The 109,318-nt window shown below is 36.6% G+C and overlaps 1 protein-coding gene across 2 annotated transcripts; it reads left to right on the top strand.

Moving 5' to 3' along the window:
- The first annotated feature begins 9,600 nt into the window (after positions 1-9,600).
- Positions 9,601-87,903, top strand: PGAP1 (post-GPI attachment to proteins inositol deacylase 1). Of its 2 annotated transcripts, XM_060410150.1 has the most exons (28): positions 9,601-9,838; positions 15,477-15,630; positions 18,461-18,636; positions 30,034-30,205; positions 33,899-34,056; positions 37,508-37,560; positions 38,384-38,450; positions 40,329-40,434; positions 41,073-41,128; positions 42,556-42,639; positions 45,946-45,992; positions 46,378-46,429; positions 50,873-50,950; positions 54,483-54,558; positions 61,268-61,341; positions 61,448-61,499; positions 62,239-62,305; positions 62,680-62,788; positions 63,818-63,856; positions 65,988-66,081; positions 71,307-71,397; positions 72,182-72,379; positions 73,301-73,436; positions 77,025-77,075; positions 77,531-77,718; positions 79,195-79,299; positions 80,322-80,456; positions 83,973-87,903. In XM_060410150.1, exons 1-28 carry the CDS (start codon positions 9,692-9,694, stop codon positions 84,040-84,042), a joined length of 2,835 nt encoding a protein of 944 aa, XP_060266133.1. In that variant the 5' UTR covers positions 9,601-9,691; the 3' UTR covers positions 84,043-87,903. The 2 variants fall into 2 exon arrangements, with proteins under 2 accessions (XP_060266133.1, XP_004004836.2); XM_004004787.6 differs by having other exon boundaries at positions 80,322-87,903.
- Positions 87,904-109,318: the final 21,415 nt, after the last annotated feature.

Genomic DNA, 109,318 nt, shown 5'->3' with positions numbered 1-109,318 from the left:
CAACAACGGCTTCTTTACACTTTGGGAACTTGTCACCTCCTCAGTTTCTGACCTCAGTCTTACCCTTACTTTTTTGGATTCTTTTAACAGACTGCTTGGAGGGACCCATCTTGGCACCAGTTAGGAGAAAGGAGGACGCATTATCTTCCAAACACATAGCCATCAGGGTAAGTCAGGAGCACTGGAGTAGGAATTGTTAGGCTAGACTGAGAAGACACGGGCACCAGTACATACCTGTCTGCTTAAAACTCACGGCATGTGACCCACCCACAAGACACAGGAAAAGATATAACAAGTTGAAAATCAAGCTAACCCCTCCCAGACAGACTCTGCCTGCTGGCTCTGTCTCTGCCCAAAGAACCAAATGGGTATTAGTCATGCAGAACCTCTTGGACCAACAGGGAAATCCACCCATGGCAATTCTTCCTAGAAATGTCAGTTTGCTTCCACCATTATCTCATTTTTACTGAGATTATCTTAAACAGGAGTTTGTCCCTCAAGTTCCGTAGAAACCTTCTGCTTACCCTGCTTTTAGCATAAAAAAAAATTTACAAATATTTACATGTGATTTTTTTCTCTGTGGTCTATCACCAGGATCAGGGGAGGCATACATTAAGAATTTTGTAGATGAAACACTCATATGGTAAGAAAGGCAACTGTAGAACTTTGTGTAGGCTTAGCTTTCTGACCTAACATATGAGTGACTACTGCTTTGGCCCCTAGCCCCCTAAAAGGAAACTTAAGATTCATAAAAATTAATGGTGCAAATACAAAAAAAAAAAAAAATTAGTGGTGATTATTTTGCCTTAAAGTTTCTTAGAGAGATTTCTTATATCCATATATATATATGAATACGCTTCATAAAATATATTAGGTAGTTAATTTAAATAGATCTATTAATAAAATTAGTCATAATACTATATCAAGCAATGTCACAATATTTCATGCATATGCACAGTGATATTAAATACAACTCTGGTTAAATTGACCTACATTCAGCTAAAGTTTGAAAAACGCTTAAAAGCTAAGTTTTCTGCTCTTTTATCATTAGTTGCACTTCTTGACCAATGTCTAATGAGTTTGGAAAATCAGAAAAGTGGCATTGGCTAACGTTAATATTCACAGGTGTAGAATATTGAATCTGGAATATCGGGAGAATCTTCTAGCCCAGGGATCAGCAAACTGCGGCCAAGAGGCCAAATTTGATCCCCTGCCTATTTTTGTAAATAAAGTTTTATTAGAACACAATCGTATTTATTTACCTATTATCTGCATGTCCATTCATGTTACAACAGGAGTTGAGTAACTGTAACAGAGACTTTATGGCCCACAAGGCTGAAAATATTATCTGGCTCTTTATAGAAAGTTTGGTGACTTCTGATTTAGTGCAACTTCCTCAGTATGCAAATAAGGGTACATTTCCAGATCTCTTGCTAATATTTCTATAGGTCTTATCACATTCCATACTTTGCTTAAATATATGAACATGTCCTTTAGCCAGAACTCACCATTTTTTCCTATATGCCTTACTGTTCTCAAGATAAGTGCGTGTGTGTTTCACATGTTGGTACTATATATTCTCTCTTAACATTAAGGTTTTTATGTTAGCTAAATTTCTAGATTAATATTTTATTCTCCAAGTCTTTTTCAAAAATTTTTATAAATATTGAGAGTTGTTTCACAAAAAGTAGTTTACTTTGACTATTAGTGTTTATAATTAAAATGTGTTTGAATACCACAAATTTTGCCTTTCATAGTAAAAGGCCAGATGTAGCTAAAACCTTCATGTAAAGTATAGGGTATTATTAAATAAATATATATTCAAAATTGAATATATATATTCAAAAACATGGAAGAATACCTCCAATTACTCGATACTGAGTTTAAGTATTAAAAATGACCAACACCCTCGTGTAGGCCAGGCCTTTAAAAAGCTGGAATCCTTTGGGGGAAGTAGATATATAAGTGGAAAACTGATGTAAGGAAGTCCCCAAATAATGGTGATATGAATCATTCTTTCCTATTAGTGCTATTATCTGAATTTCAGTATTCATTATCTAAAAAATATTAATATGCCACCTAGACCCTCCTGAACTGTACTTCCATTAAAGCAAATTTCTATTGTGCACTTTACCCCAAAAAGAATCTGGTTTTAACTACATTTTTAAAATAGAGGAATACTGCTTTTTACTCCCCCAGCTTTATTGTGATTTAACTAACACATAACATTTTGTAAATTTAAGATGTAAAATGTGTTGATTTGAAAGGAACACTGCCTTTCTAAAACACATAGCACCACTAGGTAATATGACAATGATAAATCAAAGTTTTGTTATCTATAGCTATCTATATTGTTCCAGATCATGATTTTTATCACAATAGATACAAATCTGCAGAAAAAAAGAACAATGTTATAATGGTATTTTGCTCTGTGAAATGAAAATGCAATCATTTCCCCCTTGATTCCTATCATTCTTTCATCCTCTCCTCTTTCTTATTTCTTTAAATAAAACATTTCATCCTAGAACTCTTTATCCTTTTCTTAGAAAGTCTCATTACTTATATTATTCCCAAGAAATGTTAAATCTGAGACTCAATAATTTAAACATTTGACAGTTTTGATGTTAAAACATATTAACTTATTCAGCAAATGTACATGGTATTTTATATTCAAAAGATATTCTTCATCCTTGTGAATGAGTTTAACTCTCTAGGAGAAAACCAACATATAACCCAAGAGATTAAATTTTTCTCCTGGTTTTAATAGTGAGAGACAGCACAAACAGAATTAAAAATCTGGATTGCAGGGCTGAGGTTATGTTGCCTTTCATTTTGCAGCAATGGAGACTGAACTGGTGAGACAAGGGTAATCAGGTTGAAAATCCTTATTTTGTTTTTGATGATTTATTCTCTGTTTCCTTGGAAACAGAGCTAGCAGCCACAGAGTTGCTGGCATTATGTTTTCTTTTCAAGCTTTGAAACATCAGAGAAAAAGGTGAGGCTTTATGACTGTAATTTGTAGAATCTGATTTATTTTCAAGTAAATTAAAAACAAATGTTATTGAATGCCTGTTACAGAAAAGGTGCTCAGCTGCACAGTTATGTCTGACTCTTTGCGACCACATGGACTGCAGCTCACCAGGCTCCTCTGTCTGTGGGATTTTCCAGGCAAGAATATTGCAGTGGGTTGCCATTTCCTCCTCCAGGGGGGCTTCCCTGCCCAGGGATCAAACCCATGTCTCCTGCTTTGCAGGTGGATTCTTTATTGCTGAGCCACTGGGGAAGCTGTGCATATAAGGTACTAGGAGGCAAATACTAACACGTTTGAGAAAAAGCTTTAAACAAATTGAGTAGAATAAATTTTAGTTTCTAAAAGCCAATCTAGTACATATATACATATATATATATTTATGTGTGTGTGTATGTATAAAGAAACAAGGGAAATAAAGCTTACTTAAAAACCTGTCACATGAGTGTAGTACTTTGGTATCAATATAATTTATTGAGTTATATTAGAAACCAAATAGATTCCCACACCAAACAGCACCATTCTTTTTCCTATATTCCAAATCAGGTAATATGAGGGTGGTTACTATGCATTGACAGGATAGTTTTTGCCTCCAGTAAATAAAATAGACAAAAACTAAGGGGAGCTTAAGCAAGCCTAAAAGGTTTCCTAAGAAAGTTTAGTTCAGTTGCTCAGTCTTGTCCGACTCTTTGCGACTCCATGAACTGCAGCTTGCAAGGCTTCCCTGTCCATCACCAACTCCCAGAGCTTGCCCAAGCTCATGTCCATCAAGTCAGTGATGCCATCCAACCATCTCATCCTCTGTTGTCCCCTTCTCTTCCTGCCTTCAGTCTTTCCCAGCATCAGGGTCTTTTCAAATGAGTCAGTTCTTTGTATTACGTGGCCAAAGTATTGGAACTTCAGCTTCAGCATCAGTCCTTCCAGTGAATATTGAGGACGGATTTCCTTTAGGATTGACTGGTTGGATCTCCTTGCAGTCCAAGGGACTTTCAAGAGTCTTCTCCAACACCACAGTTCGAAAGCATCAATTCTTCGGCACTCAGCTTTCTTTATGGTCCAACTATCACATCCATACACGACTGCAGGAAAAACCATAGCTTTGACTAGACATACCTTTGTCGGCAAAGTAATGTCTCTGCTTTTTAATATGCTATCTAGGTTGGTCATAGGTTTTCTTTCAAGAAGCAAGCATCTTTTAATTTCATGTCTGCAATCACCATCTGTAGTGATTTTGTAGCCCAAGAAAATAAAGTCTGTCACTGTTTCTATCATTTCCCCATCTATTTGCCATGAAGTGATGAGACTGGATGCCGTGATCTTCATTTTCTGAATGTTATGCTTTAAGCCAACTTTTTCACTCTCCTCTTTCACTTTCATCAAGAGGCTCTTTAGTTCTTCTTTGCTTGCTGCCATAATGGTGGTGTCATTTGCGTATCTGAGGTTATTGATATTTCTTGCAGCAATTGTGATTCCAGCTTGTGCTTCATCCAGCCCAGCATTTTGCATGAAAGTGAAAGGAAAGTGAAGTCATTCAGTCGTGTCTAACTCTTTGCAAGCCCATGAACTATATAGCCTGCCAGGCTCCTCCATCCATGGAATTTTCCAGGCAAGGATCCTGGAGTGGGTTGCCATTTCCTTCTCTAGGGAAGTTAAATAAGCAGCGTAACAATACACAGCCTTGATGTACTCCTATGCCTATTTGGAACCAGTTCATTTTCCCATGTCCAGGTCTAACTGTTATTTCTTGATCTGCATACAGATTTCTCAAGAGGCAGGTAAGGTGGTGTGGTAGCCCCATCTCTTTAAGAATTTTCCGCAGTTTGTTGTGATCCACACAGTCAAAGGCTTTGGCATAGTTAATAAAGCATAAGTAGATGTTTTTCTGGAACTCTCTTGCTTTTTCTATGATCCAATGGATGTTGGCGATTTGATCTCTGGTTCCTAAAAAAACTGACATATTAATGAATTTAGTAAATATTTCAGTTGATTGTCAAATGATTATAATATGGTCATTTCCTTTATGAAATTTGCATTAAGTGCAACCCATTCCAGTATTCTTGCCTGGAGAATCCCATGGACAGAGAAGCCTGGTGGGCTACAGTCCATAGGGTCACAAAGAGTCAGACAGACTGAAGCAACTTAGCAAGCACACACACATTTAAAAAGTCATACCTTTAAAAAATCCTAACTGAGATGAAAAGATAAGAGTTATAGGCAATAGTTGCAGGGAAGATTTGTCTTTTTATTTTAATAAGAGCTAAGGCAAGTCAAAACCACAATGAGAAGTCACCTCTCACCTCTTAGAAAGGCTATTATGAAAAAAAAAAAAAACAAATGTTAGTGAGGTGGAGGTGTTAGTAGAAATTTAAATTGGTGTAACCACTATGGAAAACAGTGGGTTCCTCAAAAAATTTTAAATTGAACTACCCTATGACCTGGCCCAGGTGGCACTAGTGGTAAAGAACCTGCCTGCCAATGCAGGAGACATAACTCGCAGGTTTGATCCCTGGGTTGGGAAGATCCCCTGGAGAAGGAAATGGCAACCCACCCCAGTATGCTTGCCTGGAGAATCCCCATGGACAGAGGAGCCTGGTGGGCTATGGCTCATAAGGTGGCAAAGAGTTGGACATGACTGAAATGATTTAGCATGCATGCGTGACCTGGCAATTCTACTTCTGGGTACTTATCTGAAGCAAATAAACATACTAATTCAGAAAGATATATGTACCTCTGTGATCATTGCAGCATTATTCTTAATAGCCAAAATATGGACATAACCCAACTTCCCATCAATAGATGAGTGGATAAAGAAGTTGTGATACACACACACACACACACACACGTGCACACACACGTGTATGTGTATATATGATGGAACAGTATTCAACATAAAAAATGAAATCTTGCCATTTGCAACAAGATAGATGGACCCAGAAGGTATTAGCTTATGTGAAATAAATCAGACAGAGAAAGAAAACTACTGTATGATTTCACTTATATGGAATCTAAAAAAACAGAACAAATGAACAAACACAACAAAACACAGAACCACAAATACAGAGAACAAACAAGTGGTTGCCAGAAGGCAGGTGGGGTACAAGGATGAGAGAAATAGGTGACTGAGATTATGAGGTACAAACTTCCAGTCACAAAATGAATGAGTCACAGGTATTAAATGTACAGTGTGGGGAATATAGTCAATAATACCATAATGTCTTTATATGGTGATGGATTGGTAATTAGACTTATTGTAGTGATCAATTTGAAATGCATAGAAATATTGAATTACTATGTTGTACATCAGGAACTAACAGTATTGTAGGTCAATTATACTTCAGAAACAAATAAACTCACAGAAAAAAAGACCACATTTGTGGTTACCAGAGCCAAGGGTAGAGGGAGGGGGAATTGGACAAAGGTGGTCGAAGGTAAAGAACTTCCAGTTATAAATAAGTACTATGGATATAATGTACAACATGATAGATATAATTAACACTGCTGTATGTTATCTATAAAAGCTCTTAAGAGAGTAAATCCTAAGAGTTTTCCTAACAAGGAAAATTTTTTTCTATTTCTTTAATTTTGTCTCTATATGAGGTTATCAGTGTTCACTAAACTTCTTAGGAAATCATTTCATGATGTAAGTTAAATAATTATGCTCTACAGCTTAAAATTGTCAATTATATCTCAATAAAACTGGAAGAATAACATTAGTATGATCTGAGCATATTTATATGCTTCAAGGGAGAGAGAAGAGTTGAAGAGACTGACAGAGACTAATTTGATAGAACTGATTTCCAAAAGAGAAAGGAGGCAATGGGAACTAAAACACAACTAGAGGGATTTGCTTTTGATGTCCTCTAATGACACCATAATAATGATAATAATGCTTACTATTTGCCAGGCATTGTTCCAATTACTTCAGATGTATTAACTGAATTAGGACTGGATGGAGATAATGAACTTGGAAACAAAGAGTTGAAAGAATGTATACGTGAAAATAAAAATCATCTCTGTAAATACGAAGATAAAATTACGTACTGATAATCTGCTGAAACAGAAAGATGGTGTAGGCAGCCTAAAAAGAGGTGGTTTGAGGACTAGGAGAGGGAGTTGACCAGAAACATATAAAAATACTTCTGAACAGTAATTCCACTGATTGTGTCATTTTCTCCAGCAGTGCTCAGATACAGTGGGGTCAGAGCTCAGAGATTATATCAATTTAGGGTTGGATTATAAACAGAATAAGATTGAAAGACAAGAGTTCAGGAAGTTGACAGCACTGGCAGAGGGTGGTTAAGTGATAGTCTGGGTTAGGTTAGACATGAAATGAACTGAAGCCAGGATGGGGATAATTTTGTAATAGGAAAAAAGAAAGTTAAAAGGTATAGTGCTAGAACGATTACTTGAGTCTCTTTGCCTCTCTTTTCTTAGAAGATAATCAAGATAGCAGGTTGCCACCACTCACGTAAGCCATCAGAACAGTAAGCTCTGTCATCTTCAGGTTCAGTGTTTTCTCTGCAGAGCCAAGCTCTCCGGAAGGATAAATCCTGGCTACTCAAAGTGTAGTCTACTGACCAGCATCACTGGCATCACCCAGGAGATTGTTAGAAATGCAGAATCTGTGTTTCACTCTAGAACTGAATCAGAATCTGCTTTTAAATTATTCATTTATTTTTGGCTGTGTTGGTTCTTGGTTGCTGCGGGGGCTTTTCTCTAGTTATGGTGTGTGCAGGCTTCTCGTTGTGGTGGCTTGTCTTATTGCGGAGCATGGGCTCTAGGGCACACAGACATCAGTGTGTGTGGGCTCAGTAGTTGTGGTTCCCAGGCTGTAGAGCACAGGTTCAATGATAATTGTGGCTTAGTTGCTCCACAGCACATCAGATCTTCCTGGGCTAGAATCTGCGTCTCCTACATTGGTAGGCAGATTCTTTACCACTGAGCCATAAAGGAAGCCCAGAATCTGCTCTATAATCTACAAGTAACTCATATGAACATTAAGTTTGAGGCACTGGGATAAACAGATGTGAGTTCAGCTTCACCCCTGGTTTATTTGTGCTGATCATGATATGCTAGGGAAAACAAGGAGCAGATATCCTGCCTGTGATGTTCTCTAGATCCCAGGCTATTGAGCACTCCATTTTTAATGTATAATTTAAATTATTTCCCAAATGACTCCTTATATCCTAATTCCAGCCCAGACACCAGGTGCTCTGAACATATGAATATCACGGTATCATATGAGATAAACTGTAAGCTTCCTTTTAGTTTTAAAATTATTTTATGTATCATAGCCACACTTCATCTGCACAGAAAATCAGCCCAAATGGAATGAAATTCAGTCAGTACCAAAAATAATAAGAATAATTTTGTAGTTAGCCTCCCCCCGCCCCCCCCCCACACACACATACACACACACACACATCTATCTGCTCTTGGGTCAGCTTTAGAGGGTGCTACTCTGTCTTTCTAACTACTAACAATTTCAGCGTTTTGAAGCTGCTATACGTGATTATGAATGGTTTCTGAGCTACTATACGTGATTATGAATGGTTTCTGAGCTACTTTCTTACCCCCTGTTCGTGCAAAACCAAACTGAAATTCATTTAAATGAATTAAGTCACTTGAAGGAATCTGAGTGGAAGCTTGAGGGAATTTGTTTCCATATGTTAATGTGGAACCAATTTCCGAAGAGGTCCAGGTTCTGAGGAGTAAGGCAAGTTAGGGACAAATTGATCACACAGATACCTATCGGTTGCATCAGTGTTAATGGAAAAATTTGTTAACATTATTTAAAGACCAACGATGCTTTTTGATTCAGTCTTTTATCTTATACCAAGACTAGAATCTCGTCGACCTGCTGGTGGCTTTTTATGAGCCCGTGCTTTTTAAGCACTGTTGCCTACTGGGCCGACATCGGCGGTCAAGGATGGGGAGAAAACGCCGTGTGATTCCAGTTTAAGCTAACCGGTCCAGAGAGCTGTGGATGTACTCCACCACCGCTGGGAGAACCGAAATTGCGGAGGCCTGAGGCGTTTCAAAATTGAACGGGTAGGGTTTTTAAGCTGCACAGGGAGACAGATGTTCGCGACGTGACAACTGATGGTCCCTGGGCTCTGATGTCTCCCCTCCCCATGCTTGGTGTGCTCACCATCGGCTGTCTCTGTCTCTCTCTGTCTCTCTCTCTCTCTCTCTCTCCCCCCCCTCGCCCCTACGCCACCAGACGCCCACTCTCAATCCTTCCTTCTCCTCGGCTCCAGGACTCCCGCGCTCTCCCATGCCTCTCTCGTCCCCACTTTACCGCTCTTCTTTCTCTCTAGCCTGCCTCTCATTGCTCTCCCCTCCGCGTTCCTCCTTTTCCTTTTCCTCGCGCCCTCTCCTCCCTCCTCTCACCCTCCAGCCCAGCCCACTCCGCGCCTTCTTTTCTCAGTCCTCAGATTCGCGCTCCCGCGGCCCACGCCGCCTCCGCTCTCCCAGGGAGACGCTGGGCTGGACGCTTTCGGAGAGGCTGCGCGCAGGCGCAACGCGCGGTGGGCGCGCGGGCAGGCCGGGCGTCCGCGCAGGCGCGCGCTGCTCGGGTTTCGCTCCCGCGCGGGCAGCGGGACGTTCTTCTGTTCCCTTAGTCAGGGCTGACGGCCCCACGGCTGTAGTGGGGGAGGCATCATGTTACTCCACTCTGTCAATCTTTGGAACCTGGCGTTTTATGCCTTCATGGTCTTCATGGCCACCCTGGGGCTATGGGACGTCTTCTTCGGCTTTGAGGAAAATAAGTGCAGTATGAGCTACATGTTTGAGTACCCGGAGTATCAGGTGAGGTTCTGCCCTCCCTTCGCTGGCCGCTCCGAGGCTCGGGCCCCTGCAGCCTTACCCTTCGGTGCGTTTCCCCTGCCTCGGCCCCCCGCGCCTCTCCCTTCCCCTTACCCCTGCTGCGTCTTTGCTTTCTTGGCCCCAGAATACTTCGCAGCCCCCGCGGTCCTCTTCTTCTGCCCTTTGTGTCCTCTCTTCTCGGTGGGGTCCTTGATAGATGGTTCCCGGAGCATCCTCCCCGCCCCCCTCGAGGTTGCTCCCAGTTCCTCAGCCCGGTTCGCGGTCCCGAATCCCAAGCAGAGAAGGGCCGGGCCCGACGCCCCTCATCCCCGGAGACTCAGCTCCAGTCCCTTTCCCCAAATGCCTCCTCCCAGCCTTCCTGCCTTAACAGGTGCTCCGAGCCCTCTGCTTCCCACACGCCGAAATGCTTCCCCTTCCGCCCAGTAGTCCAAGCTTCTACAGAGTATATATTGCCTAGATAGTTCCCAGGTCTGCTTTAGAGACTTCAGGGATTTACCTCTATGTGAAAGGCTAACCTGATGAGTAAATAAACCAGGAACTAACTCAGTTCTCTCCGGGGAAGGTTTTGCGAAGCCCCCTAGTCTTGCAGGTCCTGGGTCGGTGCCTGTGCTTGCATCCTGTATAGGGGCGTGTCGTCCCTTACCAGTTGAATGTAAAGTCTGTTTCCTGGTGATGTTTTTGTTTTCTCACTGTGTTTGCAATTTTAAAAAGACCCGGCCCTTCTATCTCTCCGCCCCCATCTTTCTTTCTGTTTTCGATATTTTCAGTCACAGTTGCTTTATCGGTTCAGCATAGTAGACTCTAGAATTTCATTCATGACCAGCTGTAAAAAGAGTGACAAATTACACAGGCATCCAAAGAAATTTCACCGGAACGATTCTTTCCTTTCTCAATGCATCTCCCCTAATTATGGGATATGTATTGTAATGATAACTCCCTACCGTAAAAAGTGTGTGTACTACAACATACTGATAAAATGCATTGAAAACCACAGAAAATTTATTCTTTGAGGTGAGGGATGCAGATCCTGGTTGTTTCCATGTATAGGTCATTATGGAGGAATATTATTTGATTATCTTGCTATTATTTAGATCTTAAAACTACTTAAGGTTTAAATTGCTGAAGACATTCTTTTCTCATTTCTTACCCATTTTCCCGTGGGCAAAATTCAAATTTAGATTGTTTTGATATCTTTACCTTGCTTGGAATTGAGATTTGGCTTGTTTTGAGATCTTTACCTTGGATCAGTGCTTATATGGAAATGGAAGCTTTTGATATCAGATGCTGTTGAGGGAACAGATTTTAGCATATTACAGTGGTCTTTTAATTTCTAAATGAATATGCTGGTTTATGTTTATCAGAAGCTGCATATAGTTAAATATGTGGGCTTTTAGTTTAGATTCTTTAAAAAACTGAAAACAGAGCCTTTATAATCTTTTATTTTTCTTTGGTTTAATTAGAAAACTCCCAGTAGATTGAAGTAGGTCGTTTTAGTTTTGTACTGCATTGAAGAATTTGGTTAAAATGGAAACAGTATAGTACTAATTCCCATTTATTTTTGGATTATCCACAATTATTGAAGCTATCTTAAAATTTCAAGTAGTAGAAATCACTTACTGTTGGGAACAAAGCAGCGTAATATTGGCTGGCAAGACACAGAAAATTAGTATAGCTAATGCAAAAGAGCTGTTTGGGGTTTTTTGTTGTTATTGAATAGTCTTAATTATTTTTGCTGTTTTGAGGTTTTATTTATTTTTGAGGTTTTGTACTTCTGTTCATAATACGTTAGTACTGTAATATTAGAGTGGCAGGAGTTTTGATACACATTTTCAATAAATTTATCTTTATGGTATAAAAAGTGTTTATTCATTACAGTATTTGTGTTTGACTCTTCATTTTACTGTGCACACTAGGTTGCAGAAGCTGCCTAAGAAATGAGTCATTTTGAGTATAATAAGTGAGATTTCTGGATAACTGGGGGCTTTCTATTAAAAACCAATTATTTGTTTAAAGTGTTCTAAACATATTTTTATATTGCTTTTAGTTATATTTTATAGTAAGCACTAATTGTTCACACGTTGGTATCCAGCGTATGGAATATCCTAGTTATTGGGGTTTTTTTTTTTCCTCTTTCTTGATGCTTTTCTTCTTTTTTTACTTCTTGTTTACATATTCTTTAGCAGAATTTTAGAGGCATTTAAAAGGTTGGTTGAAACATGCTCAGTTTTATTTTCCATTTTAAAAATAAAATGTGGGACAGGAATTTGAAACTCTAAAAATTGTTTTGAATTTAAATTTTTTTTAATATCTCTTAATCCGCTACCTTTGGTTTTCCTAGATTCACTTATTCAGAGTTAGTTGAACATCTCACAAACCTACCAGGCAAAATATACATTATCCTTGAAAGCTTTTTGCCTTACATTTTAGCCAGATTGTAGAATTTGAGATGAAAACATCTGTGTGTGTTTCATACAATAATTTATTTGGCTATAGATATGTGACTTGCTCTCTGAAAGGAAATGCTGATATTGGGAAATGCAAATCACTTGTTATTAAGTGTGATGTTTATTTAGTATATCGTTTAATGACTTCTCTAAGTAAATTTTAGATGCGAGATTTGGGTGAGGAGGAATTAGAGATAAATCAGACTTGTGCCTTTAAATTTGTCTTTAAAGTATAATGAGGGAGACAGGAATGAAATGAATAGGCACAATATAATGTATTGAACATTATCATATCACTGTAAGAGTGTGTACAAGGCTCTTCACAGAAAAGAACAGTCATGTTCATCTTGGGCAGTCAACAGTTATAGAGAAGAGGTTGTATACTGGGCAATGTAGGATATGTATGTAGTTCACACAGTGTAGAAACAAGAAAATTGCAGGAATAAAGAACATTTGTGAAGGTAGGAAGGCACCAGGATACATTCCATAAGTAGTATTTATAGTATGTTATTTTTATGAAAAGAAGAAAATAACCTAAGACACATTTACTTATATTTGTGTATATTGTACATGTAAACTACTTTTGGAGGCACAAACTGCTAACATTGGTTGCCTTCTGAGTAGGTAATTGGATAACTAATGAACCCAAGGATAGTAGAGCTTTTTCAGTATATACCCTGTTGAATCTTGAGTTTTGGAACATATTAAAACATTTAAAATATGGCATATATAAATTATAAGGAAGTTAGTAAGAATAATTAGAACCAGGTTTTAAAGGACCTCTCAAGTGTTTATCATCTGTGTGTGTAGTGAAGAAACTCATAAGCTGTATGTTTTAACAAGGTTATTTCTTGACAGCAGTATGGACTATGGATTGTTAGCCTTTGGTGGGGGAGGGTTCTCATTTAAAATAATCAATTTAAAATATATTGGAGTCCTGTTGCTATAAATGTTTTCTTTTTTTAAACTCCTTGACCACCTTCTGTTTTTTAATCATCATCCTTTTTGTATACCTATATCTTTTCTGTCCTCAATCTAGGCAATACCCTTCCTGTCTTTTCCTGCCACTTACTCCCAACTTGAATTTTGTTGAAACACAGTTTTGCCATTGCCTACGATTCCCACTTTATGTTTTTGTTCTGTCTTTTTTTCCATCTTTATGCTTTTTTCTACTCCATATTATATGCAGTCATATTTTAAAATGTACATTGTCTCACTATAAAATTGCTTTTATAATAGTAGATTGTGAAATTTATCAAATAATATTCTTTTGCTTATTTTTCTGTCTCCAGGGAATTAAATACTTTTTTGGACATATTTGATTGTTTTATCCTTTTTAGTTAGTTTTCAACTCGTTCAAAACTTTTGTTTAGTCACCGTCCTAAAAAGAACCTACTGTGTGTGTGCTACTATCTCAAATAGTGTGCTAAATTATAAGGAGTTAAGATAACTGTTCCCTTGTTCTCCTTTTTTTTTTTCCTTGCATAATTTACACCTAAAGAACAAAATATTGCATCCTTTTTATTTTTGATTATTTACTGTGTGTAATTAATATTGGGACTAATTTGAGCTGAGGTACATACACACATCTTAAAGCAAATAGTTGATATCTCTGTATTTTGAATATTTGAGGAGATAAAGTTGCTAGTAACTTAAACAACAGGCTCACAGTCTCTGAAGTTGTTTTCATGGTGTTACTGGCACAGATTGTTTATGGTACCATCCTCAAATATCCAGGAATTTGCATAAATGATCAGAATTATTCTTTTTAGAACAGTGATTTTTTTCACTAGTCATTACCCATTTACAATTTTCAAAATTCACTCAGTAGTTGAAATTTTCACCAAGCATGTGTACGTTACTAGTTTAGTTGAGTCGCTCAGTCGTGTCTGACTCTTTGCAACCCGTGGACTGTAGCCTACCAGGCTCCTCTGTACATGGGATTTTCCAGGCAAGAGTACTGGAGTGTGTTACCATTTCCTTCTCCAGAGGATCTATAACTGCTAGATCATTAAATCTCTTGATGTCTCTTTAAATAAAATCTACTGTTCAGTATAACTGGTTTCATTTTTAATGGTCTCTCAGTTAGTCTCAGTGTTAACTACTCAGTCGTGTCCAACTGTTTGTGACCTCATGGACTGTAGCCTGCCAGGCTCCTCTGTCCATGGAGTTCTCCAGGCAAGAATACTGAAGTGGGTTGCCATTCTCTTCTCCAGGGGATATTCCCAACCCAGGGATCTAAGCCGGGTCTCCTGCATTGCAGGCAGATTCTTTACTGTCTGAGCCACCAGGGAAGCCCTTAATGGTCTCTATCCCTTAGGGGTAAAAAAGAAAAAGGGAAAAAAAAGGAGCAGAAGAAGATTTTATGCTTTACTACTAATTTTATAGATGCCTACGTTTTGGGGATGACATTAAGACTTTGTTCATATTTTGTTGAAAGAAATGTCAATTACTGGCTCATTTGGTAAATAATAATATGAATTGCAGAGTAGTTTTAGGCTTGCAGACAAACCGTGCACCAGGTCCATGAAAACTGAAACAGATGCTAATTCATTGGAATGTTTGTGGTGAGAAAACTGTCCATGTCTTGACCAAGTCATGCCTGTACAATTCAGATTAATTTGTTAAGTACGTATTAAGTTGAGAGGTAGGAAAGCTGCATTATAAAACAAAGTTACTTTCCTTTGAATGATACAGCAGCTTGGAGTAAATATTAGGTCCTGAGTAAAAGGAGAGAGACATTACAAAACAGTTTAAAATAGCAAAAAAGAATTCATTTAATAATGGAAAGCTTTTATCATTTCTAAGTATAATTGATAAGTGATACTAAATTTAATGCATTTTCAATTATGTTAACATGGCGCATGCTGACATAAACCAGTATTTTTCTCTTGTCAATAGCTATTTTGAGTAATTTCTATTTATTAGAATTTTAAGTAGTCTCATTTTATGTTTTCTTGAAGACTACATGGTTTAAAACTCACTTAATTCAAGACGGATGCTTCATATGTGTAAACTAAAAGTAGAACTTTGTTGTTCATTAAATGTAGTTTTTATCATCAGTAACGTTTTTATATTGTTCTGTTTCAGATTTGTATAATTCAGAATTGGGTATAGTGAGACTGAATTGTATTACTAAAACAGATTAAAGTGAAATTGCTTTCTTTTTCCTATAGAAAATTGAACTTCCAAAGAAACTGGCAAAACGCTATCCTGCTTATGAATTATATCTTTATGGAGAAGGGTCCTATGCTGAAGAACACAAAGTTCTCCCTTTAACGGGTATTCCTGTTCTCTTTCTTCCTGGTAATGCTGGAAGTTATAAGCAAGGTAAGTCTCAAAAATAAATTTTGAAAGCTGTGAAATTCAGTTTAAGAATTAATTTAGATACATACTCTGCATTAACTACTTCACCACGCATACTGGGAGTCGCAAATATATAACATTTTATCTGAGAGAAGTATGTGACAAGTATATAAAAAAAAAAGTTGAAAGCCACTTTGCAGAGAATAAGTAGGAGAAGATAAGATGATGATAAATTGGTGATATGGGGATTTGGGAATCAGCAGAGGTAAGAGGTTTATGTTAGAAATTGAGGGTACACAAAAGAGAACCTAAAGCATTGACTAGAGAAGTAAATCGGTGGTTTAAGTTATGCTGAGCAAGAGAGGAGATTGATTTCTTTCTTTTGGAGCTATTTAAATTAGGTCTAGAAATACAGAGGCAAACACAGAAAGGTGGGGTTGGGGAAAATTTGTGTACATATTCCAAATTGAAATAGAGCAGTTATTCCTAGTGTAATAGTCAAGCAATGTAGAAGCATTTTCAGCTAAAATCCATTTTTTATTGTTATTTTAAAAAAAATGATGTGTTCTTTCATATAATGAGAATAGAATTATTTCAACATTTAGTAAAACTCCGGGAGATAGTGAAGGACAGGGAAGCCTGGTGTGCTGTAGTTCATGAGGTCGCAAAGAGCTGGACACAACTTAGCGACTGAACAGCAACAAAGTATAATTACTTACATGTTTATCTATTTAGCTAGCAAATATTTATGGGGTACCTACCATGAGCCAGGCAGTGTTTTAGATATTAGGCAGTATTCTAGATATTAGTATGCCAGTAATGTTAAAAGTTAGAAAAATAAACGAGTAAGGGATAAAGGATAAACAGGGTCAAGAGGTGACTAGATGAAGTGGCCACTGTGAGGAGATGACATTTTGAGCAGAGGCTTGAGTATGGGAAGAGACTAAGGTATGGTACTGTTGCAAGAAAGACGTGGAAGCAGGAACATGTTTGGTGCATTCAAGGCTGCTGAGACTAGAGAAGGTGAAAAGTGATGAGGATGGAAAAGTAGCCGCAGGCTGTATCATAAAAGCTGTGGAAGAGACTTAGAATTTTGATTTAAATGTGATGGATAACTATTGGAGAGTTTGGGTAGGAAATTATAAACTCTGATTTTTAAAATTTAATCATTGTATTTGAAGTATAACACATGAACAGAAAAATATGTAGACTGTCATTATTTGGTTAAAAGTGATTGTAAAGTGAGTACCCAGGGGCCATACTCAAGTCAAGAAGTAGAAGGTCGTCAGCACCCTGGAAGCCCCTATGTGCCTTTTCCTGATTAAAACTCCCTCCCTTCCTTCTAAATGAAGCCACAATCCTAAGTTTAAGGTAGTCATTTTCTTTACTTTCTTAATAGTTTTAGCATCTTAGTGTGCATCTCTAATTCATTCTACTTATTTGGGGCTATTAAGAAAAAATTTTTTTAAAGAGGAACTGATCTTTTTAATTTTATTATTATTATTATTACTTTTGGCCTTGCCACTCAGCATGCAGAATCTTAGTTTCCCAACCAGAGACTGAACCTGTGTCCCCTGCAGTGGATGTACCAAGTTTTAACTACTGGACCGCCAAGGAAGTCCCAATTTTGGGCTGTTTTAAACTTTTCACTGTAATCACTCAGTGTATATTATTCTGTGACTGGCTTCTTCCGCTTAACCTGTTTTTTTTTTTAATCTAGTAAAAGTAACTTTTACTGATTTTTTTATCTTAGATCTTTAAAAAAATTGAAGAATAGTTGATTTACAGTGTTAGTTACAGGTATACAGCAAAGTGATTCAGTTTTATATACACACACACACACACACACACATATATTAGTGCTTTCTAGGAATTAGGAGGAAGAGAATAATGAGTAACTGCTAATGAGTAAAGGGTTTTCTTTTGGGAGTGATTAAAAAATGTCTGAAGTTAGATTGCAGAAAACGATTGTATACCTCTGTGACTATACAAAATATCTTTAAATTGTATGCTTTGCACAATGAGTTACATAGTTTGTGAATATGTTTAAAAAATGGAGTGGCAAACAAATGTTTTGTTTGCTAAACCCAAAACCTAGAGAGTATAATTGTGGGAAATGGGAATTCATTTGAAATTAAGAGACCAGCAACTTAAAAAATTGTTTTTATATATATATACTTTATCACTATATATGTATAGTATATGTCACATATTTATCACAATATATGTATATTACTTATATACATATATATGCTTTATCACAGTGTTCAACAGTAGAAGCAGAGAGCCTGTTTAGGAAACTATTAGAGTAGTTCAGGCAAAAGATGATGATGCTTGGATTAGGAAGGTAGTGGTGGAAGTGGTGAAGAAAGCTTGATTGGGGAAATATTTAGAAGGTAGAGCATGACAAGATTTACTTACAGTGATGTCATGTGTAAGAAAAAAAATACAAATCTTCCATGAGTATTTAAAACCACTGTGATAAGCTATAATGAGCAGACATTTCTTGTAGGATTTTCTGTCTTAAAATCCTCAAGTTTGACAAAGTTCATACTTCTTATTGTGCAAGGATTCCTTTCTTCCCTTTTAGCTGTTGTTGCCCCTGCTGAAGGGGAAACAGGTAGAGAATGAATGAACCATTCACTTTATATTTAATTTTTAAAAATTTATAGAACAAGACACACAATTGCTAGGTGGGTTTGTTCTTCTAAATTGATATTATTAAGGATGTCACCCTGAAATAGGTTTTATTCAGAGTGTGAGATAGTTATTTGTTAAGAGATTTTGAAGCTTTAGAATAGAAGAAACTTTAAAAATTTTTGTTTCATATACACTTAATCCTTTTCCTCTGCAGTTCGTTCTGTTGGTTCTATTGCACTTAGAAAAGCCGAAGACATTGACTTCAAATACCACTTTGACTTCTTTAGCGTGAATTTCAATGAAGAACTGGTGGCACTGTATGGTGGAAGTCTTCAGAAGCAGACCAAGTTTGTGCATGAATGCATTAAAACAATTCTCAAGCTCTATAAGGTAGGAGATAATCATGCAAATCAATAGTGATCAGCCTACTGGTATCTTTTTTTGTTTGTTGAAGAGACTCAGCGTATTTTAAATTATTTGTTTACACGAGCTTCCCAGATGGCTCAGTGGTAAAGAAACTGCCTGCCACTGCAGGAGATACAGGTTTGATCCCTGGGTCGGGAAGATCTGCTGGAGTAGGAAGTGGCTGCTACACCAGTATTCTTGCCTGGAAAATTCCATGGACAGAGGAGCCTGGCAGGCTACGTCCATAAGGTCCAAAGAGTTGTGTGTACACGCACACACACACAGAAGTTGAAGCAAAGGTGGCACAAAGGTTTTCTTGTGTGAAATTCTATTGCTTTGAATTCAGTCGTGGGTTTTAAAGTTCAAATTCAGTTTACAAGAACTCTTTCTTGTGAATTTTGGGAAAACAGATTTTTTTTTTCCTTTATATACAAATTAGGAGTATAGTGCATTTCCTAAATCCATTAGTATGGATTTGTTGAAATTATCAGCTCTAATTGTGAATTTACCTATTTTTTCCTCTAGTTTGTTAATTCTGCTAATTGTCTAAATAACTGGTACTAGAGTAGACCACCTCCATATATAAACAATTATAAAACTAGTGAAAATATCTGAGGCACATGTTTTCAGATGTTGGACAACCAAATAGTAAAGGACTATGATCACTGAAAGAGGGAAAACATGTGATGTGAGCTCTATGAGGGCCCAGCTTTCTGCCTGGAAGCATATTCCAGACCATGGGGTTAAGTTTTAGAGATGAAACAGCAAATTGACATCACTAAGCTGAAGAAGGCAGAGGCTGGCATTTGGGACTACAGAAATGGCTAGATTTATGGTCAGAGTAGGAGAAGAAGAGAACTAAGAACTAGGCATAGATAGGAGCTCTAGAAATTTGATTCTTTCAGTCTTTGAGTGCTACAATACGTATTCACAGGGCAATACAAGGCAATACCATACCAAGGAGGAAGGGTTAGGATTAGAGAGCCAGTGTCTAATTCGTTCAGAATTAAAAGGTTAAAAAATTTATTTCCAGTAATGAATTCATTGAGGTTTATAATTTATTTAGAAGGAAAATATATACTAATGGTAAAAAGATAGGAAGAGGAATAAATAGAATTATTCCACTATAGTGAGAAGTATAATATTAATTCATGATAGACGGATAAGGTTGTACATTGTAATTTCTAGAGTAACAACAACAAAGAAGGAGATGCAGCTAAAGAGCAAATGGAGGAGAAATACAGATCTACTTCAGAAATACTGCAGGTTGGGTTCCAGACTGCTGCAATAAAGCAGATACTGCAATTAAGCAAGTCTCATGAATTTTGGGGGGTCTAGTTCATATAAAGTTATGTTTGCAGTATACCATGGTCTATTAAGTGTGCGATAGTGTCATGTTTTTAAAAATGTGTATACCTTAATTTTAAAATATTGCTAAGAAATGTTGACCATCATTTGAACCTTCATAGTAGTAATATCAAAGGTCAGTGATCACACAGCTCACCATAACAAGTGAAATGGAAAAGTTTGAAACATTTCGATAATTACAAAAAATGTGACACAGTGAATAAATATTATTGGAAAATGGCACCAGTAGACTTGCTCAGTGCAAAGTTGCCATAGACCTTTGATTTGTAAAAGATGCGGTATCAGTGAAGTACGATAAAATGTATTCAGTCTGAAAGGAAAGAACCGAAAGACAGATGGGACAAACAGAAAACAAATGGCAAGATGATAGAGTTCAGTGCAGCTATCAATAATTATATTAATTGTAGATGGATTAAACACTCCAGTTAAAAGAAAGATCTTGTCAGACTGGATTAAAAAACAAGACCCAACAAGCTATATGCTAATCTGAGTACTGGAAAGCAAAAGCCATTTTAGATGTAAAAATCCTTATTAAGAAATGTAAAGAAATGGAAAAAATACACATACAAATACAGATAGTATGAAAGTTACCATGGCAATCTTAGTATCAATTAAATAGATTCTAGGACAAAGGACATTACACTGAAAAAGAGGGACATTTCTTGGTGATAAGAGTCAGCTCATCAAGAAGGCCAAAGAATCTCAAGGGAGTATGCACCTAGTAACAGAGCTTCCAAGTTGATGAAGCAGAATTAACAAACCAGAGGAAAAATAGGTAAATTCACAATTAAGGTTGATAATTTCAGCAATCCTCTGAATAATTGATGAAATAAATAGGAAACCAGTAAAGTGTACAAGATTTTAACACTGTTAATCAGCTTGACCTGTTGACATTTATAGAACGTGCCCAACAACTGTAGAAACAAGCTGGGCTTACTGATATTTATAGGCCACACCCAACAACTGAACAAGCTGTGATCTCTTTCAGTGCACATGGAACATTTACCAAGATATGCCATATGTTAAGCCGTAAAACAAGTCTCAGTGTCAGGATTGAAGTCATACAGGGTTTATTTTCTGAACATAACAGAATTAAATTAGAAATCTCAACAAAAAGATATCTGGAAAATCATCAAATGTTTGGAAATGACTTCTAGATAACCCAGAGGTTAAAAAGAAAATCACAGGTGAAATTTGAAAATGTTTTGAATTGAATTAAAATGAAAACATGTCATCAGAATTTGAAGATTAAAGTAGAAGTATAGTTTTAGGATTCATAAGTGAATTTAGCAGAATCACAGGTAAATGGTCAATATGTAGAAATCAGTGATCAAATGGAAGGTGAAGTTTTGAAATGCATTTACAGTAGTATAAAAAATCTTATGGATAAATTTATTGAATGATGTGCAAGATCTAGTCACTGAAAACTGCAAACCCTGCTGGTAGAAATTAAAGAAATCCAAAATAAATGAACAGACCAACTTTATGGTTTAGAATCTCAAGATTAAGATGTAAATTTTCCCCAAATAGACCAGTAGATTTAATGCTCTACAAATCAAATACCAGTCATTCTTTTTTTTTTAATTGATATGCTTATGTGGAAAGAATCAAAGCAACAAATAAAAAAAGACCCTTTGGAAAAGAACAAAGTTGGAGGTTCTGCATTGCCTGATTCAAGACTTAACTGTAAAGCTACAGTCATCCAGTCATTGGTAATCCTGTGTATCTTGAAAATGAAACTTAGGTGCCTTGATTCGTTGCCTAAGTCAGCATTTTAAAATTACTTCAAATATTTTTTAGCTTAAATCTACACTTATTGTAGGATGAAACAAGCCGTAAGATCAAACAGAACCTTTTACATATCTGATAGTTATTAAATAAGATAAATTAGATGTGATTTCAAAATGAGATTTAATCCCATAAATGTCTTTCCCAAAAAGCAATTGTGTCTCTAATGTTATGTATTCAATTCAGTTCAGTTCAGTTGCTCAGTTGTGTCCGACTCTTTGCGACCCCATGAATTGCAGCACGCCAGGCCTCCCTGTCCATCACCAACTCCCAGAGTTCACTCAGACTCGCGTCCATCGAGTCCGTGATGCCATCCAGCCATCTCATCCTTGGTCGTTCCCTTCTCCTCCTGCCCCCAATCCCTCCCAGCATCAAAGTCTTTTCCAATGAGTCAACTCTTCGCATGAGGTAGCCAAAGTACTGGAGTTTCAGCTTTAGCATCATTCCTTCCAAAAGAAATCCCAGGGCTGATCTCCTTCAGAATGGACTGGTTGGATCTCCTTGCAGTCCAAGGGACTCTCAAGAGTCTTCTCCAACACCACAGTTCAAAAGCATCAATTCTTCGGTGCTCAGCTTTCTTCACAGTCCAACTCTCACATCCATACATGACTACAGGAAAAACCATAGCCTTGACTAGATGGACCTTAGTTGGCAAAGTATTAGGTGCTTTGTTTTCCTTTTTTTTTTTTTTTTTTGTCTTGTTTTCTCTAACAAATACATGTTACACTTTTAATAGAACTAATATACTTTTTTTAAAATTGAGGCTTTTAGAAAGTATTATTTCTGTTACAAGCAAGTACAATAGGGATTAAGAGACAACTCAGTCTTGTTGAATGGATATTCTTGGGTATGGGAAAGTGAGAGGACATTTTAGATGGAAGAAACCACATTCGTTCATCATGTGAGTCTGCGTGCAGATATAGGAATGAATAAACAGAAATCTAAGCCCTCATGGAACTATGTTCAAATAGGGAGAGGCAGGCAGAAAACATCATAAATAAGAAAAATACATACTATCTTGTGATAAATACCAGGAATTAAAAACAGAAAGGGGAGATAGGTAGTTGAAGGTAGACTACAATTATAAATAAGGGCACCCAGCGAAGACCTCTGTTGAGACACAGACAATTTGATACAAACTAAGGACATGAGGGAGTGGCTTCCCTGGTGGCTCAGAGGTTAAAGCATCTGCGTGCAATGCAGGAGACCCAGGTTCAATCCCCTGGAGAAGGAAATGGCAACCCACTCCAGTATTCTTGCCTGGAGATCCCATGGACAGAGAAGCCTGGTGGGCTACAGCCAGTCCATGGGATCTCAAAGAGCTGGACATGACTGAGCGACTTCACTTACTTACTTAACCTATTTAGATACCTAGGGAAAGTACTGTAGGAAGAGGAAACAAATATATGAGGCAAACACATGGGTCCTGTATTTCAGGAAAAACGAGTCTGGTATGGCTGGAACAGTAAGTTAGTAGAAGGAAAGTTTGGGAGGAAGGCAGTTTATAGAGTCTTGCAGGCAGTTTTAAGAATTTTGCCTTTTATTAAATGATACAGAAAGCTACTAAAGAGGTTTTTGAACAAAGGAATAACATGATCTGTTTTAGGTTTTTTCTTTTTAATTTTTATTTATTTTTGGCTCTGCTGGGCCTTTGTTGCTGCTCAGGAGTTTTCTCTAGAAGTTGAGAGCAGGGACTACTCTCCATCGCAGTACACAGACTTCTCATTGCAGTGGCTTCCCTTGTTGCAGAGCATGGGCTCTAGGCATTCCGGCTTCAGTAGTGCAGGCTCAATAGTTGTGACCCACGGGCTTAGTTGCTTTGCAACATGTGGAATCTTGCTGGTCTAGGGATCTAACCTGTGTCTCCTTTGTTGGTAGACAAATTCCTTACTATTGAGTCACCTGGGAAGCCCTCTTTTAGGTTATAACAGTATCATTCTGGTGTCAGTGTGCTTTTGAGGATAAACTGAAGGGATGTAAAGGTAGAAGCAGAGACACCAGTTAGGAAGCTATTGAAGTAATTTTGGCAAGGTAATTTTGGTTTGGATCAAGTTGATAGCAGTGGAAATGATAGGAAATGGTCATACTGGTATAAATCTCAAAGGCAACAGGTGTTGCTGGCAGTTCAGGTATGGAGGTGTAATGTGAGAGAAAAAGAAGAGTTAAGGATGACCCAAACTAGAAAAAGGGCTTCCTTGGTGGCTCAGATGGTAAAGAATCTGCATGCAATGCAGGAGACCCACATTCAACCCAGGGGTTGGGAATATCCCCTGGAGAAGGGCATGGCAAGCCATTCCAGTATTCTTGCCTGGAGAACTCTGTGGACAGAGGAGCTGGGTGGGCTATAGTCCATGGGGTCGCAAAGAGTCAGACATGACTGAGAGACTAACACTTTACTTCATTTCAAACTAGAAAAACTAAAAGAATTTAATTATCATTAACCAGGATGGGGAGAAATGTAGGAGGAACAGATCTAAAGGATATTAAGAGTTCAGTTCTAGTCAGATTGTATTTAAGGTACATTGTAGACATCCCAAGTGTAGCTAGCATGAAGTTGTAGTCGCGGGAGCAGAAGGGCTGAGAGGAGCTACTCCACACGTAAGGACAGGAGGGGCAGCCAGTGAGGAGATACCCCTCATCCAAGGTAAGGAGCTGTGGCTGCACTTTGCTGGAGCAGGTGTGAAGAGATACCCCACGTCCAAGGTAAGAGAAACCCAAGTAAGACGGTAGGTGTTGCAAGAGGGCATCAGAGGGCAGAGGCACTGAAACCATAATCACAGAAAACTAGTAAATCTAATCAAACAGACCACAACCTTGTCTAACTCAGTGACACTAAGCCATGCCATGTGGGGCCACCCAAGATGGGCAGGTCATGGTGGACAGGTCTGACAGAATGTGGTCCACTGGAGAAGGGAATGGCAAACCACTTCAGTAGTCTTGCCTTGAGAACCCCATGAACAGTATGAAAAGGCAAAATGATAGGATACTGAAAGAGGAACTCCCCAGGTCGGTAGGTGCCCAATATGCTCCTGGAGATCAGTGGAGAAATAACTCCAGAAAGAATGAAGGGATGGAGCCAAAGCAAAAACAATACCCATTTGTGGATGTGACTGGTGATATAAGTAAGGTCCGATGCTGTAAAGAGCAATATTGCATAGGAACCTGGAATGTCAGGTCCATGAATCAAGGCAAATTGGAAGTGGTCAAACAGGAGATGGCAAGAGTGAACATCGACATTCTAGGAATCAGCGAACTAAAATGGACTGGAATGGGTGAATTTAACTCAGGTGACCATTGTATCTACTACTGTGGGCAGGAATCCCTTAAAAGAAATGGAGTAGCCATCATGGTCAACAGAAGAGCCTGAGATGCAGTATTTGGATGCAATCTCAAAAATGACAGAATGATCTCTGTTCGTTTCTAAGGCAAACCATTCAATATCACAGTAATCCAAGTCTATGCCCCAACCAGTAACACTGAAGAAGCTGAAGTTGAATGGTTCTTTGAAGACCTACAAGACCTTTTAGAACTAACACCCAAAAAAGATGTCCTTTTCATTATAGGGGACTGGAATGCAAAAGTAGGAAGTCAGGAAACACCTGGAGTAACAGGCAAATTTGGCCTTGGAATACAGAATGAAGCAGGGCAAAGGCTAATAGAGTTTTGCCAAGAGAACGCACTGGTCATAGCAAACACCCTCTTCCAATAACACAAGAGAAAACTCTACACGTGGACATCACCAGATGGTCAACACTGAAATCAGATTGATTCTATTCTTTGCAGCCAAAGATGGAGAAGCTCTATACAGTCAGCAAAAACAAGCTTGGAGCTGACTGTGGCTCAGATCATGAACTCCTTATTGCCGAATTCAGACTTAAATTGAAGAAAGTAGGGAAAACCACTAGACCATTCAGGTATGACCTAAATCAAATCCCTTATGATTATACAGTGAAAGTGAGAAATAGGTTTAAGGGACTAGATCTGAGACAGAGTGCCTGATGAACTATGGACAGAGGTTCCTGACATTGTATAGGAGACAGGGATCAAGACCATCCCCATGGAAAAGAAATTTAAAAAAGCAAAATGGCTGTCTGGGGAGGCCTTACAAATAGCCGTGAAAAGAAAAGAGGTGAAAAGCCAAGGAGAAAAGGAAAGATATAAGCATCTGAATGCAGAGTTCCAGAGAATAGCAAGAAGAGATAAGAAAACCTTCTTCAGTGATCAATGCAAAGAAATAGAGGAAAAGAACAGATTGGGAAAGACTAGAGATCTCTTCAAGAAAATTAGAGATACCAAGGGAACATTTCATGCAAAGATGGGCTCGATAAAGGACAGAAATGGTATGGACCTAACAGAAGCAGAAGATATTATGGAAAGGTGGCAAGAATACACGGAAGAACTGTACAAAAAAGAGCTTCATGACCCAGATAATCACGATGGTGTGATCACTAACCTAGAGCCAGACATCCTGGAATGTGAAGTCAAGTGGGCCTTAGAAAGCATCACTACGAACAAAGCTAGTGGAGGTGATGGAATTCCAGTTGAGCTACTTCAAATCCTGAAAGATGATGCTGTGAAAGTGCTGCACTCAATATGCCAGCACATTTGGAAAACTCAGCAGTGGCCACAGGACTGGAAAGGTCACTTTTCATTCCAATCCCAAAGAAAGACAATGCCAAAGAATGCTCAAACTACCACACAATTGCACTCGTCTCACACGCTAGTAAAGTAATGCTCAAAATTCTCCAAGCCAGGCTTTAGCAATACGTGAACCATGAACTTCCAGATGTTCAAGCTTGTTTTAGAAAAGGCAGAGGAACCAGAGATCAAATTGTCAATACCTGCTGGATCATGGAAAAGCAAGAGAGTTCCAGAAAAACATCTATTTCTGCTTTATTGACTATGCCAAAGCCTTTGACTGTGTGGATCACAACAAACTGTGGAAAATTCTTCAAGAGATAGGAATCAGACCACCTGACCTGCCTCTTGAGAAATCTGTATGCAGGTTAAGAAGCAACTGTTAGAACTGGACATGGAACAACAGACTGGTTCCGAAATGCTGTGCTGGAAGAAGCTCAAGCTGGAACCAAGATTGCTAGGAGAAATATCAATAACCTCAGATATGCCGATGACACCACCCTTATGGCAGAAAGTGAAGAAGAACTAAAGAACCTCTTGATGAAAGTGAAAGAGGAGAGTGAAAAAGTTGGCTTAAAGCTCAACATTCAGAAAACGAAGATCATGGCATCTGGTCCCATTGCTTCATCGGAAATTGATGGGGAAAGAGTGGAAACAGTGTCAGACTTTATTTTTGGTGCTCCAAAATCACTGCAGATGGTGATTGCAGCCATAAAATTAAAAGATACTTAGTCCTTGGAAGAAAAGTTATGACCAAGCTAGATAGCATATTCAAAAGCAGAGACATTACTTTGCCAACAAAGGTCCGTCTAGTCAAGGCTATGGTTTTTCCAGCAGTCATGTATGGATGTGAGATTTGGACTGTGAAGAAGGCTGAGCACCGAAGAATTGATGCTTTTGAACTGTGGTGTTGGAGAAGACTCTTGAGAGTCCCTTGGACTGCAAGGGGATCCCATCAGTCCATTTTAAAGGAAATCAGTCCTGAATATTCATTCGAAGGACTGATGTTGAAGCTGAAACTCCAGTACTTTGGCCACCTGATACGAAGAACTGACTCATTGGAAAAAACCCTGATGCTGAGAAAGATTGAGGGCAGGAGGAGAAGGGGACGGCAGAGGATGAAATGGCTGGATGGCATCACCGACTCAATGGACATGAGTTTGAGTAAACTCTGGGAGTTGGTGATGGACAGGGAGGCCTGGCGTGCTGCAGTCCATGGAGCTGCAAAGAGTTGGACATGACTGAGCTGAACAGAACTGTGATGTAGTTAGAGCCATGAGACTGAATCAGATCACTAATGGGTTCAAGATGTGAAAGAAGGTATCTAAGGAGTGGGTCTGAGTCACACCAGTATTAAGGGGTGAGGGGAGATGGGAAGGAACCAGCAAGAGACTAAAAAGGAGGAGTCAGTGAGTTAAGAGGAGAACTGTAAGAGTATCTCATCAAGGACCAAGCAAAGCATTTTCATAGAGGAAGAAGTGATCAACTGTGTATTGCCATGGATAGGTCAAGTAAGGTGAGGATTGAGAATTGATCTTTAGATTCCTTGGTGACCAGATAAGTGCAGTTTTAAAGGAGTTTTGCAGGGGAAAACCTGATCAGAATGGGTTTAACAGTGTTTGAGAAATTGGAGACAGCAAGTACTGTGCAGACAACTGTTTTTGAAGAGTTTTGCTCTCAAGGGGTGTATAAAGAAAGACATGGTTGCTAAAATAGAAGTAAAAAATAAAGTTTTTACTTTTTAAGAGAGAATAACAGTATATTTATATACTAATGAGAATGATCTAGTAGTTGTTTTTGCTTAGTTCTCAATTGTGTCTGACTTTTTGTGACCCTTTGGACTGTAGCCCACCAGGCTCCTTTGTCCATGGGATTTTTCAGAGGAGAATACTGGAGTAGGTTGCCATTTCCTCCACCAGGGGATCTTCCTGATCAGGGATTGAATCCACATCTCCTGCGTCTCCTGCATTTTAGATTCTTTACCCTCTAGCCAGTGGGGAAGACCATATTTATATACTAGTGAGAATGATCTAGTAGACAGAAACAACAATGCAAGAAGAAAGTGAGAAGAATTGCCAGAGTGATGTCCTTGAGAAGGCCAAAGGGGATAGGTTTCAGAGCGCATGTGTAGGGTTTGGCTTTTGCTAAGATCAAGTATGTTTCGGAAGATCACCAGAACCATCCTCAGGCTGATGATTCTCCAGGAGGCCTTACAAGACTCAGCATATAGTTGTTCTCATGGTTATGATTTATTACAGTGAAAGGATACAAAGCAAAATTGGCAAAGAGAAAAGGTGCATGGGGTGAAGTCCAGAGAAACCTGGTGAAAGCTTCCCAATATCCCCTTACAGGAAAGTCACTCTGGATGCATTTAATTCCTACAGCAACGATTGTGACATGCATGAAGTGTCATCTATGAGAGACATTCATTAGAGACTCAGTAGCCAAGGTTTTTTCTTGAGGGCCAGTCACCTGGACACCTTGTGCCTATGCCTCCCATGTGCTAAAATCCCAACAAAAATAAGGCTGAAGGTATTCAACATAAACCATGTTTACAAAGCAGTTTTGGTATAATGAGCCATTTTTATCATTTTCGAAATGATGGGAACCCTTCCAAAGTCCGTGGTCCCAGACAGCAAATCAGAGCCAACCTTGAATACAGTCAGTTATAAGGATAGCAGTCTCAGGTCAATTCTTTTAATTCTGGTTCTGCATGAGGCCCAGATTATAGTAACAGGAGAGAAGGCATGGATGAAGGATCAGTGCAGAAAGTGATGAACAGAAGTTTGGTAGTGGACAGAGGAGCCTGGTGGGCTGCAGTCCAAAGGGTCACAAAAAGTCAGACACAATTGAGAACTAAGCAAAAACAACTACTAGATCATTCTCACTAGTATATAAATATACTGTTATTCTCTCTTAAAAAGTAAAAACTTTATTTTTACTTCTACTTTAACAACCACATCTTTCTTTATATGCCCCTTGAGAGCAAAACTCTTCAAAAACAGTTGATACTATATGGAGATAGAAGAGATTTTTTAAAAAGAAATACTTTAAAAATTAAAATATGTAATCATCAGTGAATAAATGTTGTGGATTGCTGACTCCTTTTTAAGCCCAGGCCCACAATAGAGAAATAATTTGATGAGATAAGGTATATCAATATGATTCAATAGTACATTGCTATGGTACCTGGAATAGTTGTGGCTTTTTTGTGATACCTCCACTTTCAAATAAGTGATCTGACTTAATATACCCTATAAAATCTAATATTCTGATATACACCGAATGTAATCACACCTCTTACATACAGTATAACAAATGGGAAAACATGATTTGCTAGACCAAGAGTTGTGATTTTGGTTTAAAAAACCAAAGCCTAACTTTTAAAAATGCTTGCAGAACACAAAACAGTATGAATATACTAATTACAAGTGTATGAAAATGTATTTCTGTCTTATTAAGGGAGATTGTAGAAATAGTTTATTCTTCTTTTTTCAATAAAATTGCTTATATGTACAGAGAAGTATTTATTATGTTTACTGTGATTCTAATCTTTAATCATGCCTTGATGATTTTTTTTTTTACTAGGGTCAAGAATTCGCTCCAAAAAGTGTGGCAATAATTGGTCATTCTATGGGTGGCCTTGTTGCAAGAGCATTGCTTACACTGAAAAATTTTAAACAAGATCTCATCAATCTTCTCGTTACACAAGCCACACCTCATGTTGCTCCTGTGATGCCATTAGATCGTTTCATTACAGGTGAGTACTATTACATAAACACTAACTAATCATTGGTTAGGATTAAACAAATCCTTGCAGCTACTCCCTTTAGAGTGTGTTACAGGTTTATCCGTGTGTGAAGCAGCTTAGGTTTAAATCAGTACTTCGAATTCTGAGCATCTCTTTTTGTGACTTTCAGCTTAAGACTCATAACTGAAACTGCTGTTAGTCTTCTCTGCCTGTTGCATCATAACATGCATCCTACAGCCTCTAGGCATTTGAGCTTCAGTTTAGTTGTTCTTAATGTTGACTCCCAATGTATTTATATTTCTCTGTTTTGTTAACTCTTATGGCTACTCTATTCAAAATAAACTTGTATTTAGGTAAAATAGTAGAAGTGCCTTTTTTAAAAACAAATAGGTCTGCTAGCACTTTATGTGATGGGATGAGTTAGGATTGCTAACATTTATAGAGCTCTTATATTTTGGATATTGTGGCAAGAGCTTTACATGACTGTTAGGTCATTTGATCTTTAGGGCAGTCCTTTGAGGTGGATACCATTATTATAGCCATGTTCACAGATAGAAAAAAAGAGGCCAGGATAAATTCTTGCCCAAAATCACATAGCAAGAAAATAGTGGAGCCAGTATTTGACACTGGCAAGCTTGTTTCTGGGTCTGTGATTTTACCCTTTGCATATGCTGCCTCTGAATTGAGTTACATTATGATAACAGAGGAAATAAAACTATGGGTAATACTGTAATTTTGCAGATAATTTTGAGTGAAGAACAGGAGTTTATGATTGCTATCATCTAATTAAATAGTGATAATGTTGGCGAATAAGAATTAAATGCCAACTCTTAATTTTTTATTAAAGTCAAGTATTGTCTTCATGGCTTATTGGAATACTATATGTGTAGAAGAAAATCTTTAGAAAGAAATAATTATTTTTCCTGATCAGTAAATTTGCACAACTTTTTATTCTATAAAAATTTGTATCATCTTAATTGTGCTGAAAATTTTTTTTATAGATTAGTGAGACACATACCCTAAGGACTCCAAACCAAAGTAGCTTTCCAAAACACCCATCTAAGCATAACATTGCCAGGGAGTAATTTATTTGCTGAGATATCTGGTGCAGTAGTACTTAAAGAGAAGATTAATTTTTTTCTTATTGTATTTAAAACTTTGCCTGTAAAACTCTTTGAATAAAAAATTTAATTTTATATTGAAGTTAAATATGCCTTCCTGATTCTAATAATTATAAATTATTCTTTATAATAGGTTTAGAAAAAATTAAAGACATAGTCATAATACTTGGCATCATAATCAAGATTTCTTTCTCTTACTGCATTTTATGTGGTATATGTAGATAAGCCCTGCAAGTTATATTAGAATTATTCAAAATCCTTTTTAAAAATCTCTCTGAGGAAAGAACTGTTAAGAGAGTCAGGTTTTAGTGTTTTTAGAGGATGCTTATGGTCTGTCTCGAAATGGCTTAGACCTTCTGGGATCTGATACCTGATTATCTGAGGTAAATCTGATGTAATAATACTAGAAATAAAGTGCAAAATAAATGTAATGCCCTTGACTCATTCTGAAACCACTGCCCCCCCTTCCCCCATCCTGGTCCATAGAATAATTGTCTTCCACAAAATCTGTCCCTGGTGCCCAAAAGGTTGGGGACCACTGCCTTAGGCTGAAAGTTGCTTCTTAGGATCAAGGTGCCTCTCCAGTAATTAGCAAGCTTCTTGGGCTTCCCTTGTGGCTCACAAAGAATCCACCCACAATGCGTAAGACCTGGACTTGATCCCTGGGTTGGGAAGATCCCCTGGAGAAGGGAAAGGCTACCCACTCCATTATTCTGGCCTGGAGAATTCCATGGTCTATACATTCCATGGGGTCACAAAGAGTTGGACATGACTGAGCAACTTTCACTTTGCCATTTATTTTGTATTTATTTTTTATTGCATCAAGCCATAATTAGTATGAAAAAGCAAAAGTTCAAAGGAAGATAGATTTTTAAGTTTTTAGGAGACCCTTATTATGTGCAGAAGTAGATTCCCTGTTTGTACTTGTTGGAAATACTGTCCTTAAATAGGGAGAAAGGAAGCCTTGCACTGGGCTCTGCACTTTACAAGGCCCTGCTCTGGTGTTGCCATATGCACACAGGGTGTGAAGTGTACAGGGCAAACCCACTTGGAGGTTGTACCTTTACTTTTGGACCATGATCCAGGTAACCAGTCTTTCAGACTTTTCTTGTCCATATGCCTCAAGCTCACTTCCTTAGCCTCTCTCTTGGATCTGTCTTGAGGACAGGTATGTGCAATCCTGAGCTTGAACTGTGGCCAGGGGTGGCTCTGCTTAAAGTACAGACAGAGCTTGAATGTGCACAGGAGGTCCTTGTGATGCAGGATGGAATATGTGTGGGCAGTAAAGGAGGAGAGCTCAGTGATCTGCTCTCCCTATGCTGCAGATGTGTACAGAGATATGTTCTCCCTACGCTGCCATCAGCCAGTGCCCAACTCCGAGGTGTCCTTGTTGCTGTTGCTCAGTTGCTCAGTCCTGTCCAACTCTTTGCAACCCTATGAACTGCAGCACACCAGGCTCTCTTGTCCTTCACTATCTCCCAGAGCTTGCTCAAACTCCTGTCCACTGAGTCTGTGATACCATCCAGCCATCTCATGCTCTGTTGCCCTCTTCTCCTTTTGCCTGGAATTCTTAATTTGAACTTGGCCTTTCATGTTATTTCAATGAGATATATATATATATATATATATATCATGATATATATGTAGGCAGAGAAAATATGTTTGATTTAAGTTTGTTAGCTGAAATTTTGACTTTGGTATTTAGACATATGGCATGTATACCCTGATTGGTAACTCTTATCCCAGGCCCTGGACATGTTAGGAATGCGTCTGCCTGGTTGCAGTCTTAAGTAAATAGGATTGAGAGTTAATGAGATAAGTTTGCTGTTCCAAAATGTTAAAAGTGATCAAATGCCAAGATAAAAAATGCATTAAGTTTTGATAATCAGAACAGGAAATGAGAACTCCCTGCCCTGGCCTCAGATTTTTTGACACTAAATTTTTCTCATCTTCCATTGATAAAGTGGAAAAATTATCCCCAAGTAGTTCCCTTTGAAACTGCTTGTTAAACTAAATGAATAGAATCTTTTAAACATCAGATTTTCTACAGTAGAGAGTCCCAAGAATAATTTGACTGTCATTGCCCTGATAGATGGTATTTTAAGAACTTAAATAGCGCTCTGTGTGGTCACCAGTACTATAGTGGCTGCAGTAAAAAGCTGCTGAGCCCTTATAAACAAGGATACAGCCATGATTAGGAAGATCTGCAGCTCCTTCGCATAGGAAACTTGTATCTTTGAAAGAATTTGGGGTATTTCTATATTATGTGGCTTATGAACAAAAAGCATCCTTGTGGAATGTAGAGACCTGTTTGCTATAGACTTGTCAAAGCTAGTAAAATTGGGTTATCTTTTTTCTTTATTGATATGTTTGCTACCTCAGTATTGGTACTGCTGGGGAAAGTAGAATATGTGTAAAGATAACTGATTTTAGTCAAAGTAGAGAAATGTGGATGGCATTGTTTATAGACAATTCAGGTGGCTTAAACAGAAATTCAGTTTAATGTTAGTATCATAGATAGGTTATTATTTCAGGGAATGGTTACTAACTTTTAATGTATGTCTTTTTTATTTCCCACCAGATTTTTATATGACTGTAAACAACTATTGGATTTTAAATGCTAGACAGATAAATTTAACCACACTTTCCGTAGCTGGAGGATTCCGGGATTACCAAGTTCGTTCAGGACTGACTTTTCTACCAAAATTAAGCCATCATACCAGTGCTTTATCTGTTGTGGTAATCTTTTTTAAAGATTCTACTGAAGTAGTAACATAATGGTCACAACAGGGCATGAAAGAAGTGATATGTGGTTGGTTGGAAATGATTGCTGAGTTGGTGTAGTGTCCTGTGTGTACATGTGTGCATGTGTGTGAGTGAGAGGAGAGAGATATGAAAAAATGTATGTTATTATTTTGGGAAGGCAGAGGCATGGATACTTAAATCCATGGAAAGTGAAAAGAATATTAGAAACTTTGTGCAAATCAGATTGTTTCTTGTTCAAAGTAAGTGCCTATCCATTGATTAGAGTTTTAAGTATAGGAAAGTGTGGGCTGATGTCCAAGGGCCCTTTGTGTATCTCAGTGGTATGCTATATACAACAGTAGTAGAAGATCAAACATTTCACATACTCTTGAATTTTATACTTGAATGAAGGTTTACTAGTTTTAAATTTTAAAAATTAGCTTTGATACTTGGTAGTAGCTTCCCTGGTGGCACAGACAGTAAAGAATCTGCCTGCCATGTGGGAGGCAAGGGTTCAATTCCTGGGTCGGGAAGATTCCCCTGGAGAAGGAAATGGCAACCTACTCCAGTATTCTTGCCTGGAGAACCCCATAGACAGAGGAGCCTGGGGGGCTACAGTCCACGGTGTTGCAAAGAGTTGGACAGGACTGAGGGACTGATACTTGATAGAGCATCAGAGTATAGATAGAGACTTGATTAACTTGCTATTTATTCTTCCCTGCTAGCATATCAGGTATTTGATCTTTAACTGGGATACATAGTTTCTGTAAAATAAGTTCAGGTTCCTTTTTAGGACTTACATTATTCATGTATTTTTAACTTTGAAGTCTTTAGTTAAGAGCTTAACTTTTAAACTTAGTATACACATTGTCTCTAAATATAACTCAGTTTAATTTCTACAAAGAAAATTCATTGCATTCCTTTTGCTTCTTAGATGATAGTTCTTTGTTTCCTAGTTCTCTTCATAAATATGCCTTTGCTCGGCTTAGCTACTATTGCTCTTCCTTAGATTGCTATTCATTAAGTAAATACTGAATGAAATACTAGATAGAACAAAAATTATTAGGCTGTTCTGCCCTTATCCACCATTTTCTTACTACTGGAGGAGCTATGATATAGCCATAATAGCTTTGGAACTAATTAGTACTAATTTACTAATTGGTAAACCTCTCTAACCTCATTGTTGGTATGAATCTCGTTTTTTGCTGCTGAAATATTTTGGGCAGATATATTCTAGTTCTCAAAACTCTAAATATGAAATTCTTAGTAAAAATAGATATTTTAGTCAGGTAAAATTGGATATAACTTATTTCCTAGACTTGATCTGGAGCATTATGCTGTATTGATACCCTCTTCTGCAGCTTTTAAAAAATTTTGTTTTTTTTAGTGGTGTGTGTACGCGTGCTTTTCTAATCAATATGTTAATGTATTGTGTTTAAGGCAACTTGTGTATCTGTGTCTCTAACGAAAATATATTTTACTTATTATGGAACTTAAAGCTGGTTATTGTATAATCTGAGTTTTATTTAGCTTTTAAATATTTTGTTATTTAGTTTTTAGCTCCCAAATAATCTTTAGTCTTTTATATATCTACATGTACATTCTCCTAAGAAAAAAAAACAGTTATTAAGAAGTAATTTTTTAATGATTATCTCAAGAACAGTTAAAAGACATTGAACCCATTGGGACTAAAAAACCATTCAAGTTAGAGACCTTAGTTATTTTAGTATGGTAGACCAAACGTCTATAATATTCACTTATGCAGATAATGGCACTTAAACAGTAGAATTTTGCATTTTACTCATTTAACTCCCCTAGGTGTGCATTTAAGTGGTGGGTGGTTTATGAAGGAGGCTCAGTAAAGGACTCAGGCTCCCCCTTCTTGAATGCCTTACCCAAAAGTTTGCTTTAATCATCACTGTTTCAGCCCACAGGAAGGGAGGAGAAAGAGCGTGGAGGGAGAGCAGTCAGGCCTGGCAGTGGCACATATCACTCTCTTTTACATACTGTTAGGACACGACTGAAGCGACTTAGTAGCAGCAGCAGTAGCAGCAGCAGCAGCAGCAGCAGCAGCAGCAGCAGCAGCAGCAGAGTACTTAGTCACATCTTAATGTAGAGACTTAAATATGCATTCTAGCTAACTGTGTAAAAATGGAAGATTTTGGTGGACATTCAGCAGTTTTTACCACAAAGATTATGAGCAGCTACCTTTATTATTTGTGTTGACGTTCCTTTTTTTAGCTCTAACACAGATATTAGACTGAAAGTAAATTAGCTTTGTGTCCTAGTTAATAGTAAATGATGTCTACACTGAGCTCTTACTTTACTGAGAATCTAATGAAACCTTAGAACCACAGTGAACTCTGGTTGTCTCAGTTTTTAAAGTAAGTTGCCAGCAGTAATTCCTAAATAAAATATCTAACATTTATAAGTTCATTTAGTAAGCTGTAGATTTTCTTTCAACTGTAGAGCCTGGAACCCAAATATACATTGTTATTTGCAGAGTATCAGGATTACAATGACTCAATGACTCCTTAGAAGTTACAAATACCTTTCTTTTTTTTTTAACTAGAGAGGCATGTTAGGCCTTTAAATTTTCTCACACATAGCAGTGTTAGTTTCCTGTTTTCATTTTATTTTGACAATTCTAGGGAGAGCATCTCATTGTGTCTTTGACAGTACAGAGAGAGATGATATGAAAAATAATATTAGGTTTACTTAATATTCTCCCATTGTATGTAAGATGGTGTTCATTCACGAGGAGGTCATTACCTTGTATAAAAAAATTCTCTAGTTCTTGGAGGTTGCAGATCATTGTTAGGAAACCTTCTGAAAATAGTTATATTTTTTACTGGGCTTTTGCCCTTCTGTCTCTAACCAGTAGTATATATTGCTAATCATCTAGAGATTTTTTTTTTTTTAATGAAAGCCTGTACCCCACTTATAAAAGTCTGATTTGGTAGTTTTGTGATTAGGCATATTTATTTTGAATAAAGTCTCACCAGGCCTAGGTGTCTCTCAGATATATGCTGATTAGAATTAACATCTTAGAATTTATTAAGTGTTAGTCTAGTCAGAACTAAAGTGACTGAAATATCTATTATAATTTATACATACTCTATGACTTATTAAAAATTCATAAATTCAACCTCTTATTAGAGTAATGAGGAGTTAGACATTAAACTTCAGTAAGTATCCTGAAGAATAATTATTAAAGAATAATTTAAGCTTGACTAAGTAGTAATGACAAAGATAGTTGTTTTATGCAGAAAATATTTAATATTTGGGGGTCACCTTTTTATAAGACATTTTTAAATGTCTGTGCATCATAAAATAGTGAAACTGGTGTTACATGTTTCTAAATATTAGCGTATAAGAATTTCAAGCCTGTTGAAGAATAACAAATGTGCTTTTCTTAATTATGATTTTGTTTCTTTCCTTTTAGAGTTCAGCAGTGCCTAAGACATGGGTCTCAACAGACCACCTCTCCATTGTATGGTAAGTTAATTTAGCTTATTTTGGCAGTTTGTGGCGGTCATCTTTTCTCATGAGTGAATTGATTGGTTTGTTATCTTTCTTAGAACTTTATCTATAAGTAAATAAGGGTTTGGGAGAAAGATTAATTTAGGGGGCTAGAACTTCAACCTTTGTTCTTGTCTTGGTTTGACCAAGATGTCCTTGACAACCTATAAAACCATCCCTTGAAAAACCAGTAGCATTAGTCTCAAATGAAGTTAATGTCAAATGTCAAAATCTTGGGATTTGTCATGGTTGGGCAGAATCAAAGACCCTTGTCCAATCACCAAACTCAGGGACTCGATTACTGCAGCACTGATTATTCTGGAGCAGCACATGGGAATTAGATTTATGCTTAATATAAATAAATAGATTAAATAAGGGTCAGGAAATACATAAACCCTAGTATCTTATCTCTGTGTCCATTGGCTTAAAGATTCTCTTTTCACCTTCCTCTGGCTGTGCAATCAGTAGTGTCGGGAACACAACCACTCAGACATGTGAAGATGGGACAGACAATATGCCTGTGTCTGGGGTAGACATGGATATTTAGGGAAGACAGAACAGCCAAATACTTTTCTACTCTGAAATATCTGGGAAGATTAAATTTACTTTATTTAGATAGGTTTCAGATTTAAGATGTATGCTTAATAATAATGATTTGTTAAATAATTTTAGAGTTCACAGCATTAAAGGAAATTTCTATATTCCATTAATTTTTTATGTTTTTTATCAAAGTATATTTATGTTTGTATCAAAAGTATATTTTTAAAGAAAGTTTCATTTGTAACATTTTATTCTTCAGGTGTAAACAGTTGCAGTTGACTACAATTCGAGCATTCTTTGATCTTATTGATGCTGATACTAAACAAGTATGTATTTTTAAACTAAAAGTTACTTCAGTGAAGTAAAACTTTTTGTTAGAGCAGTGAAAAATTTAATACAGTTTTTTACTTGGATGATAGTAGAAGCCTGCACCTTATATTGACTGTGATTAGTTTCAAATGGAAATATCCTTGTTTATGTGTAATCTTTGATCAGTAGTAATAATTAAAAATGCAGTAAAATTGAAAGAATGAAAGATACCATAAATCTTCCTCAGTTCTTCCCTTTTACTGTTTAACATTTGATATATGTCCTTCTTTTTGGCGGGAGGTGGAGGGAGAAGGAAATGGCAACCCACTCCAGTGTTCTTGCCTGGGAGAAATCCCATAGACAGAGGATCCGGCTTCCCCGGTGGCTCAGATGGTAAAGCGTCTGCCTGCAATGTGGGAGACCTGGGTTGGATCCCTGGGTTGGGAAGATTGCCTGAAAGAGGAAATGGCAACCCACTCGAGTACTCTTGCCTGGAAAATCCCATGGATGGAGGAGCCTGGTAGGCTACAGTCCATGTGGTCACAAAGAGTTGGAAATGACTGAGCGACTTCACTTTCACTTTCTTTGGAGAAAAAAGTTACTTTTATTTTTCGTATTTGTCATTATGGCAGGTTTTGAGAGTTCTTTCCCCTGAAGGCTCCAGTTCTCTGAGAAACTATTATGTGTGGTTTCTTTCTCAGTAGTTCTCTAGGTAATACTTTCCTTTTTATTGTATCTTAATCTTGCTCCTGTAGCATTTTCTCTTAGGAATAAGGTAATGTATTCTTTCCTTTACTCCTTCAGAAAGCTGCATAACTATTATCAGAGAGAATGATTGATAAAAGAAAGACACAAATTGATCTGTTTTACCACATTTTAAATCACAAGATGCCATATTTAAGTTAGTGTATTAAAGTAAATCAGCTTTATAGGTTTAACATTGTTAATATTGCGATTTTATAATCATGGAATGCAAACATTTTTTGCTTTTCAACATTGTTTTAATTGTGACTCTTTAGCTATGACCAGTATGTTTAGGAAAAATCCCATTTCAGCTGACAACAGATGAGTTTCAGACAGGTATATACTTTAAAAATGATACCAAACTAATTTTAACAAATCATATCTTATTTTCCATTAAATTCTAAGATGAGAAAACCCTAATACTGGCATGTAATAAATTATAATTTTGGATGGGTAAGTGTTTTACAGACACATTTTAAGGGACAAATAGAAAATTTTGACTAATACTGTCAAGAATCAAAATACTATGAAACTGAGCTTTTTTTCCCCCACAAACTCATATATATGATAAACTAAATATTTGACAATAAAATGTTAGGATATTTTACTAAACATTAGACACTAAAATGTTAGGATGTTTCCCTGCTTCTCAAGAAGCATTCAGTTTAGGAAGAAAAACATACATACATACATACATACATACATACATACATACATACAAGGGAACTCTAACTCAAAGCGTAATTAGTCTCAGGTTAAGCACCTATAACCAGAGAAGGCAGTGGCACCCCACTCCAATACTCTTGCCTGGAAAATCCCATGGACAGAGGAGCCTGGTGGGCTGCAGTCCATGGGGTCGCAAAGAATTTTACACGACTGAGCAACTTCACTTTCACTTGATACTTTCATGCTTTGGAGAAGGAAATGGCAACCCACTGGGGTTGCACAGAGTCGGACACGACTGAAGCGACTTAGCAGCAGCAGCAGCAAGCACTTAGAAGAGTGCCTGGACCAGAGTTAACTGTTGACTTTATTATTATTGGAACCTCCCTGGTGCCTCAGCTGGTAAAGAATCCACACTTGAAACAAAGTTTCATTAGGTCATCACATTGGATATAAAAGGATACAGAATGTATCAATGTTCTTTCTAGATAACTCAAAATCCCAAGAAGAAATTGTCGGTTTTGAATCACCATTTTATAAGACACCCAGCAAAACACTTTGAGGAAAATCCATCAATAATTTCTGACTTAACAGGTTGGTAGTAATAACATTTTAATTTTAAGTATAGTTTTGGATATTTTAGGTAAATTTGTCATTAGCAAACAAACTCTTTGTAATGCTTCCGGTGTTATAATCTTATTATATTTTATTAGTTTCCCTGTGCTGATTTCTTATGAGGTTCTTGACTAAGGGAAAAGATTAAAAAGTGATGTGTAACATATTGCTGATAAAAATTTTGTACTGAAGATAATATGACAGTAGCTAGGTTTAAAAGAGTTAATTGCCTGTTCTCCTGACAGCTGCATAAAATCAATGCTACATTATTCTTGACTTAGTTTCTTAGTATCATTCTTTAGTCTTCCAGTTTAATAGCATATCTTTTGCTGGTAAATTTTGTTTTTAATATGTATGTCATACTCTACTTAGGTTGGAAAATATTTGTTTACTTCTGTTGATACTTCTTAGAGTTACACACCAAATAGTTTTTAAATGTTTCATTTGATCTGAGTGCTGGTGATGAGTATATGGAGAACATCTCCTTGGATTTTATATTTTAAAACAGCCAGTATTCAGGGAGATGCTTTTTTCAAATCCTGTTATGATTGAGAAGTATTCAGTAAAAGAAATTATTTAATATTTTTTTAAAAGCCAAATAATTTCTTTTACCTTAGGAACATCTATGTGGGTTCCAGTAAAAGTGTCCAAATGGACATATGTGGCTTACAATGTAAGTACACCACCAGTGGATTTAACAATTTTTTTCCAAAACATTTTAGTATTTCTGTTTCAAAGTTAGACTTTTTAAAGAAGATAACCACTTGTCTTTTCCCATATTAAATCAGTTTAGTAATAATTCCCTAATATCTAGTCAGTGTTCAATTTTCTAGTTTTATCTTAACTGTCAATTTTTAAAATTGTTTCCTTGTTTTTCAGTTTGCTTAAATCAAGGTACAAACAAAATCTACATGTCATTTGTTGATATATCTCTTACTCCTCTTTAAATTTCTAATATCTCCTTTACCCTTTTTTCCCCTTGCAGTTTATTTGTTGAAAGAAAAAGTCATTTGTCCTAGTTTCACAGTCTTGATTTTGTAGTGTCATTCCGTATATTCCTTTGCCTACCCCTTCCTGTGACTTGGTAGTTGAGTCTAGATGCTTTATGAGATTCACGTTTTTGTTTTGCTCTTCTTTTTACTAGACTCTCTTTTTGTGATGTTAGAAGCTATTATTGATGAAGAAGGCATAGAGTCGTTAATTCATTTATTGCAAAAGTAATAAGACTATGGTTTGATTATTCCTTCTTTATTAACTGAAATACTATATAGAAAATTTCTCATCTACTAAATTTATCTAGAGTGGAGCAAATAGTTTATGAGGGAAAAAATGATAATTCTTTTTATCTTTGGATATTATATTTACTGGTTTTCAGAATAGTGAGTTGGCTCACCAACACCCTCCATCACTGATCATAATATTTTTTTTGTGGGGGGGGGAGGTTTCCTCTAGTGTTATTATGAGCTCAGACATTTTTGTGTTTCTGTCTAAACTAAAATACTGAAATTGTCCTATCTTTGATACTAAAATTGCTATTAAAACTATTCTGTCTTTGACCAGTGGAAGCCATTTCAATGTAGGCTCCTGGATCTTTTTGATATAGCTGCTCTCTAGTTGTCTTTGATGTTTTCCTCACTCTAGTATGAGATAGTGTTTCAGCTCATGTATAACATTTCCTGTCCCAGACCTTGAATCTGGCTTTTTCTCAAAGTAGCTCTCCCTAGTTTTTGGTGAACAATATCTAAAAACTGTAACTTGGGCACTTACAGGTGTTATGAGTAGTGAGTTATCATTTCTAAGGCCTTCCCAGTGAACAGAGCTAAGAAATGTCCGGTCATAAGGCCAAAAACCAAACCCAAACAGAAAAAGCATGCATTCATACTGATGCTTCCAAGACAAGTTCAGGTGTACAGAGTTTGTATTGTTTTGCATCTATATCTTCTTTTCATTCCTAGAGAAATGGTTCTCAACACCAAGAATGATAGAATTAAAATAATTCATTAGAATTCATTAGAATAATTATTTATTACTTTGTCTGAATTTTTGAATTATGAAATTACTCTCGCAATAGTTTTATTGTGTTTTCCCTCTTGTTTTTAGGAATCTGATAAGATATATTTTACATTTCCCCTTGCAAATCATAGAAAAATCTACACTCATGTCCATTGTCAGAGCACCATGCTGGTAAGATAATTGGTACACTTTTATGTACATTTTAAAGGCTGACTATTGTTTATTTTAAAAATTCAGCTTAATGGGTCTCATCTTTAGCTATGAACTATTATTAAACCCATTTAATTGAAAATTAACTGGGACAGAGTATTGATTGAAAAGTACTGATCAGAATGTTTCTGTAACTGGCATACTGTTAGCTTGTACTTTGCCTCTGGCTTAGGTTTTTCACCCTCTCTACCTTAGTTTCATTGTGTTTAGGATGAAGGAATTCAGTTCAGAGTTTCTTTAGTTCTAAAATTATGTTAGTACTTTATAGAATAGATACATTTAAGCAAAACTGTTCTCTGTTTTATAAAGTAAATCCTGTTTTTCCATTGATTTCCATACTGAAATTTGGAGTACATTTTATACCAAATTTTCTCTAAAGTAGTTTAGTAACTTTGTGTTACAGTGTGACCCAGATTTACAGTGTCAGTATGATTATTTTGTTTGTGTATTTCTTTTTAATGAGTACCTACTATGCTACAAACATGTTAGATGCTTTAGCATCTTTTCTTATATTAGGACTGTTTAATAATTTATCATCACTTCTTGCTTTCAGGAATTTGTCTCCCAATTTGGGTGCTTTGCTCTCTATTCTGGTTTTTTTCCCTCGTATCCTAGGATTCTTCACTTTATATTTACATCTTTCAGAATTTAAGTTCCCTCATTTCTTTTTGTTGGATTATTTGTATTTTTTAGGACTAGGAGCTAATATGTCGCTTGGTTGGTTGATACTGCCATTTGATATATAGTAAAGTCTTTAGAAGAGTTGGTAGGCAGGCATTGTGGGCTAGATAATAGTGAATACTAATTTTAGTGGATTTGCCACAGTTATGCATCTCTCAGCCTAAAATTTGGATGAACACTTTATCCCAAGAGAATCTGGCCCTGAGGGTGATGGTTTAAACATCCACACTATTCCAAATAAAAATGGCAATATTATATTGAGAAAAATCTTTGCCAAAGTGCAGATTTATCTATTTGGTTCATTGGAGGATCCCTTTTCTGTAATAAAATCCATGGATATATGGAGAATTTTAAAAAATCTTTTCAATTTTTGTCATAGAAGTTTTCAAACATATAAAAGTAGAATATGACTGTTACACAGCTTTAACAGTTATCAACACTCTGCCATTCTAATTTGATTTAATCCTTCCTCACTTTTTTTGACTGAAGCATTTTTGAAGCAAAATTCAGGTATTTTATCATTTTATACATACATATTTCAGTCTTTCTAACAGATAAGAATTTTACACGTTATTATAATATCATTATTTTATCCACCAGAAGTAATTACATATTCCTTAATGTCATTTGGTATCTAGCCCATGTTCAATTTTCCTTTGTTCATCTAAGTTTTAAGTTGGCTTATTTGAATCGGAATCTAGAAAGTACATACATGGCATTTGATTCATAGATCTTATGTCTATTTTATAACAGTCCCCTCCTCTTTCCTCCCATGCCATGTATTTGTTTTGGGTTTAGTTGATTGTATTCTTGTGGTATCTTTTAACATGTATTTCTATCCATTATGTTTTCCGTAAACTGGTAGGTAGGTAGATCTAGAATCTTGAATAAGTTTTTTTTTTGATGGGAGTGTTTTATAAGTAGAGCTGCATACTTACCACATCGAGTGACAAAAAAAATTAGTGCACTGATTTGTCAGTGAACTCAGGTCCTACTGGCATGATCCATTATAAAGTTCCAGTCAGTCCTTCATCTAATGATTTTAGCAGCTGTTGAAGATGTCATTTTTTTTTTTTACCATAGATAGATTTTTTTTTAGATCTATAAATTTTATGATCAAGTAGCATTTTCTTTTCTTTTAGCAAATCCTGAGTGACTTTTTCTCTGATTTTTAATACAAGCTTTAGAATTAGCTGAGGTAAGAGTGTTTACTAGATAACCTGAAGTTGTTCTTTTGATACCTTCTAGGTTTTGACAACACTGTCTTAGGGTTGGTTTGAATAACAGTGTATTCAATCTGTTAGTGACTGAATCAGAATTCCCTAGACATCAAAGTAAGTAGTTTGGAATATTGGCAGTTTTCATAATAAAGGCTATCTTTGATATAGGCTCCTTTAGTAGCTGCGAAAACCGATTGTACAAATGAGTTGGATCAAGAGGTTGCTAGGTTTTCTTTGTCTAGGCCCATGCAGTTCTCTTCCCTTGCCTTGTTTTGTAATGTCATGTTTTTGTACTGGGAAGCACAGATAACTGATAAAGAAGTCAGACAAGTATTTTGTCAGCAGTGGAGAGTAGAGAAGTACCACATTGTTCTTGTTTTCTTTCAACTTGCTTTTCTATATTCTTGAAAAATATCTTAAAATTTTATTTAAACTCCATGAGGGCAGAGACTCAATCTGCTTGATTCATCATTTTTGTTGAGGGCTTAGCATAATTCCTTGGCTCTGGATTAGGTTTTATAAATACTAGTAGAATGAAGGGGTTGATACTTTTATTGCCCTGTCTATATACTAAGGGATACTAAGGAAAAAGTTTTGCTGTCTCAGCCGTGTTTCTTATTCTCTTATGCCCTGGTAGGAGTTTAGTATTGTTAGATCTTGGAGCACTGCTCTTACTACTTCATTAAAAGTTGAAGTGACAATCTTTGGTCATAGTGCTTTTAAATAACTGAAGCTGAATATGTAATATTGTTAAAACACCACAACCATCTCTGCAGTATTCCCAACCTGCACTAATAAAGTAACAACTAAGCTTTAGTCTTAAACTCTTGGAATTGTGTTTCAGTCCAAGCACAGTCTCAGTTGCATAAAAGTTATCTGTCTTGTAATCAAATGAGAACTCAGATGATAAACTAAAAAGCTCTATTAGATTATTATTTTTAATTACTTGGCTTGACTCTGGCTTTTTCCCCCCCTCTTTGTATGAAAGTCCACTTGTAGTTCATTCTTGTTTTTTTGTTAAAATGTAGGTTACTTTCTTTGTAATTTCTATCTAATTAAAATGTGGACATTGCTGAACTCTAAATGTTTGTTCAGAAATTAGACTTGCTTAGCAATATGCTGTGTAAAGATTACCCATCATTTCATCTCTCGTATTGCTGCTCCAGGTTACTTGCTTATCTGTCTGTGTTAGCTTTGGACTTCTTTGCCTGCCATTGACCTGTTTGACTTTTGAGACCATTTTGAATACATTCCTGAATAGCAAGTTATTATTTTATGTTTCATTATGCCTACTGACCCTGTATCATAAACAGTGAAATGATTATTTTCTATAATATTGTGTTGTGTTTGTGTTATTAATCAATAGGATACAAATAGTTGGATTTTTGGCTGCATAAACAGCACATCCATGTGGTAAGTGTTTTAAACAAAAGGTCTTTTGATGTTCATTTTCTTAACATAAGATATACTCAAATTATACTTTCAGAATTGCTTCAAATATACTTATTGTCATTTTGCTACCATACTGAATTATAATGTTGATTTTAAAATTAAAAATAAAATTAACATACTAGTAATTTTTGCAAACATTGGTAATTGGTTGCTAGGAAAAACTACTCTCTGTGCCCAAAAGGACTATGTGGATAAAGGGTATCGTGTTAGACGTATCAGGCTTGACTTCATTAGAAGTGTCTCCGATAGGTCCATAGATGTTTTCTTATTGTTCTGATGTTTATTTATAATTTATAATACTTTAATATATTTGTCCTTTAATTATATTTTCATATGTATTTCTAAGCCGGCAAGGGGTTGATTTATCATGGAAAGCTGAACTGCTGCCAACAATTAAGGTAAATTATGGCTTTAGAATGTTAATATCCAGATGAAAAAAATATTTGAACATATAGGCATATACAGTATGTTATTTGATTAAATTCATCTAGGTAATAAATTTTGAGATTTGCTAATGTACATTTTAGAAATATTTTCTCTAGAAATACACTTAATATATTGAGAATAGCATGTGTTTTGTTTTTGTTTTTGTTTAGCTTTCATAGATGAAAACAAGTCACCATTCCTAAATAAAATTAAATCTATATGTTATAGGATCATAACAAGAGATAGATAAATTTTAAGATTTAATTTGAGAGTTTGTTTAGAATGGTCTGTCTTAAAATACTAAGTTGAGTATACTCAGAATTTGTTTTGGGAAGTAAGCATCACAAAAAGATACAAAACAGATTTCAATTTCACTATTATCTGTGGCTAAGCCCTTCAGTAACTATCTCCTTTTATCTGAGGTTCCATAGAATTTATTTAATAATTGCTAGTGATTTCCTTAAGCAGTTGTGGCAGGTCAGCAGTCTTTACAAAAGGTTAATTTGCATACTCAACAAAATCTGTTGTTGAAAAATAGAACAGTTCTAAAATTTGATATTAGAAAAGGTCTGTTCTAATTTCCACATTGTATTTATTACACTGATAATCATGTGCCAGAATTGGTAGGTTTAGTCTTCAAATAAATCTATACTTTAAAATATATTGTCATAATGAATACTATATTCATACAGTTGAATGTGAAGTCCTCTGGTTGGTCTTGGTCATCTCCCAACTCCAGTTGTTTGTCCTCGTGAGTGTTTGTTTATCTGTATATATAGTCAAGTCTGTACTATACCAAGGAGAGGAATGATGACAGAGTGAATAACTGCAAGTCACTTACACTTGACTTTGGAATGATTGCAGTGATTTATTTTCTGTCGCTTTGGTCAATCTTACTTTGTGCATATTTATTCGTGTGGCTTTGTTTTGATGTGACAAGTAACTGATTTCACTCACAAGAACATTTTTAAGGTCTCTCACTAGTTCTATCCTAACTGTCTACACAGGAGCAAAACAAAAACAAAAGTAATAGGACGTATTTCCTAACAAATCATTCATAAGGTATATTAAATATTTCCTTCAATTTTCAGTTTGGATATCCTCTTCAGCCTATAATTTAAGAGTTGTACGTGCTAAGTTGCTTTAGTCATGTCCGACTCCCTGCAACCCTATGGACTGTAGCCCACCAGGCTCCTCTGTCCATGGGATTTTCCAGGCAAGGATACTGGAGTGGGTTGCCATTCCCTTGAGGGATCTTCCCAACTCAGAGATCGAACCCATGTCTCCTTTGGCTCCTGCATAGCGGATTCGTTACCACTGAGCTACTGTGGAAGCCCAATTTAAGAGTTAGAAAGAAATAAATGATGACCCAGAGGGATGGTATGGGAAGGGGGCTGGGAGGGGGGTTCAGGATGGGGAACACGTGTACACCCGTGGCGGGTTCATGCTGATGTATGGCAAAACCAATACAATATTGTAAAGTAATTAGCCTCCAATTAAAATAAATAAATTTATATTTAAAAAAAGAAATGATTAAAAACCTGATAAAGTGTTATTTTGTTACTATTTTTTTAAAGTTAACTCTTAAATCATAATATTTTTATATTATTTTTTAGTCTCAAAGATTAAACAATGTATTTACCTAGTTTTAGTCCCCTGTGTTATTTTTTTCTAAATGTAAGAAACAGCTGGCTGAGCAGTAGGAGAGCAAGTTCTTCTCGCTGCTTACTTTTTATAGAGGATGCTATAAGAAAGTGCTGGGCGGCATTAAAAGCCCGCTAGATTTGAGGAGAAAAGTGGAAGAGAGAAGTTAGAAAGGAAGGATTATAATCTTCTTCTATCTTAGTTATTCTCAGTTGAAGATGATTGTAATTATTAAATGCAAGTAAACTTTTCCATTATAATGAAAGTCAAAATTACATATATACATTTGTGTGTGTTAGCCATTTATAAAAAACACAAAGTTACTTTGACATGAAGTTGAAAGACCGAAGTAAAATAATTTTGTGAGTTCTATTCTTATTTGTATCTTCTCAATAAGGGTAATGTCACATGAGAATCATACCATTTTGAGCACCTCTGCTGACTGAATTGTTAGCAAATAGATGGAATCCTCTAGCAAAGCAGTTTAGTGCCTTCAGAGCACCAATCATATGGAGCTTTTCTGTCATGGTACAGTGAAGAAGTTTCTAAAAACACACAAACCAGCGCACACCAACAATTTCGCAAACCCAAATGGACGTATTGCTAAAAACAAAACAATTACCTTTGGAAAGAAATCTAAGTTATATGAGAAAAGTTGCCTTGTCACTCTTTTGCCTAAATTAAATGTAGCACCACAGCTTTGCCCCACACACAGCAGCAGAACTTGAAGGGTTTCTGACATCCAAACACTGGTATTTGATTTTTTATGTGTATTGCCTTACCATTAAGGTAAATTTTATTTTTAAAACACTGAAAAATTTTCAAACTTTGTATTAACCTTACCTGTCAATGTAGCAATTTCATAAATAGTATCTTGCCAAATTCCTACTGATTTTATAACTATATAGGAGCTTAACTTTATAAGTAAATGTACTTTGACACTCTGATATCTTTTTAAAGTATTCTGATCTGAAAAATGGAAAGATTGAAGGCAGGAGGAGAAGGGGACGACAGGATGAGATGGTTGGATGGCATCATGGACTCAGTGGACATGAGTCTGAGTAAACTCCAGGAGTTGGTGATGTACCGGGAGGCCTGTCGTGCTGCAGTCCATGAGGTCACAAAGAGTCAGACACGACTGAGCAACTGAACTGACTGACTGACCTGAAAAAAAGAATTCTTGAGACAAAAAATTTTTCTTGAGAGTAACAAAAGCTCTCAGAGTGGATAGCTACACAGATAACCGTGGTTCTTTCTAATTAATTTATCTTTCATATTGTCTACCATTTATCTGGTTGGTTTCAGTTGCCTGGAGCTTTGGCTTGTGTGGTCCTTTCATGTGTGTGTCTGTGTGTGTGCACATGCTCTGGCTTCCCAGGTGGCACTGTGGTAAAGAATCTGCCTGCCAGTGCAAGAGACTGGGTTTGATCCCTGGGTCGGAAGATCCCCTGGAGTAGTAAATGGCAACCCACTTTAGTGTTCTTGCCTGGAAAATTCCATGGACAGAGGAGTCTGGCGGGCTATAGTCCCTGGGGTTGCAAAGAGTTGGACATGACTGAGCACACAAGCACACCTGTGTGTGTGTTCAGTTGCTAAGTTGTGTCTGACTCTTGGCGATTGTAGCTTGCCTGGCTCCTCTGTCCATGGAATTTTCCAGGCAAGAATACTGGAGTGGGTTGCCGTTTCCTACTCCTGAGAATCTTCCTGACCCAGGGATTTAACTGCATCTCCTGCATCTGACAGACAAATTCTTTACCACTGCACCACCTGGGAAGCCCCTGTCACCTTTTAATTTATATTAGAATATGTAAGTCAGCTATAGAGACTTTCCTTAGTAAGCTGAGATGCAGCCCGTGAGTTTAATAAACACTCCCAGGTGAATCTTGTCAGGTTGTTTGAGGACCACTCGTGATAGTGTGCTTCAGGTTCTCACTCCAGATTGCCCACAAGGGTGCTCCTGAAGAAGAGTGGAGAATGTTAAGTGCAGAAATTTCTTAATGCATAAGATTGTTGCAACATATAACTTACTCCCATTTCCCACATCTGTTGTCCTGACATCTGTTGTCAGGAAAAAAAACCAAAACTTGGAAACTATGTTTGGTGGCCTAGCTTTTCATTAAATAGACCAGTCTCCTATCTAGTCATTCCTCAAACTATAGACTGTAAGATATGGCCTTAGCTTTGAGAACAGAAAAGATGCTCATTTGGTAAAGTGTGTTGTTAGACTTGCATAGTTCATTCATGTCACTTACTGAATAAGTTCCGGGGATGATGTTCATACATCATTAGCCAGCAACTGTTTATTACGTGGGCTAGATCAGAATCATTTCAGATTAAGTTGCAATTGTTCTGTCATATTGAGCATCCAAACTATTGAGTGCTCTTTGTCATATACCACCAAAATCAATGTAGAGATCATACTGTAGTATTATACAAAACAAGTAGACAAATTATAAGAAATCACATATGAAAATAATTTTGTAAAATAATTAAATTTAGTGTTACATTTCATTTGTTGTACTCGAAGCGATATAGTTCAGGGAGTATTTTTGGCAGTCCATATTAACATAATTATTAGAAATTTGATATTCAGCAGGTTCATTGACCTGAAAATGTAAACATGGGCATTTTATGAAGTACTGAACATAATGTTTGAAGTCAGTTTTTTTGTAACATACTGAATAAGATATGGGTTTGTAATTTATCTTTTAACATGCTTTAAGCTCTGTATATCCTAAATAAAATCAGCTTTTTTTTTCATCTTTTTTTAGTTTCTGACGTTAAGACTTCAAGACTATCCATCTTTGTCTCATCTTGTTGTTTATGTACCATCTATTCATGGAAGTAAGGTAACAAGCAAGAGTCTGTTATCAGAATGTTTCTGGGATACTTATGCTTAATATTTAAGTAATTTTTTGATACATTCTTCAGCATAGCGCTTATCTAAAACATCTAAAATAGTGGCTGGAGTGGTGATCCACCTACGACTGTTTAAATCATTGGGATCATCTACTCTGACTTGAACTAAGCAGAATAAATCCAAGTCTCTTTGTTTCAAGTGGGAATTATTCCTACTTTATCAGTCTTTCAAAATATGTTGATTATTGAATACCTTTTTATGTGCAAAAACTCTGCCAGGAATCATAGGAGGCACACAAAAGAGGAGGACATGAACCATGTTCTCAAAAAGCTTACCTACTGTTTGTTGGTGAAGTGAAGTGAAGTTGCTCAGTCGTGTCCGACTCTTTGCAAACCCATGAACTGTAGCCTACCAGGCTCCTCAGTCCATGGAATTTTCCAGACAAGAATACTGGAGTGGGTTGCCATTTCCTTCTCCAGGGGATCTTCCCAACCCAGGGATCTAACCCTGGTCTTCCACATTGTAGGCAGATGCTTTACCATCTGAGCCACTGTTTGTTGGTAGAGGGATAGAAATATATTTGATAGTCAGGGGAAGGGTGAAAATGAAAGAGGTACCCAAAAATGTATAATACAAATCAGCGTATTGGAAATCCTTGAAAAGCGTTAAAAGGGGAGATATTGCTGACTGATGAAATCAGAAAAGACGTTAGTTTCAGGTGATATTTAAAATTACCTTAAAGGATAGTTGTGTTTATAGATAGATTGAGTATTCCAGACCTGGGCTATCTACTTTGGGAGCCATTAGCACGTGTGACTATTTAAATTTAAATCAATTAAACTTAAATAAAAGTAAAAATTCAGATCCTTAGTTGTGTTAGCCATATTCCAGATGCTCAATAGTAACATTATTGCAGAAAGTTATAATGAACAACACCTTTGAGACATAAATAGTAAAATCAGAACATGGAAGGTGTAGGGTATGTTTGGAAAATAGTGAATAAGTAAATAGTTTTAAAAGGAGAGCTACCATGGATAGAAGAAAAGTAGTGGAAGAAAAGTCTGGAAAAGTAGCTCATGGCCATATTGTGGAAGTCCTTCACTGGGAGATTCAGAAGCCAGAAGAGAACCAAAAGATTGTTCACCGTGGTAGTAATGGATCAGAGCTGTTTGTTTTGGACAGTGAATATATTTTTGGTATAGGATGGATTAGAAACAAGGCAGACCAGGCACCTGTTAAGGGGTTTTGCATGCTTGTAATCGTGCAGTGGGAGCAGAAATGAAAGGATAGTAATTTCTGAGAGAAGTAGGCAGGGAAAGAAGGTGGAGGTAAAAGATGTTTGCCACATTTTACCCAACAAACTTATCCTTCAACATCTAACCTAAGTATGCCCTGTTTTTCTTTGCTAGATTACTCCAATAATCTCTTACTTGGTCCCATATTTTGTTCATAAGTTCTTTGAGGAATATTTTACACTGAATTATAATTTATGTCTTTATTGCCATACCATAGTATGAACTTATTGAGAGTAAGGACTACATGTGTTTTACTCTGCATCCTAAACCTTTAGTGAAGTGAAATCTTTAGTGACCACCACACATACATTCAAAATGTTTCTTGAATAAAAAAGTTAATGAGATTTGGGGCCAAAATCACTAGAAATATTTAAAGGAAAAAAGAAAAGAGGATGTAGTTAGGAGTCATCTCAAAGATTGAGTCTCACGAGTACCTTGTAATGGATTCATTGTTTTGTTTTGCTTAGCTCAAGTGAGAGGTAATTCAACATCTTCAGTACTAAAAGCTCTCTTTAAGGGTTTTTCTTCCAGGTAAGTTGGTTTTGAATGAATTTAACATCTTCCCAAACAAGGCCTTCTCTGGTTATTCCAAGAAATTAATGAGCCTTTCTCAAATAGCCAGTCTTAACAGCCTGATAAATACTTAGTGGACACTCTTTGGAAAGTAACACTGCTGACTCTAGTTGTTGCACACTCAGTCTCACAAGGATAGTAACTTAGGTCTTTCGTGATTTCTATGTGTCTGTTACAACCCATCACCAGAAGGATACATATATTTAAATAGGCAGTTTAAAAACTTTTTGAGTCAACTGATTGTCTTAATATAGTTTTCCGAATGTAAATATGGAATTACCTGCATTTTTTAACTACAGAAAACAAAATTAACCCCATTAGAAATTTACTTACCTGTATATTTCAGAGACAGACTCATGAATTCTTTCTTGGATAAAGGTTTATACCATAAAGAAATGGCCAATTTTTTAAAGTAATAATAAAATTTGTATTATTTTATTTACCTGTTAAAGTAATTAAAAATTTCTCACTATCTCAGGCAGTGTCTCAGCTAAAGACATCTATAAAAATATAATGAATAATTGTGCTCAATAAATGATTTCTCTAATCTTATAACGGCTGTTTTCTATAATGGAAATATCTGATGGTATTCTTTGCCTCCTAATTAAAGAGGGAAAAATAAAAGCAGCGCCCCTTAGTAAATTTTTTTTCTTTTGTTTCCCTATGTGTGTGCATTCTGATAGCATCTTCCCTCATCTGTTTTTCACTTTTGAAAACAATCAAAATTCCACCCAAACAAAATAACACAACTTAAAATACAGTCCAAGGTATAGTTACTAGAAAAGCCTAAGATAGACCCCACTGGCTTTTTACTTAACTGTGCATTGCAAACTACTTGCTAGCTACAGTTAGGCATCAGATTAATTTCTTCCTCAGCTCGTATAGATTAGAGTCATTTAGTTGGATTGTGGAAACAATTTTAATGAAACTGTTCTGTTATAGACAGCTGAGAATGAAGATCCTTACGCCACTGTGGAAATGTTATTAGACAAGAAATGTCATTATGGAAATTGCAGTGATAGAGATGTCACATTTTAGGTTACTTTTTTTTGAGATAGCATTTCTTTTTCTTTGTACCCAGTGAACCTCTTTACTATAATCACTGTTTAGCCTCATGTAAGATTATCTTACATGAATAGCATTAAGCATCTATAAATGAATGGCAGTATGTCTCCAAAAGCCTTTTGTAGTCCAATTAGACTGTAGAAACATAATAAATATGGATATTTTTAAAAGATGGAACAAAATCACATTTTATTTTGACTGAAAGTATTCAGGGATATATTATCTAAATTCCTAATTAATCTTGAATTAACTTTTGCTCTTAATGTTTTTATCCATCGTTTATGGTCCCTCTTCTACAAACACCTAAGACTAACTACAAGAAAACTGTGCTGTACATCTGCTTTTATAGATATGACCCTCTAATAATTTATTAAGATTTTTCACCAAATTTTTTTAGCTTAGCATCTCTCCTTGAGGAATTCATGCCCCTTAAATATAGCTTGAGAGTTGGACTATAATAGACCGTAGAATACCTTCTTCAAAACTGAAGTTTATAGATTTTTATTTTCTACTCAAATATCAAATGAAGATATTTTACTATAAATTTAATTCTATTTTTTCCTAATAAATCAATGTTTTATATTCCAGTTTGTTGTAGATTGTGAATTCTTTAAAAAAGAGACAAGATCCATACAGCTTCCTGTAACTCATCTTTTTTCCTTTGGTAAGTACTTTGATTTTGGAAATTTTTTTCTTTCTTTTTTTTTTCTTTTTTTCAGTTTTTGGCTTCACTGGCTCTTCATTGCTGCATGGGATTTTCTCTAGTTGCAACGCATGGGTTTCCCATTGTGGTGGCGTCTTTGTTGTGGAGTGTGTGCTCTAGGTGTGCGGTCTTCCGTAGTTGTGGCTCATGGGCTCTAGAGCATAGACCCAATAGTTGTAGTACATGGGCTTAGTTCCTCTGAGGCATGTAGGATCTTCCTGGATCAGGATCAAACGTGTCTCCTGCATTGGCAGGGAGATTCTTTACCACTGAGCCAACAGGGAAGCTGGATTTTGGAACCCTTAAGAATTGTTTTTCTTTTTGAGAGAGTGTTGATTTATTTTGCCAGTTAGTTATAATAATACAGAACCTTGTAACATTTTTTGTGTGTATTTCTAGTATAGTTCTTAGAATAACCATGTGATGTGACTCAGTGGTTTGATTCTTATTTAGATCATCTGCCCATCTTTTTTTTTTTTTTAATTGAGCAGCAGAGCTGTTTGTATATTTTGGAGATTAATCATTTGTTTTGCTTTGTTGGCAGACATTTTTATCCCATTCTGGGGGTTATCTTTTCATTTTGTTTATGGCTTCCTTTGCTGTGAAAAAGCTTTTAAGTTTAATTACCCATTTGTTTATTTTTGTTTTCATTTTCATTACTCTAGGAGGTAGATTAAAAATCTTGCTGCAGTTTATGTCAAAGAGTGTTCTGCCTATGGTTTTCTCTATGAGTTTTATAGTGTCCAGCCTTACTTTTAGGTCTTTAATCCAGTTTGAGATTTTTTTGCATATGATGTTAGAGAGTGTTCTGATTTCATTCTTTTACATGTATCAATATCAGCCAATTTTTCCAGAATAAATTATTGAAGAGATTGTCTTTTCTCCATTGAATAATCTTGCCTCCTTTTTCACAGATTAAGTGACTGTCGGAGTGTGAGTTTATCTCTGCACTTTCTGTCATGTTCCATTGATCTATTTTTCTGTTTTTGTGCTGGAACCATACTGTTTTGATTACTGTAATGTGTAGTATAGTCTGAGGTCAGGAAGCCTGATTCTTCCAGCTTCTCAAGATTGCTTTGGCTATTTGTGGTCATCTGTGTTTCTACACATATTGTAAAATTTTTTGTTCTATTTCTAAGTAAAATACCATTTGTAATTGATAGGGATTGCATTGAATCTGTAGATTGCTTTGAGTAGTATAGTCATTTTCACAGTATTGATTCTTTTGATCCAAGAACATGCTGTATCTCTCCATCTGTGTTGTCTTTGATTTCTTTCATTGGTATCTTGTAGTTTTCTGAGTACAGGTCTTTAAGTTCTGTAGATAGGTTTATTCCTAAGTATTATATTCTTTTGTTGTGATGGTAAATGGGATCTTAGAGGAAATGCTTTCAGTTCTTCATATTTTGCTGTGGGTTTGTCATACATGGCCTTTATAGGTTGAGGTATGTTCCCTCTGTGTCCACTTTCTGGAGAGTTTTTACTATAAATGGATTTTGAATTTTGTCAAAAGCTTTTTCTGTGTCTGTTGAGATTATCATATGGTTTTTATTCTTCAGTTTGTTAGTATGGTGTACCACATTGATTAATTCATATATATTGAAATGATCCATTGGTGGTTATTTAGTAGCATACTGTTTAGCCTCCATGTGTTTGTATTTCGTTTTTATAGTTGTTTTTTTTTTCCTGTATTCTAATCACATAGCATTGTGGTCAGAAAAGATACTTGATATGATTTCAGTTTTCTTAAATTTACTGAGGCTTGATTTGTGACCAAGACGTGATCCACCCTGGAGAATGTCCCATGAGCACTTGAGAAGAAAGGGTATTCTGTTACTTTTGAATGAAACATTTTTACACATCAACTAAGTCTGTCTGGTCTAATATGTCATTTAATGCTGTGTTTCCTTGTAATTTCCTGTCTGGCCATTGGTGATGTTGTTCATCAGCTGCTCATTTGTGTCCAACTCTTTGCAGTCCCATGGATTGCAGCATGCCAGGCTTCCCTTGTCCTTCACCATCTCCTGGAGCTTGCTCAAACTCAAGTCCATTGAGTTGGTGATGCTATCCAACCGTCTCCTCCTCTGTCGTCCCCTTCTCCTGCCTTCAATCTTTCCCAGCATCAGGGTCTTTTCTAAGGAGTCAGTTCTTTGCATCAGGTGGCCAAAGTATTAGAATTTCAGCCTCAGCATCAGTCCTTCCAACGAATATTCAGGATTGAGTTCCTTTAAGATGGACTGGGTGGATCTCCTTGCAGTCCAAGGGACTCTCAAGAGTCTTCTCCAACACCACAGTTCAAGAGTCCATTGGTGTAAGTGGCTGTTAAAGACCCCCCACTATTATTGTGTTACTGTCAATTTCCTCTTTTATGGCTGTTAGCATTTGCCTTAGGTAGTGAGATGCTCCTATGTTGAGTGGATAAATATTTACAATTGTTATGTCTTCTTCTTGGATAGATCTCTTGATCATTATGTAGTATCCTTCCTTGTCTCTTCTAACAGTCTGTCTGTGTTGGGCCTATCAACATTTTAATAATAAAGATGTTCTTTCTAAAATCTTTAGGGTGTGACTCAGACTAAAAAAGTTTTTAAGTTAAGTACAATGTTTAGCTTCTGATTTCTTTTTTTTGCCATAGTGAAAAGCAAAATTTTAAATTATTTCTTACCTCTTGTTAGAATTTGTAAAACATGCAAAAGATAGTCCATCTTTCTTGTAAAGAAGGTTAGTACAGTGAATGGTATTTCAAATTAGAGCAAGTAAAGTGTGAAGGACACTTCATATCTAATAGTTTTTCTCCTATTGTTCATTTTGAGTTGCCTTAAATTCAGTACTGTATTTTAAAATACTGGTTACAGCAGGTACTCATTAAAATGGTTTGTAGTTGAATGTCTAAGCAGTGTGTCTTCAAAGTGATTTATTAATCCCAAATTGATGGTACACCTTCTATTTAAGAAATTTGTTTACATGTTGATCAAATTTTCTTACATCTGTTTTCCTAAATTCAATTATTGATCCTGTATAATAGTTATGAGAACGCAACATTATGAAAAAACTGGTTATGTGTTTTAGCTGGTGCTAAATGTGCCTGACAGAATCTTAACATCATATAGTATTTATTTTTTGATTATTAGAATTTTAGTGATATACTTGGTAATTATTTCAAGCCTTTTCTGTCTGTTGCACAGTGGTGGTTTGTCCTATTGTTTTCTCTTTTCAAAGAAGCATCTGAACACTTGTATTTGCATATTCTTATCCAAAGGCATTCACATCTAAGTGGGTGTAATTTTTTAAATTGATTTAAGATGTTCTTAAAAAATAGAGAAAATGGCTACCAAGAAAGCATACCTTTTTGAAATTGGAAATCTGTAGTGATTTTTTAAAACAACTAAATGTTATTGAAAGTCTTTAAAAAAAACTAAAAATAGAGCTACCATATGGCCCAGCAATCTCACTCCTGAGCACACACCCTGTTGTTCAGTCGCACAGTCGTGTCTGACTCTTTGCAACCCCAGGGACTGCAGCACGCCAGGCCTTGCTGTCCCTCACCATCCCCCAGAGTTTGCCCAAGTTCATGTCCACTTGCGTTGGTGATAACACCCAGACAGCTTATCTTCTGACACCCTCTTCTTCTGCCCTCAATCTTTCCCAGCATCAGGGACTTTGCCAGTGAGTTGGCTGTTCATATCAAGTGACCAAAATACTGGAGCTTCAGCTTCAGCATCAGTCCTTCCAGTGAGTTATTCAGGGTTTATTTCCTTTAAGATTGACTGATTTGATCTCCTTGCTGTCCAGGGGGTTCTCAGGAGTCTTCTCCAGCACCACAGTTTGAAGGCATCACACTGCCTTCTTCATGGTCCAGCTCTTATAACTGTATGTAACCACTGGGAAGACCATAGCCTTGACTATATGGACCTTTATCGGCAGAGTGATGTCTCTGCTTTTCCACACAACTGTCTAGGTTTGTAATAGCTTTCCTGTCAAGAAGCAATCATCTTCTGATTTCATGGCTGCAGTCACCATCTGTAGTGATTTTAGAGCCCAAGAAGAGGAAATCTGTCACTGCTGCCACCTTTTCTACTTCTGTTTGCCATGAAGCAATGGAGCCAGATACCATGATCTTAGTTTTTTTAATATTTAGTTTTAAGCTGACTCTTTTTCACTCTCCTTCACACTCATCAAGAGGTTCTTTAGCTCCTCTGCTTTCTGCCATTTGAGTCATATTATCTTTATATCTGAGGTTGTTGATGTTTCTCTCACATATTTTGATTCTAGCTTGTAACTTATCCAGCCTGGCATTTCTCATGTTATGCTCAGCATATAGATTAAATAAACAAGATGACAACAAACAGCCCTGTCATATTCCTTTCTCGATCTTGAACCAATCAGTTGTTCCATACAGGATTCTAACTGTTACATCTTGACCCATATACAGATTTCTCAAGAGACAGGTAAGGTGGTCTGGTATTCCCATCTCTTTAAGAGCTTTCCTCAATTTTTTATGACCCACACAGTCAAAGGCTTTGGCATAGTTGATGAAATGGAGGTAGATGTTTTTCTGGAATTCACTTGCTTTCTCTATGATCCAGTGAATGTTGGCAATTTGATTTCTGATTCCTCTACCTTTTCTAAACCCAGTTTGGACATCTGAAAGTTCTTAGTTCATGTAATGCTGGAGGGTAGCATGCAAGATTTTAAGCATGACCTGTTACCATGGGAGATATACCTTGAGAAAACCATAATTCAGAGAGGCGCATGTACTGCTGTGTTCATTGCAGCACTGTTTACAACAGCCAGGACATGGGAACAGCCTAAATGCCCATCGGCAGATAAGTGGATAAAAAGTCTACAAATGGTAAATGCTGGAGAGGGTGTGGAGAAAAGGAAACCCTCTTGTCCTGTTGGTGGGAATGTAAATTGATACCACCACTATGGAAGACAGTATGGAGATTCTGTAAAAAACTAGGAATAAAAGCACCATATGACCCAATAGTCCCACTCCTAGGCATATATCCTGAGAAAACCAAAACTGAAAAAGACATTTGTACCCCAGTATTCTGGAGAAGGCAATGGCAACCCACTCCAGTACTCTTGCCTGGAATATCCCATGGCGGAAGAGGCTGGTAGGCTGCAGTCCATGGGGTCACTAAGAGTCAGGCACGACTGGGTGACTTTACTTTCACTTTTCACTTTCATGCATTGGAGAAGGAAATGACAACCCACTCCAGTATTCTTGCCTGGAGAATCCCAGGGACGGGGGAGCCTGGTGGGCTGCCGTCTATGGGGTTGCACAGAGTCGGACACGACTGAAGCAATTTAGCAGCAGCAGCAGCAACCCCAGTGTTCATTATAGCACTATTACAATAGCTAGAATATGGAAACAAGCTAGATGTCCATTGACGAATGAATGGATGAAGAGGCTGTGGTACATATATACAGTGGAATATTACTCAGCCATAAAAGAACACATTTGAGTCAGTTCTAGTGAGGTGGATGAACCTAGAGTCTATTATACAGAGTGAAGTAAGTCAGAAAGAGAAAAAAGTAAATATTGTATACTAACGCATATATATGGAATCTAGAAAGATGTTAGTGATGAATTTATTTGCAGGGCAGCAATGGAGAAACAGACATAGAGAACAGTCTTTGGACACAGGAGGAGGGGGGAAGAGAGGGTGAGATGTATGGAGAGAGTAACATGGAAACATATTACCATATGTAAAATAGATAGCCAGTGGGAATTTGCTGTATGACTGGGGAACTCAAACAGGGGCTCTGTATCTACCTAGAGGGTGGGATGCAGAGATGGGAGGGAAGGCCAAAAGGGAGGGGACATATGTATACTGATTCTTGTTGATGTTTGACAGAAAACAACAAACGTTTGTAAAGCAATTATCCTTCAATTTAAAAATAAATTAAAAAAAAGATGTGGTACATATACACAATGGAATCCCACATAATACACAATGGAATAATTCAGCCATAAAAAGGAATGAAATTGGGGCATTTGTAGTGGTGTGGATGGATCTAGAGTCTGTTGTATAGAGTGAAGTAAGGAACAGAAAGAGAAAAACAAATATTAAATAATATCACATATATAGAGAATCTAGAAAAATAGTACAGATGAACCTATTTGCAGGGCAGAAATAGAGACACAGACATAGAGAACAGACATGTAGACACAGTGAGGAGGGTAGGACAAATTGAGAGAGTATCATTGAAACATATGTGTTACCATATGTAACATAGATAGCTAGTAGGAAGTTGCTGTACAGGAAACTCAATCTGGTACTCAACCTAGAGCGGTAGGTTTGAGAAGAGGAGTGGAAGGGAGGTTCAAGAGGGAGGGGACATATGTATACATGTAGCTGATAAACTTTGGTTGTTTAACAACAGCAAAATTAATATAATACTATAAAGCAATTATACTCCAATAATAAAATTTTTAAATGAATAAAGTCATTATAAATGTTCTGTTTTTGTCCAGAATTTATTTAATGAGGATTGAATTTTTAGGAGTCCATTCTTCCATACCAAAAGCAAGAACCTATAAACTCTTTTAATATCAAAAATATGTTGGCATTATTTAGACATTATTTAAAGTCATTACTTTTGTACTTAAAAAAATATTTTTTTTTGGTATTCTAAGTAATACAGTCTTTTGATTCAACAGGATTATCTTCAAGGAAAGTGATATTAAATACAAGTGGTCTGTTCTATAATATAGAGCTTCTGAACTTTGGACAGGTAATTAATTATCTTGACAATAACAAGGACTTGATTTCGCTTTACTGCTTAGTTAAACTTACAAACCTGCTTTTTTGTTTTTTCCTTTGTGGTCAAACTCTATTAGATATACCAAGCTTTTAAAATCAACGTGGTAAGCAAGTGCTCAGGAGTCAAAGGTAAGTATATTTTCTGAAAAAATAGTTTAGTCATTTGAAGAATCTTTAGGTTTTCTTCACTGGAATTTTCTGTAATACTTATTTTTCCATATATGTAAATTAATATTTAATATATGATAATAGAAAAGCTGTTTATATTTCCAATTAATTTAACATAGACCCTTTTTAACAGTAAAAATATTGATCGGTTTTAAATATTTACATTTAAAAAATACTGAATATCTTGCTGTCCTATTGTAATAGTAATTGACATTTAGCTGTTTAATTTTTTCTGATTTCTTAGTACTTCCCATATGTTCTAATATCTTTTTGTAGGCCTAATTAAACATTATTATTAATGAATTCTCCCTAATTTCTTATCATGTGCTATAACTCTTACTGATTATTTCTTAATGAAATGAGTAATTGTATAAATGCAGATATCAGCATGCCTGTGTGCATGCTAAGTAGTTTCAGTCACGGCTGACTCTTTTGCAACCCTATGGATTGTAGCCCACCAGTCTCCTCTGTCCATGGGAGTCTCCAGGCAAGAATACTGGAGTGGGTTGCCAGCCCTCTTCAGGGGAATCTTCCCAACCCAGAGATGGAACTCACATCTCTTATGTCTCCTGCATTGGCAGCCAGGTTCTTTACCACTAGCGCCACCCGGAAAGCCCATCTATAGTTGTGTATCACAGTAGCTTAGATAACATTTAGTAATATAAAGTTAGTAATATATATTTCCTTTATGTTTTCACAGAAGAAATTACTAGTATCTATAAACTCCATATTCCCTGGTCTTATGAAGATTCACTAACCATTGCACAGTAAGTAAATCAAAGAATTTACCTTAAACTTTGGTGTTTTTGAATAATACATATTTTACTTTGTTTATTTAAATCATAGTAAAATTTTAGTGAAATTATTATAGTGCCTTTTAGTAAAATATAGGTTTCCTTTATGTAGCATTGTGCTCATAAGTTAATACATATAATATTATAACATATCGTATTCTTATTTAAGCAGTGTAGAATTTAACCTTACTTGCATCAAACAGGAACCCCTTTCCACCCTCTCCCCCAACTCCTGTGTGTGTCATCTAGCTTCCTTACAGTATTTCATTGTGTGGTACTGAGTATTGACTTAGCCATGTTTATTTCACAGCATTTTGTATTTGAAAATGCATTGTTTATATTTTCAGGGTTCCATCGTCCACTGAAATTTCTGTGAAACTCCATATTGCTCAACCCGATAATGATAGCCATGTAGCATTACTGAAAATGTACACATCATCAGACTGTCAATATGAGGTAAGTTATATGTTTGCTTAATTTTTAAGATTTAGTTATAGAATAAACTGGAAATACTTGGATTCCTTTTTAGAACTTTCTTAGGGTAAACCAGAATTAGTAGGTCAAGTGAATAGAATCTGTCCTACAACCAAGCTTCAGTTGACCTATACTATGAGTTATTTTGGTTTTTGGAAGTTATTGGTGCTTTGATATCTTGCTTTATGTTTCCAGCATTGAAGGATTCTGCAGGGATGCAATGGTTTCAACTTGTGCCTTCATGTTTCTGATACTATAGAGATAGAAAGAGCTGCATTAGTAATTTGGCTCCAAATACTGCATGCTGTCAGGATGTCCATATTTTAACAAATATTTTATTTTCAAAAAAGTCCAAATTTAGATATTTTACAATTTCTCTGTGAAAGATATATTCCCTTTTCCCAGACTTTCTAATATATAAGGAGGTATATTTATGGTAGAGATAATTAATGAATGATGAATTTCTTTTTACAATATTGTTTTTGCTCAAATTTTACTATATGTGCTCTGTTTGTTCCTGGGATTATATCATGTGAAACCTATTTTTATTAAATTTATTCAGTGGTTTTGCTTAGCCTTTTTTAGTACCATACAATTGTAGGTTTGAGATTTAAAAGTACAAGTTACATAGAAAATTGATTAATTTGTGCTTAATTTTTCAGCAAATAAATGTATAAATTCTAGATTCAATCATTCAATGAATTCCTTTAGCTTGTATGATCTGGTCATAAGATATCCCGATTAATTAACTATATTAATTAGTAAAAGTTTACTCATGTATCATAGCATTCATCCAGTCAGAAATAATTTGATTAAGGGCAAAGTTCTGAACAGTAAACTGCAGTTGATAGAAATTAAATGTTGATGGTTTAGAGAATTCTTTTCAGATCTTGAGTACCTTTAGGTTCATCATTATAACAAAGTAGTGATTATGATTGTTGTAGAGTGCTCATTTAATAAAATGTGAGTATAGGAAAAATAACCTTTATAAATAATTGTTTTTTAAACTAGGTGACAGTTAAGACTTCCTTTTCACAAATACTTGGACAGGTAAGAGAGCCTTCTTGTCAGTTATTTATTGCCTTGTGAATAGGTACTCTAAGACAGAAGTTGTAAGCATTTCTGTAAAGGACCAGATAATAAATATTTAGGCAAATTATATATAGTCTCTTGTTGCTGCTGCTGCTGCCACTACTTCAGCTACTTTTTTATTCTTTTCTCTCACATTAATAAAATCTGAAAGCCATTCTTGGCGCACAGTTGATAGTTGGCCACCCCTGTCTTTAAGGTGATGTTTTCATGTTTGATACTTCCTAAAAATGAAAATTGCTTCCTAATTTTTAAATGAATGTTATATTAAAATTTCTTGTTTCTCATACTATGCTGTATTCATATCCCAATAAAATCTCTAAGTTCTATCATATAAATGAACATTTTCAAGAACTTTTTATGTTGTGCATGCTCAGGTTGTAAAGGTAATTTATATTAAAAATAAACATATTGAAAAATACATTTGGGGAGTTTCTTTATAAGATTTGTGGCTTCCCTGGTGGCTCAGGTGGTAAAGAGGCCACCTATAATCCAGGAAACCTGGGTTTGGTCCCTGGGTGGAAATATCCCATGGAGAAGGAAATGGCAACCCACTCCAGTATTCTTGCCTGACAAATCCCATGGACAGAGGAGCCTGGTGCGCTACAGTCCCTGGGGTCATTAAGAGTTGGGCAAAACTGAGCGACTAACACTTTGTATGATTCATAGGCAAATAGTTTTACAAAAATAACATATCAAGTCATAGAACTACTATAGTCTATTCAACATCATTTTAATTTGCAAAATTGCACAATCTGGACATAAGTAATAGTGATCTGTCAAAGAAATTATAGCTTTAAAATTCACTAAAAATTTTATTGTATCATTACTTTCATTTTATTTTTTGGTTTGTAATGTTTTGCAGTATACGCATAACAAAATTTTTAAGTCATTTAATTCTATAACTATCCGTTCAGTCATTCAGTTGTGTCCAACTCTTTGCAACCCCATGGACTGCAGCATGCCAGGCTTCCTTGTCCTTTACCAACTCCCAGAGCTTGCTTAAACTCATGTCCATCGAATCTGTGATCCCATCCAACCATCTCATCCTCTGTTGTACCCTTCTCTTCCCACCTTCAATCTTTCCCAGCATCAGGGTCTTTTCAAATGAGTCAGTTCTTTGCATTATGTGGCCAAAGTATTGGAACTTCAGCTTCAGCATCAGTCCTTCCAGTGAATATTCAGGACTGATTTCCTTTAGGATTGACTGGTTTAATTTTCTTCCTGTCAAGACAAGAATCTTCCAGCACCACAGTTCGAAGGCATCTATTCTTCACTGCTCAGCCTTTTTTATTGTCCAGCTCTCAATCCATACATGACTACTGGAAAAACCATACCTTCGACTAGACAGACCTTTGTTGGCAAAGTAACGTCTCTGCTTTTTATAATGCTGTCTAGGTTTGTCATAGCTTTTCTTCCAAGGAGCAAGCATCTTTTAATTTCATGGCTGCAGTCACCGCCCACAGTGATTTTAGAGCCCAAGAAAATAAAATCTGTCACTGTTTCCATTGTTTCCCATCTATTTGCCATGAAGTGATGGGACCAGATGCCATGATCTTAGTTTTTTTAAGGTTGAGTTTTAAGCCAGGTTTTTTACGCTCCTCTTTCACTTTCATCTAGAGGCTCTTTAGTTCCTCTTCACTTTCTGCCATAAGGGTGGTATCATCTGCGTATCTGAGTTTATTGATATTTCTCCCAGAAATCTTGATTCCAGCTTATGCTTCATCCAGCCCACCATTTCACATGATATAGACTGCATATAAGTTAAATAAGCAAGGTGACAATATATAGCCTTGATGTACTCTTTTCCTGATTTGCTTAATAAACATATCTTATAAAAAAGTTTGCAAAAAATTGCTACACAATTTATATTTTCTCTTTTATGCATTTGATAAAAATTTAGATAAACATTTCTAATATACCACATATTCTTAGCATTTATTTTACATAGAACTTTTATGCCCATTACTGGAGCTATCTTTGTGGTTGTGTCAGAAAATGTATGAAGTGAAGAACAAGTTTATTTCATGTAAAAGTATACTTACATCATTAACATTAACATTCAAAAATTGCCCATTTGTCTGTTTTCTAGGTAGTTAGATTTCATGGTGGAGCGCTTCCTGCTTATGTCATATCTAGTATCCTTCTCGCTTATGGAGGACAGTTATACTCTCTTTTCTCAACAGGTAAGAATATTTCTATTCCTCTCTCCCTCTCTTCCTTCCCTAGTGGTTTATTACTAATTTTTTTATCCTACATGTAGCTAATGAGGACACATCAATTTCCTTGTTTTTATTGGGGTAAAGTTGATTAACAATGTTGTGTTAGTTTCAGGTATACATCAAAGTGGTTCAGTTATACATACACATGTAGCTATTGTTTTGCAAATTCTTTCCCCATTAAGTTGTCACATGATATTGAGCAGAGTTCCCTGTGCTATACAGTAGGTCCTTGTTGGTTATCTATTTTAAATAAAGCAGTGTGTAATGTCAACATCAGTTTCTTGAAGATTTCACAACCCTTCTCTCTCAAGTTTACAGGTGTTTAAGATCCTCTTTAAGTTTTAAGAGGTGCCCAAGAAAATTACTTACTTGTTTTCTGCATTTTATACCCTTTTGTCTAAAGTTTATTCTCTCTGTTCTAACAATCTCCTAAGAGATAGAAACTCATTGATGGGGCTTTTGTTCTTCATTCTATTCCCAGTGCCTGACTGGGGCCAGGCACATAGTTGGCAGTCAGCATAATATTTGGACTGTATCAACTATATCAGTTAGGTCCTGGTACATTGAATGGAATAACTGAGATTTTAGTTGAAGGGATTGTTTCAAAGGTAAGGAAAAGGGAAACCAACAACGAATGATAAAGTACCAAATTAGCAACAAAGCCATCTGATACTCCTAGGTACCAGGACGAATGAGGGAGCAAACCTCGAGAGCTGTAGGAAAAAGTAACAGTACTGCACCTGAGCCTTAGGTACCGAAATGCCGCAGCTGCTGTCAGTGTGTGGCTCAGCAGGGAGCAGGCAGGGAAATAAATGCACTAATTTTATTTCCTTCTCCTCCTAACTGCTAGTACTTGTCATTCACTGAACCCAACTAGAAGCCAGTTCATAAAGTCAGCCTCTCAGAATTCAGAGCAAAGTAAAGGGTAGAAAATGGATCTAGAGAAGAAAACATAGACTGTACAGTATATTGGACAAAATCCTTTCTAGAGTACAGTAAAAAGGGCTTCTATGGTGGTTCAGACGGTAAAGAGTCTACCTGCAATCTGGGAGACCCAGGTTCAATCTCTGGGTTGGGAAGATCCTCTGGAGAAGGAAATGGCAACCCACTCCAGTATTCTTACCTGGAAAATCCCATGGAGGGAGGAGCCTGGCCAGCTACAGAGGTCACAAAGCGGTCACATAAGTCAGACATGACTGAGCAACTTTCACATACAGAGTACAGCAATTAGAACAGTTTCCCAGGAGCCCTGTGCACTCGCTGGGCTTGGGCAGTAATAATCCAAGAAAGCAAAAGAGAAGAAAACAGAGTGGGGCTGAAACATACAAAAGCAGTCCCCAAGTCCCCTCCACTGTTTCCGTATTGCCAAATCCTTTCACAGCTACTCATTTCCCTTCAGTGACTTTTTACCATTTTAAACCTGCCTTTAGTGTTCATTTTAACCTGATTTAACTTATCTTCCAGGACAAAGGAAGCAACATTTAGTGTGATCTAGTCAGACCCAACCTTTTAATTAAAAGATTATTCTGGCAATATTACATCTCCTATAGTTGAGTATAATTTTTTTTCAAGAGACACTTCATTCTTCTTAGTTTCAAGTGACTTGAAAATTTATTCTCAACCATTTAGGATTTATATCTAGGTAGTCCACAGAGACCCCAAGGATATATGATACTGATTAGAGGATTTGAGTATGAGATTGTGTCTCAAACCAGTTAAAGAAGTAGTTCTGAACCACAAATGCTTATCAGAAGTCACCTGTAGATCATGCTCACTAGAATGGCTATAATAAAAAAGACAGATGATAACAAATTTTAATGAGGATTTGGAGAAATTAGAATCTTTTTGCACTGTTGGTGGAAATGTAAAATGATACAGCTGTTTTGGACAGTGATCCGGCAGTTCCTCAAAAGGTTAAAGAGAGTTGCCATATGACTCAGCAACTCTACTCCTGTATATAGACCTAAGATAAATGAAAACATGCATCCATACTAAACTTGTACATGGATATTCAGAGGAGCACTATTTATAATAGTCAAAGAATGAAAACAACCAAAATGTCCATCAACTGATGAATGGATAAATGTGCTGATGCTTGCTACAATATTGATGGATCTTGGAAATACACTAAGTTGAAGGAGCCAGTCACAAATGACCACATAATGTATGATTCCATTTTTATGACATCCTCAGAGTAAGCCAGTCTATAGAGATAGAAAGTAGGTTCAGTTCAGTTCAGTCGCTCAGTCGTGTCCGACTCTTTGCAACCCCATGAATCGCAGCACGCCAGGCCTCCCTGTCCGTCACCAACTCCCGGAGTTCACTCAGACTCACGTCCATCGAGTCAGTGATGCCATCCAGCCATCTCATCCTCTGTCGACCCCTTCTCCTCCTGCCCCCAATCCCTCCCAGCATCAGAGTCTTTTCCAATGAGTCAACTCTTCGCATGAGGTAGCCAAAGTACCGGAGTTTCAGCTTTAGCATCATTCCTTCCAAAGAAATCCCAGGGCTGATCCCCTTCAGAATGGACTGGTTGGATCTCCTTGCAGTCCAAGGAACTCGCAACAGTCTTCTCCAACACCACAGTTCACAAGCATCAATTCTTCGGCTCTCAGCCTTCTTCACAGTCCAACTCTCACATCCATACATGACCACAGGAAAAACCATAGCCTTGACTAGACGGACCTTAGTTGGCAAAGTAATGTCTCTGCTTTTCAATATGCTATCTAGGTTGGTCATATCTTTTCTTCCAAGGAGTAAGCGTCTTTTAGTTTGGTTGCCTAAAATGGGGATGTATTGGAGGTTTCAGTTAAGAGGAACTGTTTCTTTGGGAGAAATGAAAATGTTTTAAGACTGACTGGAGTGGTGAATGCATACTCTTTGAATGTACTAAAAACCACTGAATTGCATATATTTCAAATGGGTGAATTTTGAGTTGGGAGAATTATATCTCAGTAAAATTGTTTTTAAAAAACAGCTCACCTGTGGGGCTTTATAAAAATACAAATGATGAAACCATAGCCTCAGCTTCCTGAATTTGTTTCACAAATGATGATTGAATATGTACTCTTGTCTGAGAACCACTAAATTAATATTTGTATGGTATATTTATGTTTTTAAATTTTTTAATTGAAGTATAGTTGATTTATAATATGCTAATTTCTGCTATACAGCAAAGTAATTCAGTTATTATACATATGTGCATTGTTTTTTATATTCTTTTCCATTTTGTTTAGGATAGTGAATATAGTTCTCTCTGCTATACAGTAGGACCTTGTCATTTATCCATTCTCTATATAAAAACTTACATCTGCTAAACCCAAACTGCCACTCCATCCTTCCCCCAACCCCTTCCTCCCTGGCAACCACAAGTCTGTTTTCTGTGTCCATGAGTCTTTTTCGTAGATAGATTCAGTTGTGTCATATTTTAGGTTCCACAAATGAGTGCTATCATGTGATATTTGTTTTTCTTTTTCTGTCCTACTTCACTTAGTATGATAATCTCTAGCTGCATTCATGTTGCTGCAAATGGCATTTTTGTTCTTTTTAATGGCTGAGTAATATTCCATTGTATATATGTATCATGTCTATTCATCTGTCAACGGACATTTAAGTTATTTCTATGTCTTGGCTGTTGTGAATAGTGCTGCTATGAACATAGGGTTGCATGTATCTTTTTGAATTAGAGTTTTGTCTGGCTATATACCCAGGAGTAGGATTTCTGGATCATCAGTTCAGTTGCTCAGTCATGTCTGACTCTTTGTGATGACATGGACTGCAGCACACCAGTCTTCTCTAGTCATCACCAACTCCCAGAGCTTGCTCAAACTCATGTCCATTGAGGCAGTGATGCCATCCAACCGTCTCATCCTCTGTCATCCCCTTCTCCTCCCACTTTCAGTCTTTCCCAGCATCAGGGTCTTTTCCAATGAGTCAGTTCTTTGCATCAGGTGCCAAGAGTATTGGAGCTTCAGCTTCAAAAGCAGTCCTTGCAGTGAATGTTCAGGACTGATTTCCTTTAGAATTGACTTGTTTGATCTCCTTACTGTCCAACAGACTCTCAAGAGTCTTCTCCAACACCACAGTTCAAAAACATCAATTCTTCAGTGCTCAGCTTTCTTTATGGTCCAGCTCTCACATCCATATATGACTACTAGAAAAACCATAGCTTTGATTAGACAGACCTTTGTTGGCAAAATAATATCTCTGCTTTTTAATATGCTGTCTAGGTTGGTCATAGCTTTTCTTCCAAGGAGCAAGCATCTTTTAATTTCATGGCTACAGTCACCACCTGCAGTGATTTTGGAGCCCAAGAAAATAAAGTGTGTCACTGTTTCCATTGTTTCCCATCTATTTGCCATGAAGTGATGGGACCAGATGCCGTGATCTTCCTTTTTTCTGAATGTTAAATTTTAAGCCAGCTTTTTCGCTCTCCTCTTTCACTTTCATCAAGAGGCTTTTTAGTTCCTCTTCACTTTCTCCCATAAGGGTGGTGTCATCTGCATATTTGAGGTGATTGATATTTCTCCCAGCAGTCTTGATTCTAGCTTGTGCTTCATCCAGCCCAGCGTTTTACATGATGTACTCTGCATAGAAGTTAAATAAGCAAGCTGACAATGTATAGCCTTGACATACTCCTTTCTCAGTTTGGAACCAGTCCGTTGTTCCATGTCCTGTTAGAACTGTTGCTTCTTGACCTGCATACATTCTGCTTATGGTTCTGGATCATAGAGTAGTTCTGTTTTTAGTTTTTAAAGAACCTCATACTGTTTCCCATAGTTGCTGCACCAACTTCCATTTCCACCAACAGTGTAGAAGGTACGTTGTTTTCTCCACAGCCTCTCTGAAGTGCAAGTTCCCTCAGTCATGTCCAACTCTTTTTGTGACCCCATGGACTGTAGCCTGCAGGGCTCCTCTGCCCATGGGATTTTCCAGGCAGGGATCCTGGAGTGGGTTGCCATTTCCTTCTCCATTTCATCCTCTCTAACAATTATTATTTGTGGAGTTTTTAGTCATAGCCATTTTGACCAGACTTCATTGTAGTTTTGATTGCATTTCAAATTAGAATAATAAAGACTCTTGCTTTCTCACATGTAATATGGTATTCTTGTAAACAATGCAGGATGTAATACATCTCATATTTAATTACTGTGAATTCTCTACTACATATATATTTTTTTAATCACTAGGTCATTGCTTAGAATATGCTACTCTGTTGGATAAAGAAGCCAAACCATACAAAGTTGATCCTTTTGTAATTATGGTTAAGTTTCTATTGGGGTAAGTTTTATTATCTGTGGTAATGATTTTAATTTTATGTATAGAATATTATGCTTGGCTCAAATATGGAGCATAAATTTTCATACAAATAAGACAATTGACTTGTTTTATTAAATGGAATTTTTCTCCTAGGCAAAGGCCTAATAAGCACATCAACGTTTACTTCAGTAGTTTAACCATTTCAAAGGTATTTACTGAAAAGTAATTATTACAGTGTAAACTTAACTTGTAAATATACCAGGACTTTAACATTTCCAAAAGAATGTATACAGTCCATGATCTTCGGGTGTACCAGATTTATGAACTGTAAGTGCTGTAAGATACTGATGAAACAGTGCCTCAGAACACTTTTTATTACTTCCCATCCAAAGTATATTTTAGATCTCTTTACCCTACTTAACATTGCATTCTTAATTTATTCTGATTTTGGGGGAGGGGGATTAAGAAGCATTGCTTAGATATCTTTTCTTCTGTCATTATAATTAGCTATTGTCTTTCTAACTTAAAAAAAATATGACTTCAATACAAGGATTACAAGAGAAGAGTTAAACTGCTTTGAAACTTAAGACTCATATCTTTGAAGATCAGTAGACTCACTAGTTCCTTACAAGGAATTGAAGTTTGTTTTTTCAGGATAATTGCAAATTTAATACCATGGAACTTTGAGGACTCTAGTGAATGGTCAAACGCTTCAAATGTTAAATCCTTGAATGAGAGTTGTTGATTTTTTTGCTTTTATTGTATCATTTGCTTTTTTTGTTTGTTTGTTTTCTTTTATCCACAGATATAAATGGTTTAAAGAATTATGGGATATGTTACTGTTACCAGAATTAGATGCCATCGTTTTAACTAGTCAGAGTATGTGTTTCCCCCTTGTATCTTTGATTCTTTTTCTGTTTGGAACATGTACTGCCTACTGGGGTGGCCTACTCTCTTCTACATCTGTGAGACTTCTTTCTTCATTGTGGCTAGCTTTGAAAAGGTAAAGAATGAGTGACTAAAAGCTTTCTTATTGCTCTTAAGTAAGAAAAAAATCATATTCTGATAGAGAACCTTAAGATTACTTTGCTTTCACTAAAATATAATATCTAAGGAAAAATGTATAAGTAGCAAAACATGGGGTTAGTGTTCAAACTTACATTTCTGTCATAGATAATGATTTATTTCAAGTTAAATGCTACATTTGATTTTGACCATAGTGTTTAAGATGGTAAAAAAATCAAAAAAGTTTAACAGAGTGCACAAGTATTTTTAAATTTCACTGTTTAAATCTTTTCAAAGGGGAATTGTTTGTTTTCTGGCAATGATTTTACGTGGTGGTTTTCAGTCACACCTGAGAGCAAGAGCCTCCAGTCTTAATATGTAGGATCAGATTAGCTGAGATGTGTAAGAGTTCCAAAAGCATTGCCTAGGGTTCTATTATGATCCGAAGACATGGTTTGAAGTTGCTGGGAGGTTTTTCAGGTAAACCAGTGATGTAGTTTCTGTTAATTAACTCTCCTCATGATACATTCTTCCTCCATTTCTTCTAAACTGCTTCTGACATTAACATCATGAGATGTATGAGTGACCTTGAGACTTTAAAAACAGAAAATGATTTCTTTTCATGTCAAGATTGGAATTGTGTGGTACAAAGCCTATAAGTAATAATTATCTTTAACAATACTTTTTCTCTTTTAGTTCTGATACTATCCATAGTATATCTAAATGCAAGAGAAACTATCACAGTATATAACAGAATTTTAAAATATGTGACACCGTCATCTTTATTTTTAAAAGCTTTACTACTTTCCTTATAGTAATGCTTGCAGATTAATAAGGAGAAGCTGACAGAGCACTATACTGTTTTCTCCTTAATTGTGACTGTTAATATGCTTTTAAAATATTATTCTTGTTATTCCAGGCCCTCCGAACTTCCTAAAGATATCAAGATAATATCACCAGACTTGCCCATTTTGACAATTGTTTTGATCCTCATTAGCTGGACAACTTGTGGAGCTTTTGCCATACTTCTTACTTATCTTTACTATGTGTTTAAGGTATGTCAAATAAATAAAGCAAGAAGGCCTGAGTTGTGTATCAGGCAGGCATTGAATTACCCATAGTTGTGAAAAACTCTTTTTCAATCACTGCTGCAGTAACATTCTGGTATATAACAGGCTTATGTGTAAAGATTTTTTTGTAACATCTTAACTATTTCCTTATTACCAAATTCAGACTTAAATTGAAGAAAGTAGGGAAAACCACTAGACCATTCATGTATGACCTAAATCAAATCCCTTATGATTATACAGTGGAAGTGAGAAATAGATTTAAGGGCCTAGATCTGATAGATAGAGTGCCTGATGAACTATGGAATGAGGTTTGTGACATTGTACAGGAGACAGGGATCAAGACCATCCCCATGGAAAAGAAATTTTAAAAAGCAAAATGGCTGTCTAGGGAGGCCTTACAAATAGCCGTGAAAAGAAAAGAGGCGAAAAGCCAAGGAGAAAAGGAAAGATATAAGCATCTGAATGCAGAGTTCCAGAGAATAGCAAGAAGAGATAAGAAAGCCTTCTTCAGTGATCAATGCAAAGAAATAGAGGAAAACAATAGAATGGGGAAGACTAGAGATCTCTTCAAGAAAATTAGAGATACCAAGGGAACATTTCATGCAAAGATGGGCTCGATAAAGGACAGAAATGGTCTGGACCTAACAGAAGCAGAAGATATTAAGAAGAGGTGGCAAGAATGCACGGAAGAACTGTACAAAAAAGATCTTCATGACCCAGATAATCATGATGATGTGATCACTCATCTAGAGCCAGACATCTTGGAATGTGAAGTCAAGTGGGCCTTAGAAAGCATCACTATGAACAAAGCTAGTGGAGGTGATGGAATTCCAGTTGAGCTATTTCAAATCCTGAAAGATGATGCTGTGAAAGTGCTGCACTCAATATGCCAGCACAATTGGAAAACTCAGCAGTGGCCGCAGGACTGGAAAAGGTCAGTTTTCATTCCAATTCCAAAGAAAGGCAATGGCAAAGAATGCTCAAATACCACACAGTTGCACTCATCTCACACACTAGTAAAGTAATGCTCAAAATTCTCCAAGCCAGGCTTCAGCAATACGTGAACTGTGAACTTCCTGATGTTCAAGCTGGTTTTAGATAACACAGAGGAACCAGAGATCGAATTGCCAACATCCGCTAGATCATGGAAAAAGCAAGAAAGTTCCAGAAAAACATCTATTTCTGCTTTATTGACTATGCCAAAGCCTTTGACTGTGTGGATCACAATAAACTGTGGAAAATTCTTTAAGAGATGGGAATACCAGACCACCTAACCTGCCTCTTGAGAAATCTGTATGCAGGTCAGGAAGCAACAGTTAGAACTGGACATGGAACAACAGACTGGTCCCAAATAGGAAAAGGAGTACATCAAGGCTGTATATTGTCACCCTGCTTGTTTAACTTATATGCAGAGTACATCATGAGAAACACTGGACTGGAAGAAACACAAGCTGGAATCAAGATTGCCAGGAGAAATATCAATAACCTCAGATATGCAGATGACACCACCCTTATGGCAGAAAGTGAAGAGGAACTAAAAGCCTCTTGATGAAAGTGAAAGAGGAGAGCGAAAAAGTTGGCTTAAAGCTCAACATTCAGAAAACGAAGATCATGGCATCCGGTCCCATCACTTCATGGGAAATAGATGGGAAACAGTGGAAACAGTGTCAGACTTTATTTTTTTTAGGCTCCAAAATCACTGCAGATGGTGACTGCAGCCATGAAATTAAGAGATGCTTACTCCTTGGAAGGAAAGTTATGACCAACCTAGATAGTATATTCAAAAGCAGAGACATTACTTTGCCGACTAAGGTCCGTCTAGTCAAGGCTATGGTTTTTCCTGTGGTCATGTATGGATGTGAGAGTTGGACTGTGAAAAGGCTGAGCACTGAAGAATTGATGGTTTTGAACTGTGGTGTTGGAGAAGACTCTTGAGAATCCCTTGGACTGCCAGGAGATCCAACCAGTCCATTCTGAAGGAGATCAACCCTGGGATTTGGAAGGAATGATGCTAAAGCTGAAACTCCAGTACTTTGGCCACCTCATGCAAAGAGTTGACCCATTGGAAAGGACTCTGATGCTGGGAGGGACTGGGGGCAGGAGGAGAAGGGGATGACAGAGGATGAGATGACTGGATGGCATCACGGACTCAATGGACGTGAGTGAGTGAACTCCAGGAGATGGTGATGGACAGGGAGGCCTGGTGTGCTGCGATTCATGGGGTCGCAAAGAGTCGGACACGACTGAGCGACTGAACTGAACTGAAATATTTCAGATATATGAAGTTAACTGTAGAACTGAAGTTACTTATCTGAATTGAGTTTCTTTGTTAAAAACAAAGGGAGGGGAGGAGATGTAATCTGTTTCACATTACTTGATACTTTGGCAAATAATGTTAACTTTTTGAAAAACATTCTCCGAGAACAGTTTGTTCATAACTTTTCTTTGAATATGGATAATAGACATAATAATTGGTTATGTCAATTGGATCAAGTTGTTGGTCATGCTGAAACATGCAGAATGTTACAAATGTTGCTGAAGAATCATAAGACAATGATAAAAATAATTAAGCTGGTAATTTTACTGAGGAAATGAAAAACACTTCTAAAAAGACTGACAGCTTTTCAGGAAAATTCAGGATAATATAATTGCATGAGCTCCACATTAACCTTATATAGAGTTAGTTGATATCAGAAAGGATAATAATTTCTTTCCTTTTTTTTTTTTCGCTAGCAAAGACTTATTTGTATATGCATTTAATACAAATGGGCTTCCCTGGTGGCTCAGACTATAAAGAATTTACCCGTAATGCAGGCGACCCAGGTTCCATCCTGGGTTAGGAAGATCCCATGAACAGAGGAGCCTGATGGGCTGTATGTAGTCCATGAGGTCACAAAGACACAGACACAACTGAGTGACTAACACTTTACACTAAATATATGCCATTATAGATTACTTTCAGTTTTCAGAGGAAAAGTAAGACCATCAGAAAAAACTATTCAGAGTTTTATTTATAAATATAAATTAATTTGATTTATAAATACAATATTTTTAGTTTTTTAGGTGAATATTTCAAACAACTGACACAGTAAGAAAAACTTTCTCAAATATTTAAGCACACCTAATAAATTTGTAGACTTTCCCAGGGTCTTGTAAACGTTTTACCATCCTATATAATTGAGTTTCGATTTTCAAAGATTTAGATTATATAACACTTGTTAAGATGTTTATACTGTGCTGAATATAGTCAAATTTTTGACTGACATAACATTTTAAGTTGCATTAGCAAGGCACCATTCAAGCATAGTGTCACACAGTGTGGAAAGATTAACATTATATTCTAGCCCCAACATACTCTGTGATGTTTTATTTTGTTTCTGATTTTTAATCCATGATAGCAAGCACATGTAGCTATTATTTATCTTTTCTAAAAGAATGTTTTTAAATGTTGAAATGGATTTTTATTTATTTAGATTTTAAAAATTTCAAATTATAATACTTCTCAATTTCTATAAAAATGGTTGTTTTTTGTTTCAAAATAAAAGTAAAATTAATGTCTTTTCTTCTTCATAGATTGTTCATCTGCAAGCCAGCCTAACAACTTTTAAAAACAGCCAGACTGTGGTAAGTTTTATTTTCATAACCTTATAGAACATGGAAAAACATAAAAGTTTATTTTAAAAAAGTTAGAATTTTACAATATTTAGAAGTTTACAATATTTGAATTTAAATAGCTTTAGGAAAATGGAACCTAATGATTTTTAAAATAAGACTTAGAGATTATCATTTAATTCGATGTTAGTACTTAAGTTGCCTTTGTTATTACAATTATCTCTTAAATTTTATTTTAAGTAATTACTTAGAGGATATATTCTTAGCAGTGGAAATATCAAGTCAATGGAATAAGTTTTATAACTGAAAACTGCTTAAAATACTTTCAAATAAGATAATTTCAGTATTTTATATCAGTTTGGTAATGAAAAACTGTATTCAGCTGTTGGATAACTGAGTATGATTCTAAATAAAGTAATACATAATTTTACTTAATATCTCAATATTTTTGCTTTACTGCTTTATAGAATCCCAAACACTCTAGAAGAAGTGAAAAAAAATCCAATCACCATAAAGACTCTGTAGTACACCATCTCCGTTTATCTGCCAGTGATGCTGAAGATAGTCTTCGCATGCACAGTACTTTGATTAACTTATTAACATGGATTGTATTACTCAGCATGCCATCTTTAATTTATTGGTTAAAGAATCTTAGGTAAGTGTTATTTATATAGTTATAATTTATGTGGTTTAAATGATAAATATCTGTAAGTAGAGCTTGCAAGATCCCTAATGATTCATAAAACTTTCACAAGAACAAGAAGCTTTTACCTGAAATTTATTTTTAGCATATTCACGTTTTCTTTTTTTCCATGAGAATATAAACTTCCCAAAAATCTGCCCAGTAGGGGGGAATTCTATTTTATTTACTTTTCCTTTAACCTTTTTTGAGTCTAGAAATATGTGAAAATGTGCTTTATTTTGCTGAGTTAATGTATTCATAATGTTAGTGCTTTAATTTTTCAACTTATCAATTTTATATTAAATTGAGTGGAAGATAAATGCTACATTTAAAATAATAGAAATAATGAAGGAAGTGTGAGCTTTTCTGATGTGTCCTACACATTGAGCTAAAGTAAGTGATCAGGTATTTCACTACTGAAAACTCATTTGCGTGCTAGGTTAAATGAAGCCTAAAAATGCCTAAGATTATTTCTAGAATATTTAGTTTTTATTAAATTGTCTTTTAAAAAAGCTCCCTTATTCAGTTAATAGTGAACTCCTGATTAATATAGATTTTAGAAATGATATAAAATTTTCAGATTATCTACATATTGGAGGTGGTTTTTTTTGAAAAGTCAGATGAATCAAAATAAGTTCAATAAATTAAATCACTGGTTACCAGATGTTAATCTCCTTCCTCTGTCCCTTATTTTGGGCTTCCCAGGTAGTGTTAGTAAAATACCTGTCTGCTAATGCAGGAGACTTAAAAGATGCAGGTTCGATCCCTGGGTTGGGAAGGTCCCCTGGAGGAGGGTATGGCAACCCAATCCAGTATTCTTGCCTAGAAAATCCCTTGGACAGAGGAGCCTGGCAAGTTACGGTCCATAGAGATGCAGAGTCAGACATGACTGAAGTGACTTAGTGAGTCCCTTACTTTAATCAAGGTCCAGATTTTTGATCACAGATTTGGGGAGAAAACCACTTCAGGAGCCCAAATTTATGATTCTGAAAGGCTGTAGGTATCTCACTCAATGCAAGAGATGAGAATTTGGATTTTAAAAAATAAGGGACAATAAATTTAAAGAAAAAATAAGGGACAGTTACTTTGTGTAAAGTTTTATTTTTTTATCTTATTTAAATAAAACAATTTAAATATATTTTAAATAATTTGTTTTATGAAATATCTGTATATGACCTTTTAGGCATATACTAACAGAAAGGAAGTGCTTCCATATTGGATATTTTCATTTCCTTTAGTAGCTTCTGAATATAATTCTCCATCTAAAACCTTGAGTATAAAGATGATGTAGAGCAAAATTTATTTATTAATGATTTTATGAACACTTTAGAGCTTTATTATATTCACATTGTGATTGTAAGGTTTTGAAATTTATTGATTGATTTTGATAATTTAAAATGATGGGCTATGCTTTGTTGATTTATGTTTTTTTTTTTCTTTCTGATCTAGGTATTACTTTAAACTTAATCCTGATCCATGTAAACCTTTGGCATTTATCCTTATTCCAACTATGGCAATTCTTGGAAATACTTACACTACTTCAATAAAATCAAGGTATAGTCTTTTAATCTTTCTTTTTCTCTCATCTATTCCTGGTATTTTATATCTGGATCATACCTTTCATTCCTAATTACATGGACAATACTAAAGGTGATCCCTTAATAGTAATTAGGTTTATATGTAAATATACAGCTTAGGTGCAAATGTATTATGTTTTCTTAATTATGGGTTTTATTTGTTAGTATATAATGATTTTTTTCTTTAAAAAGTTAATCCTTAAAATAGTTGATATTTAAGTTTGCTTCCAATAAAATACAGAAGTTGAAAGTAGGTAGTAATATAGATGAAGTAGGATTGGCCATGACTCGATAATTTCTGAAGCTGGGGGATGGGTCCATGAGGTTCATTGTACTGTTAATCTACTTGTATATATGTTTAAGATTTTTCATAATAAAATTTTACCTTTCATTGACTGCTTATTTGCTCTGAGAGTGTTTTCAGTTGATTCTGGCAGATAGTTGCAGATATTCTAAAATCAGGCAGATCTGGGGTTTAAATCTAAGGCTTTGTGTTCTTCGGTAAATTTCTTAATCCCTCAGTTTCTCTGTTTTCAGAGTATTTTTTAATATTTAGTGTCTTGTCTTATATGCTCCTGTTAGGAATTAAGGATTTTTTTTTTTTGGTTGAAGCTTTTTGCTGATATTAAATAGGTTGAAAATAAATATTTCTGTAGCTATATTGTAGTAAACATTATTGATTTTTTTCCTTATTAAGATAAATTTCTAAAAAGTCAAATTGCTGAATATAAGTCCAACTAGTATTTTTTTGTGCTTAAAATTTAAAAGAATAAGCAAAACTGGTTATTTACTTAATAGAATATGTTTCTCTTTCCCAGCCAAAATTTATTCGTACTGATATTTTTTTTAAAATATGGACTGTTAAATTCTTTATGTGAAAAATTACTTTATCTAAACATCACATAGAATACTTTACAAAACTGTGTAAAAGATTGACATACTCAGTTTTTGTTCACTGAGTAAGTTAACATTATAATGTATATTTCTGTCTCTCTACAGTAAATTATTGAAGACTACTTCACAGTTTCCACTTCCTCTGGCTGTTGGTGTGATTGCTTTTGGGTCGTCACACTTATACAGGGTTCCATGCTTTGTCTTCATTCCTCTTTTACTCCATGCATTATGCAACTTTATGTAAGACTGGATTTAAGGAATGATAAAGATGATTTATGCCTTTAGGGCCAGTATTAAGTGGGAACAACACAGATCCATCAGTGTCAACAGCAAGATCCTTTGGAGAAGACAAGTCTATTTTTACAATGTTGAAGACAGGAAATTAGTTTTGTAATGCTTGAGGAAAGTAGTTGAAGCATGGTTTTGTTTTGTGGTATGACATCTGTGTACTAGTCATTTTTGAAAAATTAGTAAAAGGATATGGTGGTCACTGTCTTTGAGGACTTCTCTGCAAAGCTAGTCTGCTTGATTGGCCATGCCAGGATCTTCTCCTAAACACTCAGTAAATGTAGCATTGTTTTTGTCTCATCACCTCAGACATTCTGCTCATTTCATCAAGCTTTCTTCTGAAAAGTGGGTTAGTTTGTATTTGCTACACTATATATATTGAAAAATAAGTCTTAAAAGATAAATGAAATTTAAACTGCTTTATCAGAAATAAAATAGCCACAATCTTTAGTTTTTGGCAGCCAGAGTGAACAAAATAGATCTTTTGTTTCTTACATCTATGAAAATATGCTTTAAGTTCAAAGGAGACATGTTTTCTTGATAACCAAGCAAGATTGGTGAATAGAAACATAATTCAAATTTAAAACTTAGTGAAAATTTCTTCTTGCTTTTTAAATAAGAATCTTATTTTGTGTTCTTAGTGATTATCAGGAGACTATTGAAGAGATGTATTGCTAAATTTGAAGCAAATTCTCATAGATATTTACCGATAGGCATTGGAGCAGTTCATTCATTCAGTCTGTACCATTTTATTTAATTCACTGACCCCATGGTTGCCCAGTGTCTCAGGTCATGATGGATCATTAAAATAACTAAACTCCAGTAGTCAGAAAAAAACCCTGCATTTGCACAGGTTTTTGTCTCCTATAGGGAAAAAAATCAGCATGATCAAGTGCAGTATAGAATTAAACTATTTAATGTATAGAATTAAACTATTAATGGAATAACAGTGGAAAACTGTTATTCCATTAATAGCGTAAGTATCAACAATATACCTGAATAAGTTGGCGTATTTAGTCATTAGGTTCAATAGTAGAATCTTAATTTGCCAAGGTAATTACTATTTGACAGATAAGAGTAATATTACATTTCATTCCAGATTTCAGCTTGTTTTTAGAAAGTAGATGTAATCAAGTGTAGTCCTTATGTTCCAGTAACTTCACAGTTGCACTTGTGAACTTGTGTCCTTGTTAGTGCCAAGGAATGTCCAAGAGTACCAGGTTCATTTTACCTGCCATTGCAACTGAATTCCATTACAACCTCTCAGCTGTTACTGCCTTTTAGAGAGTCACCCCCATTTTACTGCCTATAGAGGGTTACCTCACTTCTTTTCTCAGTTGTTCCTCATGTCGTTACTGTTATCAGTTGAAGAGGATCTTGCTGTCATGTCTAAGAGTTATAAGTTTTTTTATTCTATTCTCTTTCTCAGCTTTATGTTCAGTATTCATATTTTCACTTACTGGGATCATTAAAGGGAAGTGATAACCTTATAATAGACATGGCAGGCATACCAGGCTCTTGTTTGTTTGCTAAAAGTAGCAAAAGGGATTAAAATATAAACCTGAAAGGAAAGAGTACACTTTCCCATGACATGTCACATACATATTTAAACAAGGATACGTATGCCTAGGTTTAGCTATACAGATGCTCATAGCAACTTTTACACATAGGATGTCTTTTGTTTTTTCACTCAGGTGTAGTTGTATTTCAAGTTGCAGGTTAAATATATCATTTAAATATTTGTAAATTTGAACTTAATTCCATATACAGAACCTAAACAAATTCATTAATTAGAATCGTCTAATTTGGCCTGTACTTTCATCACAATTGACAGCTCTAATCATTGTGTTTATGTGATCTAAAGACTCCTTGTTTAGTCATTTCTGCTCATCGGTAAAATGTAACAAGCTTAAATTTCTCATTTGTGGGTAGTGTGTTAGCTTTTTAAAGCAGCAGATTAGACACACTAATTTTCATGAAAATATTTTCACATGATGGTAGTTAGCATGTAGTCCTAAAGTCTTATTCCAACAAAATATTTCATTTTAGGACCACTAAAGGATTCTAATTAAGCATGTATAAACAGCAGTAGTTTGGGTTCTTATACATAATTCACACACACACAGACGCACACATACACACTCATTTTCAGAGGGTCTTCATCAAGTCCTAATGTAATTTAAACCCAAATAACTATCAGAGATGAGAAGATAGTCTCTTTCTGAAGATTAGTAAAACTAATGTTTCTATTGCTTGAGAAAAGGAAAGTCCTTTGTCTTTAAATTACACATTCTTTCAAGCATACCTATATTATTAGCTGGCCAAACAGCACAGGTTTATCAGAAATGTTACTAAAAGTGAAACTATTGGCAGTTAGGGATTGTCTCATTTAGATAACTTCTGAGCTTTGTTGTTATAACATCTTTATTTAGATTTTTTTGAGCTTTTAACTTATAAAAATTGCTCCTAGACCCTATTGTTGATACCTAGATCAAATATAGCCTGGACAGGATAAACACTGAGTACTTTCAGTGTTTCTAATCCTCTGGAGTTACTACTGTTACAATTTGGAGCAGATAATATGATAGAAATTATTAACACTTTTTTCTTTATCTTTTTCATGTTAGAAAGTATACAATTTCTGCTAGCTGTTTTCTTGATTCTTACCAGAATGAAAGTGTTTAAAACACTAGTCCTAAAAAAAAAACAAAAACAAACAACCCATTTGTGCCTGATTAACACTGACTTTGTGTCTCTTCAGTATATATTGATCATGTATTGATTAATCTTTAATTTTTTTAATATTTCAATTCAGATAAGTTCCTATGTATATAATGGAATACTTCTCATTTGAACTACAATATAATATCTGCATGATTATACAGTAAGGAAAAGAAATGAATGACTATAATAGGCCTAGTAAATGGTTTTTGTTGATTATTCTGCCACTCATGCAGATGCTACACATTTCCACCACACACACATACTTTCATGAGACAGATTATCTGATTTGTTCATTATCTATCTAGTTCCCATTCTTAACTCTTGAGGTTTTTCACTTACAGCATAGTGTGTTCTTTTCACCTCACTGTTGATTAGCATCTCTTACAGAAGGTGGTCAAGGGAAATAAAACAATTAAAGGTGAAACTCAGTTTTCAGTTTATTCTTAAAAGCTCTGAAGAAACAGGAAAACAGAGATGATGAGGAAAGCTAGAACTGTTGATTCCTGAATCCCAGACCATTCAATTGGCCTGTATTTTCATCTTAAGAATTAGGTGTAAATTAATGTAATATCTTGCTTTATTGTGAGGTTTAGAGCAAAGCCTTACAGTGCCACATTTGCAATTTTTTAGTAACTTGTTATTAAAACTAGTTGGGAAGAATTTTTTTAATGTATAGGGACTTCTGTGACTAAGGTATTTGTCGATTATTTTTCATCATCACTTTGTGTTTTCTCTGTGTTTTAGATTTATGAAATTACAGGAAACAAGAAAACCTTGTGAAGTTTTTTTTTTTGGGGGGGGGGTGTCAATTTGAAGAGTATAGCACGCCTCCAGGAATAAAAGAAGCAATAAAAGTCTTTGTGTTTTGAAATTAGACCCAGACAGAAAGCTTCTTGCCATGTAAGGTAAATGTAGAAGATACTTTTACAAAATGCTAAGATGATTAGGAGCTGAAACTTTATCCCAGTCTTTTGGAACAAAGGACGTTTCAAGTTCTGTAATGAACTTTTGCTTATACATTATTACTCATGCATTCTTTCACAGTATATTTTAACAGCCTGAGGAAATAGAAAGCTTGTAAGGCTACTTATGTTCTTTACTTTTAATAAGAATAATAGGAAAGAAAAGTCAAATCAGTAATCCAAATCTGAGTATGTGTACTCTAAATGCTCAAGAATTCACACTTTTTATAAATTATATTATGATTACAGATGACTGAATTTTATATATTAGTAACTTAATCTGAAGAATGGAACAGAATTTGGAAATATAATAAACCGTTATTTCATTTATAGTAGAAATGTAGCAATATACCTGAATTGGTAACATCACTTTAAAAAGTTAGGTGATATTCTAAGCTATTGATACATCTTGATTACATTGTCTCTAGCTGAAATTTTTTAAATCAAGTGCAGTACTTTCTAAAAGTGTTTTGCATGTTATGCCGCCAAAAATGACTGTTTTGAAATACCAGTTAATTTCTAATGACTTTGTATGGGACTTGATATATATGAGTCAGACTTACTCTGCGCTCATTCTGTACATTGTAACTTGGAACACTTCTGAAAAACTGTATCTGTTGATGTAGTTTGATTAGGTAGTGCAGATTTGTTTGCATATGTGAACCCTAATCATAGTTTAAGAACTCTAGAAGTAGCCATTTTTGTAAAGTTCATAGGCTATTTTTTTTTCGTGTTATTTTGGTTTTTAGTATTTATATAGTAGAAATGTTACTACTAAAAGATTTATAGACAAAGCATAGAACTATTGTTCAAAAGCCTAAATAATAGGCATGTTTTGTATTTCATGTTGTTTTGTTTCATATTGGACTTTTTACATCCCTTTTCTTAGGGAAAAAAACCACATTTGAATTTTTTTTTAGCATAAAGCTCTGCATTGAAAATAGAACTGTATTCATATGGTTAGCAAAACACACTTTGCCACCAAAGCTAAATGAAATTTTAAAATACCTCCAGATAATCTGTGCCAATGAACTTTTCTTACCATATTGGGATTAAAGCAAAAATAATCTTTTCAGTATTTTTCTTCTAGGACTTATATTAAATACGCAAATCATCAAAATTTATATTCTGTATCCTGATTTTTCTTTGAAAATATATAAAGCTTATAGCATAGTGTATTCTGTTTTGTCTGCTTTCTGAAGTAGTGTTTTCTGGTTTTATTGGATGAAAGTTGGTTTACCTGATAATGATCTTCCAGTATCAGTTGAAGAAATCATTTAGGTAATCTTGTTTCATATTCATTCTGTAGAACTTTAAATTCTATTGCCCTGATCATTTTTAGTACAGGTGTCTCTCATTTATGTAATAGAAAGTTTTTTGTGGAATTTCTTTTATTTTCTGTTTTTCCATTCATTCCCTTTATACAGTCACACAGGGGAAATTTATCCACTGGAACGCAACATAGTACAATGAAGTAAGCATTGTAAAATGCATCTTAAAGGAAAATGTAAAGACAATCAAGGTGTTAATGCTGAAGTGTTAACATTGATGTGGTAGTGTACTCATGAGAGAAAAGTCGGAATATGATAGATTAAAAACTGTTGTGTTTATATTGTTGAAATTCTTTAATTTCTCTCCTATAGAAATTTTCACAGGGAATTTCAGTCCCTCATATTACGGTTTTTCCCATAATTTAATGTCAGTTAACTGTTTCTCTGCCCAGTCATGTTGATGCAGTTTGCATAAGTAGCCTTGGAAGTAAAGAAGCAACAGATAAAGCCAAATATTAAAATGTTTGGTCTTGATTATCCAATTATCTGGTGGGGATAGATGATAATAAAAAAATGATGTATAAGATCTAAAAATTCAGTGAACATTATTTTTGGAATGAGTTTGTCCTTTGTATTGAATAATTTTATCCTAAATAGGAGATGCCTGTATTTAACATAACCATGTTTTCTTTATAATCAGGTATGTATTTGTTGGAATATTGGTACAAATAATCTTCTCTGCCTCTACTGTAGAAGGAGAAAAATCCAGTTTTTAGTGTATATAAATTAAGAAGTTGTATATTTACATTTTTAAAAATATAAAAATGATTTAGATATGTTGTTTTGAAGTGATTGTATTACCATGTCTTAAGCTTATTGCTAACTATAAATGTAGCAACATACCCATGAAAAACCAGACCAAAATTGAATGCATATTAACACTGTGACCTTGAACTTATAGTTGTTTGGGATAAAATAGACCGTGCCTTAAAATGCTGAAAGAATGCCCTGAAGTTTTGTAATTATATATTTTATTATTGGTGGTCTTCTCAAATTGGCCCCAAATCCTTTTCTTTGAGGCTGGTGAAGTAAAAATTTTTAAATAACAGTTAATCAGTATTTCCCTTAGTATAAGCTGAACTATTGCTCCACAGGCCTTTCTTAATTTCCATAGTTCCCATTTCAAATTAAAATTAACTTAAACTTCATAGATGTAGAAAACGAAGTTTGGCTACAGTTTTTGAAAATAAATTTATTTTAGGAAAGGATGGTGGCATTTCTGAGATTTAATACACATGCAAATGTAACCTGCAAATGTATTTTTTTGTCTTTTTAATGTATAATCTATCAAAGACATGAATTCTTCTCTAAGACATGTACTTATTTTTTTCCTCAGATTATTGAGCCTTGTATATCAAAGTTAGTTTAGCCAATAATGATTTTTCATTAAATATAAACTCAGATTCATGTATACATTTAAACATTATTTTCCCTCTTTTAGATATCAAGAGAAAACTGGCCCCAGTTTTTTATGGATTTTCTTTCAGTGTAAAGACTTACATTTTTATTATGCTTATTTATAATAATGGATATAATTTCAGTCAAAACAAATCATTCCATTCATAGGATGTTCATGGTCTCTGCTGAAAGATGCCCATATCTCTGTGTATTCAGAATTTTTTGTATATTTTTTATTTATAATTTTGAATATAAACTCAGCATTTTTCTTTCTTCTCATTTAATCTCTACTACCTCCCATCAAAGACAAAAATATAGGTTTCTCTGAAAGTGTGTAGAGAGGAAACGTCTTTCCTTAAAGCATGGTCAAATTGAGATGGAAATAGTTTGGGCAAGGGTATGTAATACAGTAAGATTCATGGCTGTCATGTCAACCTACATCAGTTTCTATATTATAGTTAAAAGTTTATAGAGGACTTTGTGTTATAGAGCACTATGTGTTACACTGAGAAAGACTCAGTCATCATTAACTTGCAAGTCAGTAATTTTATTCTCCTTCAGAAAATGCAGCACATGATAATACTTAGCAGTACAAAACAATTCATCCTATAATATATACTGAAAAATGATTGTCATCTTGCAGATTTTTCCTTTGAAACGTGCATGACCTTCTCCAGTACTTTGTACAATGTATGGTGTACTAAATACATTTATGTGTAATTTTGTGTGTACTTTTTGTATGGTATAATTAACATTATTACATTTAACTAGTTGTAATTCACAAAAAGTGCTATTTATTGTACTCCATAGAGTGTTGTGAATGTTTTGCTCTGTGTTTCAACGTTATGGTTTAGGGTTTAATAGATGAATATTTGCCTTCAGTCTCTGCTCAGGTATTAATGTGTAGCATTATTTGGTGCTTTCTTTTTAATCTGTCATAATTTAATGTTCTGAATGTTCAACAATAAATTTGGTGAACAAAAACACATGGTGCAGAATTGCTTACCAGTTTACATACTCCACAATACCATCTCAGGAAAAACCCTTAAAAATGATTTCTTTATGGCATGTCTAGCATTTCAGAAGTTTAAATGCCTAAGCATGGAACATGATAAACATGGTACATCACAGTAAACATAGGAAATATGAAAATTTCTAGTATTTCCCAGTTTGGTATTTTGTAGCTTCCCATATAAGGCTTCCTTGGTGGCTTAGTGGTAAAGAATCTACCTGCCAGTGCAGGAGATATGGATTTGATCCCTGGGTTGGGAAGATCCCCTGGAGGAGGAAATGGCAACCCACTCCAGGATCCTTGACTAGGAAATCCCATGGACAGAGGAGCCTGGCAGGCTAGCGTCAGTAGGGTCACAGAGAGTTGGACATGACTTAGCAACTAAATAAGAAACTTGATTATAGAATGGATGGCAGGAGTCAGATGGGATAGGACATTTTTGAAGGATACATGTCTTCTTACATAATGATTAGAGTGGTGTTTTCTAAATTATTTTAACCAGCATCTCTAAATATATGAACGTTTATAAATTATCTGCTTGTGTTAACATTGTATATATTATTAAATATACCCCCAAAGGATAATTTTTAAAGATGAGAAATAGACATCTAGAAGCTTTAATATTTTCCTTGGATACTTTGAGAATTATCTTGAAATACCCCATGTGGAAACCACTGGAGTGTACAGCATGAAAGCCTCAAAGGCCTTTCCCATCAGTTTTTTTTTTTTTAATTCCACTTTATCTTCACTTTCTTTCCATAAAGAGATATATTTTATAGTTTTTATTGCTGTGTAGCAAATTACAAAATTTACAGCTTAAAACAACACCTATTTATTTACTCACAATTCTGTAGGTCAGAAGTCTGGGCACAGACCAGCTGGGTTCTCTGCTCAGAATCACATTTCTAAAATCAAGGTATCAGTGAGGTCAGTGGTCCCATCTGAGACTCATTCAGATTGTTAACAGGTGGAGGTTCCTGTTTTCTTGCTGGCTGTCAACTTCGTCCCTTAGAAGGCATGGAGTAGCTTTCATAGTCAACAAAAGAGTCCAAAATGCAGTACTTGGGAGCAATCTCAAGAACAACAGAATGATCTCAGTTCATTTCCAAGGCAAACTGTTCAACATCATGGTAATCCAAGTCTATACCCCAACCACTAATGCCAAAGAGGCTGAAGTTGAGCAATTCTATGAAGATCTCCAAGACCTCCTAGAACTAACACCCCAAAAACGATGTCTTTTTCATCATAGGGGACTGGAATGCAAAAGTAGGAAGTCAAGAGATAACTGGTGTAACCGGCAAATTTGGCCATGGAGTACAAAATGAAGCAGGGCAAAAGCTAACAGTTTTGCCAGGAGAACGCACTGGTCATAGCAAACACTCTCTTCCAACAACACAAGAGACGACTCTACACATGGACATCACCAGATAGTCAATACCAAAATCAGATTGATTATATTCTTTGCAGCCAAAGATGAAGAAGCTCTACAGTCAGCTCAATCAACTTCTGAGCTCCCTACTGTGGAGCCTTTGACGCAGTGGCAGTTTACTCCTGCAAGACCAGCAGAATTCCTCTGGCATCTTGAATCTCTTCAACTTCGTTTGTCTCTGACCTTCAGACCCAGATTTAGAGGTCTCTTGTTAGCAGCTCAGAGCCACTGAGATGATTTCTCTTTTCATTAACTCAAAGCCAACCTTAATTATACCTGCAAAATCCTTTGTGCCATGTAAGGTAACAGCAAATTCCCATATACAAATTCCACACACACTCAAGAGGCATGGTGTGTACACTAGAGAGTGAGAATCCATTTTAGAAGTATGCCTACCATACAACAACAAATGCTTAAGTGATATTTATGCCATAGTTTTAATTGAAAGAGGTGATAAACAAAATATTTCAGTGAAAGAAAAGCCCTTCCATTCTTGGATTGAATTTTAAACAACCCTTAGAAAAGATGAAAACAGTCTCCTATTTTTGGGTGTGTGTGTGTGTGTGTGTGAGAGAGAGAGAGAGAGAGAGAGAGAGAGAGAGAGAGAGAGAGAGATTATAATTAGTTTAGAGATGGTTTTGTTCTTTCCTGTTTATTTTGAAGAGTTAGAATTTAGATATGGCCTGAAATTAAGGATTAGTAGACTAGTTTGCCTTATCAAGTGAGTGGAAACATTTTACTTTACTTTCAATAGATATGATTTCATATTGTGTATAGGTCAGGATTAATAACTCAAAATTGCATAAAATTGAGCTTTTAAAAATACAGTGATTTGCTTTTCTCTTGAATATGTTTAGAAAAATAATTAACTTTCATCGTTGGAGAAGGAAATGGCAACCCACTCCAGAGTTCTTGCCTGGAGAATCCCAGGGACGGGGGAGCCTGGTGGGCTGCCATCTATGGGGTCGCACAGAGTTGGACACGACTGAAGTGACTTAGCAGCAGAATTCCTAAATGTACTTAAGTCATAGTATATTGTGTAAATGAAAATCTTAAGGTTTTGCAGTTAAGTGCTTATTTGAATATCCATGTATATAATTCAGCCTGCTGCTGCTACTGCTGCTAAGTCGCTTCAGTCGTGTCCAACTCTGTGCAACCCCATAGATGGCAGCCCACCAGGCTCCCCCATCCCTGGGATTCTCCAGGCAAGAACACTGGAGTGGGTATAATTCAACCTATTCAGTATCAAATCGTTCTATGAGGTATATTCACATGCTAAAAAAGATTCAATCATTATGCTTTTTACCTTTAGTATTTGTGGCATTAGTGCTTCCTTGGTGGTACAGTGGTAAAGAATCCACCTGCTGATGCAGGAGACGTGTTCAATCCCTGGATCAGCAAGATCCACTGGAGAAGGAAATGGCAACCCACTCCCGTATTCTTGCCTAGGAAATACCATGGATAAAGGAGCCTGGCGGGCTACATTCCATGGGGTCACAAAAGAGTCAGTCACAACTTAGCAACTAAACAACATTTGTGCCATTCTGATTATGAAAAAACGGTAGCAAGCTAGGAGAAAAACAGCTAGAATGATCTAGAGATTGAAGTGTAAGATTTGACTGAAACAATAAAGGCCTTTTTACTCTGGAGTTGCTCATATTTAGTTTGAACCCATTTGAGCAGGAAACTTCATGAATCATACTCTTTTTGTTCCCTGGCTTAACAGGAAATGACAGCATTTTACCTGGTAGACATTACAGAGATGGTTGCTCTTAAGAAAGTGACACAGGATTGGGATAGAGGAGAAAGGAAGAAGACCTTTCCGTGAAAGGTTTGACCTACTGGACAAAAAAGTAATCTAGTTAAGAAAGGATCTTGGTTTACTCTTTGTAGAAAACCAAGGCATGCAATATAATTTTAAACTAGGAATGTAAATGCATTTAGATGCATAAATTTAGTTTAAACTAGGACTTTTAAAATGCATTTTAAACTAGGAATATGTAATATTCACTGCATTAAAAAATCTTTATTCTAGCTAATTTTTAAGTGGAATAAAAAAGTTTAGTTGCAATTATAAATTACAGATCCACAGAGTACTGTAAAATGAAATATGGTTGTCTTGGACAATGATAACCAAACTGTTTTGGCTGTACACCCTTTTAAAAAGTTTGAACTCTGCCCCCATAAATGTAATACTACTATAATAATGCATAAAGTTTAATGATATACAATTTTGATGTGTAATTCTATTGTATATGATATTTGTAATTTTAATATAGAAATAACATCAGATATGGTAAAATTATCATTTTTAATTCTTAATGAGCCTGACAAAAGAGTAGAAGTGTAGACACTGATAAATTTTGTTGATTTGTACCTGCATTACTGGTATTATTTTTAAATTTTGTTTTAAGGAATAGTTTCTTGTGTGTTTTAAGCTGCTTTAGTTTGTGATAGTTATGTTAGTTAAAACTAGATAATATGGTAAATAGTATAGTGTATGAATTTTAACTGGCTCACAGATATTGCAGTGTCATAAAATGCTTAGAATAAACAAGTGAATGAAAAAACTAGTGGCATGCTCTGTCATCCTCCAACAGGCTGTAGAGTACTCACTCGTCTCTCAGAATATATCCCACACAGTACATGATCAGCTATGAAAAAGGCTCAGGAAGTGAGCTCATTGGTATCAATCCATGTATAAAACGCTAGTAGGTTAATTTGTTAGAGTCGGTCAGTTCAGTCGCACAGTTGTGTCCAACTCTTTGCGACCCCATGAACTGCAGCACACCAGGCCTCCCTGTCCATCACCAACTCCCAGAGTTCACCCAAACCCACGTCCATTGAGTCAGTGATGCCATCCAACCATCTCATCCTCATCTTGTCCCCTTCTCCTCCAGCCCTCAATCTTTCCCAGCATCACGGTCTTCTTAAATGAGTCAGTTCTTCACATCAGGTGGCCAAAGTATTAGAGTTTCAGCTTAAACATCAGTCCCTCCAATGAACACACAGGACTGATCTCCTTTAGGATGGACTAGTTAGATCTCCTTTCAGTCCAAGGGACTCTCGAGAGTCTTCTCCAACACCACAGTTCAAAAGCATCAATTATTCTGGGCTCAGCTTTCTTTATAGTCCAACTCTCACATCCATACATGACCACTGGAAAAACCATAGCCTTGACTAGACAGACATTTGTTGACAAAGTGATGTCTCTGCTTTTCAATATGCTATCTAGGTTGGTCATAACTTTCCTTCCAAGGAGTAGGCATCTTTTAATTTCATGGCTGAAGTCACCATCTGCAGTGATTCTGGAGTCCAGAAAAATAAAGTCAGCCACTGTTTCCACTGTTTCCCTGTCTATTGATGCTTTTTAACTGTGGTGTTGGGGAATACTCTCGAGAGTCCCTTGGACTACAAGGAGATCCAACCAGTCCATCCTAAAGACCAGTCCTGGGTGTTCATTAGAAGGACTGATGCTGAAGCTGAAACTCCAATACTTTAACCACCTCATGCGAAGAGTTGACTCATTGGAAAAGACCTTGATGCTGGGAGGGATTGGGGGCAGGAGGAGAAAGGGACGACAGAGGACGAAATGGCTGGATGGCATCACCAGCTCAATGCACATGAGTTTGGGTGAACTCCAGGAGTTGGCGATGGACAGGGAGGCCTGGCGTGCTGCAGTTCATGGGGTTGCAAAGAGTTGGACATGACTGAGCAACTGAACTGAACTGAAGTGATGGGACTAGATGCCATGATCTTCGTTTTCTGAATGTTGAGCATTAAGCCAACTTTTTCACTCTCCGCTTTCACCTTCATCAAGAGGCTCTTTAGTTCTTCACTTTCTGCCATAAGGGTGGTATCATCTGTATATCTGAGGTTATTGATATTTCTCCTGGCAATCTTGATTCCAGCTTGTGCTTCTTCCAGCCCAGCATTTCTCATGATGTACTCTGCATAGAAGTTAAATAAGCAGGGTGACAACATACAGCCTTGACATACTCCTTTTCCTATTTGGAACCAGTCTGTTGTTCTATGTCCAGTTCTAACTGTTGCTTGCTGACCTGCATACAGGTTTCTCAAGAGGCAGGTCAGGTGGTCTGGTATTCCCATAAAAACATGAAAATGAATTATGTTTTTCTCCCACACCCCAATATGTTGCCTTGTACACCACTTAGAATGTCCATAACCCCTTTTCGGAGAAACTTAGTTTAGAATATATTTTGTAAGTTTTTGAAGTTATCTTTGATAGGTTTAAATTTATATTATCCTGAAAGCAAAAAAATTAGGTTTCTAGATCAGGAACTATCATTTAAAGCAGTAACCACTGCGGTTCCCCCTGTCCCATTCTTCCTCCTTGAGAGTAATGTGAGAAGAGCCAGGTGTATGTTCACCCTGAATATTCAGATGGGGTTTACAGGAGAGGAACTCTAAAGTTATAAATCTGGAAGTTTATATAAACGACATGTTTCCCTCTTCCCCTCCTGAGAGAGGAAGTAAAGCCTTTGTTTGCGAATATTGTACAGTCTTTTAAAATATAAACCAATGGTTCCAGGTTTCAAATCCCTATAAAATATGTTTGTGTGACTCTACTGGACAGGAGATAAGCGGAAAAAGAGCATTGGACAGTTAAATGTTTCTGGGAAAAGGAGACATGCCATTATAGCGTGTCAATTTCCTTTGCTCAGGAAACCAAACCACACAGAAACATGGAAATATACATGAGGCATTGTTTCCCTGATGGACTTCTTGGAGTACAGAAATGAATTATGCCTCACTCTATGCTGACATTACTGTTAGAAACATTTTAATGACCAAATGAATTGAGTCAGGCACCTTAAATGTCATGACTTAAAATCCTTCAGCTGTGATCTATTGGGTAGGATAGGCAGGAATGAAACTGGTAGAACCAGCATTGAGGAGTTCTTTTCTAATATTGAAGTTTGTCAATCTGTGTGTGTAAAAAATATATATATATATAACATGAAGGATAGAAAGGAAGTAGGTGAGACAAGGAGAAGGAGATCATTTATAAAGCTGCAAAATTTGAAATGCTAGTAATGATGATTTAAACTAGGTTGGAAGCCAGACAAGAGTGCACCAATTTAAAGGTGACCCTAAAGTCCAGACTCAACGTTTTACCAACTAATGGGATGTGGTAGACAGTCCTCTTTCTATGTTAGATTTAACTGGGACCTTGCCTGATTCCCTGATGTGTGGTATATCATGAACACAGTTAGAATGTCTTAGGTTGCTGCTAGCCAATAGCCTATCTAATTTTCATTATCCCTAAGATCCTAGTTACCTTAACTACAGGCGGAGGGAGTGGAGAATGGATTTTCTAAGTCTGCATTTTGTTTTTTCTTCATCTTATTGCAATACCTTATGTGAAAGTGAAAGTCACTCAGTCGTCTCCGACTCTTTGCAACTCCATGAACTACACAGTCCATGAAATTCTCCAGGCCAGAATACTGGAGTGGGTAGCCACTTCTCCAGGAGATTTTCCCAACCCAGGGATTGAACCCAGGTCTCTCACTTTGCAGGCAGATTCTTTACCAGCTGAGCCACAAGGATGGCTCACTATAGTTTTAAATTAACCTTTTTTTTTCCTTTACTGTTTCAGTGAGACTAAAATGCAATAAGATCTTTAGGTGCCAAAATGTGACTGACAGGAATATTCAATCAGGAATGTATGCTGTAATTCAACTTCGAAGGAAAAGAAACAAAACATAGAAAACCTAAACAGTATAAGCAGTTTCTATTAATAAAAACATTCCAGACCATATTGTGGGGTTTGTACAGACTGCCTTGTCATCTATAATTTCTTCTTCTAGCAGACATTCACTGAGTACCTCTTGTACCAGAGTCTATGCCAGACACATTAATGTTCGCTTCTCATTTCATTCTCCATAAAAACCTTTAGAGGGAAGTTTATTATCCCCACATTACAGGAAAGAGTCTCAGAGAAATTAAGCAATATTAATTCTATCAATATTCTATTTGCCCATAATAGAATTCAAACCAAACTGTCTAATAGAGTTCTTCCACAGAAGACCTTCAATGTATAATAATCAATACTGATCTCTTCCTACTCTCTGAAAATCCTTTCTGACCATACTAGCTATTCTTTTTGCTTTGGAGAAAATGTTTCCAATGATACACCCACAGCCTTCCTTATTACTTTCTATACTTCCCTTAGAGACTTCATCTATGACTTCAATGTTATATTCCTGGTGGATGATTCATCAAGTCTGACAGTCTCAATGAATATCCCTCAGTTCCATATCTAAGTGTCTCTGAATCAGTGGCAATATATTTAGCTTCCCTGAGACTGTATCCTCATCCATAAATTATGGCAATAATATTAACTTAAATATTACTATTAAGTGAGATGATGGACGCAATGCAGCTGACACCTTTATGTTCAAGAAATGACAGCTGTTTTCTTCCTAGTTCTCCAATCTCTAGTTTTCTCCAGATTAAGCAAATTCAGTTGCAACTCACTGTTGAAATTTGCAATTTCTCTCCCTCCCTAATTAGCAGCTCTCTTTAGTTTCAAATTTCTATGAAATCCTCCAACTATAAAAGTTGAACCTCCATTCATTTTGATCATGTCTCCTTTGCCTACCACCCAGTTCCTCCTTTGCATACCGTGAGTCCTAAAGAGTCCAATATTTTAGGGTCACCCTTACATTGGTCCACTCTTTCTGCCTCCCACTCTGGTTCAGGCCGTCATTACTAGTATTCCTCATTTTGCAGCAGTTTCACAAATGATCTCCCTCCTGTCTCACTTCCCATTTATCCTGCATATTCCCATTATCCTTTTTAAAACAGCAATTTAGCATAATTATTCTATTTTTCAAAACCTTTTAATCTTCCCTCATATTCTATGGGCTTCCCTGGTAGCTCAGCTGGTAAAGAATTCACCTGCAATGCAGGAGGCCCCGGTTCAATTTTTGGGTCAGGCAAATCCCCTGGAGAAGGGATAGGCTACCCACTCCAGCATTCTTGGGTTCCTTTGGTGGCTCAGATGGTAAAGAATCTGCCTGCAATGTGGGAGACCTGGATTTGATCCCTGAGTTGGGAAAATCCCCTGGAGGAAGGCATGGCAACCCACTCCAGTATTGTTGCCTGGAGACTCCTCACAGACCGAGGAGCCTGGTGGGCTGCAGCCCATGGCATTGCAAAGAGTTGTACACAACTAAGTGACTAAGTACATGTTCTATAGGAAACAGTCCAAGCTCCTTGACAGTTTGACCCATAGCCAGTCTTCTTTCCTGGTATTTACCAAAGACACCCATCTCCTCACACAGGCTGTTTCATTTAGGATTTGTCTGCAAGAAACAGAAAGCCTGAGAGATAGTTGTTTAAACAATCAAATTTTATTTGAAAGTCCAGGATAAGACTCCATTAAGTCATCAAGAACCAGAATTCCCTCTATCTCATTTGTTGTCCATCCTTCATGTGTGGCTCTCATAACAACCATTCCAGGAAGAAGGAGGGGAAAGGAGCAAAAGGAATTCTACCTTTTATTTGGAAGGATGCCCTCTTTCCTCTCCCTTTCCCACTCTCAGAGACTTCCATTTACAATACACAGGCCAGAATAATATCACATCTGCAAGGAAGATGGCAGAGCAAGATTTTAAGCTGGGCATGTGGGCTTCCCTGGTGGCTCAGATGGCAAAGAATCTTCCTGCAATGCCAGAGACCTGGGTTCAATTCCTGGGTCGGGAAGATCCCCTGGAGAAGGGAAAGGCAACCCACTCTAGTATTCTTGCATGGAGAATTCCCTGTAAGGGGAATTCCTGGCAGGCTACAGTCCATGGAGTCGCAAAGAGTCGGAATGACTAACACTCTCACTTTATGTGCTATCCCAAACAGTGTCTAAGAAGAAAGGTGTATTTTTTGGGTTTCCATAATAGAATTCCACAGACTCCATGGCTTAAACAACAGTTCTGGAGGCTGGGAAGTCCAAGATCAGTATGCCTGATTGGGAGTTAAGACTTCAACCTATGAAATGGGACAAGGAGAATACTATCAGCCCATAACAAAAGGACATAAGGAAGCAGTGAGCCAAGTCTGCCACAGAAGCAAGCCTGCATCCCCTTTGACTTGTGTTCTCCCTTTTGCTACTTCTCTGCCATTGCTCAAAAACTTTTTTCTCTCACATCTTGGCTATCAGAATTTTCTCCATAAAAATCTACCAATGGCCAGTCAGGACTGATCTTCTTATCCCTAATTCTAGCTCTTGAACTAAAACTATGAAACTGTGAAACTATGAAACTGTCATAGTTTCATACTCTATGGGAGCCATCATGTTAGGTTACATTATGTGCAGTTCTTAATAATAATATTTATTTAGCATCTACATGTTTGGGACCCTTTATATCCATCATTTCTAAATCTCACAACACTGAAAAGTAGGATTACTTCACAGATGAGGAAAATGAGGTGTAGAGAGATTAAATAAAATTTGCCCAGGGGAATGGCAGAGTCCAATGTTGAACATAGTTAAATTTAGTTCTGAAACTCTACCGCACCATGCTGTTTCTCCAAATAGTGTCTGCTCCTGTCCCTCTCCATATACCTCTTTGTAGTCCCACACTTAGCAATGCATATTTTACACAGTGGAAATTTGTTTTCAAGATTTTGAATCATCTTTAACTATCATTCTGAATTCTTTTTCAGGTAGACTCCCTATCTCCTCCTCTTCTTTGGTTTGGAGGGTTTTTATCATGTTCCTTCACCTGCTGGATATTTCTCTGCCTTTTGTTTTGTTTAGTTTGCAGTGTTTGGGGTCTCCTTTCTGCAGGCTGGAGGGTCATAGTTCCTCTTAATTGTAGAGTCTGCTCCTGTGGGTGGGGTTGGACCAGTGGTTTGTGAAAGTTTCTTGGTTCGGGGAACTTGTGTCTGTGTCCTGGTGGATGGGGCTGGATCTCTTCTCTCTGGAGTGCAGTGCAGTGTCCAGTAGTGAGTTTTGGGGTGTCTGTTGGTTTGACATGACTCTGGGTAGCTTGTCTGTTCAGGGTTGTCTTTATGTTTTGCTGGAGGATTAGCATGGGGTGACTTGCACTTGAGCTTGTTGGCTCTTGAATGGAGCTTGGTCTTCCGGTAGGTATGGATAATTTTGGGTGGGCTCTCATCTATTAATATTCTCTGGGGTCAGGAGTTCTGTGATGGTCCAAAGCTCTGGAGCTGAGCCTCCTGCCTCTGTGTTTTGGTCCCCCTTTTACAGTAGCTTCAAGACTTCTCTGTCCACACAGCACAGAAGACAAAAGCTCTAGGTTAATGGTGAAACAACTCTCTACAGCCAGGAACACCCAAAGAGATTCACAGAGTTTTGCAGAGAAAAGAAGAGAGAGGAGGGATGGAGAAGTGATCAGGAGGAGAAAAGGGAGAGTCAAAAGGGATAACAACAATCAAGCCATTTATCAAATCCTTAAGAGTAAATGGATACTAAAAATTAGATTCTTAAAGATATAATATTGATTACAAATATCAAAAAGCAAACATTAAAAACCTAGCTTAGAGATTAGACTCTCAAAGGTACAATATAAAAAATAGAACACACACAAAAATTTTTTAATGGGGTATTTATTTTAAAAATGAGGTTTTCTTTTTAGAATGGTAATCAGTTCAGTTTAGTTCAATCACTCAGTCCTGTCCAACTTTTGTGACCCCATGAATTGCAGAATACCAGGCCTCCCTGTCCATCACCAACTACCAGAGTTCACTCAAACTCATGTCCATCAAGTCAGTGATGCCATCCAGCTCTCTCATCCTCTGTTGTACCCCTCTCCTCCTACCCCAAATCCCTCCCAGCATCAGAGTCTTTTCCAATGAGTCAGCTCTTCACATCAGGTGGCCAAAGTATTGGAGTTTCAGCTTAAACATCAGTCCCTCCAATGAACACCCAGGACTGATCTCCTCCAGGATGGACTGGTTGGATCTCCTTGCAGTCCAAGGGACCCTCAAGAGTCTTCTCCAACACCACACTTCAAAAGTATCAATTCTTCTAGGCCCAATGTCTTTATAGTCCAACTCTCACATCCATACATGACCACTGGAAAACCATAGCCTTGAATAGATGGACCTTTGTCATCAAAGTAATGTCTGCTTTTTAATATGCTATCTAGGTTGGTCATAACTTTCCTTTCAAGGAGTAAGCGTATTTTAACTTCATGGCTGCAATCACCATCTGCAGTGATTTTGGAGTCCAGAAGAATAAAGTCAGCCACTGTTTCCACTATTTCCCATCTATTTCCCATGAAGTGATGGGACCAGATGCCATGATCTTCGTTTTCTGAATGTTGAGCATTAAGCCAACTTTTTCACTCTCCTCTTTCACTTTCATCAAGAGGCTCTTTAGTTCTTCTTCACGTTCTGCCATAAGGGTGGTGTCATCTGCATATCTGAGGTGATTGATATTTCTCCTGGCAGTCTTGATTCCAGCTTGTGCTTCCTCCAGCCCAGCGTTTCTCGTGATGTACTCTGCATCGAAGTTAAATAAGCAGGGTGACAATATACAGCCTTGACATACTCCTTTTCCTATTTGGAACCAGTCTGTTGTTCCATGTCCAGTTCTAACTGTTGCTCCCTGACCTGCATACAGATTTCTCAAGAGGCAGGTCAGGTGGTCTGTATTCCCATCTCTTTCAGAATTTTCCACAGTTTATTGTGATCCACACAATCAAAGGCTTTGGCATAGTCAATAAAGCAGAAATAGATGTTTTCTGGAACTCTCTTGCTTTTTCCATGATCCAGCGCATGTTGGCAATTTGATCTCTGGTTCCTCTGCCTTTTCTAAAACCAGCTTGAACATCAGGAAGTTCACGGTTCACGTATTGCTGAAGCCTGGCTTGGAGAATTCTGAGCATTACTTTACTAGTGTGTGAGATGAGTGCAATTGTGCGGTAGTTTGAGCATTCTTTGGCATTGCCTTTCTTTGGGATTGGAATGAAAACTGACCTTTACCAGTCCTGTGGCCACTGCTGAGTTTTCCTAACGTGCTGCCATATTGAGTGCAGCACTTTCACAGCATCATCTTTTAGGATTTGAAATAGCTCAACTGGAATTTCATCACCTCCACTAGCTTCATTCGTACTGATGCTTTCTAAGGCCCACTTGACTTCACATTCCAGGATGTCTGGCTCTAGGTGAGCGATCACACCATCTTGATTATCTTGGTCGGGAAGATCTTTTTTGTACAGTTCTTCTGTGTATTCTTGCCACCTCTTCTTAATATCTTCTGCTTCTGTTAGGTCCATACCATTTCTGTCCTTTATTGAGCCCATCTTTGCATGAAATGTTCCCTTGGTATCTCTAATTTTCTTGAAGTGATCTCTAGTCTTTCCCATTCTTAATAGTATGCTATAAAAAATAAAAGTTAAAGGAGTAATAAAGAACCATATTAGGACAGTATAAAGGAAAAAAGAAAAAGGATGGGGAAGAAAGCAAAAAAAAAAAAAAAAGAATACAAAATTAAATTTAAAAATAATAAGCCCTAAGATAAAGAGAGAGAAAATATTCATTGACTGGAAGTTTCACTGGTTTTAGAATGTCATATTTCTCCAAAACAATAAGTATATTAAATGAAATCTCAGTGAAAATTCCAGCAGTCTATTTTAACTCTACAAGCTGATTCTAAAATTATAGAAAAGCAAACAATTTCAAATAGTCACAATAATTTTGGAAAAGAATCACAGCAACATTTGATTTCAAGATTTACTATAAAGCTACAGTAATCAAGGTGGTGTGATACTGGCAAAAGGATAGATAAGTCCATCAACAGAAGAGAACAAAAAGTTCCAAAAATAGAGCCACATGTTTATGGTCAATTGATTATTGACAGAGGTTCCAAAACATCCCAATGGAGAAGGAAAATCTCAATGTTTAGTTTTGGGATATCTGGATACTCATACTGGAAAAAAAAAAAAGCAAGCTTGGAACCCTTCCTCAGATTATATACAAAACTAACTAGGTGACTCATAAATCTAAATGTAAAAGCTCAACTATAAAGTTTCCCGTTGAGCTATTTCAAATCCTAAAAGATGATGCTGTGAAAGTGCTGCACTCAATATGGCAGCACATTTGGAAAACTCAGCAGTGGCCACAGGACTGGTAAAGGTCAGTTTTCATTCCAATCCCAAAGAAAGGCAATGCCAAAGAATGCTCAAACTACCGCACAATTGCACTCATCTCACACACTAGTAAAGTAATGCTCAGAATTCTCCAAGCCAGGCTTCAGCAATACGTGAACCGTGAACTTCCTGATGTTCAAGCTGGTTTTAGAAAAGGCAGAGGAACCAGAGATCAAATTGCCAACATGCGCTGGATCATGGAAAAAGCAAGAGAGTTCCAGAAAAACATCTACTTCTGCTTTATTGACTATGCCAAAGCCTTTGATTGTGTGGATCACAATAAACTGTGGAAAATTCTGAAAGAGATGGGAATACAGACCACCTGACCTGCCTCTTGAGAAATCTGTATGCAGGTCAGGGAGCAACAGTTAGAACTGGACATGGAACAACAGACTGGTTCCAAATAGGAAAAGGAGTACGTCAAGGCTGTATATTGTCACCCTGCTTATTTAACGTCTATGCAGAGTACATCACGAGAAACGCTGGGCTGGAGGAAGCACAAGCTGGAATCAAGACTGCCAGGAGAAATATCAATCACCTCAGATATGCAGATGACACCACCCTTATGGCAGAACGTGAAGAAGAACTAAAGAGCCTCTTGATGAAAGTGAAAGAGGAGAGTGAAAAAGTTGGCTTAATGCTCAACATTCAGAAAACGAAGATCATGGCATCTGGTCCCATCACTTCATGGGAAATAGATGGGGAAATAGTGGAAACAGTGGCTGACTTTATTCTTCTGGACTCCAAAATCACTGCAGATGGTGATTGCAGCCATGAAGTTAAAATACGCTTACTCCTTGAAAGGAAAGTTATGACCAACCTAGATAGCATATTAAAAAGCAGACATTACTTTGATGACAAAGGTCCATCTATTCAAGGCTATGGTTTTCCAGTGGTCATGTATGGATGTGAGAGTTGGACTATAAAGAAAGCAGGGCCGAGAAGAATCGATGCTTTTGAACTGTAGTGTCTGAGTAGACTCTTCAGAGTCCCTTGGACTGCAAGGAGATCCAACCAGTCCATCCTAAAGGAGATCAGTCCTGTGTGTTCATTGGAGGGACTGATGTTTAAGCTGAAACTCCAATACTTTGACCACCTGATGTGGAGAGCTGACTCATTTGAAAAGACCCTGATGCTGGGAAAGATTGAGGGCAGGAGGAGAAGGAGACTACAGAGGATTAGATGGTTGGATGGCATCATTGACACAATAGACATGGGTTTGGGTGGACTCCGGGAGTTGGTGTTGGACATGGAGGCCTGGCATGCTGCGGTTCACTAGGTCGCAGAGTTGGACATGACTGAGCGACTAAAGTGAACTTAAGTGATAAAACTTCTAGAAGAAAATATAGGAGACAGCTTTGCAATATGATTTTAGGCAAAGATGCATAGTTAAGACAAAGAAAGCAACGATATTTTAAAAGTTGATGTTATAGTTCATCATTATTAAAAAGACTTCTGCTCATCAAGTCATCATTAAGAAAATATACAGGCAAACCACTAACAAAGAAACAGATTTCTGATAAAAGATTTGATTTTAGGATATATAAAATACTTATACAACTCATAAAACCTCAGTACAAATAACCCAATTTTTAGAAGTGGACGTTTTAAAGACAAAAGTTCAGAAGGTAGTATTTTTAGCAGAAACCTAAAACATACTCACTGCCACTTGGAAGCACATTACTGTTGGAGAATTAAGATGACATCATCTCTACTACTGAGAGTTCTTGGAAACTTCCTCAGGGCTAGGCTACAGAATGTATTCTTGAAGAGTAAAAGTATGTTATTTATTTTATTGTGTTTAATATAATTGTATAATACTTTATGCACCTAAGAACTCCCAGAATAGTAAGAACTAACCATCAATTTGGCGGGGGGGAGAGTTGTAGGGAGAGGAGTTGTTGGTTTTTAAAAAATAAAAACTCACTCTATTTCAGAACTCACAATTGATGAACAGCACTAAGAAAGGGAATCCTTTGCCCATTATGCACAAAAATATTCAAAGAAATACCCATCTGAATCATCCACAAATTTTCCCCTTAACTGACACTACTCCCTTTATCATACAAAATATGTTCCTGGAAATTTAGTAGTATTTTAAGAATGGTGTTTTTTTCCCCCATGTGTTTAAATAGTTTTATCAATGGGTTAAAATATGAGGTGCATTACAAATTATATGACTCAGGGGTGAGGGTCTTATTTAATAGTCTAAGGTGGAAACTTTCCTCATCCTTTTTGTATAAAAAGACATTTTATAGTATAGTTTCACTAACGTAGAACCTCTGGTTCATAATAGACATTTCAATTCAAATCAAATCCATGTTGTATTGTGAATTGGATAACTGTAGAAGCTTCACTTTTTTCCAAAAGAGAATGAAGAATTTATATCCAGTTTCTAAGGCTTTCCATGGTTCAATGTTTCAGTAGAGGCTAAAGCAGTTATGGATCTTTCTCCTTTGTGAGTGGAGTGAGATCTTGGCATGCCTTGTATTAGTTTCCTATGGCTACTGTAACAAACTGACAAAAGGTGGGTGGTTTAAAACAACAGAAAGTTATCTTCTGACAGTTCTGGAGGCCAGAAGTCTAGAATCAGTATCACTAAGCCAAAATCAAGGTACGGTCAGGACCACTTTCCCTCTGAAGACTCTAGGGAAGAATCTGCTTGTGACCTCAGCTCCAGAACGACTTAAATGGAAACGTATGTGTGGTCGCAAAAGTGCCACACTCCAATTTCCACTGGTTTGTGTGCAGTAACTAGGCTTAATGTTAATTTACATTTTACTAGTCCTCTGACTAGTGCAACAACTAGATTGAATGTTAATTTACACTTTACTAGTCCCCTGAATAGTCACGTCAAATAAAAAAAAAATATTTTTTGCCTACCTACAGTTATATCTCCCCTCCTTATTAAATTATGGCATCATGTAAATCTTTAGATGAACATAACAAGATAGACATGTAACAAGGCTCAAATTTCAAAAGAAAATGATAAGAATCTAAACTCAAGTATTACCCAAACAATGATTAATTCTATAAGCATTTGTGATATGCTGGCCTATTCTATGCCAGGCATTAATGTAAGCTCTGAAGAATCAATGATAAAAAAGACATGATGCTGACTTTAAGGAGCTCACCTTGGAACAATGAGACGTGGAAGCAAATATCATTATCCAAATTCAAGGTGAAAGCTGTTGAAGTAATGAAGTTGTTAATTTTTCTCAGGAGACGTGATATTTGAAGTGAGCCTTGAAGGACAGGGAGGAGTTCTGAGAACACACAAGGGTTAGAGAAGGCATTCCAGGCAGAAGCAACAGTGTGTTCAAAGGCACCAAAGTGTATGTGTGGGTGTTGTTCGTTAGAGAGGTCAGATGGCTGGGTTGGTAGGACAGGGTCATATTCAGGGTCTTTACATCAGGGTTGAGAGCTTAGACTTTATCTTATGGGCATCCCGAAGCCACTAGAGCTGGATGTGATGCTAATAAGCTTTTTCTGAGCCGTGTGACCTTGTTTTTCTGTTGCGTCTCCTTCGGGGTCAGTTGCAAAGCCAAGCTTGTTACCAGCTACCTCAGGCTCTCTGCTGCAAAAGCAGACTGACTGCTGGAAAGCTTTTTGTAAAGTCATAAGAAAAGATTTAACTTTTATATTTTAGGAAAAATCCTTCACTCACTTGTTACAGCTTTGGAGGTACCAATGTGGCCTGAGGTGGCAGGGGTATAGAGACCTGCTTCTCCAACCCAGCTGAAAGAGTTTGATGTATATCCCAGTCACCTTGTGAATCTAGATGTCCATTTTATTGCTCCATGTCTCTGAGCTGGTTTCAGATCATGCATGATTGTCATAATTTTTACCTTTTGTTACCTTTACTCCTTCATCTTTGTTGCAGGAGAAATAGCTTGATCTTAGTGGCTCAGAGGTTAAAAGCATCTGCCTGCAATGCGGGAGACCTGGGTTCAATCCCTGGGTTGAGAATATCCCCTGGAGAAGGAAATGGCAACCCACTCCAGTATTCTTGCCTGGAGAATCCCATGGACAGAGGAGCCTGGTGGGCTACAGTCCACGGGGTTGCAAAGAGTTGGAGGCGACTGAGCGACTGAGCGACTTCACTTTCACTTTCATGGCAGCATCAGAAGATACGTGCTGGCTGTCCCTCTTTGCCCAGTCTGTGGCATTTGGCATTTATTTCAGGAAGGCTGGTGGCAGGGAGGAAGACCGATTGGGGAGCGACCTTGAGGGGAAGGGGATTGCTGCTGAAGCCCCAGCAGATTATAACAGAGGGCTGATTAAAGCAGAGGTCAGGAGACCAAGCTGGGCTTGAAAGCAAATGCTCTCAGGGAAGGATGGCCACCTCACTTGGCCTTGGCTTCTAGGATTGGCACACACCCTGGCCCTAAACAGCTGTAACATGGTTTTAGAGGAAGATCTCTTTTTCTCTTCAAAATACTCCTTTCACATCTTTTTAAACAAAACAGAGTATAACAAAGAATAAAAGAGATTTTTTCCATAGTGAATGGCTAGAGAATTCTGAGAATCAATTATCTACAGTCAGATATGTTTACACTGTACTGATACTGCCAAAAAAAAAAAAAGGCAATCAGCCATATCGTGGAGGTGTTCAAGAAGGTCACGGGTTTTATAAAACCAACTTTTCTGAGTCTAAGCCCCTTTCTGACTGAAATTTGGGAATAGCCATACAATTTCAGTGGTTTCTGGACCTTCCCTCCCTTCCCCAGGGTCTCACAGGATCTGGAAACTTTATGTAGCCCTAGGATATGAGAAGTGAACCTCTCCCATCCATCGAGGTCATGGTGGGTTCTCTTTTCTTCTGTTCTGTGCTTGACAAGAGGCTTATGCCTCTTCTCCCCTCTTCTCTTTAGTCTATTTTCAAACTGAAATCTGCTCACTACCACAGAAAGCATTTATGATTGCTGTGAGCAGAAAGCTGCCTGGCATACTCTTTTAGTCACGTGAGCAAGCTTTCCATTCCCTCTGAAATTCTCATCATCACTGAGGAAGCAGTCTATAAACAGTCATTTTTCCTTTCCCTTACTCAGACCAGAGGGAAGAAAAGATATAATTCTTGTCCCTGTTCATGATACAGCTAAATAACTATACTACCTCTGTTTTGTTTTGTTTTGTTTTGTTTTCCGTAATAAAGACAGGAAGGGTTTGAATAGGTGATACAGTACAGCAATCCAATAGTTTTAAAATTTCTCCGTGTCTCCTACAATGTCCTCTTTATTCCTCTCTTCATTTTTGTTGTTGTTCAGTCTCTAAATTGTGTCTGACTCTTTGCGACCCCAAGGACTGAAGCACGCCAGGCTTCCCTGTCCATCACCAACTCCCAGAGTTTGCTCAAACTCCTGTCCATTGAGTCAGTGATGCCATCCAACCATCTGGTCCTCTGTCGTCCCCTTCTCCTCCTGCCTTCAGTCTTCCCCAGCATCAGAGTCTTTTTCAGTGAGTCGGCTCTTCGTATCAGGTGGCCAAAATATTGGAGCTTCAACTTCAGCATCAGTCCTTCCAATGAATATTCAGGGTTGATTTCCTTTAGGATTGACTGGTTTGATCTCCTTGCTGTCCAAGGGACTCTCAAGACCTCATTTTACCATTATGTTTGAATTTCTAATCTAATTAAGTTTGCGATTCAGTCAACATATATTTATTAGATTTCTTTTATGCAGTAGCCCTATGCTGAGTACTCTATTTTCCTCCTAATTTCTAGTTGAGAAATGCCAGCAAAGACCTTAATTTAGATGAATCTAGTTATGGAAGGCTGAATATCCCAACCACTACTTTTAAATGCTCTCTTTAATGAAGAGGCCAAATGGGGCAAATTAGATGAGAAATTAATGGTTTGAGAACCTGAACTATCTTGGGTTTTTTCTTTTCTCTCTCTTTTGATTGAATTTCTCAACTCAATAATTGAAAAATATCTATGTAGTGCTGTGTTCGTACACTGAAAAAAAATCATCAGCTTTATCAATGATACCATCTTCCTTTCAAGGCAGAGATTTGAAATTGAGAAAAAAAAATATTTTTTTAAATATATAATTTCTTTTAACAATCAGGAAAACTCCAGTCTTAGTGAACAAGATAATAATATTTACGTTATTTTTAGTCCATTGCTCTTTTGAGAAACTATATTTCTTAAATGAGGAGCTCTTAAAAGGGAGAACAAATGAGCTGTGTTTTGATATAAATGGAACTAAAATTAGAAATTACTCAGAGATAAATGGATTTGCAAATCTACTCTAATTTATTCAGTCTTTTCCATTTAAAAAGTTCATTGTCTATGGATTGGGCTCAGTGCTGGTACTGGGAGAAAGTAAGGGTGAGAGTTTGCAGTATTAATAATCTTGTTAATATTCCAATTTTATTGGGTGCTTTAACTTTAAAGTCCTAGAGTTTTAAGGAGAGTTAGTATAATAAAATTCCAGGGTGTTCATTTACTCACTTGACCACTGACATTTAAACAGACTAAAGTCTTACAATAAGGTCAATGATAATAACACCTTCTCTTGATTCTATTTCCTCTTGTAGCTACTGTCTCTCTCTTTCCACTCTTTTTTCCCTTCTGTCCCCCACCCCGACCCCCACTGCCACAGCACATACGGATAAACTTCTCAAGACTTTGATGTATTAATTTTATCTTTCCTTTCATCTGCATCCATCACTCACTTTTTTTTTTTTTTTTGACTGCACCATGCAGGATGTAGGATCTTAACTCCCTGAGCAGAGATCGAACCTGTGGCCCCTACAGAGGAAGCTCAGAGTCTTAACCAGTGGACTGCCAGGGAAGTCCCTCCATCCACTTGCTTCTAATCTTTCATCTCCATCTACCTAAACATCTCTAATGCTCCATGTTCAGTCCTCATTTTACTCCATTTGTCCCTTCTTGTAACATTTTCTTCTCTTGCTCACATCCTCTCCTGATTTTTCCCCAGTCTCCAGGGTCTCGTTTGTATGTGTATTTGTGTTTAGTTACTCAGTCGTGTCCAACTCTTTGCAACCCACCAGACTCCTTGGTATAGATTCCAATACAAGGCTGCTGCTGCTACTGCTGAGTCGCTTCAGTCGTGTCCGACTCTGTGCGACCCCATAGACGGCAGCCCACCAGGCTCCCCCATCCCTGGGATTCTCCAGGCAAGAACACTGGAGTGGGTTGCCATTTCCTTCTCCAATATAAGGCTGGTTCATGTTAAAATTTCTCAAAGTTCAAGTTGTAGGTCACCTTTTCTTCTCATTTATAATCTTCACTGAGGTAATCTATCCTTTATATACCAACAACTCTCATATTTGCATCTCCTTCCTAGATCTGTCCTCTGAACTTCAGACTTGTGTATCCAACTGTATACTCTCCATCCCCTCTTAGATATTTCTGAGGATCTTTAAACTCAACATGTCCCACCTGGAACTTATGATCCTCATCTCTTTATGCTGGTATTTGAAATGTCAGCTAATGGCATTGTAGTTCTCTCAGCTACATTATCCTGAAACCTAGGGATTGGTCTCGAAACTCTCTTCCCCTTAGCTCTGCCTTCCATAGTATCCAATACATTACCAGTACCTTCTAATCACCTCTCAGATCTATCCATTATTCTGCATATGTGCTACCACCCTAATCCAAGTTTACATCTTCTCCTGCCTGGCTTATTGCAGTAGTCAGCAACTGGTCTCTCTCTTTTTTAGCTCAGTCTGTGCTCCACACTGCAACCAGAATAGCCTCTTTAAGTTGCAAGTCTGATCAAGTCACTTGGATACTTAAAACTTTTCTATTACTTAGCACTGCTTGCAGCAGAAAGATTATAATCTGACCACTTC

This window comes from Ovis aries, chromosome 2 (genome assembly GCF_016772045.2).
Source record: "Ovis aries strain OAR_USU_Benz2616 breed Rambouillet chromosome 2, ARS-UI_Ramb_v3.0, whole genome shotgun sequence".
Lineage (NCBI taxonomy): Eukaryota > Metazoa > Chordata > Mammalia > Artiodactyla > Bovidae > Ovis > Ovis aries.
Note: the sequence above shows the minus strand (reverse complement) of the source record. Positions and strands in the feature narration are given on the sequence as shown.

Coding starts and splice junctions, on each gene's coding strand:
- PGAP1 (XM_060410150.1), top strand. CDS start 9,692: ATGTTACTCCACTCTGTCAATCTTTGGAACCTGGCGTTTTATGCCTTC. Junction 66,082..71,306: donor ATACTCTCTTTTCTCAACAG/GTAAGAATATTT, acceptor TTTAATCACTAG/GTCATTGCTTAGAATATGCT. Junction 80,457..83,972: donor CATGCATTATGCAACTTTAT/GTAAGACTGGAT, acceptor TCTGTGTTTTAG/ATTTATGAAATTACAGGAAA.